We start from the raw sequence: 127,511 nt of genomic DNA on the forward strand, positions 1-127,511 counted from the left end.
TCTCTTAGCACCAGCTTATTATGGCATAAACCTTTGTGGACCACAGTGCATTTCTTCAGTTGCATGGAGTGTAATCTTCAGGCAGCTAAGATAAAATATAATACATAACATAGTGTTGTAGATTTGGGGGGTGGGGTGGGGAACGACGACGACAAAGGGTGAGCGCAGAAAAAAACTGATGTGGGGCATTTTTTACTCTCAAACTGCGTGTTAATCTCTCCTGCTTTAGAGGCAGGCAAGAAGAATACTTTGTAAGACTCATTCCAGGGAAGAAAAAAAAAAAAAAAAAAAAAAGACTGGAGCGATCTGGTCATGGGGAATGAGCAACATTGGTTTTTGGAATAGTACATGCAATAGGAAGAAGATTGCTCTTGGTGATTCCTTGCTTAGCCAAAAATGCCAGTCTTTCGTGGAATGCCCTTCCCTGTAGAAGACTAGTGGAAACTAGCTTATATGAGCAGACCCTCCAAATGTCCCTGTTTTCCAGGGACAGTCCCAGATTTACAGAAGCCATTTGATTTGATCCTGGAATGTCCCACTTTTCCTTAGGACGTCCTCATTTTCAGTGGAGAAATGATGGAGAGTATGACTGCATGGTGAAGCTGAGTAAACGAGAAAGGGTAGGGTTGCTATATTTCGAAGAGCAAAAAAGAGGACACATTTGCCGACTTACACTTTTAACTATGGATTGCTATGATGACTCTACCCATGAAAAAGAGGACATGTCCTGGAAAAAGAGGACACATGGCAACCTTAGCAAAGAGATAGTAATGCTTGGGTTTCATTCTCATTACATAGCTGGCAATATAGTAGTTACTAGTGTTACTCTTCTCTGGAGGCTGAGACTCTGAGATGCAGGAGGCAGAGCTTAGTAGCCAAGCAGTGGTGTTTAGTAAGTGAAGGTGCAGAGTCTGGCAGGATTGGGGTGACATCTAACAGCACATCATGGTAACGGTAATGAATTTGTTTTAATTTACTTTTTCTCATGGCATGATTCCTTCCCCAGTAAATAGCTCTTACTTTTTCCAGCGTTACTTCAGTGGAGATGAAAGTTCTTTTTTTTTAAAAAAGAAAAAATTAAACATTGCAGCTGGTAAATGGCTGTTGCTGTTGCCATGGGATTAGGACCATTTCATGCTGAGACTGAAGAGATGTTTTGTGAAAGGGACATTTCCCCCTGGAGGTGGCATGCTTAAAAATGCTGACTAAGGGTTGCACAAGGCAGGCTGTCAAACATCAAAGGGAAGCGAGCTTCAGAATATGGTTGCAAACATAAAAGCGGGTGTTTCGGGGGAAGAGGCCGCCCAGAGGAGGAGGCTCAGAGAAAGAGAGATGTGGCAAAGTTTTTATTTTCAAAAACCCTCAAACCTTCACACTTTGTTAAGTATACAGCTGAGATTACATTATAGGAGTTTGGGACTGGCTCCTATAATATAGGAACACAGAAGTTCTCATATAGCTTGTTTGTTTTTAATATATTTTTATTAAAGATTTCTTGGTTTACAAAAGTATGCGCAATGTCTCTTTCCCCCAGTTGCGTTTTCTACAGATCAGTTTCATTTGTTGTGAGACATTAATGTTGCATTAGGAAGAAAAGAGGGAAAGAGGGAAAGAGGGGAATGGTGTGTGGGGTGGGGTGGGGTGGCAATGCTTCAGTTCTACTTATTGTATGTGTGGGGTTTTGTGTCAGTGTCACTTGTGTGGGTTCTCTTTACTCTTTGCTTGTGTTCCTTTGGTGGTGAGAGAGGTTGGGGCTGGCCTAGGGTGTGGTTGGTTGTCTTTGATTGGCTGTGGTGAACTTTGTTTTCACGTGTGAGTGGTGTGTGTGTGTGTGTGTGTGTGTGTGTGTGTGTGGATCAGGTTAGCCAGATTGATTCAAATGCTGTTGGCGGGTTCTTTGTTGTTGTCTTGTTGAGCAACTACTAGAAGTCACCCCAGAACTGGCCCTACTGAACATCTTCCAAGATAATAATGCCCACTCAAACTATAAAGAGCTCATAACCCATCTACTCTCAGCAGCCAGAAGCATCATAGCCAGACACTGGAGAGACTTCACAGGAGTAAGCATGGACCAATGGTACCAAATAGTATGGGAAACAGCCTTATTAGGAAAAACTAACCAGTAAACTGAAACTGACATGGGGACAAATAGAAGAGGACACCTTCACCCCAGTATGGCTCCCCTTTATCACATACACGGCCCAAGAGAAGTTCTCATATAGTTAAGACCCATAGCAACAGCAGGACTCCATCATTGTAAGCCTTAATAAAACATGTCTCTCCTGTATCGGTCTCTACAGTCACAACAGGTGCTGTAAGTCTCCAATGGTTTGACTTCACCCTTTTATTCTTTCATTGCCTCCCAAGGCAGAAGGATGCCAACATAATAAATGGCACCTTTTGAGCAAATGACTTGGAACTTGGCAGATGGTCTGTGAAAGTGCCAGATTTCAAACTGCTCTGGTAAAAATGGCCCGAGATACAGCTAGGTAAAAAGTAATGGAAATTAGCACTTTGACCCCTTTCCCCAAAGAAAGTCTATCATATACTTCTTTCAATTCTGATGAAAATAGTAGTACTTGTAGTAGTAAATGTACTTCGTTCAGGTATGTTGTGAAGTTTTCTTTGGTTTGGGGAAGCTCTGATCACCAACTAAAATTTTATTAAGGGTTTTCCACCCCATTAAAGTCTGTGGAAGGCTTTCCAGCAAAATAATGCTTATCTGAAAGCAAAAGTTAAGCTTTTTTTTAAAGCCAGGATTGTAGCATCTGCAAAGGGTGGGGGCTCTATATAATACCTATTATGAAATTTCACAGGAGGATTCCTCTAGCTTCCAAAAGCCATACAGGAACAGGTCATTGTGTGGGGCATCTTTGCTGGTCGCTGGAACCAGCATCTCCTCCATCTAGATTAGGACCTGAAAGACCAAGGAAAACTGTTTCAGAGCTTGGAGGATAAGTTGTAAGCAAGTACAATATCACAGCTGACCTTCCCATTTTCCTGTTTTGTGGCAACATGAGATAGACTGGCAGGGTGTTGTTGTTGTTGTCGTTTAAAATCATTAAATTGATTACTTGAGCCATGAGAAGACCTAATTTTAAAACTTCTTCTATAACCCTGAAAAGATTCCTAAATGGGAAAGAGAAAAATCCAAAGTCAAAACAAAGTCTAATGGCTTAAAACAGCGTTGCCTGATGATTGAACTTAAGGTTGGAAAAACGAGAAACTGAAACTGAGAGATTCATCCACTCCTAATTGCATCATAAAATGATGTTTTGGGACACTAATGAGAAGGCAGAGGTAAATACATGTTTCCCAACAAAAATATGCAGGATGGAGAGATCTGGGATCTGCATCTGAACTATATGTGTGGAGACCCTGTTACATGGACAAACTGCTCTTAGGGCTTTGGGGGCTTTGGCTCGAGTTTGTCTGTCTCTGTCTCTCTGTTCACAATTCCTGGGTTCTCTCTCTCACTGGTTCCTAAAAACTCTAAATGACTTGCCATAGTTCCTACATGCACAAGAGACAACCTCATTACTTGTTTCCTATTATAATCTCTGAGACTCTCAGAAGATGTTCTCCAAATGACAGCACCATAATGGAAGGTTCAGACACAGCTATGGAACTTCCTCCCATGGGAGATTTGCCCAAATCCAAGAGTATGTTTTAGAAGTAGTGTAAGACCCGCCAGTGTGGTGTAGTGGTTAAGAGCGGTGGACTCGTAATCTGGTGAACCGGGTTCACGTCTCTGCTCCTCCACATGCAGCTGCTGGGTGACCTTGGGCTAGTCACACTCACCTCACAGAGTGTTGGTTGTGGGGGAGGAAGGGAAAGGAGATTGTTAGCTGCTTTGAGACTCCTTTGGGTAGAGATAAAGCGGGATATCAAATCCAAACTCTTCTTCTGTTTGAGTTGATCTTTAGAGATTGCAATGGTGGAATTCCAGTGAGGGGTTCAATATGATTCTTCCTTGCTTGGAAGAGGTCTTGCTTGTCACACCTGTCTGAATCCTTCAGGATGTGATGAGCTATAAATGTAAATTTAAAAAACCCTTTCCATTGATTTTCAGCTTTAGGCAAATTCTAACTACAGTGGATTTTGGGAAATAGAGTGATGGGCTAGATTTATCTTTAGTTTGATCCAGAAATGCAATTTTTTGCCGATCTGCCAAGTGCTGCTCCTGAGTAGCTGCTGCTTTTTCATGTCTCTTATGTATTCATATTCACCTTCCTATATATCATGGTGGGGAGTCTGTGATCCTTCAGACGAACATGCATATCCCAACATCACCCCAACCATTGGCCTTCAGTGCTGCTTCTAGTTCCTATGAATGCCAATTTGAGCTTCTTTGCTCTTTTAATTCTATTGAGACCAGGAGAAGGTGGGAAAGCTTGCTCTTGCTCTAATGTTGATACAGGAACGTTCTCAAAATAGAAAGAGCAAGCAGCGCATCACAGAGAAGAAGAGAGCCACGGAGCAAATCCTTATTGCAATATACGCCTGCTAACTGGCGAGTTATTTCATGGGTTATTTCTTTAAACTTCCACCAGATGATGCCAGACCTGTTTTCAGAAAAGTGATATCTCCCTGGAGCCAGGTTCTTTCAGGACAAGGGCCGGGTGTTCTTCTTTTGATTTAAACTTCCTTGCTGTAGTTCTGCTTAATGCTTCCCCTTCTTCCCATTTGTTCTTTGGCGTTCCTGACCTGCTCCATCAATCTCATGTCTCCAGGAGCTGCTGCTCCCTAAAATAAGATATAGCTCATTCTTAAGACACAGCTGCGAGAGCTTAATTATTATATGTTAATAAATCATACAGGATGCGGGTGGCGCTGTGGGTAAAACCTCAGCGCCTAGGACTTGCTGATCATATGGTCGGCGGTTCAAATCCCCGCGGCGGGGTGCGCTCCCGTCGTTCAGCCCCAGCGCCTGCCAACCTAGCAGTTCGAAAGCACCCCCGGGTGCAAGTAGATAAATAGGGACCGCTTATCAGTGGGAAGGTAAACGGCGTTCCGTGTGCTGCGCTGGCTCCCGGCCAATGACCCGGAAGTGTCTGCGGACAGCGCTGGCTCCCGGCCTCTAGAGTGAGATGAGCGCACAACCCTAGAGTCTGGCAAGACTGGCCCGAACGGGCAGGGGTACCTTTACCTTTACCTAATAAATCATACAAATTGGGATATGGGCCAGATAAGAGATTTTGGGGAATTATGTTGGTGAATAATTTTGGTGAATTTGTTTTCAGACGGGAGAGTTTCTTCACTCTCACTTCAGGCAAAGATGGAGCTTTGCCCCCCCCCCCCGACATCTCCAAGGTTTCAGCAGAGGCATTTTCCCTCAGGTTTCTTGTAACTGATGAATTGGACCTAGTGGCACCAGGGATTAACATCATTGGGTACTTGCTGAGGCTCAACCATCCCTGCCAAGGTGCCCCTGTTGTCCCTATAGCGGGGGGGGGGGGGAGTAGGCAACCACTTTTGTCAAGCATGCTGAACCCAGAAGGGGCCGCTTCTCTGGGTCACTTGGACAGGTGGGCAGGCCTCTCAGTCATCTGATGTCATGTAAGTAAGTACATTTTTATTTATACCCCGCCCTGCCCGGCCAAGACTGGGCTCAGGGCGGCTAACATCAAATATCAAATACATTAAAACACAATCAAACAATTGATTAAAATATGGCTTAAAAATTAGAATCAGGATAAAATTAAATGACTGCCCGTGAATTACAACCATGGGTTTAGAGACTGCAAGTATTCACCAGGGCCAGATATCCATGTTGGTCCCATGTGAGCCGATAAAAGGGCCAAAGAGGTAACTTACAGGGTCCCATAGAGAGGAGTCAAACTGGGCGTGGACCAAAGGCCAGGCGGAACAGCTCTGTCTTGCAGTCCCTGCAGAAGGATGTCAAGGCCTGCAGGGCCCTGGTCTCCTGCGATAGAGTGTTCCACCAGGCTGGGGCCAAAGCCAAAAAGGCCTTGGCCCTGTCTGAGGCCAGTTTAACCTCCTTGAGGCCCATAACCTCCAAGATTTGCGGACCCAAGACTGCAAACCAAAGGAGTGGAGCTTTAAGTTGGGGCTGAATTTAAACAGCACGTAAAAACAAGCCCTTTTGTAAAGGAAAAAACTGAAGCATCTTTTAAGCCCTGCTCTCCTGATGGTTCCTTGGCAGCAGGACTTACCTTTGGCACTGCTCAAATTCAACACCAAAAGGAGCGCTTGGCTGCTTTCAGCAGAGCTTACCTCCACCCAGAAGCTCCAGGTGAGAGCTCTCAAGTGGACCAGTTCCAACGGGGCTTGCCTTCTGTGCCAAATTTAAGCAGTGCTGAATGCAAGCCCTGGATGGGCTTTACGAATCCCACATCTGATGTCAGGGCAGTGACAGGTAGGGGTGGCCAGCAGAAAATGAGCACAAAGGCCAATCTGGCTGGCCTGGCAGGCCTAATTTGGCCCATGGGAGCTTCTCCACCTCCTGGTCCTGCTGTCCCCCCCTCTTGCTGTTGCTGCCTGTCCAATAATGCAAGCAATGCTCTCTCGCGCTCTAGCCCATGGTGCGCATTCAGCCCCAAGGGTGAAGATGAGTGAGCAACAGTGACTGTGGGGAGGAGGAAAAGGGCGTCATCAATACAAGAGACCATTTGCTTCAGTGCAGCTCCAAACACATGCAAGCTGCAAATCCAAATAGGGGATAAGCCCCCAAAGGTGCATTTGAAATACAATTGGGGGCCATCATTTACTGAAGTTAATTACATGTGTCTGAAAGACGCATTGCAACATGTCACATGCTAGGATTTGGGGCGTTTGGCCTCCTGCACTTTATTTTCACACTGTTATTGGATCTAAGAATAAGTTTATTGAATGCCAGTATGATACTGTTACCCTTTGTCTTGATTTAGATGCCATCTACGTTGTTTCTATACCTATTGCGATCCATTGCCACCAGGTTATTTCCCCCCTCATAATTTTCCAAGCAGCTAGATATGACAACTGAACATCTCCATCAGCGGGGAAGTCTGAGCAATAAACTCTATTGGATGAAGAGTCTTTCCCCCCCCCCCTCCATAGATGGGCAAGAGATGAAAGTCTCAAATGCTTTCAGTGGAAATTTGATTTGTTTTCAATAAAGAATACAGAGGATGATGACTGCAAGCAGATATTTAAGCCTGGGTGGCTTGTAATGGGATTTGCCCAAATTCCTCCAAAGCCCAAATCTTTTATACAGGACGAATCATGGGGTGAAAACTCCTTTGCTCTTTCATTTTCATAGATGAGAACTACTCTCTGGAAGCCTGAGGTCACCATGTTTTGCAGCTACAGTTCCTGAAGCAGGCAACGAATACTGCAAGCTCAGCCTCTTCCTGGTTCATATTGCTGAGGTAAACCACTTACTTGCCATGAATAATGCATGCATCCTTGCCAGGGTTTTTATTATTATTATTATGAAGAGAATTAAATTCAGCCTGGTGCTATTTTATTCCCATTCCCATCTGTGGTGATTGCCAATCACTTTCAGGAGATTAACTTTGCAGAAGTTAAGAGCAGGCTGATCTCAGTACGTTTGGCTTCCCAGTACCTGCACACTCATTGTTCTTGGGCGTAAATAAGCTGATGATGAAATGCACAAATGCAGGCTGACATCAGATGCAGAAGGGTGCCTTTGCTATTGATGGGCAGATTTTTGTCTGTTTAGGTTTCTGTCTGTTTCTCCTTTTTCCATTCTTAAACTCAGTTTGCTTCATTTCCACAGTCTGGCAGCAGAGGAAGAATGTTAAAGCCCCCATGAAAATCATATTTATTTTTCTAAACATTGCTTCTAATATGCACAATGTTCTAATGTGCATATGTTTGCAATTTTCCACAACATACTGCATTTTGTACATTATTTACACTGATGTACACATTTTGGAGAACTGCATTGTAAAATTCAGAGAAGTGCATATGTTGAAAGATGGCTGTTTTGGCTTGTGTATTGGTTCGGGAAGTGCAGATTTCTGCTCAGATTTTGCATTTCCAAATCATCCAATTGTATTTGTGGAAACTGTATTTCACAATTCATTATTCTTTTCACTTATAAACTGCACGTGGACTTTGATGCAGTTTTACGCTGTAGGCTTATCCACACTTACCCTTCCTCTGCTCTTTCCAGGCACAGTCTGTGCTTCAGAGCTACGTATCCAAGCTTTTCCCTTCTTCTTCTTCTTCTTCTTCTTCTTCTTCTTCTTCTTCTTCTTCTTCTTCTTCCCTGGAACTTTCCCCATGAAAACCTGCTCATTATTGCTGAATCAAAACAAACAGAAATCTGTGGAAAATCCAAATTGCCGATTGTTGTGCTTTAGCTTTAAAGAGTGGCTTTTCACAGGGAAATCTAAAGGGTGAAAAAGAAAAAAAAGCGTGCTCAGACTCAGAGATTTAAAGTGTAGGACCAAAGATAAGTGTGGATGAGCCCTGTGAGTTTCTGCCTTCCTCCTTCTCACCTGCATTTTAAACAATTGTCTACAGTAGGATACAGAGGCATAACATGAGAAGTGAGGAGGGGCCATGGTCCTGGGTTCACAATTTTTGAATGGGCACCAACTAGGTGACCCCACATAGGTGACCCCAGTCACCTACCTGGTTCAGTGCTCCTCTCTACAGTGGTACCTCAGGTTACAGATGCTTCAGGTTACAGACTCAGCTAACCCAGAAATAGTACCTCGGGTTAAGAACTTTGCTTCAGGATGAGAAGAGAATTTGCGCAGCAGCGGGAGGCCCCATTAGCTAAAGTGGTACCTCAGGTTAAGAACAGTTTCAGGTTAAGAACGTACGTCCAGAATGAATTAAGTTCTTAACCCGAGGTACCACTGTACTTGCCAAGGACAGCAATGGCTGGTTGGGCTCCACCCAGGCAGGGGGCTCAGTGTGACCCTGCTTTGCTTCAGCGGCATCAGCAGCAAGGGCTGGGCTGGCATCCCCCACCTGGTGCACACACATGTGTTTGCCCCAGGCCCCGGCAACCAACGCTACACCACTGGTAGGATACAAGAACTGCAGTGGGCAAACCTGGCTCCTGAAAATCACTTCCACCTTCACCTGGCCACCAACAGCACAAGGCCTTTACAGGGAGAGGAACAGGGCTACCAATTTCTCTGGCCTCTCCTCTTCTCCAATTTCACGCCAGGCTGACACAAAAGCCACTATGAAGTAATGCTGTGAGTGGCTTTATGGCTACTAGGTAGGGGAAGGCACAGGGAATCGGGGAAGGGGGTGTGGATTGGCCAACCAGTGTCTGCGTGTCTCCATTCTATGCACGTTTATTCAGAGGTACATAGGATTCTTGCAGATTTACTTACCGATCAGTTATCTTCATCAGCTTTGTTGGATTTCAGTTGTTGCACACAAAGCTTGCATTCGAGTATGACCATCTTGCTTCAGAGAATAACTTTCTCTACAAAGTATGCAGAGTCTTGTGATACCTTAAAACAGTGGTTTTCAAAACTTTCTTCTCTGGGCCAGAATAAAAATTTCCTTGCACCACATTATTATTTTTTATGGTTAAGAAATATACTGGAAAACACTTAAAAAAGATAAAACTTCTAGCAATGCCTGATTTATAAAACACAACTACTTTATAATAGGGATGCGGGTGGCGCTGTGGGTTAAACCAGAGAGCCTAGGGCTTGCTGATCAGAAGGTTAGCAGTTCGAATCCCTGCGACGGGGTGAGCTCCCAATCCTTGGTCCCTGCTCCTGCCAACCTAGCAGTTTGAAAGCACGTCAAAGTGCAAGTAGATAAATAGCTACCGCTCCAGCGGGAAGGTAAACGGTGTTTCCGTGTGCTGCTCTGGTTCACCAGAAGTGGCTTAGTCATGCTGACCACATGACCTGGAAGCTGTACACCGGCTCCCTCGGCCAATAAAGTGAGATTAGCGTCGCAACCCCAGAGTCGTCCGCGACTGGACTTAACTGTCAGGGGTCCCTTTATCTTTTCACTTTATAATATGACCATGGGACATGCAGAAAGTATAAAACAATGCAACTACACAAGAACATGAATCAGTCCCAAAGTATAATATTGACTGTACAGTGGTACCTCAGGTTAAGTACTTAATTCATTCCGGAGGTCTGTACTTAACCTGAAACTGTTCTTAACCTGAAGCACCACTTCAGCTAATGGGGCCTCCTGCTGCTGCTGCGCCACCGGAGCACGATTTCTGTTCTCATCCTGAAGCAAAGTTCTTAACCTGAGGTACAATTTCTGGGTTAGCGGAGTCTGTAACCTGAAGTGTATGTAACCCAAAGCGTATGTAACCCGAGGCACCACTGTACTTGATTCTTCCTGCCACATTTGCCATCCTCTCCTGCCACACCAATGTGGTTGTCACGCCCTTTCAGGACCACTGCCTTAAAGACCAATAAGTTTTTTAATGAATAAGCTTGTAAGGGTGCTGGATTTTCCTGTAGGATCTGTCTGTGCACCAACTATACTGTGCTGTGGAATGAATCAAGAAATTGGGCTTTTCTTTATTCATAGTAATAAACACCTAGCCTTCCTCAGTGGTCTTCAGCTTGGTCCAGCTGTTGCGCTTAAGATAAATGATGTCACTAAATAGGGAATTAAGTGCAAGCTGCTCTCGAGTCTTATGATCTGCCCATCCCCCACCTGATCTCCTGTGAAAGTTCTGCCAAGGTTCTTTATTCCAAATTTACCGTTCTGTTGGCTAGCTGGTTTGTTTATGTGGGTTCATCTCCGTCTTTAGAATGACATTCAGAATTCCTGTACTGGGAACTGCAGGGCAGGAAGAATGCTCTGTGAAATACATCCTTCTGGAGTCACCATCTGGGCAATATTCATCTTGCTTAGCAAAATGCCACGATATTCTGCCGAACGCAGGTGCCGAGGCTGATCACGAGGCACTGGTGACCACAGCAATAAACCAACATCCAGCAGAAAGATAATTAAGGCACCTGGTGCTGCCTTGGCTTTGAATGAGCCAATTTTATTTTCTGTACTGATCTGAATGGAAAAATCCACCCTTTGTTTCACTCTGCAGCAGCATGTCAAGTTGCTTCTAGACAATCTGTTTAAGGAATATTCAGCCTGATTTGTTTGCATTAATTTTGCAGGGCGGCTGGAAGTAGACAATGGCAGCTATTTACTGAGCATTGATTCTGATCTGTTTGTGGGGAGTTTATATGAAGTTGCATCAAGCAATTGTTATCCTACACATTCCAGTGCAAATTCCCATCCTTTTCCTTAACACAAGAAGTCTGTTATTTTTTGTGGGGGGAGCAGGTTTGTTACACCTAAATTACACCATTGCCTATCATGGCTCCACCTTAACCCTCACCCCAAAGCAGCATTTTACAAAGCATGCTAAATATCTTGTACTTTTAAAATTACCTTAATAATGGTATTATCCTGCTGATATTTTGATTTCTTTTCCAAAAGGGACAACATGGCTGCAAACATTTTATAATTGAATCAGTTCATTAATTGTGTCGTCCCCCCCGGCTTTTCTGATTGCAAAATCATAAATTATTTTTCCAGAGTCACTTTTTCTGCCAAGGTCACACTCAATAGAGAAAAGAGCTCTGTGGTTTAATGGTCCTTGCACTTTAGCAGAACACCTGCAGCTTCTGATCAGCGCTAGCTTGTTGAAACACCTTTCAGCTTCTGCGGAAAATATCCAGCGGGCTAAGCAGATTACACTGAAAATTAATTGTACTTGGCTTTTCTAAATCTCTTTTCCCAAAAGTAGATTTGAAGATCCCCACCCCGCCCCAATGCAACATTTCACAAGGCAAATATTAATAAATATCTGCAGGTCTGTGTGGCTCACCTATCAGGTTATTATCTCCTTGGAATGCTAAACCTCTTGAAGCAAGATATAAGGCAGGGGGGAGGAACTGCCCAGGAGAAACTGCACCTACCTGATGTCAGATGTGACATTAGATGTGGGGCAGGTAAGGATGCAGTTGCAAACGAATGACCAGGAGTTTTAATGAGCTGCTGTTTGTTCCTTTGCAAGCAGGACTTGCTGATTAGCACTCATAAAGGCCGGCTGAAGGGACGCGGGTGGCGCTGTGGGTTAAACCACAGAGCCTAGGACTTGCCAATCAGAGGGTCGTTGGTTCAAATCCCTGCGACGGGGTGAGCTCCCGTTGCTCGGTCCCTGCTCCTGCCAACCTAGCAGTTCAAAAGCACGAAGTGCAAGTAGTTAAATACTCCCGCTCTGGCGGGAAGGTAAACGGCGTTTGTGTGGACAGGCGGAGTCCCCAGATCCTGCGCGGTCCCCCCCGTCATGTGGAATAATGACTCAGGACAACGTGCTATGGGATTAAATTGGCCACAACTTTATTAAACTTCAAATATGGGTAGACCTTGGCTCAGGCATTGGGCGTTCTCCCTCCCCAGTCCCCAGCCGGGGACCTAGGGAGCATCAGGGTTATCCAGTGTGTGTGTGTGTGGGGGGGAAAGGCCGGCTCTGGAGAACATATGTTCAAGCAGAGATAGCCGCCCCCGTTACGCCGCTGCCGCAGGGGAGAGCAATGACGACCTTTCGGCGTACGGTCAAAGCCTCCCTTCAGAAACCCCTTTAACGGGGAACCCTGGTATCGCCGCCGCAAAGAGGAAGATGGACTAAAGGATTCCGCCCAAGGCCTCATACCGCCAAAGTTGTGACATTTTGCTACGGGAAAGGCGAAACCTGCCAATGCAGGGAAATTCCTTTCCGGCCCTTTAACAGCGACCTTAACGTAGCAGCGCCCGCATACCTGTGAAGAAAAGTTAACCTGCAAAACCTGTGAAGAAAAGTTAACCTGCAAAATAAGACATTAACTGAGGGTGGGTAGGGTGTGAGAAGCTCTGGAGCCAAGTGAGGATTCCCAGGTAAGTTCCTCCCTCTATTGTGTGGGCAGGTAGTCCCTCCCCTACCTGGCCTGGTCTCCTTGGCAACGCTTCCCCCAGGTGGGATTGGACAACTGACTGAGGTAGGCGGAGACCTCCAGGTATCCCACCTGAGGGAAGGCAAAGCCAAGCCTATGCTGTTGGAGCCGCTCCAGATCTAGGGGCTGCACGCGTCCATGCAAAGGGCGCCCCCCGTTTTAGCGGGGAGCGGTCATTCCGTGCGCTGCTCTGGTTCGCCAGAAGTGGCTTAGTCATGCTGGCCACATGACCCGGAAGCTGTACGCCAGCTCCCTAGGAAGGTTAGACTGGCTCTCTTCTTGCAGTCTTTCCTCCACCTCCTTATTCCAACAGGTTTTGGGGAACTGACAGTTTTTAATGAAAGGGCTGGTGCCATGTTTTTAAATGATTGTTTTGTGTTATTAGCTCAGGGCCGGATTTAGGTTTGATGAGGCCCTAAGCTACTGAAGGTAATGGGGCCCTTTTTATGTCCAGCTGTCCCTTGTCAACAACAAATTGTCACTGCTTTTTGTGTTCAGTATATGCTATATGGTAATTTATGGACCTAATAGGTATCTAAAGCCATTTGCACATAACAAAATATGTATTTTATCAACGTAATTGTTGAACTTATCCTATATTTTGGAAATGTACAACTGGTTTTTTCCCCTTTAATTTTTTTGGGGGCCCCCAAGAGAGTGGGGCCCTAAGCTATAACATGTTTAGCTTATACGTAAATCTGGCAATGTATTAGCTGTTCTGAGTTTATCTGTAAGCTGCTTGGAGACCCTGTCAGCAAAGAAGGTGGGAAACAAACAAACAAACAAACAAGCCCCATTGGGATTGGCTACTCTAAGGGGGTTTGCTGTTAGCAGCCATCAGCTGAAAGTGACCGCATGTGAACAGTTAGAAATTAGCCAGGCGCGAGGCACATTTTGTGTCTGCAACAGGTCCAGTTGTGACCATGTGGAAATCTCTGGATACCAGGCTGGCAACTGGGAAAAGCAAAATGTCACTAAGAGAAGGATCTGAAATACTTTCCTTGAAGCTTGAATTTGTTATTTCCCCTCCCTGGATTGTTTAATTTGATGCTTTAATGTATTGTAAATTGCTTTGAGATTTGTTCTTTAAAGCTTGTTCTTTAAAACTGCTTTGAGATTTGTTCTAGAAAGTGGTATAGAGATGAAATTTAAATAAATAAAACAAACAAACAAACAAACAAACAAACAAACACCAGTGGTACCTCGGGTAACAGACACTTCAGGTTACATACGGTTCAGGTTACAGACTCCGCTAACCCAGAAATAGTGCTTCAGGTTAAGAACTTTGCTTCAGGATGAGAACAGAAATTGTGCTCCGGCGGCACGGCAGTAGCAGGCTCCATTAGCTAAAGTGGTGCTTCAGGTTAAGAACAGTTTCAGGTTAAGTACAGACCTCCAGAATGGTACCACTGTAATAATAATAATAATTCCACTAAAACCAAAAAAGGCATCTAGACATTCCAGTGTGGCAACTGGAACCCAGGTTTAAGATTAGATTTGCTGATTAGATTATGTATCTCAGTTTCTAACACTGTCTGTGAAGGCACACTTTCATCACCAATTAGCTGATTGGTGCTTTGAGCCCCCTCCCCCACCTTTTGTCTATTTGCAGGTGCAATTTGGATTCAAACTGTGTCTGCAAATGGTCAGCTTTTCTCTTCAGTCATGGTTTGAATCCCTTTGGAGGTGCACTGCTAGCTCCAGTGAGCTGATTCGTGCTGAAAACGAGTCCCTTTAAAATTGCCACCAGAAGTCACAATGACATTGGATGACTGACAAGTCATCAGTGGCAGACTTTGGGCTTTCCAATTTCAGCATTGCCCTGTGAAATGTCACCCCCCCCCCGCCTTCCGTCATTCATCATTGTTACAGAGCCTCCTGCATCAGCCTCTTGGCTCAGCAACCAGCGCAGGCAAACTGATTGTGCTCCCCCCAATCTGCCTGTGCCCCCAGCTGTCTTTTATCCACAACACAGCCATTAATTTAATCCCATTCAACTGCTCTTATTAACTTCCTAATTATATTCACTTTATTTGACTTTTTAACCATCTTCCATGCCTTAACGTATGCATTTTGGTTTTTTGCATCTGGACTGTATATATTGCATCTGTACTGTATGGTGTGTATGATCTTGGAGGAACTTTGGTTTGTTGTAGCTGTTAGACTGAGTGCAAATCACGACAGACAAGGGAATCCTCGTATTACACATGGACTGCCACAAGATGGTCGTTGAACACAAGGACTGCTCCCCCTACCTGCCTTTGTCCTGCTTGATGCTTGATGAGGGATGCTTTAAAGTGACAAATACCCACATCTTTTACTTAGTCAGAAAATTTCCCTAAAGGATGCTGTGTCATTTGAAACAGATTTCTTACGTTTTCTGGGGAAATTCATCACCTTAACATGAGGAAAATCATATGCAAATATTGCATCCCTAAAGCCAGAGAACACCAGCAAACTGTCAAAAGATGGAGCTTGGTGGTCCTGGAAATGCCATTTCGCTTGCTTCAAGAATAACACACCAACTTAGCTTGGGCAACTCTTACACCAATTGTGGGGTGCCCAGATAGATGGACCTCATGCACCATGATGTTAGACACCAATCCAATTTTCATTCCCAAGGCAGCATTTTACAGAGGTGGAAGGTTAATGTATTAACACGTCCATTTTAATGCATGTCTAACTCCTTGAACAAAATTGCTGAGCGTTAAAATCTGATTTATGATGACACCCTGACAATGGAAGTGGTTTTCTTTCTTTCCTTTTCTTTAAAACAAAAGATCAGCAAGTGAGAACCAGCAGTCATAGAGAACAGAAACAAAACTGTGAACCAGATGTTTAGCTCATTATACGATGTCCTACATATATTTGGACCCTTTTGCCACAGATTGTAGGCAGGATATGTGTGTTGTGTGTGCAGCCTAGAATAATCTGTTCAGTTTATGAGATTCCCTCCCCACATTTGAGCCAATAGGCAGGGTCACCCTTTAGAACTAAAGTTATGAATCAAAATGTGCAGGCACAAGGTGGCTCTTTGACCTGTGCTGATAACATTGCCGTATACCGCCACCATCTGAAGGATCATAAGATCTGTTCATGATCTACAGATTCATTACAACTAATGAAAGCTGGGTTGTTCTTTTTTTGCGTGGTTTAGGGCTGGCATTGGAGGACCGCTACACGGCAGTATGGAAATACAATTTCTAGTATGGAAATACAATTAGGAAGAAATCGTCACCAGTTCAGTCTTCTAGAGATCTTATTACATGCATAGGACCCTTTATTTACCGTATTTTGGGGCCCTCTACTCTGCTCACCCCCTTCATGAATCACTGCCTTCTCGTGGCGAAGGGGCTTGAATACCTCCAAGAAGCTTTGAGCTATGTTGGGCAGGGCCACCCAAGACGGACAGGTCATAGCCAAGAGTTTAGACTAAATGCAGAAGGAACTGGCAACCCCCTCCAGTATTTTTGCCATGAAAACTCCATGGACATGAAAAAGGAGCTTTGAGAAGATAGTGAGTTTCCAAGGCATGCTCTGGTTCATGGGGTCACGGAGAGTCGGACATGACTAAGACAACAACAAACAAAAAGGATACAAACAAAAGGATACAAATCTATATAAGACACAAAGCATGCACAATGTGGGCAGAAAATCTGATTGGCACCCCTACCAACAGGCCTCCAAGATGGCTATATTTTTACTTTTGTAAGAGAGTGATTAAAACCAGTAGGAAACAGCAGTGTGTGCAAAGTGGTAGCAAGGTCAGCATCGTGCAAATGCAGATCGAAAACATCTTGGGCTCCTGTTAGCATATTTACACTCCCACCACCCCTTCCCTTTCCGTAAGCAGCAGTAACTCACCTGCTGAGGGGCCAGGTAAGCACCTGCCCCATCATATTGCTCACTACCAAGGTTAAGATGATTTGCAAAGCTTATTAAAATGAAAAGATGTCAGGAATATGAATGCATCCATTGTGGGTCATGCAAGGCCTCATGAGCTGTGCAATCTGCCCTCCCTTTCAGTCTAGAGATGGTCCACTAAGGGCAATCAAGTAGTGCAGTAGAATTCATGCATTACTATTGCTGGGACGTTAGGGCATACATGCAGCAGAATGACAGCACCATCTGAACAGGGAGGATTTTCTGGTTCGAGAGATGAGTCAGGGAAAATGACAGCTGCAAAGCAGTCAAGAAAGTGAGAACATGCATTCAAGGTGTCCCATGAAAATAAGGGCATCCAAAACACTTGTATCAGGGGTGGGGGAACCTTAGCCTGGGAGGCCAAATGTAGCCCTCTGCAGCAGGCATAGGCAAACTTGGCCCTCCAGTTATATTGAGACTACAATTGCCATCATCCCTGACCACTGGTCCTGTTAGCTAGGGATGATGGGAGTTGTAGTCCCAAAACATCTGGAGGGATGAGTTTGCCCATGCCTGCTCCGGAGTCTCCCAGGCCACCCTGTCCCAGCTCTGCACCCTCCTTGAGTGCTTGTGCTCGGCTGGAAGGTCCTTGAATTGTGATGCTTGCCTGGACGGACGTGTGTGTTTCTGCGCACATGCAGTGCAAGGTGTTGAACTAGATGACGCTCAAGGTCTCTTCCAACTCTACAGTTCTATGAAACCACCAGCAAGCATAGTTGGCATGCAGCCTGCTGTACAAAGGTAAGAGTCACATTCACTGCTCTGTCTACATTTGCCTTGCTCATCTGATAAGTTGCTTTGAAAGGGGTGGCCCAGGAGAGAATGGGGCTCTTGGGCTGAAGAAGGCTTCCTGCCCTGATTTAAACGTTACAAATTCAAGTGCAAGTTTTGCACAAGTTCAAGAGAAATTAGCGTGGCGAGGGGCATTTCTTGTGTGATGGTAACAGCACTTCTGTTTTTAGGGCTGTGGAAGAAACACATTACTTAACGATAGGATAATCACTTTTCATCCGTGACTCAAGCAGAAAGCAAAACAATTCAGAGAGAAAAATATGCCAATAACTTAATAGTTTATTAGTCAGTCAACAATATTACAAATATTTAAAAATTACTTATTATATAAATAGTTGGCAGCAAACTATTCCATTACAGAGTTAAATTACCAGTACAACAGACAGACTGGAGATTTAGACACCTGGAAGATAACAGTAAAATGAACTAAAATATTTTAACAGAAGAATTTAAGCTGAAGGCGATTAACTAGAGAACCAATCTGCCAGCACCGCTGCTGGGTCACCCCATTCATTTCACTGGGACTTTTATGGGGCTCCACTGAAACCAACGGAGGGTGCTCAGCGACGGTGCTTTGTGCATTAGTTACTTTGTATCCATAAAAAGCATGGGTTTTCTTTTTATTTAGAAAAAAATAAAAACTGTTTTAACACCACATTAGGAATACAAAATAAAATTAACTGAAAATATTAATTTGCATATCAAAGAACCATTTATAATTACAATCCAAACACTCCATAAACCACTTGTGCGATTCTTTACAGAAACTCGGAATTTAGAAACTAGTTGCTTTAATATTACAAAGATTTAGGCTCCAAAAATAATTCAACATAAAATAAACTTTTAGCAATTAGCGTCATAAAATTATATATTTCCACATAAAAATACAAAATAATATTAATGACAAGAATATGAAAAATTATTCCAAGTATTTTTGCTATTTGAAATAAAACAAACAAACAAAACCCAAAACGACAACAAAATAGAAATATGCATGAAAAAAGTCTCTCCTTTTGTTAGCAAAACACTATCCAAAATAACTACGATCATTTACATCAGTACAAAGATTTCTGGATTTTAAAAAATATTTGCAATGACAAAAGGGGTTTTCTTTTCTGACAGTAAAAAATGACACTGTGGATAAAATTTGCAAAAGATGCAATGAAAAAAATAAAATTTGCATTAAAAAGGTTTACACTGTTATTTTTTTTATACAAACATTAGAAACAGTATTGCACGTCACAACACAGAATCGAGGTTAGTCAGCCTTCCAAAATGTGTTTTATTCAAGTTTTGTAGCATCTTTGAGGAGAGGCTCTGTGCAGCCAGATGCTACAGGGAATAAAATATCAAGTGTTTTCCATACACAAATATATAAATGCTAAATGTTTCCTTCTTAACAAAAAGTGTGGACTTTTAAAGTATTTTTTTTCTTCCACAGTCATATGTTTGGGCAGCAATATGCACATTTGGGGAAATAAAAGAAGCTTTAAAAATACAAAAATACAATAAAATTAACAATCTCCTACAAAAATAGTAAAATAAATATGATTTATATAAACAAAAACCAATACAGTGTTGAACAGTTAAGAAAATAAGGGCACAATGCACTAGGGAAGTCTCTTACATTATTATCCTGCCTTGAAACAAACAGGAGCTGTGCAAAAGCACATTATCTCAGCCTCCATTGAGATGAATGTGCCCATTCACTTCAAAGAGTGCTGATGCAGGAGAACTTCCAGGGGGATTGTGTCCTAGGAACATGGATTTAAAAAGGAATAAAAAGAGGAGATGTAAGTTACAGGAGCTATTAGCCTCAATAGCTCCAGAAATGAAGTGAGAAGCATAGCCTGATATTTAGAATAGTTTACCCATACCAAAGAAAGGGTATCACTGTTTTCTTACAGTTTTATTTGGGGAGAAACAAAGGATTTTTAAACATCTCCAATTATTTCAATTTTCCATATTCATTTTCATTATTTAAAACATGTAAAGGCTCTTTAATTTTAAACTTCAAGCAAGAAATATGAAAATAAAGTTAAAAACATCTGCGGAATTAAATTATATCTAAATAATTAACATTGCAAAACTACTGATTTTTTTTTTCATTTCTAAATTCCAAAAATTGAGGTATAGCAAAGGAGATGTCGTCAGTCAAAAAAAAGTGTGCCTTAAAATAGCTGACTAGTTGGAAAAAAAATCTCTCACAGAGATATAAAAATAGTGCATAACAAATGTCAAAAATGGATCAAGGTCTGGCAGGGTTTAAGGTTAGAAAAGAATACTCCAAAAAATCTGGAGGATCATGGTTAAGTAACAAATAGGGTACATTGACAACAAAATCAATTAAAAAGCTCTTCTTAAAACAGCATCAACTTTAAAACTTTAAAAACTTGAACCACAACCACAACGCAACAGCAGATTTAGACATGAAACCACATATTGAACAGTACCAAAAAGCACATTGCAGACAACCAATATAAGAGCAACACTTTGCTTACGTGAAGGATTGTCCCCAAGGGATTGCCAAGGGCAAAACCCTTGCAAATTTCTCTCTTGGAAGAAGACTTTCAATTCTATACTGGGTGCTTGCTTAAACTGTAGAGTGGCTCTTTCTTCCATTGAAACATAAGGGCTAGTTGCATTAAAATGTTTTGTGGAGGACAAAAACACTGCTAATGAATTTCTTGCATTTCAATCCAGAAACAGCCCCCTCCCTCCCACCCCCTCAAAAATCTTGCAAGCAATGTCGTCACTTAGAACTCCTTCATCAAAATTAAAACACTACGCTTGACTGTCCATCAACTAACTACATTTCATGCAACAGTGACCCTAGTTTGACAGAAGTCTTAAAAGCACCTAAGGTCAAACAAGCACACACAGTTTAAGCCAGATTTCACTGTTGTCTTAAAGGTAAGATTTAGCTTATGCAACTAGCTGTCTGTATATTACACCATCTCCATTTTGACTTTATTTTATTACTAAAGCATTAAGTTTTCTTGTATGAGCACATTTTAATGCTCATTTCTCAGTAGTTTCCCATTTGGTGACTGGTTAGCAGTGGGCTGGCCATCTTTGGTTTGTAAAGGAAGTTTTAACCGTGAACAATCAAGAGGGCTGAAATAAATATAAATCTATTTAAAAATCTAGTAATTTTGCTCAAACGTGTCTAAGCTATACCACTCCACACTAATTAGAACCACACATCACAAAGTTGCACAGGGATTACAATATTACATCCAGTCTGCAAAAATTGAATTCCACTACCAACCAAGTCACAAAATGGCTGCACTTTCTAATCTAAAACTAGTTTGCATATTGTACACATGTAGGACATTTTTAGAGAAAAAAAAACTTGAGTCACAATAATGCATGCAAGTGTCTTTTGTTACAAATTTTGCGGTTTGCTCATGCTATCTAGATTTCAGAGCATTAAAAAAACATTTTCAATAACTCACCTCTTGTTAGATCTAGTGCATGCATATGGTGTATACAGGTAAGTAAACATGCAATTTTTCACATTCTAAAACTATGGCACTTTATGCCATATTGTGCTGCCTGCATTTTAATCGGCAATGCAGTGTATCTTAAAACGTTTTAATCCCGTATTAATAGGTGGCATTACACACAACACCTATATAGCAGCAAAGCTAATACAGCTTGTGATTATAAATGTTTAAAAATAGCTAATAAATCAGATTATCTTGAGGTATTATTTCTTGCAAGTCAAAATGGAGAGCAAAAAATCAACCCTATTTTTTTTAATCGATGTATACACTGAAAATAGCAACAACAATAAAAATAAGCTTTTTTGTAGCAGACATATCCCATCTTCACTATTTTTGCTACCTTTGGTAAATTACTAGGGCAGATCTTGAAGTTAAAAACCCATGTTTAGAAATAAGTGCACGCTTCACCCACTAAATATAGCAGCAGACAGTGTGCCCCTATGCAAAAACATTCTCATATCTAGTTTTAATTTTACATATAAAAATAAGTTGGAGAAAATACAAAAAAACATTTTTTTTATTTTAACATGAAAATATCACAAAAATTATTAAGCCTGAGATGTAGGGTTTTGGTGAAAAACAAGAGGCTTTGTAGTGTTTTGGCTGCTGAAAAAGATGCATGTATTGAGAGTCGGGGTGAGAAGCAGAAGAATGCACTTATTTCTTCTGCATGTCAGTATCTTCAAACACAGTAAGCCACATGCACCCTTTGTTCCTTAAGGAGATGCTGGAGAAGCAGGCTCAGTTCCAGCGGAAGTGGATCTGGCGCGGGCGGTCAGCCCCTTCCTTAACCAATGGCTTATGGAATTCACGTCCTGCCCGAGAGTGGATATTTGCCCAGCAAAACTCACAGTAATACTGCAGGCAAGTGACATTGGCACAAAAAAAGGGAGCAAACTTTCCACCACACCGTGCGCCCTGGCATTCGTCACACATCTGGTCATCCAGCACATATGGCTTTACCTCCACCTGTTTAAGAAACAAGCGCACAAGAGGACAAGCGATCGGATTAGCTTCACATATCGTTGTTAAATTTGCATCCTTTCTTTTCTCCAGGGAAATCTGGGTGGCATAAATGAGCTCGCCCCACGAGGACGGTGCACATCAGTTAAGTTATATTAGATAGTGTCTGGCCCAAGTTAATAGAGTGAGCTTCATGCTGAACAGGGGCTTTAACGCAACACTTATTTCAAATTTTACAACCAATCCACTTCATCACACTAGGCCTCGAGGGTTGTTTTTTTTTGTGGGAAATAGGGATAGTAGTGAGAAGCAAAGAATATGTATAGTATTACATCTGGACTCGGGGCTTAAAACGAAGAAGTAAAAAAATTATCAGCAAACAACTTGGCTTGCCCTCTCAAATTTTGCCAGGCACTTTTACAATAGTTTTATAGATTATAAAATTAGAGAGTTTACAGTAAAAATCAGAGCCAGGAAATCACGGCAAATAAGTGAAAAATGACACCCCACCCCCCGCAAATGGGTTTTAACTAGTGTTCACTATGTATGTATTATAAAGTTAATCTATTCAGAATCCTAGTTCAATATACAACTATCAACAAATTGTGAAGATGTGCTGTGAACATGCACACACACACGTGAACCAAATTTATAATTGTGCGTATATGACTCTCATGTTGAGTTTTTGTTCAAAAAATATTTACTTATTTAAATGACCCTGAAGTGTATATGGATTGTGTCACTCATTTAATAAATCTTTGTGGTTGAAAAATATGACATCATCATCAAGGTAGCTACCGTCACAAAAAAGAACAAAATTCATCAGTATCTATTGGAGCAGGTTCACTGTGTTCCCTCTCACTGGAAAGGTATTTCCATGTGCTACAAAACTTTCCATTTTGCTTGAAAACTTCCCCTTTTAATTTTGGGTAAAAAAAACCAAAACATTTTTAGAAGTATTACAAAACTGACAGCTTAATTACAATTGTTTATTGATTTAGTGTTTGCATTGCAGATGCTCCCCCCCCCCAATAGAAATGTCTTTGGGTGATGAAATAATTTAAACATCTCCTAAGTCCAAGAAACATGTTTTCTGGAACACATTCTATAATAGAAATACCTTTCCAAAAGAGTTTAGTGAATTAATTGTTTGAATAGATAACTAAATAATGTAACTGTGTCCATCTTGATGATGTAGTCACAGCTGTAAATAACAGCTGAGAAAGTAACATCATAGATATTCTTCAACTACCAATATTTATGAATCAAAAGGAACTATATATAGTTAACATTACATTTGATACTGGAGGATTTTTCACACATTATGCTTGCAGACTAAATGTGAAAGTGTTAATAGACTCCACCAGTGGTCAGAAATGTAGAGATCTTATTAAAACTTCTGCTAATTAAATCCTAACAAGATACAGGATTAAAATGTTATATTTTACATATGCAAAGCAGAAATATGTAGGATGGATGTTATCCTTTTCTTACTTGAGTTGTTGTTGCATCAAATAGTTCTGGATCATTTTCTTTACCTGACCACTCTAGGAGAGATTCAGTAGCATTGTAGGTGGGTGAGGTGTTTATGTTCTATTTGCTAAAAGCCTTAAAATAATCCCAGGCCTTTGCTGTTCATTAATGCCAGCTTGTTGTGTCTGCCCTGCAAATGCTGCTGTATTTTAATGTATTTTTATATTGTTGTGAATTGCCTTGAGATTTTTTTTTGAAAGAAATCATTTTAAATAAACAATTTTCCAATATATGTTCTTGTTTACTTATTGGTGGTGCTTTGGTAGCCCCACCATCTTCATTCTAACACTGCCAGCTATTTCTCAGCATGTTTTTATAAAGGTGTCTGTTAAGGTTCAGTGTGGATTTTCTGGCTGCCAGAGAGACACCAACCAGTCTTGCATACTGTTTTCCTCCTCAACAAATCTACCTGCCCAAATGGAAAAATGGCAGAGGTCCAGTGCCTAATTTGCATGAGACCTGTGCTTGCTGCTGAACTGTAACAGATTGTGTTAAGGAAGAAATCGGAACCCCGTAACAAAAAGCAGTTCAACATATTTTTTTAAAGAAGACACTTCATGTTTCTCTTTTGTCCCTTATACAGTGAATAAACCAAGAGTTTACAAAAGTTGAAGTAAACTGTTGCTGCAAACTGTACTGAATCATTGTAAAAACCTTGATAGCAGAATGCAGCTGTGAAAAGATGTTATTTGTTTCAAGTGACTTAACTTCAAACTACACCTTGTACACTGAAGATTCTTGAAATACCCGGATATAATGTGAAGAACATCCATTTCAAATTACATGGGTGGGTTTACAAAAGAAGACAGCATAATGCGCAGCCTTCACATAGATGGTGCCCTTTTGGGTTAACATGGTGTGGCTGTTAGCTTGTCACTGGCAACACATGTACCCAAAGCACTTGCGGGAGGGCACTGAGAAATCCTTACTAATTTTGCAAAAGGTTAGTATATCTGAATATTATTTAAATCTTTTAAAATCTAGATGTTACAAGTTTCTAAAAACAGCTTTTATTTAAATTGACGTATTCTGTGATGACCAATAGTTTCCCACAAATAAATTAAACTGAGAACTCCCCAAAAGTTGATTGTTCCTGTGTATCTTTCCCAATATGATGATTTATGTACGTTTAGACTTTCAATCGAAGTAGAACTGGTGTGTGTGTGTGAAGGGGGTGGCATTGTGCATGCTGGCTCTGACTCCTTGCTGAACTCAGTGTCCATACAATCCCACCTGTGTGAGACCTAAAAGCATACTCCTCAACATAAGTGGACTTTGTTCCTTCAATTTTTGCAAATACATGGAAAATCAGTGTGGTGAAGGTGTGTGACAAACAGGTACAGATCAAACATATGTAGGCATTTGACACATGTCAGTCCATTCAAACTCTCAAAGATATTCCTAAGAATTTGGATTGGGGTCGACAATCATTTTATAAGCTCATCAAGGGGCCAATGTACACAGAAGTTTTGGAAACCTTGTTTGGTGAGACTTGTATTCGGGATACAGTTTCACCTTCGTGTAGCTTTTCTGGCACCAAAATCTCTGTGTTGCCCAGATTTTCTAAGTCACTGTTTGTTGCTGATTGACATGATCAGATGATCTAGACCAACTAAGACCTTCCGTTATCTATCTCAGGCACTCTGCTGCCAGAGATCTTACTGTGGCAACCCCTCCTCGCCTTCGACTTGCTTCTTGTCATGCTAGTCAATGTTTTCACTAAACAACTTCTTACATAATGAAATCAAATCCAAATGTTGCCCAAATATAGGTTGAACACAAAACATAGGTAAGAATCCCCTTGAGATAAATATTCAATTATCAAAGCTTGACAGAGATAATTTCTGACTGACTGTCCACTTTTGGCTTTTTTGTATGAATCATGCATTTATTCATATATGAACCACCTTGTGGCTCAGTGTCCATCAAAGTGACTTCTAATACACAAGAAATTAAAATAAGCACCATATGGTTCAGAGAGAAGAGAGGTTTTCAAGAAACCAGAGGAACTGGAACTACTGCATAGGGAGATTGATTTATTCTCCTCTTGGCTATGTTACTGAAAGGTCTAGCTTGACTTGAATAACCTGCAGGGAGACAGTAGACAGGGACCTGTGACTTATTTTGGGAGGGCAAGGGGCTGCTGCCCTACTGGAAATTTCCCCAGCTGTTGTTGAAGGTTCACCAACTGAACACTGGAATGAATGTCTCTCTGGAAAAACATGCCGAGTGCTTCAGGAATCATCTACATGTTCATTGAAATCAAATGTTGATGATATTGGACGGAAACACGCTATGTAGCAGGAAACATATTAAAAGATAGGGCAGTGGAGATATATAATTGGCATGTGTGTGTGTGTTTTGTAAGAGCAGTGCTTTTTTCAGGGGGTACTCAAGGGTATGCAGTACCAGCTTCTCTCTTTCTTTGGTTAAAAGATGTGACTCTTACTGTAACAACTTCATGGTGAGTACCAGCACATATTTTTCTAGAAGAAAAGCACTGTGTAAGAGCAAATGCAGTTCCAAGCTCTGGAGCAGGTCTATGGCACCATGGGAGGGATATTAACCCTCCACTTGAGTAGAGCCAGTTAATCTTAACATCTTGTAAGATCCTGACATCCCACACAGACACTAGGCAATAAGTTTTTCTTAACGGCAACTGGCTTGCAGCCCAGGCTGTGCGCATGTGCACACACATACACCCTTTGACTTTGCGCCCAAGTAAAGTGCCCCCTCCCATGCTTAGACCCCCATATGCTTTTCAAAATGCAGTCTGTCCAGTTGGTCCCATAGAAAATAATAGTTGCTATGAAATACAGCAATGTCATGATTGATATTAATTTGATACAACTTACTCGTTTATCAATATCACCATGTTGAAGCTGAACAAACCGAGCACTAATAGCAGCAATGTAGCTCTGCTGATTGGAAAAAGCAACTCGCCCAGCACCTTTTGGATATTTGAGTTCAGGATCTGTATCAATTCCTGCGTAACAAACTCCACCATACAGACGGTCCATTATCATGGCTAATTCCACTACAGAAGAACAAAAAAATTGCAGTAACATTAAACTAAGTTGATATACTTTAAATGGGACACATATTTATAAACTATAATGGATTATGGGATGGGAAAACCCATAAGCCATGGATTCTGTGATTTGCTGAATAGCAAAAATAGTGCCTAGAATTAAGAGTTAAGCTAGCAGTGGTGGGACAAAAGGGCAACTTGTACTGTACAAGGCTACAGTCCCCAGGGCACCAGGCAACACCTGCTTGCAGTGCTGTTGTGTTAGGAAGGGGGGTAACACCCAATGTGGTGCAACAGTATTGCACAAATAGCAATTTGCAGACAAAAGGAGACAGGTTTACCAGTGGCATTTCATGCTGCCTACTACAGGCAGAAGTAAATGTCTAGACACTTTGTTGCAGTTATTTTTGTTCAACTGCTAGCAATAACCTGTAGCGATGAGAAGGGTTTTAGGACTGCGTGGTTTTGATCCCACAAGGTATTTGCTATACTCTTTATGGTACAAACTTGTGCTTGTACCCATGCCAACTAAAGAAGATTTGGTTTCAAGACACAATTATTTTACCCAGAACTACCTATTAAAAAAGCTGAGCTGCAAAGTAGCTTTCGTTCAGGGCCAGCTCACATGGTTATAAGTGCTATATGTATTCCATCATTCACATGCAGATCTACTTTACACAATGTTATTCATGCATAGTGAACCCGTGTAGAGTGCATCTGTGCCACAAATGTGAAGGAGAGAGTGTGGAAACTGGGGATATGCACGCTTGATCCATTATATATGTAGGATCCATAGCTAAGCAACTGTATTAATCCAATCCATGCATTTACTACATTTAACCTACTGTTTCCTCTGAGTTAATCTATATTGGAGTGGGAACATCCAGCCTGTGGGCCAAATTTGTCCTGCCAGTTTTCCCCATTTGGCTTTTTGCAAGTATCAGCATGGGGAGGGCCTTGCAAGCCTTCTCCTTTCAACCTTTGATGTCCGGATTTTCACAGGTGGGCGTGGCCTATCAGTAAATTGTGATGCCAAGTGATTGACAAGGGGGTTGCCTTGTTCACCTTTCAAAGTTGGCCCACAGGGTGCAGCCAAAAAGCACTGACACAAGCACATCCCTAGTAAACACTTATGAGAATGCCTACTAATAGCTCTTTAACAGTACCTGACAATATGTGACTTGATGCATTTTAAGATTAACAAATTTATTATGGCATGAGCTTTTGTGGACCACAAAGCACCACATCTAATACATGAAGCATAATTCTAAAAAGGCAAACAGATGGGGTGGGGGAAATGTAGAGGAGTAAATGAAATGCAAAAAGAACAGGCAGTGACTATTACATAAAAGGAAAATAGTTAGTGACCAATTAATGAGGCAGTGTAAGTAACAGCACATGGATCCTGGTGTTGGTAATCTAACTGTCATATGTAGCTTTTTTTTTTTTTTTTTTTTAAAAAGTATAATCTTGATTCAAGCCATAGGTGACAGAACTGATTTGCCTAATAAATTTAATCCATCTGATTCTCTCAGTGGAGTTTCCCTTTCAATTGTCTTTGTTCAAAAATGGTTATCTTGAGGTCAGTTACACAGTTTCCTGGTAGACTGAACTGTTCACCTGCTCAATTCTGGATATTACCGAAATGTCAGATTTGCATCCACTTATTCTTTTGCACGGAGATAGATCTGTTTGTTCTATGCAGAGTGCAGAAGAACATTGCTGGCAGGTGATGGCCTATGTCACTTCAAACGATGAGAAGGTATATGAACTCTTGATGCTGTGGCTTATGTCCTGTAATAGTGTCGCCATGGCATATTAGAGGAGAACACTGGGATCTCAGTTTACTGCACAGTCTGGTCTTCCTGTTTGTGTCTTTGTTATGTGGCCTGTTGTTGGCTGAAATCAAAGTACTGTACCACAATTAAGCTAGCTTGTGAACAAGGGTGGTATGTGTGTTTAAAATAATGCAATGATAGTGCAATGTTAAAATTTGCTACAGTGCTTTAACAGTTCTACTATACTTACCAGCTCGTAATGGCCTGGGGACACCACCAACAAAAATTGTTTTTCGGGGATCAAGAGGCTGAGAACCATCCATCACAAAGTCACTATCACTTAAGTTCCAGGGACGGATCTGGACCTATTAAAACAACAAAGAATAGATTTGCATATAAAGTTTTCACTAGATGTAGATGTAGTTTATTAATGCTTGGGACACAGGTCATTCACATGCAATATAAATAGGTTCAGTACAAAACCTAACAGTATAAAATACTGTATAAAACCACTGTGCTACCCAGAATCATACATAAAACCTACATCTTCACAATACTACATAAATCACAGTAACATATATAGAACTTACAAATTGAAAGAGTAAAATTTAATACAGATTAAAAACATTAATTATTAAAATATATTAAGGTTAAACAAGAGCATCTCCAAAGCAGTTGATTGCAATCTCCTTAATAATTCTTGCCTGGATTTTCATTGCTGCTAGGGCAAAAAGAGAGAGCTTGTGGGTTACCCTACAACTGGTGTCTGACAGGAGGTATTTTCTGGAATGGTGTGGAATATAGATGAGGCAGAATAGATCCCAGAAATTTGGTTTTTGGATCAGAGTAAAGTGAAAGAACTAATAGATCCTCAAGATCTGGGGCCCTGCAAATACACAAGAGGAGTGCCAAGGAGGTATGAGAGTATCTGCCATCAATCAAAGCTGTGGGCATCATTAAGAAATGAAGGGCTTTAAATGCTTGTATAAGCTTTGAAAGGGACGCGGGTGGCGCTGTGGTCTAAACCACTGAGCCTAGGGCTTGCCAATCGGAAGATCGGCGGTTCGAATCCCTGTGACGGGGTGAGCTCCTGTTGCTCAGTCCAAGCTTCTGCCAACCTAGCAGTTTGAAAGCATAACAAAGTGTAAGTAGGTAAATAGGTACTGCTCCGGCGGGAAGGTAAACGGCGTTTCCATGCGCTGCTCTGGTTTTGCCAGAAGCGGCTTAGTCATGCTGGCCACATGACCCGGAAAAACTGTCTGCGGACAAACGCCGGCTCCCTCGGCCAGTAAAACGAGATGAGCACCGCAACCCCAGAGTCATTCGCGACTGGACTTAACTGTCAGGGGTCCTTTACCTTTTTAAGCTTTGAAAACAGTAACCAAGGGGTATGCAATGGCTATAAGATTTGGTTTGAGCCCTGATTTGGTGCTGTAAAAAATGATTTAATTTGGCTTCAACTGGGTTCAAATCAGACCTTTGGTTTAGAAAACCTGAGCCTTTGTCTCTCCTCACTGACTATAATGGAGAAATCAATGAATAGCCCCACATTCTTCTATTTTAGACAGAACTGAATGAAATTTAGAGATATTTATTTGTTTTTGTTATTTCATTTATGTCCTACCCTCCCTCCAAGGAGCTGATGATAGTATACTTGGTCTCCCCCTTCTCATTTTAGGTAACCCAGCGAGTTTCATGGTTGAGTGACCTTGGGACTCCCAGGTCCTAGTACAATATTCAAACCACTATACATCACACTGGTTCACACTGGTCCCATCTCAGTGAACAAAACCTGACAAACTACAGACTAACAGGTACAGGGTGCTTTTAAAGTATTAATTTTAAAAATAACCCTCTATAATTTTTTATTTCTTTTTTGCCATATTAGATGAAATTTGCTAGCATAGTAGCTCGTTCCGAGGAGATAAATACAGTGGTACCTCGGGTTACATACGCTTCAGGTTACATATGCTTCAGGTTACAGACTCCGCTAACCCAGAAATAGTACCTCGGGTTAAGAACTTTGCTTCAGGATGAGAACAGAAATCATGCTCCGGCAGCGCGGCGGCAACAGGAGGCCCCATTAGCTAAAGTGGTGCTTCAGGTTAAGAACGGACCTCCAGAACAAATTAAGTACTTAAACCGAGGTACCACTGTACTGCTAAATTTCAGAAGGATTGGTGCAGGATATTTAGAGCTAGGCACCTTTACATTTGATTGAAAGGATCTCAGAAGGATAAGTGTAGACAACTAAGGAATGGTGTTGAATGAAAAAAATATATAAACAGTTCCAGTCTTTTTTGTCAGGAACTAAATACAAATCTGATTTAACATGCTGCATGTTTAACATGTAGCGGCATGTGGCAGGGGCAGAACCAGAAGGACTTGAACATGCAGCATTTTGCATGCAAGCACCTCTAGCAGAACTACCAAAGAGCACAGAACAGACAAGAACAGGGTTGATGTGTTACTTCACTGTAATTGGAGAGCCCTGATAAAATCAACTTGTTTAGTTGCTGTCTTTCAATATTCAAGGTACTGAGCTTTTTATATCAACTGAATATATCCAGATGTTTGGGTCCAAGGATCAAAACAGTTATGAAAATTCTAGCAGAACCACTGCAGGGATCTGAGGAGGATTAACCTTCTTCCCTGCAGCAGCGATCCTGCTAACCCTCCACCACTGCTATTGTTGAAGGGGGAAAAACAGACACATTAAATGCTGGCCCTAAGTAACAACTTGCTTCTAGCTATTTTCATCACCATCCTCTTGGAAGCAGCCTTCATACAATGACAGTTAGCCATGTTAGGTTCACTTACTGGCTTATCCTTGATAGTAGGGCTGGAAACACACAGATAAAGCTTTCCATCTTCTTCAATGCAGGCATCAATCAGTGCTTGAACAGAGGTCTCCTCTTGGAAAAGAAGGAATGCATAACCTGAACAGCACAGAGGGAAAAAGGCTTGAGTATCGTTGAGACATTCTTAAGTATGACCAAAAACCAAAGGACTCCATATGTATGTTTCCATGCGCATACAGGAGTTTCCCTTGCACTGCTATCCAACACTCCACTGTTTCAGGTGGGTGTTCAGGAAAATGGGAACCTGCAAAGTTTTCATACCAGCATTGAAGCTACCTGATGAGATCCCAGGCCATGTTTTAAAACTTCTGGATAGTGAACAACTGAAGAGAGTAGGCTCTCAAGCAACACATACTCTGCCTTTTCTGAGTTTTCTTTTTAGGGTGGCTAGACTGCCCCACCTCAGAACCATTGAGAGGGAATTCACAAGGTAATTTCACATTTTTACTTCCTCTGTTTACATATTAGAAAAGTAGTACATACTGTACTATAATAGGGCAGATACCAACAACACTGAAGCTGCCTTCCATAATGCTTATTTCAAAGGCTGTGTTGACTCATTCATTCTCTTCCATCTAATAATGTTCAGTAAATGGATGAAACACTTCAATGGGACTCCCTTGTAAACTGTCTCTACAGAGAACTTCTATATGCTGCAGAAGTGGCTGGATGTCACCCTGAGTGGACTATGGCGCCTTTGGGAATAGCTATTTCCAGGGCCTGATACAGCCGTACCTTGGTTGTTGAATGCCTTGGTACTTGGACATTTTGGCTCCCAAACGCCACAAACCCAGAAGTGAGCGTTCTGAATGTTTTTGGGAAGCTGAATGTCCGATGGGGCTTACGCACTTTCCAATTGAGTGCAGAAAGCTCCTGCAGTCAATCAGAAGATGCACCTTGGTTTTCAAACAGTTCTGAGATTTGAACGGACTCCCAGGACAGATTAAGTTTGACATCCAAGGTACCACTATGTTTTAAGAATATAGTCCATAGCTACTGATCAGCTGTAGAGATGGATACCTGAGCTCCCCATCAGGAGGGTTTGAAAGCAAGCACACTATTTTGCGACATTTTAGTTTACCTAACAAAGGTCCTAATATTGGTTTTGGATTTTTTCTTATGAGCGAATATACTTACCTTTACTTTTTGGGTGTACTACAAATAAATTTGGTTTTGTTTGAGTAGGAGCATGGCTTCTGTTTGTCATGTGGTGTATTAAAAGTAAGGAAAGTAATTTAATTTCGTATGACATAAGACCGTCACTTTATTCTGGTAAGGAATGAAATACACCTTGCTCCTGCTCCCATAGCAGCATGCAGTGTTACCTCTCATACAGAGAAATGATATACAGGCTTTGAGGGCTAGTTCACAAACTGGAAACAGTGTCTGTATGTAAATTTGTGGAGAAACTATATGATGAACTGGGCTACATATTGAGACTAACTGCAGTCATCAGTAGGCACTTCCACAAGTGTGTTGACACTTTTCTCTAGCTACTATAAATACAGTAATGGATGCTGCACTTTGTTATGTGTACTGCCCAAGTCACCACACAATCATGTACAGATAAAGAATAGAGGGAAGCATGGCTCACATGTGTGAACGAGCTTCAAGTCTCTTCAAAAACTGCCTTATATGGAGTGAAGAACTCAGAAATGCAATACCTTTAGGTGGAAAGTAGGATTTACTTTCTGCTTTGTGAGGCCAGTCAACGACCAGAGGTCCAAATCGTCTGAAGCTAGCAGTAATTTCATCTAAAAAAATTGATGCAAATAATTGAGTAAATGTATTGGCCTGCATTTCCTTTCTTAACATTTTCCACAACTACTTGTGAACCATTTAATTAAGTCTTAACGTAATGTAGGGGACGTGGGTGGCACTGTGGTCTAAACCACAGAGCCCAGGGCTTGCCGATCAGAAGGTCAGCGGTTCGAATCTCCACAACGGGGTGAGCTCCCGCTGCTCAGTTCCAGCTCCTGCCCACCTAGCAGTTCGAAAGCACGAAGTGCAAGTAGATAACTAGGTACCACACGGGCGGGAAGATAAATGGTGTTTCCGTGCGCTGCTCTGGTTCACCAGAAGCGGCTTAGTCATGCTGAACAACATCAAACGTAGCGTTATGTAAAATACAATTGATGAAGCCCAGGAGGGCGAAACAAGGCATTATTCCGGAAATCCTTGTCAAGATTCTGTGGAACTGTAGTAAGCTTCCATTTGGATTTTATGAACATACAAAGACATATGTGGAACAGAAACTAGCAGATATTTGGACTCTATGAATGAACTGATCTATTGGGACTTCTGTTTACATTGTTATACTTTATGTGTTGAATATGTGCAAGAGAAGTATTTGATACTGTGATAAAAATACAGAAGAGAATTGTTAATGTGAATGCACAGCCGGTTACATTTTGTGTATTTGTTGGGCTTAGTCATGCTGGCCACATGACCTGGAAGCTGTCTGTGGACAAACGCCGGCTCCCTCGGCCTACAAAGCGAGATGAGCGCACAACCCCAGAGTCGTTCGCTACTGGACCTAATGGTCAGGGGTCCTTTACCTAGAATCATAGAATCATAGAGTTGGAAGAGACCGCAAGGGCCATCGAGTCCAACCCCCTGCCAAGCAGGAAACACCATCAGAGCACTCCTGACATATGGTTGTCAAGCCTCTGCTTAAAGACCTCCAAAGAAGGAGACTCCACCACACTCCTTACCTTTAACATAATGTAATTTTAAATGGCTCACACTGAAAGTAGTCCTGTGTGAACTCTCTTCCATGGAACCATTTGGGTTTACTAAACATTCCCGTTGAACAATCTTTGAACATTGCATTTGAAATGATTGCTTGCAAATCCCCGGATGGTTTTCCACACACAGAAGCCCATCGACCTCTCACGAGTAAAAGCATCTACTTGCCTTTGTAAAAGAGAGATGGGAAACTGAAGGTAGAGGCGGCTCACAGTAGACCACACTGGCAGGAGCTTGAGACAATGCTCCTGAGCGCAGGAGTACTGTATGGAGTTTGTGACAGCTACGCTTCCCCCACCACTTCCCCCAGGAAAGCCCACTTCTGTTTACCATTAAATTGGAACAAATATCAATTCGTTTTTCTATGGATCGATGCATGTTTGTTTCATTGGTAAAGTATGGGTTTTCCCAGGGAAAGTGGCGGGACAAATGAAAAACCATGTCTACAAAGCATGGGACAAGCAGAAAACTTACTGTGCTTTCTAGGAATGGGACAAGCGGAAGTGAAGAGGAGCCCATAGTCCGGCAGGCTAGTTGCAGACTTTGCAAAGGAAGAGGATTTGAGGGGGTTGATTGTAAAGGTTAAAGAAGGAATTGGCAGGGAGGATAGACCCCATTTTAAGGGGGGTTTGGGACCCACTTGAAACGAGGTGCCCGTTTTCAAAGCTTTTTTGGCCTCACTTATTTAAAATATGAAACTATAATTAAACTAGCTTTTCAGAGCCGTGAAAACCAAACTCTTATAGACATACTTTTATTGATATATCTTTCAAAAACATGGAAAGACAATACAAAAGCAGCAATGCTTTATTTTTAAACTGTTTGTACCAATTGCATTCCTGCTCTTGGAAGGGGCAAGCTTGCCCTGCTACCTTCTAGAGGCAAGAGACTAAGGGTGGTTTATTCCTTTGGGAGAGTGGACCATGTTCTATAAAGTTTACTTTGAAGTTAATCTTACTGATTTCAGTAAAGCTTACTTCCAGGCAAATGCATATAGGATTGCAGTATCAATTCCATATCTATTTGGTTTTTCCAAGACCCACCCCCAATCGAGCAATTCACCTTCATCAATATCTGGAGGAAGACCACCAACAAACACCTTCCGAGAGAAACGTTCTATCCGTTCTCCATTCTGATGAGCAGAATAGCATGTAGGTGAATTCAACACGCCTACTTGGTCACTATGACCATCATCCAGTAAGCCATCATCTATTGGAAAGAGGGAAGAACGTCCTGTGGGGGGGGGGGGGGGAGAGAAAGAGAGAACAGAATTCAGTGTTATTTATGGATTCTTTATTCAAACCTCTAATGGTCAGACTAGATGTCATTGAAAACTTCACGCTGGAGATCAGTAGCTTTGGGACCATGATACGGGAGGAAAAAGTTAAAAACACACCTGCTACACGGCATAGTCCCAATTCTGACACGCACACCTCCCTGTGTTTAAAAATAGGTATGGTTTTTTTGCATGGGGGTTACGTTCTGCCTTGCCCCCTTTTCTGGCCACTTCCAGGTCGTGGAATGAACACATGCGCAGTCGCAGACTTGGATAAGTATAAAACAGTCATTGCCTGTATGTGAAATATGTATTCACAAATTTTATGTATCATGCAGTTGGACTCTTAGTAGCCTTGGGCATGCTACTATCTCTCACAATCAGCATTCTCACCTGCAAGCTGAAGACAATAATAGACATCCCTATAAAGCTGCCATAAGGATTACTAAGTTCACATAAGTGAAGTGTTTTAATGCACTATACAATGCCAATTCTGCAATGCGAAAGAAAGAAAGAAAGAAAGAAAGAAAGAAAGAAAGAAATAAAGATTAAAGGAATTATGTTTTCAAATACCAAAAAATCATTTTTGCCAATTTTAAAATATTTAAGGAAAGCAAATTTCAAAAGTAAAGCAAAAGATTAATGTGTTGCTTTAATAAAACTATATTCTTTTGAATAAATATAATTAGAACTGTTACAATATTGGTGCTTCAGAGTTCAGGCTGCGATCCATTGTGGGATTACCATTTTAACCAATGTGGAACTCGCTTGCTCAAACAAATACAGAATCCATTTACAAAAGCCACGCTTACAATATAGAATTCATAGCAGTCCTGTCTTTCCCTGGTTTGTTCTCCATTAATCCCTTTGAAATACTATCCAGGCCTAGTTGCTGTTATACTGAAGCAAAACATTAACTAGGATAAAAAGGACAGTTTGTTTAAGAGATTTCTTTTAGTGGGCATTGCTCTCCAGTTACAATAGAACAGATTTGGGTAGTAAGAGCTTGGCTGGGTACATAAAGGTCAGCCTGCTCATTCTGTTGTTGAACCGATGCTTGCAGGGCGCTAACTAGCTTTGAATTTGCAGTAATATTTTACCAGGGTAGGAGAAAAAGGAATTGCAGCTACTTTTTATAAAAGATTACTTGATATCCAGATGGGACCTTTAGTAGGATTACATACACCCACACCCACTTACGTGCATTCCACTTGAGTGCAACCACATCTACACACGTCACAGTTAAAAAAACGATTCTGGGATTTCTGAAGCAGCAAAATGTTATTTATAAATTGTTTAATAAAATTATTTTTTTAAAAAAAGTAAGAAATTAATAAGTATTGGTGCTTCAGACAGCAGAAAATTAATTTTAATATGAAAACTTCCTAAAAACTAGCAAGTAAACAGTCCAATATGTTCCACTTGCCAGCAATTGTCAAACTGCACATAAAACCAGAGGGATGTCATACATATTGCTAAATCTCCTATGTTCCAATGAAACTGGGCATAGATGCCTAACTGACTGGTTCAGAGGAAACTACAGAAGAAAATGGTATTTCAGAGTAGATTTTTCTCAGTTTATTGGGAAAGCTTTTGTGACTGAAACAAATTTTAATTCAGCTATGGTGTGAAAGCACCTGATTGGCACTGAGGCTCAGCAACCAGACAGGAGTTTGCTTGGAAACAAAAACACGAAACAGCAACCAAACAAACGAGACAATGCTCACCAGGTGCTGAAAAAAATATTATTCATTGGGTGGTGTCCAACAAACTCATTCCATCTGTACAAGGATGTCGGCTACCACACAATATTTACAAAAGCATTCCTATGCTCCGTTATTATGGCTAACACATTCTGAATATGACATCTCGTCACCAGAGGCAGTAGATACTTCTTGTATCCGGAATGAGAAGTTTCTTTGTCTTTTCAGAGAGCACTCCCAAAATACAAAGGAACGTCTTATTCAGAAGGAAAGTACTGTCTCTGATGAGAAGATGTCATACTCAAAATGTGTTTGCCATAACAGAACTTAGGAATGCTTTTCTAAATAAAGTACTCATTTTTTAGTACCTGCCAAGGTATGCCTTTTTGTTTTGTTTGGTATTGTTGTCCTTCTTTTTTCCTACAGATTGCCTATGAACTCATTATGCTCGGAATGCCTCCTTTAAGGAAATAAACATACACAAAGTGGTGGTGGTTTTCAAAAAAGAGGGAAGGGGAAATATTGTATGTAAATGAAATTTATCCAGACTCGTTTCTGAGTATTTAAATAGCAAAGTATCTCACTGTGACTTATTTGTGAAGGAATTTCACAGAGTGAAACAATCAGATGGCCTTTAATATGGGCTCCACATTGTTTTCAGTGCAAAAAGAGCTGCTTCCATGAGAGCGTGAGTTACTTCTGCTTGGATAGGTTTCCATTAGTGAGGCCAAGGATGCTGACACGGTGCTTGGAGGGGTGTGACTTACACGTGTGCACTCAACCTTTGTACATCTTGGCTGGACAGGGTAAAGAGGATGATTGGCTGGGTCCAGGAGACAATGAATGCTTCACTGAGAAATGAACCAAATTTTGGTTGCCTTGATGGCAACAGTTATGAGGCACTCCTGTAGAAGCTGTTTTTGGCCACTGATGATTTTGGTAACAATTGACTGTTCACTGATAACTTTTCCCCCAGGGAGTCTCTCCAGCAGTTAGTAACAATTTAGCTCCAGAAATCCTAGATGAAGCTGATTATCCAAACCAATTTCAGTGTGACTTTCAAGTCGGGCCACCCTTATGAAAGATCTACACAGGAAGAGAGACAGAGGGAGCCCATCCCTGTCTGTTTTTTTTTAAAAAAATCTTTCAAGTAAAGAAAAAGGTGGTGGTAGACAGTTGGCCTGCCCTATGATGCTTATGTTAAGAGTTCCCCAGGCTATTTAACATAAAACCACCAAATGAGGTCATTTGGAGATTTGGAATAAAGCATAGTAAGTATTATACAGAAGACACCTGCATTTCTCTTTCAAATCCAATCCAAGTGGGGTTGTGAATATTCAGAACAGGTGTTTGGAGTTAGTAATGGTGTAATAAACCAAGACTCAAACTAGATAAAACTAAGATATACCAAAAGTAATGTTTGTTGGTGTGAATTGACCAGAAAATAAAAAGGGTGGTCTGCCCTGGATGGGGTTCTACTCCTATTAAATAATCTGGTCCACAATTTGTGTGATGCCTTAAAATCGGGCATTGCAGATTATATGTAGATGTTTTAGATGGGATGAAGTGTTTTGGCTGCTAGGATATGCCAGTTACAATCTTTAATAAAGAAATGTGCCTAGCTAGAGTCACTTATGCCTTGGCAACATCCAAGCTGAAGTACTGTAGTTAACTATTGTTTGGGGGCCACAAATAATTCAGAATGCAGTTGCTAGGTTGTTTGCTAGGACATCTAGAAATGAATATACTTCACCTGTAAATGAAGATCTTTCATAGCTACCAGTTCATGGCCAGGGACAATTGGTTTTGACCTATAAAGTTCCATGAGGCCATGGACCATGATATCTATTCCCTTATGGCTGCTAAACTATCTGCTGAAGACCTGGTTCTTCATTCCCCCACCCTAGGAGTAAGAAGAGCAACTTCTTGGTACTTTCTTGTTGTTTTGAAGACCACACTCCCCGATACCTATTCACCAAACTTGATGGTTAGGCACCAGGAAAAAACAGTTACTTAATTTGCTGCTGGAGATGTCTCATTTGTCATTATTTTACTGTTATTTATACCATATCTATTATTTTCATATGAAATTGTGAGCAACCTGGAAGGCTGATAGTCAGACCAAAAATATTTTAAACAAACCAAACCAAAGACTTAGGATGCAATTTCATGATTGTGGAGTCATGTTATCATGAGGTTCCTTGCAAGACTATGCAGGCCACCATCCTAAAAGAGGTAGTGGAAAGATGCACTTTTGCCCTAGAGGAGAGAAATATTTGAAAAAGGAACGGAAGAATTATAACCAAACCAAAAGAATCTGAATCAAACTATGGTGAACTGATACGAATGCCAACTCCACAAAGCAGGAGAAAAGAACATTTAACATGCTGTTAGCCTCTTAACCCAAAAAGCTCATGTTGTCATAGCAACAACACCCACATAATTAAGAAAACACCACAAAGTGAAGTGCAAAGGGCAGGATGAGAGTCAAAAGTTCTCTCTTTTGCATACGTAACATCTTTCATCACTACATATTAACAAAGAAACATCCTCCATTGGAAACAGGGTGCTATCTAATGCTGTCTGTGCACAAGCAGGGCAGACTTCCATTTACGTGGTGAGGGTTCCTCCTCCTGCACTCCTTTCTGCAGCCCCCACCCCCACCAATGTGTCCCTAAAATCTGCTCCAGAGGGTTGGGGGAACCTTCAGAGCAACATTTTAAGAGAACACAGGAGGGAGAAGACAAAGTGTAAGTTTGCCTCCGTGGTGTTGGATATTACTGAGACAGGTGTGTGTGTGTGTGTGTGTGTGTGCGCACGCACGCGCGCAAGCATACATGTTCACCAGCCAATATGCACAAAGCTTCCCAAATGATAGTGGTTGGCACCCACCCACTCACTCACCTCCAAGTATTTGGAACAAATTAGCCAGCTACAAAATGGCACCCTGGTAAGGAAGTGGATGACCTATAAGGATTATTGGTAGCTTTGTGTATTTCACCTTTGATTTGCAAAGTGTGGGCCAAGCAATAGCTATCAGAAATAATATAGTATCAGAGATTTAACACACGAGTTTCATCTGGATTCTGTGCAGAGTGGTATGTGTGCTGACATGGATACCACCGAATTTCTTGGTCCTTTCAGTAAGTTATGTGGAATTAATGAGGATGTGTTGGTTCTATCCAATACAGTGAGCCACTGAAAAATATGTAACCATGGATACATATGCATTTTATGTATCTTGGAGAATATCAAATTTAGCTGCCCAGGTGAGAGCACCTGAAACTGCAGGTTATGATTTTCAGCCACCTAAATATGGGAGTTTACATTCTGGAATGCTACATATGCTCCAAAACAAGAAGGCAATGCTACCCAATTTGGCTTCGTGGTGACCGGGGACACTTTTCCCCATCTCCCACTGGAACACCAACTATGAACTTATATAGAGGTAACATACCTTTGCCACAGCTATACATGCACTAGTGACTTCCAGGTTAGGCTACTATGATACTCTATATAAGGGGTTGCCTTTGAAGACTGTTCAAAAACGTCAACAGGTACAAAATGTGGCTGTCTTGACTACTCATTGGGCCCAGGTGGATGGAACATTTTCACCAAAATTGTGCCAGCTGCACTGGTTACCAGTGCGTCACCACTGGTGATGACCTTTGAAGCCCTAAACAGCTTGAAAGTAAGTTACTTTAAGGGCTACTTTGCACTTGATCTACCTATCTGTTCATTAAGATCTACTTCAGAGGCCCTTTTCAGACACGTACCTATTAAAAAAAATAGGCACATGGAAACAGGCCTTTTCAGCAGCTAATTATGGAACTTGATTCAAAGCAAGATATCGCTACTTTTAAATGAGCCTTGAAGACTCATTTTTGTGATCTTTGAGGGCTAATCTAGGATCTGTAAATTGGATGCTCATTTTGCTGACTGAGCTAGATTATTTTTAATTTGTTATATGGTTTGTATATTTTTGGATGTAACTGTGTATTTTTAAATGATTTTATTGCTTGATTCTATGGGTATATTTATGCACAGTTGCAAACGAGATTGGGAGGCAGTGGTGCCTAAAAAGTGGGCTAAAAACCTATGAAATATATAAAGAACATAAATCTGAAGGTCCATTCAGCATCTAACAGAGACTAATCTAACTAAGTCTGTGCACTTCCTTCTGTAAACCATCTTGCGGCAGTTAAAATATGAAGGTATCATGCCATTAACATCACACCAACCTTTTCTCTTTTCCCTCCCATGTTATATTGTTAGACCTTAGCCTGATGGAGATGTTTGAGAAGTCAATCACTTTCTCAGTATTTTATGATGGTTCACTTGGTCCTAATAACTGTATTGCCCCATTGTGGATTTTGGGTCATGGTGACAAGAATCTCTTTGCTGTGGTGTTTCCCCATATTTCTCTTAATTTAAATCAATATATTATTTACCAATGCCCATTGCCATTAGATAGTGGAAATCACTTATGTGTCTCAAGCAATGAGTCCCACAGAACACATTTTATTTTAGTGCTATATTTACAGGAAAGTACATATAGCATTGCTTGAGATAACCATGGCTTTCCAGTGTTGCAAAACTGGTTAAAATTTCAGATATGGACCTTCTCAGCATCAGCAATTACATTCTCTTTTGCTGTAGTCCATGGTCCGCTTTGAGAAGGCTATTCTTTTCTTATCATGACTCCAAAATACATTCGTTTCAATACTTCAGTTTAGAGTTTATCTTGTCTCACTGTTTCAAGGCAGGCCAAGCCAGAACACTTCAAAAGCAGGGGGTAAAACAACAGTAGCCTCCCCATTATGCATTACAATAATCTAACCTTAATATTATGTAGCCTGGACAATTCAAACCCAGTTACTAGGTCCAAATATACAGTTTCATGAGGGACTTGCTCCAATCCCCATGGTTGGAAATCTGATTAACCAAATGTAATCAAAATCCATCCATGATCATCTGTGATCCATTCATGATCATTCTCTCTCTAGAGACAGGTGGTCTTAGCCTTTCCTTTACATGGCACCAAACTATTTTCCTTCATGACCCAGGCACTCGGCCGTGAAATTAATATTTACCCTATTAATAAGTCATTTAAGCTGAGTATATCTGAGAGTCATGGTTTGAGATCTGAACCACTAGATGTGGAGCTATGCTTCTAAGAGTTGTTTTAGTCTATATAAAACTGTATATTGAATCTGAAACTTGCAGATGGAATGAAACAACATTTTTAGGAGGGGAAGGTGTGTTTTTTAATAAGCCTATTCAGGAAGTATTTATTATAAACAAGAATGTGAATAAGGAGGGAGGGAAATCAAGCATCAACATTTAGATAATACTAAAATCAGTATCTAAAGCAGATAAAGATTTTGCTGAAGTGTGGTCATGCAAAATGAAAGGAACAATCTATTATTAAAAATCAATTGTTAGTTTACCACCAACTTCAATGAGAAGTAAATGGCATCTTCAGAATCACTGATTTGGAGTAATTATCAGAATAACAGCCAGTCTAACCCCAATCAGCATTAGATTTATTATAGGAAACAGAAGGGAATTACCTCGTCTTCGCCCATAACTCCTTGCTGCATGTAAACAAAGGACAAATGGTAAAACATTTGGAAATACAAATATAATGTAAGTGATTTGTGTGTATACCAAATTTAGTCTGCAGTGTTTGTTTATGATGTGCATTTTTACTTTCATTTGATAATGAGCACCAGAGACACTTCCTATGCAAGTATGAAAATGGTTTGGATAATTCTATTTAAATTTTAATATTTTAATGCCTTATAAATTCTGATCGTATTAGTTGTAACAAATATCACACACTGCGTGTAAATATTTTAAAACTGTGTTTCCCATTTTCAGCTTTCAGGATGGAGTATAAACAAGATGAACAGAGCTTTACTCTTAACAGAGAGCACTTTGATTCTTTCCAGTGTAGAAATATGCAAATGAATCTGAGAAATGTCCTGACTCTCGGGACATTTTGTACTTCTTTTGCAGTGGTAATACAAATACTATAAGCTATGACCTTTATTTGCCATGAAAACAGCTGGAAGAAAATTAACTCAAAGGCTTTTGTCTCAAACAAAAGACTCCTTTTGATCTTAGATTAGTCTTGCAGATAAGTAAAAAAAAAAAAAAACCCCTTTGCCTGGTAACTCAAGTGTGACAGAATCACTGCTGACTTTTTTGCAGTTTAAAGGCTCAGAGTGTTTCACATATAGCTGTAATAGAAGTCCTGGGCCCTCTACTCTGGCCACAAATAGCCACATGACATTATTGTGCCAGACTCTGTTCTCTCCGATTTTTAAAAGTGTGGAAAAGTATCATGTATAGGTATGGAAACCTTGGAATGCCACTGCCTGTCTGTGTCAGTAATAGAGCCAGGTCATCTGACTTTGGATAAGGGAGCTGCTTATGGACTAAAAGTCATTCTAGCCCTAACTCCTATTTCCAGCTACTCTAGCACAGAAGAACTAGCATATGCTGTGCATGCACTCTCTCTCTCTCTCTCTCTCTCTCTCTCTCTCTCACACACACACACACACACACAGCTTTTTCACCTCATATGGGTCTTCCAGAGAATAAAAATATACAATACACAAAATTTAAAACATTCATTAAAATATTAGAGAATTAAACATAAGAGCAGCATTCACAGTGCAAACAGCTGACTGTATGGGAATGGCTCATGTGGTTCAATTCAGGCGTCAAGTAATGGCTTGAGGTAGTCATATTTTAGGACCTTAGCCACAGTATGAGCCCAACAGGTAAACCATGGTTTACAGCTACTTGTTTGCTTGCATTTCTTAGTATTTACATGCCATCCTCAAACAAAGTTCAATGGATTCTTACTACATTGACTTCACTCCTGTCAGCTATCACCCCCTGCGCAAAAAGTCTCCCCCTCCAATATCATCAACCATACATGTATGCTGTTTCTTTCCAAAGATTATCATCCAAGTACAAGCGTACTTACCTAACAATTGTAGAAAAACAAAACAATTAGCTAAAATAATTGTTCAAACTACAGATAGAACAAAACTTATATTTCCATTGGATCTAAAATATAATAATAATAATAATAATAATAATAATAATAATAATAATAATTTATACCTGCCCATCTGGCTGGTTTTCCCCCTGCCATTCTGGGTGGCTTCCAACAAAATATTAAAATACAATACTGCGTCATACATTAAAAGCTTCCCTAAACAATAATGGTACAATAATGTACCAGGGTTTTATATACCGTATTTTTCGCCCTATAGGACACACTTTTCCCCCTCCAAAAATGAAGGGGAAATTTGTGTGTGTCCTATGGGGCGAATACAGGCTTTCGCTGAAGCTTGGAGAGTGAGAGGGGTCGGTGCGCACCGACCTCTCTCGCTCTCCAGGCTTCAGGAAGCTATCAGCAAGCCTGGAGAGCCCGCGGGAGTTCCCGCAGGGCTCCTAGGCTGCGGATAGCAGCCTGTTGCCCGGCGCGAGGGATGCCCTGAAGCAGAGCGTCCCGCGCACTGGGCAGACATCCGCAGCATGGGGAGCCCTGCGGGAGTTCCTGCGGGGCTCCCCACGCTGCGGATAGCAGCCTGCCGCCCGGCCGCGAAGTGCCCTGAAGCAGAGTGCCCCGCGCGCCGGGCAGACATCGGCCAGCCCCACAAGCTTGGGGGACAGCGTGGAGGCGCAGCGCCGCCATCCCGCTGTTCCCTGACCTGGTTGGGGGGGGGGAAATAAAGGGAAATTTTTTTCCCTTTATTTCCCCCCCAAAAAAATTAGGTGTGTCCTATGGGACGAAAAATACGGTATGTATGTATACATGCACATAAAAGTCTTCAAAATAGAGAAATCCTCCTCTGGCAGACTGGAAATGTGGCATCCTCCCAGGGCAGCAGCAATGTACTTGTTGATACAAAGGGAGAGTGGGGCAAGGTCAGGGCAGCTCTGGATTCACTGTGGAGCTGCTACCACCACCACCACCACCGAGCTTCCTTAACGTTGCTGCTGCCACCACCCTACCCCAACCTGATGAGCTTAGCGCCACCATCAATATACTACTGCCTCACCTCCCCAGCCACATTTACTCACAAAGCCTAAGTACAGCTGTATTATCAAGTATGACCACATGCAGCAGGTTGTGGAAAGCACTCAAATGAGCCTAATTGCAAAATAAGAAGGAAAATAACTTATAATTTGTTGTGGTAGCACTAGAAGGCTGTGGTGGTGGATTCTGACAAATGGTACTTCAGACTCCACGATGAAGCCACCAATTACCATGGCAGCACTTTGACATGACTAATGCAATCTGCTACAGAGAAGACTGCTGTGACGCCCTTAAAGCAGTAGAGACAAATGATGAATGCTAAAGAATTTCACCTTGACTGACACAGAGGAATAAACAGTCCATATGGCTTCTAAAAACTGCTCAACCAAGCCAGCTGCATATTTACTGACAGTCGCACAGGATGCAGGGCATCTGCAAAAATATCATCCAGCATCTCACCATGGAGTAAAAAAACAACTATCAGCCTTTTGGTACCTTAAACTCTTACATATTTGGCTGCAACTCTATATCAATAGAAGACATAACTCATGTGCTCCTTGCGTGCCCTTTCTATGACGATCTCAGAAACAGTTACATCCACCCATTGCTAAGATCGCAGAGGGGTAGGCCATCTCTTGCAAATACCTGTTTTTTGCTGTCTGATGTTGAGAGAGCTATATCCTTTAGAACATCTAGATTTCTTGTTAAGGCTTTACATATTTCGTGTAACAAAACTTGAGGGGGGAATGGGAAATGATGTATCCGCTAGGGGTCAGGGAGTAGAAATGTTTATTAGTAGCAGTATTCCTGTTATTATTATTTTATGTGTGTAATGGCTGCTTGCTAAACAATAAACCAAACTGATGGACTTAGGTGGAAGCTACACACATATAAAAAAAACCATTCTGAAAATGCTTTCTTTTTTAAAAAAAGCATTTTTAAAAATACATCAAATTTTCCATAAGGCTCACCATTGCGATGTAGTGTCACATTGTATATTGCACTAAAACACACTTAAAACATTTTGTTTGCAGCTCTATAGCTGAGTCCTTAAACTCTTACTGTATTAAGGCATAAGCTTTCATGACCTAAGTCATCTTGAGAGGAACAGCTGTTTACACAACAGCACCAGGGTGGCGTCAAGACACTGTAAGCCTTGGACTGCTGCTTGGTTTACTGGAGACCTCTCCTGGCAATGAGACAGAACAGGAGACAACTGGAGTGCTTTAGGTTGGAAGGGCATAAGAGTACATAATTGGGCTTGCTGTGCAGCAGCAAGGGCAACCTTCTTTGCTGCCTCCATCATGCCCTCAAGTATCTGTCCAGCAGAACATTTATGAGTAGTATCCCTATGAACTCAGTTTTAGAGACATTGGAAGCCCACTGTGCCATTTTTTGAGTCACTTTGAGGATAAAATTGCAGACTTGAATGCTGCTGTTGATTCAGTGTCTGTTGATATGTCTAATGAACCTTCTTGTGGGATCAGTTTTAGTTGCTGACACCTGCCACCCACAGCTGTGCAGCAAATCTTATACTCTTTTGACCCTTGCCCTTCTAGGTCATGTACTAGCCATGGCAAAATGATTGGGTGGATTCAGAGCATGACAGAGTGGTCCACATTGTCTTGGAAGAGATGATGGTGAAAGCTCTCCTTAAAAAATAACTACCTTAAAAAATAACTACACCTTTTCTAAGCAAGGTAATCAAGAGGATAGTGGTAGTTCTGCCCTCACCACTTGGCATGCCTGACCCTGATCTCACAATTAGTCTATTGTAATGTACTACATGTGGGGCTATCCTTACACTTTTTTTGGAAGCTGCAGCTAGAGCAAAATACAGCTGATAGGGTGCTCAGTAGGACAACAGTTCTGAAAGATATGCCCTGGCTGAATATTAGCCACCTAGTTAGGTTCAAGGTCCGTTTGCTAACATTTAAAGCCCCAAACAACTTGAAACCTGGGTACCTAGTTGACCACCTTCCCCAGCAAACCCAAGCTTTAAAGTCCTCTGAGGAGATTCTGCTGGGCATTCCACAATCAGTGGATTGTTACTTGGTAACAAAATGGGAGCAGGTCTTTGATAGTAACACCTTTCTAATATTCGTTTAGCCAAGCTTTCCTGAACTCCAAATCCTAGCTTTTAAATTCTTTTCAGTTTTACTTACAATATAAAAATATATGTTTTTACTGAATTGTTAGAAAGTCTAATTTCAATGTTATTGTTGTATTGTTACATTAATGTTGGGTTTTTTCTGACTTATGTAAACAGTTTAGATACTTATTTATATTAAGCGGTATATACATTCTGTAACTAAATCTCAGCTGCACAAGCAATAAGGCCAACTCAGTCTACTGAATGGCTTGGTTGTCACACAAGTGTTTGTGGGGCCATAAGATGCCATGCTTTCTTCAAAGGTTGGGAAGGGCCAAGGAAAACGCATCCTGTGTCTCACTTGCTCAGCAAAGAAGGAAGACAAGAACTGTTTAACCCTATCGCCTCCATTGTGTATTTATCTGTCAAGAACTATATGAAAAGATGTTTCCACATTCTATCCAGAACAGAAAGCTGCAGGTATCTGCTTGCAATGTAGCAGAAATGTTAAAGAGTTTTCTGTTCTATATTTAGAAGTGCAAGAATTTCACATTTTACAAATGCAAGAATAAAGTCAGCAATATTCACACAAAAAAAAATCTTAGCCCTGCATCTGAAATTATTGTCAGGGGTTTTATAACTACCAGAACATTCATAATGTAGAGCAAACACATATTACCAAGAGGTAAATTGAGAGAAGCTCATCTATTTCTCAATTGTATGCTAAAGTACATATTTAGGGAAGGAGGTTGTAAATATGAAATAGTGCTATTTCAAAGAGGTCATTAAAAATTTGCTCCTGTCTTTGAAGTATTCTCTTTGGGGTGTGGTGGGGACTCTACCTTTTAAAAAATATGGTGGTATTATTGCTCTTAAGCTTCTAATGTCCTGTTTTACATTGCTGTTAAGTCTGTGAAGTCATCAATTTTGTATAATTACACACCTTAAAATCTAGATTACTCATACACACATCACCTAGCTAAGTCATCACAGAAAACTAACTTCAGGAATATGTCTAAAGTTTCTCACTTAAAAACAAACACCTTTTAAGTTTGCACTCTGTAGTGATCTTGTGATTATGGGGCTAGAATCTTTTATTATTATGGGTCAAAGAAGCACATTGCACTGAGATTTTCTATTCTACTTCATTACAATTTCTAGTCAGTGTATTCTACAAATAACTAGCAAGTTTTCGTAGTATGCAAACATCGATTTATTGTTCTTAAAGAATACACACACTCACAAAAATTGCAAATATTTAAATGGTTCGAGATGTATAAACAACACACCTGCACCAGAAATCTTAAATATAAACTCTGAAACATGTGGAGAAGTAGAGAAGAAAACTATAGTGATGCGATTCTATAGCTCACAGAAATTTATTCCCATCTTTTTTACTAATAAGATTATCAATTTACCAGCTTTTCCATTTACCTATCTTGAGTGCTACTTTGGTAAGGGAAATATAAATAAGTAACACAAACACATACGAAAAGCCTTACTTAAGGTGTCCAGCATTTTATCACATATTAGAGTGCATGTCAAGAAAAAAAAATATGATACCACATATTTATTAAAACAACAACAACAACAACAACAACAACAACAACGGAAGAAAACCTTACCACTTGGTAAATTCGTATCAGGGAATAATTTCCAACAACAACAACAACAACAACGGAAGAAAACCTTACCACTTGGTAAATTCGTATCAGGGAATAATTTCCAGCAAAAAAATACTTTTAATCTAGCAGATCTTTACTACTGAGTGGTATTTTTAATTCTTTATTTCAGCAGCTGACATCTGCTGCTCAATCTCTAGAAGTTCTGGAATTCCAACATCTAGATTGCATTTTTTGTAAATATTCATCCAATCTGGAAAATGCTTATGCTGGTCTAAACTTGGAGAAAATCTTCATATACCACCATTTTAAACACCATTTGTACAGTTTGAAATGCATACCAAGTACTGGACTACCAACCTGCACAATTACCAATAATTAGATTAATATATTCTGTACACACACACTTGTTTGTTTGAGTTTCCAAGGTGATTAAGGTGGTACAAATGGTTTTCCTCCTCCCCATTTCCTCCTCACAATAACCCTGTGAGGTAGGTTAGGGCGCTAGGCTAAGAGATGGTGACTGGCCCAAGGTCACCCAGTGAGCTTCATGGCTGAGTCTCTCAGGTCATAATCCAACATTCTAACCATTATTTTTATATTGCTTAGCTTCTATATTTGTTTGTGTGTTTCAAAAGTTATGGGGTGGGAAATCCCTTAATAAATAAATATAATATCTAATCTTTACAACATCCTGTAATACCTGATTTTTGCAACATCCTATCAATTCAAGAGATGCAGGTGGCGCTGTGGTCTAAACCACAGAGCCTAGGGCTTGCCGATCAGAAGGTTGGTGGTTCGAATCCCCGTGACGGGGTGAGCTCCCGTTGCTCGGTCCCAGCTCCTGCCAACCTAGCAGTTCGAAAGCACGTCAAAGTGCAAGTAGATAAATAGGTACTGCTCCGGCGGGAAGGTAAACGGCGTTTCCGTGCGCTGCTATGGTTTGCCAGAAGCGACTTAGTCCTGCTGGCCACATGACCCGGAAGCTGTACACCGGCTCCCTCGGCCAATAAAGCGAGATGAGCACCGCAACCACAGAGTCATCCGCGATTGGACTTAACTGTCTGGGGTTCCTTTACCTTTAACTATCAGTTCAAATATCTCTCCCATGACTGTACTACAGTATGTACTACTGTTAATAATGAAAAAAACAGATCTATGTACAGTGGTACCTCGGATTACATACGCTACAGGTTACAGACTCTGCTAACCCAGAAATATTACCTTGGGTTAAGAACTTTGCTTCAGGATGAGAACAGAAATCATGCTCCGGTGGCACGGCAGCAGCAGGAGGCCCCATTAGCTAAAGTGGCGCTTCAGGTTAAGAACAGTTTCAGGTTAAGAACGGACCTCCGGAATGAATTAACTACTTAACCCGAGGTACCACTGTACGCTCCTATGGTCGTGGCAATTCTGATTTGTTTTTGCATTTATATGAAGTATTAAAACTTGGATTTTTCACTATTCATAAATGCAAGCATGGCAAACTGTACAGTAGATCATCGAATTCTGTGTTTATAAAACTGCAAATGCCCTCACTCTATTGCCTAACAGCATAATTATATGTATGTTTATTCAGAAGTAAATCCCACTGATTTCATTAGTTTCAAGTTAAGACGGCAATCCTATGCACCCAAGGAGTGTTTTAAATCTAAATCTTTTTAGTTGTAAACACAGGAACCAGCTCCTAGGGGCCATGGGGGCTTCAGTCCCCACAATAAAATATTTGAAGGGGCCAGGCCCCCACAAAGTTGATAGGCATTCTCATTCAAATTGTATGTGTGATAGATTATGTGGGCCGGGGCTTACCCGGGCCCCCACAATATTTTATTCAAGTTGGCACCCCTGGTAGCAAATACAATTTGCAGGAAGCATCATTACAGAAAAGCAAACTTATTTCAACCATGTAAAGTAAGTGTGTCAGATGACAAAATTCCAAATGAATTGTCACATATTGGTAGAAAATAATGCAGATGGAGGCGGAAAAGCATACCTGAAATGCTAGAATTAGTAACTTTTGGTTTCTGTTTTTTTTATTTTAACGCCAGTAGTTTTATATCGATGTAAGTTTTGTGGGTGCTAGCACAAAATGGCTTCTGTGAGCAGCAAAAATAGAGGAATCAGTACTCCACATTGTCGAGTACTTCCACACACAAAATGCACTGGATACGATATATAACATACTGTAAAATGAGCTACTACTTTTTGGAAGTGGAAGACAGCCATGGTTCTCAAAAATGCTGGCTATCTTTGATTATTTGTGGATTCTTCAGTAACAGAATGCAGCGGTACATAAAAAAATAAGCTTACTACGATAATAGAAAATTAAACTGCTAGAAGACTAGCTCTTACCATTTAACATTAGCAGATTGTCAGTTCCTGGATGTGGGTAATTCAAACGACCTAAGAACAAATAGTTGTAGGATTTTAGCCATTATATTCAATGGAAAAAAGAAGATGTGCAAAAATACTTAATAAAAATAAAAAATTTCTTATTTATACCCCACCTTTCTGGCTGGGTTTCCCCAGCCACTCTGGGCTGCTCCCAGCAGAACAGTAAACACACGTTAAAACATCAAACATTAAAAACTTCCCTAAACAGAACCGCCTTCAGGTGTCTTCTAAAAGTCAGATAGTTGTTTATTTCCTTGACACCTGAAGGGTGTTCCACAGGGAGAGTGCCACTACCAAGAAGGTTATATACGTGGATACACCCATCCCGCCATAACTCCATTTTGTTCAATAGCAGAACCAGCTAATATTTCACTCGATTAGCCAACACCACCCTTGAGCCAACTTAAGTTGAAAGAATGAACTTCTTAACCTTAATTCTCTGGTCATAAGATCTGCAATGTGCTTTGGGATCAGCTCCAAGAGGACAAAGGTTCTCTTTGTTTTGTTTCAAGAAATCCAGAAATAGTGCCGACTATTCCAAGTCTCCTTTTCCATTCTTATTATGAAAACTTCTACCTAACTGCTTAAACTCAGTTACACTGGAGAAATATCAAGCAGCTCAAATCTCAAACACATCTTCTAACACTACAGCTCAAACAAAATCATTTATTCTGGTATAGCTGGTTTTCATTTACTCCAAACATTTAAATACATATTTTAAGATAATACAAGTTCCATGAATGTTTTCTGGCTGGTACATTTTAGAATTTAAGTTAGAAAATACTAAAGAGAGAACTCCTATAATAATTGAATTCTGAATATTTAGAACCACATAGCAAAAGCTTTTGTATTTTACTAAGAAGTTTTAGTAACATACAACAGCTGCTTTGTTTTACTATGATATGGAAGACTGGCATATTACCTCAAGCTCTAAATAAATCTGCTATAATCCCCAAATGTATACTAATATACTGCAGCTTTTAGAATCACTGCTCTGTCTTCAGGATGACCGATGACAAATCATGAAGTGTCCATTCATTCAGGACTTTGCATACATAACTTAGATCAACTGAATGTATTAAATACTACTGACTCAAACAGGCATCTAAATACATATGAAAGAAGTAATTTCTGTTTTAAGACAGATTTAATTAAACTCTATATAGATTAGCATCCTTTTTCTCATTTTTTAAAATACAATACTTTACGGAGTGAAATCAGTGTCCAGGCCATACAAAAGTAAGGCTCCCTCATTTCAGATCAAAAGCCCCCAACGTGATTGCCCAGCTGCATCTTTTATTTTTAATATTCTGATTTGGCAAACCTAGTACCACCTATACTCTAACTATGGACAGCACAGGAGAAGGGGCAGCAATGGCACAATTCCATTTAACCCTGCAATTTTTGCACCTTAATCTTAAATAGTTGTAGATTCAGGTAGGTAGCTGTGCTGGTCTGACGCAGTCAAAATAAATAAATAGAAATTTTTTTTTTCCAGTAGCACCTTAGAGACCAACTAAGTTTGTTCTGGTTATAAGCTTTTGTGTGCATGCACACTTCTTCAGAAGAGTTCCTCCTTTATTTGCTTCTGTTTAGAGTACAGAACGCAAAAGCTTATACCCAGAACAAAGTTGGTTGGTCTCTAAGGTGCTACTGGACAACTTTTTAATTTAAAAAAAAAATAGTTGTAGATGCCTATGTACTTTCAAGGCAGCTGTACATTTTACTGAGCTAACATAATAGGAGAATGCTGAGCGATGTAATGTGGATATGCTCCAAATAATGCATTATATTGCCACTCAGCAAATCTTCAGTTTAGGCTCCTAAGGAACAACTTAACAAGAGGTTCTCTGCATAAGCCCCATCAAAATGAACTGGAGAAGGTGCAGCACACAATTCTGCACTCCTCATTCCAGATTTTGTGCATGCATCTCTGGAACTCCTCATTCAACCATTGCAAAATGACGTTCCCATTACAACTGTAAGGGCTATCAAGACAGCGATGAAAGACTGGAAGTCAGGCAATAATAGCATTTTGGGAAAAGTTGCTTAAATCACTGTGAGCAAAAATAATAGAAAAAGCCCTTTCTGGATCAAAAAATGATTAGTTTTAGTAACTTTAAACTATACTAATGATAGTCCTCATCAAATAATTATTACAGTCGTGCATTTAAGGACTCATCAGACGCCGCAAGGATGGTAGTCAGACAAGGCAGTGGGAGATGGTTGATGAAGGATGGAGGCCCCCATCCCTCCTCTGTATACCACATAGGAAACAAGTAGGATATCAATGGAAGGAAGCCGCCCCCCCCCCCGCCTCCAGTGGAATGGTGGAGGCGGGATAGAACTCTTGGTTCCTCCTTTGCCACCTTCCAGAAAACGAGTAAAAACTTTTGAAACTTTGTGGGCTTATTTAAGGACTTATTAAGAGATACAAAACGACAAAAAGGCAACAAGCTGTTACTTCACAGAATTGACATTCTGTTAAATTGCTTTTCTAAATCCTGACAAAATCAAGACCCTGATTAATCCAAGATTTATTTATTCAATCAATCAATCAATCAATCAATCAATCAATCTGTTACCCAATTTATTCTTTAAAGTCTGATTTTCAAACATAAATACAATTCTCAATAAAGTAACAGCACCAGCCTGAGCTCAATGGGACTTAATTCCTATTAAGTGTGTTTAGCATTGTAGTCAATACATACATTTAGTAGGCTATGGTATGCAAACTTATCTGAGAGTTTGTATCCCAGGAAATCAATGGTGCTTTCTTATCTGTAGATATGTACAAGATAGTGCTGTAGATGAATTTTAAAAACAAACCCAAACTGGGCAAGACTCAGTCAGAATCTAAATCTGAAACATGCTTATAGTTCTAAATGCTTCATTTTTGATGCTACAAATGTAAACATACAGTGGTACCTTGGGTTACATACGCTTCGGGTTACATACTCCGCTAACCCAGAAATAGTACCTCGGATTAAGAACTTTGCTTCAGGATGAGAACAGAAATCGTGCTCCAGCGGCGCGGCGGCCTCATTAGCTAAAGTGGTGCTTCAGGTTAAGAACAATTTCAGAAAGAAACTGAACTGAAAGTTAAGAACGGACCTCCGGAACGAATTAAGTACTTTAACCCAAGGTACCACTGTATTGTCAAAAGAATAAACCACAGAACCAAGGAGACTAATTTGCTTGGGCACCCAGGGCCCCAGGGAGTTGGCACCTATGGTTCCCAATATGCTTCATTCTTCTGCTCACCAAGAAGAAATTGATGTAATTGGATATTTGCCTGCAGCATTTCCTCATTTGGGCAGGGAAGAGAACATGTGAGACTTGGATGATGGATGATATACAAATTTAATAAAATAATAATATTTTTTAAAAGCCCAAAGCTCTCTCTGTATCTTTTCCAGGAGAGAACTGTGGAAAAGGGGCATAACTTCCAACAATCACATCTGAATAGGACCTATCTTGCTTTATTCAGTGTAAGCATATGATTAAACACCAATGCAACATTAATTTTTTCAAGTAAGGAAAAATACAGTAATGGTGAAAGAGCTCTCCTACAGACTGAAACATTAACCTACAGTAGTAACATACCTTTAAGAGGATCATGTTCAGCCCTCATTATATCAATGAGTGAATTTTCCAAGGAATGCATATTCAGACTGTCATACATTCTGTTTCGATCCTAGAAAAGAACAAATACATAGCATTTAAAGCTAAAGAAAAAAAAGGAGAAAAGGACAGTATTTCTAGAATAAGTGAAAGTGTGCTATTGTTATAATAGTCTTCATTTAGCCTTGTAATAAAGGTCTCTACATAAAATTTTCTTCCAACTGTTGGTACAATAGGACACAGATTTTCTCATAGACATTTTTATAAATCAGTTTTTGAAAACTTACTTTTACTATAAACTAGAGGAAATGAAATATTCTATTGTCAGTGCTTTTCCTCACAGATTGACCCATCAACCTAGTAATGCTTACTTTGAAATAACTGCCACTGAAGTACTGGTAAGTTTGGCTTACACACAAGTGTATTTAGCATTAACTATATTTAGCACCTAACTAAACAGCTCAGATGCTATTTGGGAATTAGAAGCGAGTGTCTTCTGAAATACAGATTGTTATAGAAATATGTTCGAACAACAAATATAATCAAATCTATAAACGTTAGTTTCGTGAGAAGCAACCTGTTTGGTTTATATGTCAGTTCAACTAGATCTGATGCTTTTCCTTTGCAAACACCATATATTTATAAATGATATTTAGAATATTTAGAAAGAAACAGCCTCTCTCTCTGGACCCAGGGTTGTTAACGTTACAGGGAACATTCAGGAGACAATCACAGGAGGTCATCTAGATTTGACCAGAACCATCTAAGTAAAACTGGTAGGGGAATTATGGCACAATCATTATTTATTTCCGAGAAGTGCTTACTGTCCCAAGGAAGAATTAAAAATCAGACTGTTTCTGGTGCTCCTGCTAATATATTCCTCCTCACACAAACAACTCTAGGCATGACACTAAGGTGAACGGGTAGGAAACAGAGAATGAAGAAATCTATCCCATTTCCTTGTAAAGCCTGGAGCAAAATAATGCACGTGCAGATTGTTCTGGCACTTTGTTTCCCTGGTCAGCAAATATTTTTTCTGAGAGACACTTCAAGAGGAGAGAAGTAGGCCATCATCTCAACCTTTACCCTCTAATGATTTGTTTGCTACAGATGCAGCTTCCTTCACATCTAATCTGCCTACTAGTATGGCATACCACACTGCTCTAAACTATACTATCAGGTTATATTTAATCTGACAATCAGCCATCACCTTGAAATGAAACCAACACTATGAACGCACACACTGCCTTTAACATTGTTAACAATGCTACTGATGTTTTTGATTATCAAAAGGTTTACAGCAGGAAATGTCACTAATTGAGTCATTTGGTTTGTTTAAAAAATGTTTTATTCAGTATTTCTTAACAGAAAGATAAAGCAGCTTATAGTCTAAAATAGTACAGAGACTGAAGCACCTTCTCTGAAGGTCTCAGTTGGAGGAGGGGAGAAGGGATTAATTCCTCCACTTTGGCTATGAGTACCTTCACACACAATGGGTTTTATCTAATTAAGTCAGAGATGACCCTCTACAACTGTTTGGTTGGTTTTGATCCATGACAGGGCCCTTTCCTTGGTGGTTCCCATGTTTTGAATGAGATGTATCTGTTTCCATCATAACAGACTTGCAGGAGGAATTTGAAAACATTTCTGTTTACCCACCCAGACATTTGATGGCCGAAAGACACCACTCTTGGCAACCCTGAGATCACTGGATGAGAAAGTATTTAACCATTTTACTATTCTTTTAAATGTAACTTTTTAAGATGTTAATTAACTATGTTAATGGAGCTCGCTGGGGATCCTTCCCCAATAGGGCCACAATTTTGATGCAGGCACTAAGTGAAACCTTCTGAGTATGCATCTATTTTGCTTAAGAAATCTTTAAGAGTGTGAGGTTTTTGTCAGGAAGTCCGTATACTTTGGAACAAATATTTGATTTGTTTCATTGTACAGTAATTAGCTTTTGTGGTACCAGTTTTTGCAACAATCACCAATCCTTCTTTATCCAGAAGATAGTGTGTAAATGATACTTGTAATCTATGAAACTGATCACCATAAGTTCCCAAGGACTGGAGCAGGAACAAAAAAAAGGGGTAACATCATGTCTGACTACTGTTCTTCCTGGCCACCATTCCAGCCAGGAGCCATGTTTCATCTGGCCTATGTGAGAAGTCCCTTCCCCTAAGTGATTTCCAATGGAAGCACATTGAAGAACATAAGAATACAATACTATATACTGAAGAATATAAGAATAGCAGTAGCAGGAATATTACACAGCTGTGGAGAGACTTTACTATGATCCCACATTAGCTCTCTTTGTTACAGTAACACTATAATATGAGCTATTAACTCTTGCTAATGTAACTAATATGCCCCAGAGATTGTTTGATTGGAGGCTACACATCTTTAAATAAATATGACTTCAATCATCCTAAAAGACCCTTCAATTTAGCATCTATTTCCATAATATGTTACATTAGACACTGAAAAAGGACCGTCCTAAAATGATGGAACTGGAAAAATAAACATGGAGGCCACTTGCAGAAAATGGAATAGTATAAGCAGCAACCCAATAGTGGTGGGTAGAGGACTGCTGTCTAATTTAACTCTTGAACACAATAGTGTAGTTTTCCAGGAATGTAAATTTAGATTTTTCACATGATGAGAAAGAAAAATTAAGGATTGCATACATGTAGTTTTTCCTTTATGGTTGAATGTCTAATTTCTACTTAAAAAACCAGACACACACTTTCAAACATAGCCTAATTAGATTTGTTCATGATACATCAGTTTAACATTCTGTATTATTATACAGAGGGTCAACACCCACATACTCATCTAAATATTTACTGTTTATGCTATTCAAACAAAGCAAAATAGCATCTGATCTGATAAGACTTCAAGGAAACCAGCTTGACTTGTAGCTCAAAACTGTCACTACAGCTCAAGTTGGTTAGTGATCATCTTGCAGGAAATGCACACCATTCTGTAGAGTACAGTATAGTAAACCTTCCTTGCCATTACTTTTAAAATTATTGTCTGGTTTTAACTTCTCAGGCATGCTATTTTGCGTTCTATAATTTACTTCCATGCAATACAATCCCATCCTTATTTCTAAAGAGAATCATCTGAACAAGAGTCCAATAATGGAATCAAGAGAACATGAAGCTGCAGCACTGCTGAAGCTAAGCAAATCTAAACATTGCAGCCCCATGTAAGAGAATTCCAGGAGTATATAAATTATTCTTAAAATTATTGCATGCTACCCAGTTTCTTCTCTTGCAGCTACCCATTAAATATGTATTATAGTGGCCTCTATAGTACTGACAAGTCAGGGAAAGGGGAGCTATGATTTTAAGCCTATATATCACATCTGTGTATCACCTCCAATTTCTCAGATGCTTCATCGTAATGAAGGCAAATTTCTTGCCATAGGAACCCGCTTTTCTTTGTTTTAAAGCAGACATGGAGAAACATGTGGCCCTCCAGATGTTTTTCTACTCCAACTGCCATTAGCTCAAGCCAGCAGAGCCGATGATAGGAAATGCTGGGAGTTGTAGTGCAGGAACATCTGGAGGACCATAGGTTTCCCATCCCCAACTTAAAGCAACATATACATTGACTGCCATATAATAATACAGTGGTGCCTCGCAAGACGAAAAGAATCCGTTCCGCGAGTCTCTTCGTCTAGCGGTTTTTCCGTCTTGCAAAGCAAGCCCATTGACGGCTTAGCGGATTAGCGCTATTAGCGGCTTAGCGGATAAGCGGCTTAGAAAAAGGGGGGGGGAGGAAAAAAAACCCGCAGGAACTCGCAAGACATTTTCGTCTTGTGAAGCAAGCCCATAGGAAATTCGTTTTGTGAAGCACCTCCAAAACGGAAAACTCTTTCGTCTAGCGAGTTTTCCGTCTTGCGAGGCATTCGTCTTGCGGGGCACCACTGTACAATACTGAACAGTGTCAGTACTAAATATGGGCATAATTGTAACTTGTGCTGGTTTATCCTAGTTTACTGAAAAGGGTGTGGGATCATTGCCTCTTGGGAAAAACCATTACTCCAACTATTAGCTTTTCTAATCTTGGCTGCCCTTTTATTCCTAAAGCATTTACTTAGAATTAAATCCCTTTAGCTGTAGTAGCACAAAAAACATGAAAGACTCCAAGTATCTAAAGTAGCAATCTACACATTGCAAAACATCCAATACTGCCCAGCACTGGCAAACATCTACACATTAAGGTCCACAACAATTCACTTTTTCAGTCTAAAAGACTTCTGAAAACCAGTTCACAAGTTTTCCAAAAAAATAGATTTACAGCACAGACTAGCCCGTTAAAGTATTAGTAGTGTGCTTCCAAAGCTCCTTTGTGACAGCTGTGGGGGGTTGGGGTGTGTGTGTGTGTGTGTGTGTGTGTGAGAGAGAGAGAGAGAGAGAGAGAGAGAGAGAGAGAACTGTAGGTGTTTTGCATGAATTATTTTAATAGTATAATTCATGTTTATGTTTTTAGATGTGTCATAAGAAACTTGGAGACCATTGGGTAACAAGTGACTACCAAATCTAAGAAATAAAACAACAACAACCATTATCACCAAACTTTGAATCTGAGTTTGACCTGAGTGTCCAATGCACTGTAGAACCTGAAGGACAAAACATGCACAAATATGTATAGTCAGTAGGGTTCCTCCAATCAATGTTGTAATTTGAAGGTTGTAATCTAATACTCACTTACTAGGAAGGAAACTGCACTAGAACTTACTCTTGGGTAAACATGCTTAGAATTGCACTGTATGTTAGCTAATGTCCAAACGCATGGAGGACCCACTGAACAAACCTACAACCGTGTCCAACAATGTTCATGTGAATGTAACAGGGATTCTGCACTAGCAACCGACGTTTCAATAGCAAGAGTACACAACACTATTTTCTCCCAAAGGAGCAACATGTTCAATGAGGTTACAAGAGGCTATCCTTGAGCACTCCTTGGTTCTGCTGCCTACAGTGCTAGACAGTGTTACCAGGGAACAGCAACAGAGGGACCTTACTCCTGCAACATTCACATGAATAAACAATGAAGGAGCCAGAACAGAATGTTACTCTTCTCTTTAAAGAGCAGCCTGTACCCTTGTTTCTTCCTCATTTTAATTCTTCACTCAGTGTAAACAGTACAGAAATTAAATAACTGCAAGTACTTAAAGCACATTTGTTAATCTGAAGTTTCCTCAAATATGACCTAAGTGCTTGGGACATTTGCAGGCATCTAGTCACTCTCCTACAGTGTAAATCCTAAGCATGTTCACACAACAGAAGGTCCAACACACACACACACACACACACACTCTCTCTCTCTCTCTCTATATATATATATAAACACCCCACAAACTTATTGTGATGGGATGATGAGCTGCTTGTGCGTAAAGCTTAGTCCCTCAGAGTTTGCTCAACTTAGCAAGGCTCTGTTTTTTAGCGGAGCCCTTAAGCATGGCTCCCTCAGTCGCTGGCAGAATCCGACAGTGGGCGTTTACGGAATCTACTCCAGCATAAAAGCTCCTTGACGGAAACGCGTCGTCGAGATTCTCGGCGCGACAGTTTCCGGCGAGGAGTGGGTGTACCTATGGGAGGACCTGAGACTTCTCCGCTGTTATCGCTGGAAGACTCCCTGAGCCATTCCTTCGTCTCTCTCTCTCCCTGATCTCCCACTCTCCCCCTGCTGCTGCCTTCCGCCGCTGCTGAGTCTCTCCTGACTTCTGAGAGCCCCTCCACCTCCTGTCTTTCCGATGGCAGTTCCCTGACATCCACCTCCCCTCCAGGGCCCCCTTCACCCCCTCCCGCCCCCTCCCCTGCTGGCGGTGAGGATGGAAAACCCCGGAAAGAACACTCCTCATCATCAGAGGATTCAAACACTTCTCTCCACTGCCTCCCGTCTCTTCTCCCTGTGTCCTCTTCCCCGTCTGAGTCTTTTCCCTCTTCCAGCCCTGATTCTGGGAACCCTTCAAACTCCTCTTCCTCATCGGTGGTGCCGAAGTGTTCCCTCCTGAACCGTCCCACGGGCTGAGGTTTCCTTGGAAACCGTTGATGAAACGTTTCTATTAAAACCTCGTCATTGATCTCCTCTGCCGGTACCCATGTGTTTTCCGACTCTGCTTCCCCTTCCCATTCTACTAAATACTCCACCTGATTCCCTTTCCACCTGGAATCAATGATTTCTGCCACATGCATGTTGCGTTCCCTTTCTTCTATGACTGGTGTTTGAGTAACCTCCCTCTCACGTTCCCCCCACTCTCGCCCCTCTCGGTATGGCGAAATACTGGGTGCAGTTTCATGTGGTTGGGTAATCTGAGTTTGAATGCCACCGGGTTGACCTGTTGTATGACCTCAAAGGGTCCCAGCCGTTTGGGTCTCAATTTCTTACACCCTCCCTTGAACGGCAGTCCTTGGGTGGATAGCCACACCCTGTCCCCCACCCTTATGGTTTCACCTTCCCTTCTGCTTCTGTCTGCTTGCTTTTTTTTTTTTAATAATTTTTATTCATTTTTCAAACACTTAATAAGAACAAAGCACAAAACAAAAACTCAAAACACAAAACAAAAACATACAAAACATTTAAACAAATATAACTTCAAAATTGTATTTTCATACACCTTCTTTCCTTCGACTTCCCCATACCTCCCCATCCCTGCATCCTTGTTTTATGGTTCTTTAGCAACCCCTTGGTCAATTTATCTTGATTCCCTTTCATTAAAGTTCCTTTAGTTTTTTAGTTACAGCTGTAATTCTCTGTTTCTTACCCCTTGACATCTTAGCATTCCTCAATTTTACAACAGTTTTTAAGGTATATTTTAAATTTCTTCCAGTCCTCTTCCACTGTCTCCTTGTCTGCTTGCTTTTTGTATTCTTCCTTGGCCCTCTCTAAGTTAAGTTGGAGTTGCCGGTGGATCGCTTCCATCCCTTCAACAAAGTGTTCCGCTGCCGGCACACTCCATCTCTCCCCTCCTTCTCCTGGAAATGCCCTGGGATGACACCCATAATTAGCCAGGAAGGGACTTATCCCTGTGGACACATTCTCCGCGTTGTTGTAGGCAAATTCTGCCAGGGCCAACTTATCTACCCAATCATTTTCTCTGTCATTTACATAACACCTCAGGTATTGTTGTAAAATCCCGTTTGCCCTTTCCGCCTGCCCATTTGTTTCTGGGTGCCGGGCAGTGGAAAAATTGACTTCCACGTGCAGTAAGCTCATGAGCTTCCTCCAGAACCTGGAAGTAAATTGTTTCCCTCTGTCGCTGACCACCCTCAAGGGGGCGCCATGCAACCTGAAAATATGCTCTACAAACAACTTGGCGGTTTCTTCCGCTGTGACCGCGTGTGAACAGGCTATAAAATGGCACATCTTAGTTAATAGGTCTACCACCACCATGACAGCTGTCTTCCCTTTGGATTTTGGCAGGTCCGTCATAAAATCTATGGATACTGCCTCCCATGGCCTTTCTGGTGTGGGTAAGGGTTCCAATAGCCCCGCTGGTGCCAGCCTCTCCCCTTTTGCTCGCTGGCACCTGTCGCACCTCCTAACATATTCCCGTACGTCTTCCCTCACCTTGGGCCACCAAAACTCCCTGGTAACCAACCACATGGTTTTGTGCTGCCCGAAGTGCCCCGCTGTGGGGCTGTCGTGTAACTGCTTGAGCACTCTGCCCCTCAGTTCCCCATCGGGTATGTACAGTGCCCCTTTGTAATACAACACCCCGTTCTTTTCCTCAAACCCCCCTGTGTTCTCCCCTGTCCCCCTGAGTTCTCTGAGTTTCTCTTGGGCGTATTCATCGTTCTCGGTGCCCTCTACCAGTTCTCTTTGCCCCACCAATGCCGCCCCACACACCCAGTGGTCCTCAGGGATGATATGCCTTTCCTCAGGTGCTCCCTCCCCCTCTAAATACTCAGGTTTTCGAGAGAGAGCGTCCGCCCTTACGTTCTCTGGTCCTGGTACGTAACGAATTTCAAAATGGAATTTGGAGAACTCCTGGGCCCATCTCACTTGTCTCTGGTTCAGTACTCGGGCAGTTCTCCAGTACTCCAGATTTTTGTGGTCGGTCCGCACTTGGACCTTATGCTGCGCCCCAATCAACAAGTGTCGCCATCTCCGGAACGCTTCATGAATGGCGAGCAATTCTCGGTCGTATACGGTGTAGTTCCTCTCAGATTTGTTCAACTTCCGCGAGAAGAAGGCACACGGTCTCCATTCCGACGTATCTTTTCCCGGCTGTAGAAGCACAGCCCCCACCGCTCGGTCTGAGGCGTCAGTCTCCACTCTCATTGGTTGCTGTAGATCCACGTGCAAAAGTTGCTCTTCCGACGCAAATGCCTTCTTTAATCTTTCGAACGCTCGCTGTGCCTCTTCCGTCCAGACAAATTTCTTCTTGCTGCTAAGACAATCAGTGATGGGCGCCGTTAAGTGGGCAAAGTTCTTGATGAACTTCCGATAGAAGTTTCCGAAGCCCAGGAACCTTTGCACGTCTTTCTTAGTTTTCGGTGTCTTCTATTCCAGTACTGCTTGAACCTTGCTGGGATCCATGGCCAATCCCTTGTCTGACAACCGGTACCCCAGGAATTCCACCTCTCTGGTATGAAACTGACACTTCTCCAGTTTCACCCACAGCTGGTTTTCTTGCAGTCTGCTCAGTACCTCTCTTACATCTCGCACATGCTGCTCCTCATTCTCTGAGTACACCAGGATGTCATCTAAGAACGCTACACAGTTCTTGTAAAGCAATGGTCCCAGGACGTGATTCATGAACGATTGAAAACAGGCTGAGCCCGCCTGTAGACCGAAGGGCATAACGAGGTACTCAAAGGCCCCCAAGGGGGTGAACATAGTGGTTTTCCACTCATCTCCCTTTCTCATACGTATCAGATTATATGCCCCCCCTTAGGTCCAGCTTGGTAAAAATTTTTCCCTTTCCTCACCCGGGTCAAAATGTCATTGATTCTGGGCATGGGGAAAGTCACTGGTTCTGACACTGCATTTAGGGCCCGGAAGTCCATGACCAATCTGGGTTTATTAGTATTTTTTTTGTCCACAAAGAACACTGGGCTGCCCCCCACCGCTCGTGACTCTCTGATGAAACCTCGCTTGAGATTCTTGTCAATGAACTCCCTTAACTCCTGCATCTCACTGTCTGACATTGCATACAGCTTGCCCACTGGCAGTTGTGCTCCTGGGAGTAAGTTAATTTGACAGTCAAAGGGTCTGTGCGGGGGCAGTTTATCTGCTTCTCTTTCGCTGAAGACGTTAACCAGGTCGGCGTATTGTCGTGGTACCTTCCCTTTATCAGCTACTTCCATCCCAGCTAGGGTGGCCTTGGCTCCCACCTGGGCTTCCCCTTCCTTGCAGTGTGCCAGGCAGTGTGCTGACCCAAATGAGACTACTCTCTGGTGCCATCCCACTAGCGGATCATGCAGCGCTAGCCAGCTCATTCCCAAAATAATGGGCGCTCCTCCCAAGGTGGCCACATTAAACGCTATCAGTTCCGTGTGTCTTGCCACCCTCATTATCATTGGGACAGTCTGCTGGTTAACTTCTCCTCCCAACAGCGCCCTCCCATCAATCGTGGTCACCTGCAAAGGGTTACTTAGAGGGATAGTCTGTATCTGGTGTTCGGCTGCAAACTCCTTACTCATAAAATTACAGGAGCTGCCTGAGTCCAATAGCGCCTTTATCTTTAGTGGGTGTCCGTTTGGCAGCTCTAGCGACACCTCTATTACAAGCGCTGGTCTTGGTGGTTCCGGCGTGGGCACATTCACTGCTCTTTGGCCTGGCTGCTGTGCCCCGATGGTGGCAGCCAGGCGTTGGCTTTTACTTGCTCCTTAACTCCCTCCTCCTCCCCCCCAACAGCTCCCGCCATCCCTTGCCATTCCTTTCTTTGTGGGCAGACTCTGGCAAAGTGAACAGGCTGTTGGCAGAGAAAACATTTCTTGGCGCCCTTTCCCTCCTTCTTCCGCCCTTCACTGGGGTTTGAAACTGCCCGCGCGCGCGCGCGCTGTTCCAATTTCCATCGGCTCTACTGGCGGGGAATGCTGCTCGGGAATCTCTGGAATGCGGGAATCCCTCCAACGTTCCCCCTTCCCTTCCCCCTTCTCCAAAGCTCTCGCCTCCTGGCGTGCTCCTATGGCCAGCGCGGATTTAGTCAGCTGGTCCATAGACTCCGCCCTGGGCGCCCGGGAAAGTTCGTCCTTCACCGCCGAAGATAGCCCTTCTTCAAAGAGCATTTGTATGGGTTCCGCCGACAGGTCCCATCCCAATTTATGGATCAACATGGTGAACTCAGTCCAGTACTCACGGACAGATCGGCTCCCCTGTTTACACCCCATTAACTGTCTGCGCACCACTCCCTGCTCAATCTCGCTGGAAAACATCAGGTCCATGGCGCGAAAAAACTTCCTCGAGTCCTTTAGGGCGTCATTATTAGCTGCCATCAGGGGTCTCACCCAGTCCTTCGCCCCTCCTTCGAGATGGCCAATCACAAACGCTACCCTCGATTCCTCATCGGGAAAGTCATCAAACTGCAGATTGAGGGCATATTGCATCTCTGTTCTAAAGGCTTGATAGTTACTGGGATCCCCCCCAAACTTCTGCACCAATCCTGGCACCTTCCTCGTGAGTGGGGTGGCTTTCCCCTTTTCTGCATCCTGAGCCCTCCTCTCCTCAAGCCTAGCCGTTTGCAGCGCTAGCTGGACCTCCAACATCCTGTACCTTTCTTCCAGGCTTGGACCCGCTCCAGCTCCTCCTGCGTCTCCGGCTCCGGTTGGGTTGCTCATGATGCCTCTTTTGTACAAGCGGCTTTCAGAGACTGTCGGATTGCTGTGATGGGATGATGAGCTGCTTGTGCGTAAAGCTTAGTCCCTCAGAGTTTGCTCAACTTAGCAAGGCTCTGTTTTTTAGCGGAGCCCTTAAGCATGGCTCCCTCAGTCGCTGGCAGAATCCGACAGTGGGCGTTTACGGAATCTACTCCAGCATAAAAGCTCCTTGACGGAAACGCGTCGTCGAGATTCTCGGTGCGACAGTTTCCGGCGAGGAGTGGGTGTACCTATGGGAGGACCTGAGACTTCTTCGCTGTTATTGCTGGAAGACTCCCTGAGCCATTCCTTCGTCTCTCTCTCCCCCTGCTGCTGCCTTCCGCCGCTGCTGAGTCTCTCCTGACTTCTGAGAGCCCCTCCACCTCCTGTCTTTCCGATGGCAGTTCCCTGACACTTATACAGTGGTACATTATGTTACAAACTTAATTTGTTCCAGAGGTCCATTCTTAAGCTGAAACGATTCTTAACCTGAAGTACCACTTTAGCTAATGGGGCCTCCCGCTGCCACCACCGGTGCGCAATTTCTGTTCTCAGTCTGGGGCGAAGTTCTTAACCCGAGGTACTACTTCCGGGTTAGCGGAGTTTGTAACCCGAGGTGTTTGTAACCCAAAGTACCACTATAATTTATTAACTACATCTTTAAACAATGGCAAAAAACAAATGTCAGCATCAAATAATCTTAGACCAGGGGTCATTTCAAGGCCAGGCAATCACTACTGAGAAGGTCCATTCCGTGCCACCATGCTACATCCTGTGTCTGGTGATGGAGCCATGAAAAATGCGTCTCCTGTTGATCTTAACACATGGATAAGCCCATGAGGGAGAAATTATTCACATATTTAGGCCACAAGTCATTTATGGTTTCACATATCTACACCATCACCTTGGATTGGGATTGGAAATGTATAGGCAGCCACCACAGGTTCTTCAGGACTAGTGGTATATTGTCCTAAACTGGTGTACCTAGTTAACTTCCTAGCAGCTGTGTTCTACAGCTTCCCAAACAGCTCCTCAAAAAACTTTACAGCAATCAAAATAGGATGTTATCAGAGCAAGTGTTACCATGCAGAGCTGGGGAACCAAGCAGAACTTTTATGAAATTTTACAATTATAGCAAAGTATGTATCTCAAATATAAAATCACTAAACAAACAAAGCAAAAATAATAATCTGAGTCAATATAGGTTAAAAAAAATCCCCTAAAATACATGAAATCAGTTACAGAGGAACTGTGGTGGACTGACAATAATGTCAGTACTAGGTTATACTTACTCAACTTTGTTATCTGTCAGGTAGAGGACAACCATGTTCCTTCATGTTTGTAAAAACAATAAAATCACACCAAGCTGCCAAAAACAAGTCATGTCCACATTGACTCAATTTCCACATCCACTTAAACTTATGTATCAATTTCTCAAGTAATGCTGCTTCCTTAGACCTTTCGGTAGCAAGAATCTATAGTTACTGCACAGAAGTCAGCCACCAACACTGACTGCAGATAACAAACTGTTTATTAGTTTGCTACTTTTCATACTTCTATGATGACCTAGAAATAAATTTAAAAGAGCCAGTTGCAGCGAGTTTTTTGCAGCCTGTCTTGTAATGGCTCTAATTTCACTAAAACTCACTAAAACTCACTGGCAAAATTCCCAAACTCTGTGGCTTCCCCACCACATATGAAGGTAAGTTTCAATTTCCTGAACTCTCTCCAACACAATGGAGAGGATCTAAGGTTGATATGACATACTTCTGTGGAATAAGATAGCAGTTATGAATTAGTTTTAATAATGATCCCTTAATCAGAGTTATTGATTTGAAAGGTTTATCCCAAAGTGAGATCAGTTGTCCATCATCTATTTCTACTTAACTATTTTCTTTTTAACACATACAAAGACCATCTACTGCACCTTCCTCATGGTTTATCAGTAACCTATACATTGTTTGGGGCCAAACCCGTCTTACTACTCACAGTCTCCAGCAAACAAAGTAAGCCTTCTATAGGCAACATCATAAATCTCAGGCTTCAACAAAAAAAGAGCACAGCTGAACCCAAGAAAACCATGATAGTAATGTGGCTCTAAAATTCTCTCTAACCATGTGTTCAGTAATTAGTGTTCTGTATAAAGAAATTCGAGAACCAATACAACCACTTAGCATACCATACCTCGCACTCAAAAGCTCTGTGTCTATTGAAGAAAGAGGGATGAAAGACTAACAGCAACAATGGAGACACGGCTGGCATTAAAATAGACATGTTAGATTCCTGTAATGGTTCTAGGAGTTGCTCGTGCGTAAGCCAGTGCTTATCTCCCCGGCTGGGTGCAAACACCTGGCTGGGTTGCCAAAGTGAACCTTTTCTGTCCGGACAGCCACTCACCTGTGGCTGACTCAATCGCTGGCAGAATCCGTCAGTGGGCGTTTCTTAAACTTCTTCCAGCAAAGAAGCCCTTTGACGCCCAGTCTCCTCCTACTCTCTCTGCGCGAAAGCCTTCTGCGCAAGGAGGGCGTGGGCAACGGAGGACCCCTACTCTCCCCGCTGGTCCCAGGCAAGGAGTCATGGGACCGCCTCGCCGCTTCCCCCATCTGCCCCCCCCTTCTCCACTGGTGCTACGCTGATTCTCTTCTCCAGAAGATGGGCTGCTTCTCCCGATCCCTGGACGCTCTCTGGAATCCCTCTGGCTTTTGCTCTCTCCCTCTGGCACTGATGGCAGTTCCCTGACAATCCCAAACTTTAAACTTTTCCAGCATCACACAATTTTTGAGCCAATGGAAGGACCTAAATTTAATATTTAAGAAGAGGAAATACACCTAAGAACACAACCTAGGAGTACCAAGTAGTCTTCACCTTGTGCCAAAATGATTGTGAAGGTGAGACTGGCACCAGGGAAGCCTCTCAGGGGACAGCTGATATGCTACCAACAAGAAGGCCCTTCTCCTGGTAGCTAACATTTGGCAAGGGAATTATTAGGAGTAGAGACCCTGAAGAGTAGGGATAGGGGAGAAATTAGATATCATTTACATTTAAAGGTGAACCTGCCCAATGTTCACTTCTGAAACAATATAAGAACCAAATGCAGCTATCATTCGAAATTTGCACTTATCTGAATTTTGCAGTGCAACTCTCCAACCAATGTTTATAAAATTGCCTGTATCAGTGGAAAGTTTTCATAAAAATGAATATATTTATGAAAATAACATACAAAATATTAGAGGGAATTCTTGCAAACTGTGTAGTCAAAACTGTACAATAAACATGTAATTATTAGAAGAAATTTGTACTAAAATGCTGATAATTATTAATATTTCTAATTATTAATATTTCTAATCCATGAATTGCTGCAGAAATTTGGAAAACTGAAATTAGAAAAATCAGAAACTGAGAACACCAAAGTTGAAAGGTATGCTCATCCCTAAAGAAGACTATCTCAAAATGTGGGCGGATATAACTGGGAGAAGATTATTTTAAGATGTCCTGGTCCTAAGCCAATTGAGGGCATTTAAGGTTAAAACCAAGAGTCAGAAAAGAGACTGGGACCTCATCTGCACTATACATTTAATGCATTATCATATCATTTTAAATAGTTGTTGGGTTTCCCCAAAGAATCCTGGGAACTGTAGTTTAAGGATTGAGAGTTGGTAGAAGACCCCTGGTTTGACAGCCAATCCCTCTTCCCTGGGAATTGTAGTTCTGTAGGGGAAAAGGTCTCTCCTAACTACTCTCTCTCTACATCTTTAACAAATGACAGTTCCCAGGATTCTTTGGTTGAAGCCATGATTGTTTAAAGTATTATGATGCTGCTTTTAATGTATACTGTGGTACCTCCGGTTATGAACTTAATCCATTCCGGAGGTCTGTTCTTAAGCCAAAACCATTCTTAACATGAGGTGCGCTTTCGCTAATGGGGCCTCCCGCTGCTGCTGCACCGCCGGTGCGCAACTTCCGCTCGCAAAGCTCACAAGAAGGGGCAACTACTTCCGTTTTGCAGAGCTCATTACCTGAAGCATTCGTTAGGAGGCTGGGATGTAACACGAGGTTCCACTGTAGTGCAGATGAGGCCTGTCAGCCAGTGTAGCTGATAAGACACCAGCATACTGTTACTGAATCATCTAGACCCAGTTCACTATCTTGCAGTCCAACTGTACTTTCTGGATTTTTTTTAAAAGAGCCTGCATACACAGTGTTAAAATAATCCTGGGTATGTTTATGTGACACTCTTGGGCAAAATGGTACCTATGAGGAATATCTCTGGCACCTGCCATGCTTCTGAACCCATACATATATATTCTCACTGTCCCCAACATTATGTGCTGGTAAGGACAGGTTACCTTTGCTTCCCTTGAGAAGTATGCAACAATGAAGGAGGAAACTGGAAGAGCAGCACTCTTTTTAACTGCCCAGAGTGGCTGGGGCAACCCAGCCAGATGAGTGGAATATAAATAATAAAATTATTATTATTTCAGCTCTGTGCTCCTCATGAATTGGGTCAGCAGCTGAAATGCTGATCTAAGCTTTGAAAAGCACATTGAGTTGAAATAACTTTGTCTTTCATTTTTCTATACTTTTCAAGGCTCTCAGACTGCAACCTGAGCAGCTGAATAAAAAGCAGAGTGGCCAAGAAGGTAGGAAGGGAAGGATAGAGCAAATGTCAATTCGAGTTTTCCATGGATTGAAGTTTGCTCTGACAGAGCTTTAAAGAGCAGGTTTTCATGGTGGAGGGAGAGGTGCTTGGACACAGAGCTTTAAATTGCAGACAGTGTCTGCAAGGAATGGAGGAAAGGTAAGTGTGGAAAAGTGCACAAGAGAAACAGACAGACAGATGGAACACCCACATACGGAAGCTGGATCCAGTGAAATGGATACCATTGGAACTGACTAAATTTTCAGTTTCCCCCACCTCTTTCAAATCACAGATCCCAGCTGTCTTCATTGACTAAACCGTAAAAATAATAGGATTTAGTTTTCCCAATACGACACAGATCCATATAGATTCTCAAAATTTTTCAAAGGATCCAGTCAAACTACCATCAAATTGTAGTTCACATCTGTGTTCTATGATTTGTTGCTGATTTTATTGGCATACTGTGTAAAAAAAAATATGAAGATCCATGAGGATCTGTACCTTGAATCAATATTTTAGGGTGCTAACAAGCACTGCATCTGATTTTTTCCCATGCAGTCTACCACTGCAAAGTTTAATTTAACATAAGAACCCCATATAACATAATGCAAATTCAAAAGGATCCATTTTAATCCTATCATGAATGTGTCCACAGATCCCAAAAATGTTTGTGACCTCTGTATTGTTGAAGCAGGAGGTTTAACAAGGTCTGGATAAGTGGTGTCAGGCCATCTCCTCCCAGATATGCTTGCTGTTGGTCTATCAGCCAAGGTACTCTAAACCTTGGAAGTCTCTTGACACAAATGATGCGAGCTTTCCTGGATGCCTACATCGCTACCTGAATAAAGTATGCTCTAAAGTAAAAAGGTTATACCACAATTCTCTTTGCTGCAATACATTAATATGTAATTCCTTCTGAAACCTGCACACACAGTTGTTCAGAACCTCTGATTACCTCCAAGTGATTTCCAAACAAGAAAAAGAGCTATCAGTAAGGTCAGAATAATGCAAAATAAGAATATATATTTCCTGGATACAAAACTAACACAGAGAAAAAACAACAGAAGTTGTTACTCAAGTCTAATATTTTTTCTTTTTGGAACCACAGATTTCGATGTGTTTGCTGTTCAAAAGCTGTAACAAATAATTGAACAAGGGTCATAGGCCATGACAGCTTTACCACTGTCATGACTATATGAGCTTTACAAATTTTTTTTAGCAATGATAAAGGAACAATAAAATAGCTACATGTTAAAGTGGCAAAGTATAAAAAAGCTGCATATTAAAAGCTGGAAGACTATGGGGAAACTACTTTAAGATACAGCAGTTGCAGCTTGAAAAAATCTATCAGATTTCTAGTGCAAGATATGGAAACTGCTAGTTCAATATACCTTGGATTCAGTTTTGCTGAAATGAACCTGTAATCTCTGCATATGTTATTAACAATGTAGTATTGTATAATGCATTTTCCTCAAATGCTGGCATTTCTAAGTTGCAAATGGGTTAAAATTCACATATTGAACTACTTAGGGTAAGGTTTCTGGAGCGAAATTAACATATTTGCCCAAGGTTTGAATACAATCTCTAAAAAAAATATTTTACTTGTTCGTGGGATATCCAAGATGGATCACATTGTCACTGAGCCAGTCTAATAAAAACACCAGTTTGGATTATTTGTAATGCAACTGTAGGCTTAGCACTACAATCCTTTTTCCTAATCATAAAATAATTTTCTGCTTCACCTTTCAGCTTTTTGCTACATCTGATAAATTTTAATGATATCTGTGAATCTCATAGTCTTATCTGGGATAAAAATCAGCAAGTTTCTAAAAAAGCTCCCTTTTGGTTAATTTCATAATGATTTCATTATCATTTATATGAGAATTCCTTGCTTCAAGGTAATGCCCAGTGAAGGAAATAAATAATCCTAACTTCACCTATACACAGGTGATGGTGGGGAGGTCTAAACTGACAGTCACAGACCAGAAGATAAAAAATAGCACAATGAAAATGTAAAGTTTGCATGTTGCAGCTGGGATAGCAACAGCAAATTCCATGTTGGGAATGATTAAGGGGACTGAAAAGAAAATTGCTAGTCTCTCCCTCTCAAGCAGGACAACATAGAACAGAAGAAGGTACATAAAAGGACAACAAGAATGATAAAGGTAATGAAACATCTTCTCTATGAGGAAAGGCAAAAGTATTTGGAACAATTTAGCATAGTAAAAGATTTACTGAGGAAGGAATATGGCAGAAGTTTATAAAATTATACACAATCTGGACAGAGTGAAGAAACACTGGCTCCATTCAGATGTCATGCTAAGTCATGGTTCAAGGTGACGTGAGTGAGCCTATTCTCTTCCCACGTTTTGTGTTTGCCTTTGTTTCCCAAACCATAACTAAGAGCCAAAGTGGAAAGTTCTGAACTCCTTCTCTTGGTCATGTGGGTTGAAGCAGAGTGAATAGGACTGGGCAGTGTCCGAAACTCAGATACATAAGCTCAGTGCCAAATGGCCCCATAAACCAAGGTTAGAGTCAGCAAAACAAAATGTCTAGGGGTAAGATGGCTCTAAAGTCTTATATGATGGACTATGACTGACTATCAATTAAATAACTGGCTAGTTCAGATGACAACCTTGAGCTAGGTTAAGAACTTTGAGAACTTAAAGTCACTCGATCCAGGGAGAGTCCACATATGTATTAGCCTATTCCTACCTCTTTTTCATAACGGTGACTGCTGCTGCCCAGGCTGCACAGAAAAAGCATTTTGGTTCCTGAAATTATTTTCAATTGTACAGATAAAATATAACTGATAGAATTGTACAGGATGTGGTATTAGTGTGTGAAAACAGTCCAATGAACCTCAGACATGCACTTCCAGATGGTGGAGATGCCAGGCACCATCCAGGCATCTTCATTTGGTCACAAGTGTCAAAAAGTGCAAAATGTGCCTGGCTAATTCCGAACACAGGGCCTGGGAGGAGGTTAGGTGCATTCATGCAACACTAAGCCATTCACTTTCTCCCTGTTTCACAATGCTGCAACTCCAGTTCTTATATTCCTAATTACCCTCATACAAATGAGATATTTAAACTGACAGACAAGACCACCAGACCTTGATTTTCTTAAGAGTCTGCAGTTATTCTTAATTACATTAATATACTGTATATCCTTCTTAAGAATTCATCAAAATATTTTACAGACCTTTCAGTCCATTCTAACTTCCCTAGAAATAACTTATTTAAAGTTGAAAGCAATACTCTGGTTTTTGATATTACCTTGTTTTAATCCAAGTTATATTCAAATATTTTACTGTTTTTAAAAAACCTCAAATGTGGAACTGGAGTTCCCTTACCAAAAAATATGCGACTTGCTGTCACACAGGACCTTGGTCTCCTACCTCCATCATTTCTCTAAGCCTGACTGTCATGTATCTCCCACTAATTCTACTCACATGGGGAAAGGTACTTAAGAAGCCTACCTGGGATATGTGACAAATCTGACAAAATGACTATGGCTCTCATTGGTCAGAAAGATCCAAAGGTCACTCTCTTCAGGGAGAGGGGAGAAGGGGGAGGAGAGAGAGTATTTAAAAACTGAGCTGCTCTTGCAACTTTTGTCCCTCTCATAATCAGGAATCCAGGCTGGCTCTTCCATATCACCAGGAAGCTAACCAGCCTCACTGCCTATGTGTAAGTAGACTGAGATCATTGTGCTATTAGCAATTAGAATAAAAGTAATCAGGTGTTAGAGCCTTCCGGCTCTTTTTAATATTTCTGTTGGACCTTATTGCCCTTTTCCTTGTGTACTCTTAATAAACTTTCACAACTGAACTAGTGGAATCAGTATGTGACTGCCACCCTCAAGATTCGGGAATCACCACGCACCTAGGTTGCTTTGGGTTCAACACTATTGAAATCTAAGAACAGAGTTAGGAAATCCAGTAATTTGCCCTATTGTCAGGGAGAAACAGAGCGCTGGAGAGCTGACTTTACACTCTACATAGATTGCAAGGGATTGGCTGGAGACATGAAGCCTGCTAATCCAGGATCCCGGAATTTAACCATTAATTGGATATCCTCATTCCCTACCCCTTGTTTCTGGGGATATAGGTGACCAAAAAGGAGTGGTGGCAGCACCAACTACTGGATATTAAGACTCAACTCTTAGTACTGCAGGGCAAAGAAAGGGGGGTGAGACGCTGTCCTAAGCATCCTCCCTTCTTCATGTCTATCACTAAAGCTGACCTCCTCAACATGGGGTTAGAAAGAAGCCAATTGATATTTAAAACTATGGAGATAAGAGTTTAAGTCAGATAACTGCATGACTAAGATAATAATAATAATAATAATAATAATAATAATAATCATTATTATTATTATTATTATTATTATTATTATTATTATTATTTATACCCCGCCCTCCTCAGCCAAGGCCGGGCTCAGGGCAGCTAACAAGCAATAATAAAAACAAGATGCCTTAAATTAGGCATGATGTGAAGAACTGGAAAAGAGAGGGGCTTTTTATACATGAAAAAACAATAAAAATTACAATATGGGTCATTCAATGAAATTTATTGGCAATTGATTAAAGGAAGACAAAAGAAAGGACATCTTCACACAATGCATCATGAGAGTTCTCTTGGCACAATAAATGGTGAAGACCAGGGAGTGGGATGACTTTAAAGGGGGATTAGACAAATTCATGGAGCATATGTTTATCAGCTATTAATCATGTACACTAAATGGAGTCTCCAGATTCAGAGGAAGAGTACCTCAAAGTACAATGGGGGAGGGTATTGTATTCATGCTTTGCACAAATCCTAATCTAAAATACTTCCATATGAGAAACTGCACAAGTCCTGCACATAAAACTTTACATGTGAAAACAGCATTAAATGTGAGGAAAAGCTACAATTCCTGACAACCTACTAATGTGTCAACAACTTTCTACTACAGGCACAGGGCACTATTACATGCATAGATAGATTCATCAAGGTGTTTCAGTCCAGACAACAGGAAGAGATTGCTCTATTACAAAGACAAACTACATGTGATGCACAAGATCTGTGATTAGATACTGATGGCATATTTTATTTTTTTGCTATAAGTGCATATGAACGAGGGTATTTGACATCTAGATCAGGGAGCGCAAGATGTATAGGGCAAAACATACAGGTGCAATCAGAGAAATGGGGTTTGAGGGGGGAAATGAACTGGAAAATTCAATCTCATTGTCTAGCCTGCAAATTAGGGTAATTTGCAGGTTAACTTACATCTGAAAACTTTCAGTTAGCATGGGGGGAGGGAGAGTAGAATTTGGTGCCCTACAGAGTTCTAATTTAGTATGGCTGTTTTATTTGTATTTAATGCACTAAGATAAAACTTTTGAAAGTGCCTAGCTTGTCTAAAACTATTTGAAATTTGTTTCTGCACATCCATACTTAGTTTCCACAGAAAATAAAGCTACAAAATGTTCTGCCCCACATGGCTGGGTGCAGTTTGTGCTCATATTCCACTCCACGGGGAAAGTATTGTTGGGGTTCTAGTATACTAGCTTCTGCATAGCATTTTAGAGCACCAAAGGTAATAAGGCCACCAAGACCCCTAGATCCTTTCCCCATGTGCTGCTAGTAAGCCAGGTGCCCCCCCCCCAATCCTATATTTGTGCATCTGGTTCTTCTTGCCTAAGTGCAGAACCTTACATTTGCCCCTACTGAAATTCATTTTGTTAGCTTGTGCCCAGTTCTTCAATCTGTTAAGGTCATTTTGAATTCTGATTTTGTCTTCTGCAGCATTAGCTACCCCTCCCAGTTTGGTGTCATCTGCAAATTTGATTAGCATCCCCTCAATTTCTTCATCCAAGTCATTTATAAAGACATTAAACAACAACAGGCCCAAGACAGAACCGTGTGGCACCCCACTTGTTACTTTTTTCCAGGGCGACAAGGAACCATTAATGAGTACTCTTTGGATTCAGTCAGTCAACCAGCTACAAATCCACCTAACATTTACCTTGTTCAACCCACATTTTAGCAGCTTCCTTGTGAGAATATCATGGCAGACTTTGTCAAAAGCCTTACTGAAATCAGGATACACTATGTCCACAACATTTCCATGATCTACCAAGTTTGTAATTCCATCAAAAAAAGAAATCAGATTGGTCTGGCATGACTTATTTGTGAGAAACCCATGCTGGGGCTTAGTAATCACAGCATCCCTTTCTAAATGCTCACAGACCAACAGTTGAATTATCTGTTCTAGGATCTTCCCTGGTATCGATGTCAAGCTCACCGGTTGGTATTTCCTGGGTCATCCCTTTCCCCCTTTTTGAAGATGAGGACAATATCTTCCTGCCTCCAGTCTGCAGGGTCCTCACCTGTTCTCCAAGAATTCTCAAAGATAATAGACAAGGGCTCTTAAAATACAGTGGTACCTCGCAAGACGAAATTAATTCGTTCTGCGAGTTTTTTCGCCTTGCAATTGTTTTCGTCTTGCGAAGCACGGATTTTGGAAAAGCTTCAAAAATCACCAAAGTCTTCAAAAACCTCAAAAAAGGCTACCACACCACGTGCTATGAGTTGCTCCTCGAAGTCAAGTCACAACTGCACCCCCTGAATGCACGGTTTTGAGAAAAAGGAAACAAACTTGCAAGACAAAGGAAACAAACTTGCAAGACGTTTTCGTCTTGCGAAGCAAGCCCATAGGGAAATTCGTCTTGCGAAGCAACTCAAAAAACGAAAAACTCTTTCGTCTTGCGAGTTTTTCGTCTTACGAGGCATTCGTCTTGCGAGGTACCACTGTACATCCACAAGCTCCTTTAGTACCCTTGGATGCAGTTCATCAGGCCCTGGAGATCTGAATTCATTTAAAGTAGCTAGGTGTTCCCTTACTACCTCTTTTCCTATCCTGGGCTGCAGCTCCCTCCTTATATCATTTATTCTGTTATCACCAGGTTGGGCATTGCTTTCCTTTTGGGTGAATATAAAATAAAATCCTTATTTACCTCGAGATCACACAGTGTTTGTTGGGAAAAGATCTTGCAATTTTGCTTTTAATAGCAGAAGCCAATAAGCCAGTAGGATGGCATGAATAATCATGTCATATAACAAAGGCAGAGAATTACCGTATTTTTTTGCTCTATAAGACTCACTTTTTCCCTCCTAAAAAGTAAGGGGAAATGTGTGTGCGTCTTATGGAGCGAATGCAGGCTGCACAGCTATCCCAGAAGCCAGAACAGCAAGAGGGATCGCTGCTTTTGCTGCGCAGAGATCCCTCTTGCTGTTCTGGCTTCTGGGATTCAGAATATTTCTTTTCTTGTTTTCCTCCTCCAAAAACTAGGTGTGTCTTATGGTCTGGTACGTCTTATAGAGCGAAAAATACAGTAACTGGAAGATAGCACTGTGCAGGTGCCCGTGTAGATCATCCATACTTAACGCAGCCAAGATGCAATGAGGAATAATCACAATCATAGAACATACTCAGAAGAATAACTGACCTGTTATGGTGCTGTCTCAGCTACAATAGCTGCCAATCTCTCCACTCATAAAATGTGCAAAAGCCATTTGCTATTCCAGAAGTGTGGGAAATAACAACAACAACAACAATAATAATAATCCTAGTCTTATACTTGTTTTATCTGCCTGCTTACAATTCATAAACAATTTCATGCTATACAGAACAAAATGATCCTAACTACTATCAACTTCACAGATTAAAGTTTATTAACTTTTTTATATAAAAAAGTAGACTTGACATAAATACTACAAGGTCAGAATGAGAATGTCTGTAGCTCATGCTGCTCCTCTTCTTTTTAATTCACATGCTTTAGTGTTACAGCCTGGGAGAGCTTAGCTTCAATATGATAAAATTAGTTTCAAAAACTGTATAAAATGGTGCAAGGGTGGAGTCAAACATGCATCCTTTGTTACCATGGATGTCGCAAGACATTTATGAAATCTACTTCACACAGCACTAAGAAGTGTAGAAGGAATAAATTCATGTTTTCCCAATAGCAAAGTATTGTGTTTTCAGTGCTAGGAAAATTCAATTCCTTCTCAACAAGACTTCCTTGAAAGTGATCTCCAGATTTCTCAAAGTAATGGAAATGCCACTGCACATTAATAAATGAAAGATAATGGTCATACTGACTACTAACCTCACTGTTAAGGTATTTTTTAAGGTATTAAGGTATTTTTCGTACTTTGAGAATACTTTCAAATGGAGGAAGAGTAGAGGAAAGACTCTGTTGATATATGGGGCACTGGTTTAGCAGTATAGTAAGCAGTATTAACAGTCAAGGCAAAATGGAGTAAGATCTCCTATTCCTGAATGACAACTCCACCCAGTTACCAGTACACAATATCCAAGTTGCTTCTCAACACAGCAATATTAACCATAACTACAGTGTGTGTGGAACAATTTTCAATTTGCATTCCCAAAACCATAAGCAATATAAACTCTGAGACTTTATAAAAAAAAATTAAGCCACTAAATTCTGTACAAGTGCACGTGTATCACTGACACACAAATACCTCAAATTTCTGTGCCACTCAAACATCTACAAATGCATCAAGAAAAGCTGGCCCAACAATAGTATTATGAAGTTTCAGAACTTAATACCTAGCACATGCAAAAACTAAGTGTTGAATGAAAGATGATTTTCAAGATAGGACACACAGATTTATACAATGCCAACTGCTGCAGTTAAATCCAGTTACTTCAACATCATTTCTACACATTTCTGCCCTGCAGGATGCAAGCTTCCAGCCTAAATGGGGAGCACAAAACTATGCCCACTAGAGGCCTACTCAATATCGAATGAAATTGTTGCCTCCTGTATCTTTGATCTGAGGCGATCTACATTGAAATTCCATTTTCAACACAACATGGTTGATTTATAGTTTGTGATCTTATACACAGATTTTCTCATTACTGTCTAGGCAAGCCACTCCACTGTTATCTATTAAGATTTTTTTTATGTGCAATATACTTTAACATTGCTCTGGATAACATCTTATTGAACTCTAATCCTAGCCTTGGTTGCAACATCTGCTAGTGTACACAACATCAACAGCACCAGACTCTTGGGGCCCAGGGAACATTTTTTCACCTGTGTTGGGAGTGTCTGATTGTAAAAAAAAAAGTCATGGCATAATGTGTTTCATTAGTTTTCCATTATCTTCAAAACTTATATTCAAATAACTCTACAAGGCTGGCTTTTAAATATATGGCACAACCAAACTCGACAACTGCACCCCAAAGAACTTACAACATGGCTGCTGGTACCACCTAGGATTATCCATGTTGCAAAAATTGAAGACACTAGGATCTGCAAATTTCTTTATGGTATAACAATGCATGGAACTTGACAACCAGAGAAATTATAATGTACAATGTAAAGTCCCCAAAGCTCTCAAACACCCAGAACATACTTTACTTTATGGTGGAACTATATTACTCATACTAATACAAATAATTTTCATTAATAAGTCCATATGCCATGCTTTGAAGAAAAGCATGGCATATGAACTTATTAATAGTTGTTCTTTGATATGTGTCTACATCACTCATGTACTCATTGAAAGAAGTGATAATACAACACATTTTCTTTGATATTTCTGCTATTGCCTTGTTTTGTAGTTTATGCAAAAGTGAAAAAAAATTCAATCCCCCCCCCCCCAATTCTCTAAGTACCAAGTTGCTCATTTCAGTGGTATGAAATGCAGGGAAAACTGACAAGGAAACCAGAGTTAATTTACAAGGAAAATCATATGACAAAAGTATAAAAAAGAGAATACTTGCATTCCAAATCTAAACATTTGCAGTGCCATGTTTGCAATTCCAGCAGAAAGTCATTGCTATACTAATGCAGTATCAAGATCCGCAATGCTAAGTATTCCACCGTACTGACTGTTGACTTTCATAGCAAGTTTCAGGGTGCAAAACATTGCTCTGACAATATACAGTGGACCTTCAGGTTACGTGACCTTCAGGTAACATAACTTTCGGGTTGCAAACGTGGCCAACCCGGAAATGTATACTTCCGGGTTTCATCACGTGCGCATGCGCAGTACCACTCTATCACGCCGCGTGCGTGCGCAGAAGCGGTGCCTCTAGATGCGGACTTTCTAGGGTACGTACGAATTAAGTTTCGTACCAGAATGAATTAAGTTCGTATCTGGAGGCTCCACTGTATAAACATTACAAAAGTTGCATGATTAAGGAAGTATTCAGTTTTATCTCATTCAATATCTACAGAGAGAACTAAACAACACAAGCTATATATTAAGGAGATGTAACTGTTGTCAGAAAGTACATTTTCAGCCATCTTATTTAAAAAACAGTATGTTGGCAAAAGTTGAACAACATCAAAAGGCTGTGGTTACATACCATTCTTACCTGTAAGGGTAAGAGCGTGTTACTGTTGCTGTCTGTTCGGAAAACATTATCTTCAATCCATGATTTAGGAGTCAGCGATGGAGTAGAACGAGTAAACTTGGGAGGAGCTATGACGTTACCAGAAAACGGCTTCTTTAAGGGAGAGATCTGGTTCATAGTTCCTGGAATTCCCATGTTTCCAGTTCTACGATGGTCTCTACCATGCACACTTCCCCAAGACATATTTCCTGTGCTCCAGCCAGTACTCTGATGGTTGCTCCAGGGTGATGTCTTCAGAAGAGGCTGAGGAGGGGAGGTGAAGGAGGAGAAATACTAAAGTTATTTGAAAATATTTCTGATCAATTTCTTTAAAAGTATTGGTAACACAGCCTAATCCTATGCATGACTGCTCAGAAATTATTTCTGCTGAATTCAGAATTCCGCTTACTCCCAAATAAGCTTAATACTACAATCTTATTAAAGCCAAATTGACTTTTTCTGGATCAGGGCAACAGGAGGAACACAAAACATAGTTCTTAGTTTTGATAAACCTAGCATATAGCAGAAAGACATTTACTTCTGCTTCATTGACTATGCAAAAGCCTTTGACTGTGTCGACCATGGCAAACTATGGCAAGTTCTTAAAGAAATGGGAGTGCCTGATCACCTCATCTGTCTCCTGAGAAATCTCTATGTGGGACAAGAAGCTACAGTTAGAACTGGATATGGATCAACTGACTGGTTCAAAATTGGGAAAGGAGTACGACAAGGCTGCATTTTGTCTCCCTGCTTATTTAACTTATATGCAGAATTCATCATGCGAAAGGCTGGGCTGGATGAATCCCTAGCCGGAATTAAGATTGCCGGAAGAAATATCAACAACCTCAGATATGCAGATGACACAACCTTGATGGCAGAAAGTGAGGAGGAATTAAAGAACCTTTTATTGAGGGTGAAAGAGGAGAGTGCAAAATATGGTCTGAAGCTCAACATCAAAAAAACGAAGATCATGGCTACTGGTCCCATCACCTCCTGGCAAATAGAAGGGGAAGAAATGGAGGCAGTGAGAGATTTTACTTTCTTGGGCTCCATGATCACTGCAGATGGTGACAGCAGCCACGAAATTAAAAGACGCCTGCTTCTTGGGAGAAGGGCAATGACAGGCCTAGACAGCATCTTGAGAAGTAGAGACATAACCTTGCCAACAAAGGTCCGTATAGTTAAAGCTATGGTTTTCCCAGTAGTGATGTATGGAAGTGAGAGCTGGACCATAAAGAAGGCTGATCGCCGAAGAATTGATGCTTTTGAATTATGGTGCTGGAGGAGACTCTTGAGAGTCCCATGGACTGCAAGAAGATCAAACCTCTCCATTCTGAAGGAAATCAGCCCTGAGTGCTCACTGGAAGGACAGATTGTGAAGCTGAGGCTCCAATACTTTGGCCACCTCATGAGAAGAGAAGACTCCCTGGAGAAGACCCTGATGTTGGGAAAGATGGAGGGCACAAGGAGAAGGGGGCGACAGAGGATGAGATGGTTGGATAGTGTTTTCGAGGTTACCAGCATGAGTCTGACCAAGCTGCGGGGGGCAGTGGAGGACAGGAGTGCCTGGCGTTCTCTGGTCCATGGGGTCACGAAGAGTCGGACACGACTAAACGACTAAACAACAACAACAACAACAAAGCATATACAGTCAAACCTCAGGTTAAAGTAGCTTCGGGATGAGTATTTTCGGGTTGTGCGCTGCAGTGCCCCGGAAGTAACGGAGCGCGTTACTTCCGGGTTTCGCCGCTTGCGCATGCGCTCAAAATGATGTCACGCGCATGCGCGGAAGCGGTGAATTGCGGCCAGTGCACACGCGGACACGGGTTGCATTCGCTTCAGGATGCGAACGGGGTTCTGGAACGGATCCCGTTCGCATCCAGAGGTACCACTGTACGTAGTAGTGACATGAGAATGACAACAGGTATCTCTGGCGATTGCTATGAGAGGCTCAAGCTCACTATTCCCATCTCAATTTTTGCATGTTATTTTTCTAGAGCAGAACTTGGGGGCCCAGCCACTTTAAGTACTAATCTTATAATACCAAGGAAATAAAACTTTTTTCTTTCTGCTAATTTCCTCTCTTGCTGTGAGATCAGTCCCACACTGACTCTCTCTAAAAAAGTTTTAGTGCCCCTCTACTAATGAAAGCAAAGATGTGACTGACTAAAAGAGTACAAAACCAAAAGTTGCCACTTATTAATAGAATCTATTTCCTTAAGGCTGTATGTGTAGACGGAAACAGATGAATCAGGTTTTAAAGAAAAATGTCAAAACTACATGCCAGATTTATAATATCCCAAAATGATCTCACAAATTAGGAAATATTTGCAATTCCTCAACTTGAGTGCTTGGTTGAACTTGCAGTTCAGAGTCTCACTGTTCTGTATCTCTAACATTATTCATAAATAATTAAAACGAAAACTGATACTTGCTTTATACATACCACTGAAGGTTTCATACACACACACACACACAAGTAATAATAAGTATTTATCCCTATTTCAATAACACTATCTTCCTACATACATTTATTTTGATAAGTTAGGTGATTCTCTCAGGATTACAGAAGTATGCAAGACTTAAAGTGCAACTCAAAATTAAGTCTTACTGTGTTCAATAGGGCTTGCCCCAGGTGATCAAAGTACTGTATAAGACTGCACCTTTAATGTCCCACAGATATTTGCTAGCTCAACTGTCCATAATACTTATGTGTACTCAGCTCTTTATCTTTCAGACTGTTGGTGTGACAGAAATAACTGTTACAATTTTCAAAGGTTTTCTGACTAGTCACCTGGAAAAGATTCTTATTTATCACAGCTGATTGGGTGAGTTGCTATTTACAAGCTTAAGGTAGCTATATTTGGGTTTTTTTATGAAACAGCAAAAGCTAGGCCATAAAGCATCATCATTTACAATAAAAGCATAAGAAGTTGATGACTTAAGAAGTAAGTAAAAGCATAGTAGCCCTAGGAAAGGTAGAGGGATGGTCCAGGTTGAGGGGGGGGGAGAGATATTGCACAGAATAACCATTCAAAGTTCCTTCTTTAGCTATTGGTACAATATTTTATGTCAAGTGATATGACGGAAAAGCTTTTCAATGACACTGATACGGGAACAGCTATAGCTGTGCAATGTGTCAACCTCCAATGTTAATAATTTAACACTTGGCTTAAAAAACAACAACCCCATACATTTAAAAAGAATTTGGGAGGGGCAACTTATAGTACTGCAACAATTAGAGGGCTACTATTCCCATTAGCCCCAGTCACCATGGCCAATCGTCAGGGATGATGAGAGCTAGTATCTCACAGGAACAGTCACGATATAATTATTTCAAAGTGAAATATTTTCAAGACTGTTGTGATACATCCTGGTGAAGAAGATATATAAACCATTTGGGTAGGATAATTAAGCAGACACTAAAGTCCTAAATAATTGCAGATAGACTTGGTCAGTCTTGAATGTCTCATGCTGCAATTTTTAGGAGAAATATGCACCATACTGTAAAACTAACAGTGAAGGTAACAGGATTTAACAGGATTTTCATCTTTACAGCTAGTCTGATGCCCACCAAGTACTACTATTTATAAAGCTTAAAGCACAAAAGGCAGAAGGGATTTCATTTGCTTTGTGAAAAACTTAGAAATTCTTTCTGTAATTCTTAGCTTTTCCAACAATAGACCGAATAGTGAATATCAACGATACTTTTAAAAAATCTTATTTTAGTTTCTCCATTAAATACAACTTATAATTCTTTTTTGTTTTGTCATTGTAGGTCTTTATTACAGAAACACAGTTGGTTACACAGACAATCATAATTAGATTCTACATGGGTGACATTTGATCTCAATCCACTTTTGACCTGCTAGGCAGCTACTTACTCTCAGCCATCTGTAAAATGGGAGCAGCAGCAATCTACTAGGCCAGCTTGTTCCAAGAAGAAGCAAGAGGCCTTTAACATTAAAGAGCTTTAAATGAATCAATAAAAAGATTAGAAGGAAAATGTTTAATACTAAGCATAAATGTACAATACTAGAGCACAAACAAAATGCAGCACACTACCCGATGAACAAGGAAGTTTAAAGCTAGTCTGTTATAGAAAACATGAAACTGTAAACTTATATTACTGTGAGTATGAAGAGCTCATTGAAAGAAGAAAGCTTCCAACCAATGGGAGAAAAGGTTTTCAGCCCACCCATAAGGTAGCAGTAAGTGCTGCATGCGAAAAGACTGGGACAACCTGAAATACCACACTGAAACTTTTCTTGGCATCTACAGCTGCTTATGCAAGCTGCTTAGCACATAGCTCAGTGTTGCAAAATAAAACGTAAGCGGAAATTTGTGTACAGACCTATTCACAACCTGGATAAATCAAGATACTCAGTTTAAACTGCTTTAGGCCAATTTATGGGTGTGTGGATTGGAATGCCAGATTTTGGACTACCACTTATGGTTGCTGGTTTACACATATGTATAACTCATTTAAACAAAAAACAGTCACTATAAACTAATAAACTTGTCTGAAACAGATGTTCAAAACTGCCCTGTTCTGTTCATTATGAAGTTATGATGTTGCTGATTCACTGCAAAATAAAACTATTGAATAAAAGCAAATAAAATCTATAGGTAGCCAGTATAACAACCCAGTGAATATTGCTTAAACATAACTATAAGTTATGTAGACCCTTCATCATGGGCGGAGCCAGGATTTTGATTGATCCCCCCCCCCCGCTACACCCATGCCCTTCATAACTGAAATCCTGTGCATACTTATCCAGATGTAAGTTGTACTGAATACAGAACTTATTTATTTGGTAATTTATTTGGTTTGAAAAAACTGATAATCTGCTTTTTGAGCTCATACTCCACAAAGTGGCTATCATCGTTAGGTAAAAATACAATACAAAACCATTTACAAATATCCAGCGGAAAACCCCAATGCAAAATAAACAATAAAAACTAGCAGTAAAATTCAGCAGATCTCAGCATAGAAACCCTAGTTTATTTACAAGTAAACATGCATAAGATTTCACTGATTGTATTGTTAAGTACATGAAATGTCTAGGCCATATATACAGAGAATAAATATTTAATGGAAAAAGCCTAACCATGTTTACTCAGAAGTAAGTTCTACTGAATTCAATATGGCTTTCTGCCAGTTAAGTGGGTTAAGACTGCAGATTTGATCAAGAGGACTGGGAAGAGAGAACAGCCAACTGAATACTAGTACAGTAATTTATTATGAATTACTGTAACAGAAACTAAGAAAAATATGTGGGAGTTAAAGGTCTCCTTTGTCTTCCTAGGACTTCTTCACATATTACCGAATTCCAACAAAGAAAGCACTTTCATGTATTGCACAATGTAAGTCCAATACAGAACGCCGTATGTGACAATTACACCTCAATGGTTGATTGCCCAATGCACACATACTGTGCAAAAAAAAAGCAGACATATAAGATCATCCACACACAACTGACCTACACACAGGATTCATTTTATCTTTATTTTTTTACGACTTATTTTTCACATTGGAATTTTGTAACTTGTGAAATCATCCTAAAGATTATAGCACATATTTCTTCCCCCTTGCCCCTACCCTGAGGTAACCTTTGCACTAGAAAAGCCATATACATGGTCACAAGTGTTCCCTTGTGAGCACATTGGACCGGGAGGTCAGGTGTGGTACATCTTGTCTACTCCCAACCCCTAGAAAAACTCCTCTCTCCGAAGGAAGGCACCTTGGGGCCCCCACCATGTTCCACTAGCCAGCTGGCGGCTTGACACCGCTCTGACACTTCCGCATGTGCATTTGTGTCCTCAAACATCTCTCTCGCATGTGTGCGCACACAGCCTGCCCAGGCTCACTCCACTGTTCTCTTTGGCCCCCCAGCCCCTTCCTCACGCAGTCCCTCTCCTCAAAAACAGATTCCTGCCACAGCACACATGGCAAACTCTTCTTGGAAGAGAGCAACCCTATAGGACAGGGTTCAAACCTGAGAAGCTTTAAACCTAAACAGAACTTGCCACCATATTTCCTTGGCCAATTTTCATGCATTCGAAATGTGTGTTTGTGTGTGTCCCCATTCTTTTATGTTTTCAGCAAAAACAATTTTTAAAGCAAAAATAACACGCATGCACACACGTGTTTCCAAAACAACCCCTCTAAGGTCCTTCAATCATAGGACATCCTCTTTCGATACACACACACACACACACTCCTCTTTCTTTGACACACACAAACCCTGTTTCACCACCAGCTTTCTGCAAGCAATTAAATTCCTCTTTACCCAGCCCTCCCGCCATTCAACAACCTTCCAAATGGGGGCGGACGACTGTTAATACACCGTTTTCCTGCGTGATCATGTATTCAATCGATCCATCGATACTAGGTCCAAACTGCTTCGCCGCGAATGCCAAGGCGACTCGGAGGGCCAGATCGGGGGGGAAACGGCCAGTAATCGGCAATAGCTACCCCAGAGCTGGATCTTCTCCTGTGGGTCGCCACCCACCCTGGACCCCCGATTCCCACAGCACCCACCTGGTGGTGGTTGTAGGAGTTCCTCTGCTGCAGGAAGGCGGCTGCCGCTGCGGCCGCGGCCGCCTGGTGTTGGTGCTGCTGCTGCTGCAGCTGCGGGCTGACGGGCGAGCGCCGGTTCGGCGGCGGCTGCTGCTGCTGCTGCTGAGGTAAACTGATCTGAGGCGGCGGCGGCGGCGGCGCTGCTGGCGAGAAGGGGCTTCCGAAAGGCCCCACCGAGGCGGCGTGGGTCGACACGGGCGAGAAGCTCTGGAAGAAAGCCGGGTTGAGGGACGACGGCATCCCGCCGCCCGCCGCGTAGAAACTGCTGCCGCCCTCCGAAGACGACGACGACGATTCCGGGCTGGGCGGAGGAGCCATGGCGGCGGCTGAGGCGGCCGGAGGAGGCGGCTGAGGCGGCGGCGGCTGCTGCTGCTGCTGGCCCGGCGGCGGCGGTTGCTGAGGAGGCGGCGGCGGCGAGGTCTGCACCGACCACGGCGTGCCGAAGCTGGGCAGCGGCGGCGGCGGAGGGGAGGCCGCGGCTGCCGAGGAGGGGCTGCCCAGCTCGGGGCTCTGCAGGCTGCTGAAGCCCGAGCCCAGCCCGCCGGGCAGGAGGCTCCCGGCGCTGCCCAGCAAGTGGCTGCTGCTGCTGCTGCTGCTGCTGGGGGGAGACTCCATAGGGAGGAGGGCGAGAAGGGAGCCGCTTCACCACCACCACCTGGCAGCCGACGTCGCCGCCGGGCGCCACATCGGGGTCGGCCGAGCCAGCGAGCCGAGGGACGCCGGGAGTCCGCTGGCGGCGGCGGCGGCGCTTGGGCTGCTGCGCTGTGAGGAGAAAGGGCGGCGCGGGCCAAGCGAGCCTTCGGGGCGGCTCAGCTCGCGAGGCGGCGGCGGCGCTGAGGGAGAGGCGGGAGGCAGGCGACTCCCTCGTCCGGGTCGGGGTTTAAAGCCGGCCGGGGCGGAGAGAAGAGGAGAGCGGTGGGTGGGTGGGTGGGGGCCGCCGGCGCCGCCCGCTTCGCCCGGCGCTCCAGCCTCGCCTTCCCCGCCGTCAGCCCCGCTCGCCCTCCCCTGACAAGCTGCTTCGGCTTCTCGGGGAAGCGGCGTCCGGAGCGGCGAGAAGGACCGAGGGCGACGCCTCCTCCCTCCGCCGAAGCGCTGCTGCTGCTGCTGCTGCTGCTGGCTCGGCGCTTTCCTTCTTCTCCCTCTCTGCAGAGTCCGGCTCTTTCAGTCAATGCAAAGGCTGCCCTTCTTCTTTTCTCCCCCTCCTCGCTGCTGCTCAGTTTTTTATTTTGTTTGGGGGGGGGGGAGCCAATCTTCCTTCCCGGCTTGCTTCGCCCCCAAAGTACCCAGCGATGGCGAAACCAGAGCTTCCCTGCTCGTTGCTAAAAGAGGCTTCGGCTGCAAAATCATGTATTTGGGTTCTTTGGCGGGGGGGGGGCAGGGGGCGGAGAGAAGTGGGGGGGGGAGGGTTTTAACTAACAAAAACCTGTCCTGGACCAAAAAAAAAAAAAGGGGGGGGGGAGAACAACCACCGCCCTTCACGGAATAGAAATTGTCAAAGTTATTAAAATAAAATAAAAATCAGTATATGTATATCTAGAAGCAGCCCTGGTGTCCAACTCTATTGAATGGATTTCCTCACGTCACTAAAGTACTGGGGGGAAATCCCCCTGTGCCGAAAAATAGCCCCCGCTTTAAAGAAGACATTGAAAAAATCATAGAAAAAACACCCCTTTCCGAAACCAGAGATTTCTCTCTCTCGGTATGTCCATAAATACATATATCTGCCTATCTATCGATCTCATTTATCTCCCCGCCGCCCTCGATCTCGTGCTCTTAGCAGCTCCTGTCAAAGCCCCTCCATGTTCTACTGTCCTGGCCCTACAAACGGCCTGCGCAAAAGAAAGGACTGGGAAGACAACCCCCCCCCCTCCCCAAAGGGCGGCCGCCTCTTTCCCCTGCACAGGATCCCCGCGTCTCGTTTCTTCCGCAGCCGGTCTGTCAGCCCCGCCTGAGCAGCGCCAGCCCCGCCGCAGCCGCCCGCATAAGAACCCGGAACTGCCGTCACGGCCGTCACGCATCACAATCCCGCCCCTCGCAAGTCTGTCAACGTCCCCGGCGCGCCCTCAGGCCCCGCCTCCTTTTTAATTATTCATGCGCCGTCGGCTCGTGTCTCTCCGTGGCGCCTTCGACGTCGGTTATTCGGCGCTGGGTGGAAGCCGGACGAGACCACCGAGAGACATTTCATTGGGGGGGGGCCTTTCTTTTACAAAACATTTATTAACGCAGCCGGAGGGATACGTTGGCTGACACGGTGGAAAGCTCATTTGGGTGTTTTACTTGGCTGCGTTGGGAAACAGCGTCTCCGCCCCGTCCTCTCTCCCGACTTCCCCCAGGAAGCGCGGCGCAATCGGCTCTCCCAAGCAGCCTGACGTCACTCCAACGCCTCGTTCGCGTTGGACACGGTCCCGCCCACCACTCGCTTCGCAACGTCATCAGTCGCTTTTCGCCAGCTGCGGCAAGTGGCTCGATTTGGTTTTGATTCAGTATCTTTCTATGCCTCTTGTCATTGAAATGAATCCCAAAGTGGCTCACAAACGACTAATAACGACAACATGGTAGAACACAACAGAACATCACAAATGCAGCATAGATCATATAAGATAATTAACGCATCATCAGTGAAACAAACATTTACAATCTAAAGAACACTGTTAACAAGGCAACAACTAAAACAAGCTAAACATCACAATACAGCAAAAGTCACGTTTTATGATTGACAAATAAATACAGCATTTATAATCTATAAAGGAATGTCCAGAGAGCGGGGGAGCGGGAACTAGGCTGGTGGGAACTTATCTGTGGAGAGCCAGTGGGGTGTAGTGGTTAAGAGTGGTGGACTCGTAATCTGGTGAACCGGGTTCGATTCCCCGCTCCTCCACATGCAGCTGCTGGGTGACCTTGGGCCAGTCACACTTCTCTGAAGTCTCTCAGCCCCACTCACCTCACAGAGTGTTTGTTGTGGGGGAGGAAGGGAAGGGAGAATGTGAGCCGCTTTGAGACTCCTTAAAGGGAGTGAAAGGCGGGATATCAAATCCAAACTCTTCTTCTTCTTCTTCTTCTTCTTCTGCTGCTGGCTGGCAAGATGCAGATTCCTGCTCCTAATGTTTTATGATGTTTTTATATGCGCTGGAAGCTGCCCAGAATGTCTGGGGCTACCCAGTCAGATGGTGGGGTACAAATTTAAAAAATAAAAATGAACAGCTATAAACATAGAAAGAAATGAAATCAAACAAACCTTGACTGACAGAACACACACACACTATTAAAACCATACAAATAATTACAATAATAAAATAATAAAAGCAACATGACGCTAGCCCTGTCATTGAAAGTAGTCAGTTCCCAAAAGCCTGTTGGAATCAGAAAGTCCTTCACTTGCTGGTGGAAGGATGGCAAGGAGGGAGGCAGGTCTAGTTTCTCCAGAGAGGGAGTTCCATCGTTTCGGAGCAGCCACCACCGAGAAGGCCCTTGGTATCAGCTCCAGTTCTTTCTCATACAACCATTCTGTATCAAGTGGTGGAGTCTCTCCTGGAAGTAACATTTTTACTGGTTACTGGTTGGAAAGCTTCAGCATGTTCCATACAAACAGACATTTATCTGCCCAAGGCTGAGCATCTGAAAAACCGGCTTTGCAAGATCCCAGTGTGGTCAGTTTGGGCTGGGGTGTGAGCCTATCCACCACTGCTGTGTGCCTGTTGCCTCTGCCCTCACCAGCTTTGGAGGAGACAAGGGAAGGGCAGCAGCCTCTGTACATAGAAGTGCTCTTGCTGGCCTCATCCTGCCCAGTACCCCAGCATACTAGCACATGCATGAAAATGTGCAATTGTCAAATAGGAAGCATTAAAAAAATAGTTTTGAGGATAATTATCAGCATGACAGTCTTTCTACCACTCTTGTCTAACAACTGCTCTGGAAAAATGACAAAGCCGGCCAAAACTTTTCCACTTTGTTACTTTAAGGCATGATTATCATTGGTACATCAGAATTCTGAGGGAAACACAAAGAGATGTAATAGTTGGGCGTGACTGATGAACTGAAGGCCCTGCCTGATCCCCATTTTGAACATGATGCTATGAGGAAGGAAGCAGGAAGTATAGTTGGATTGTACTTCCTGTTCCATGTGCTTCTAAAATCCCTCTTCCAGCGCCAGTGGTTGGAGCTATGAGCTGCTCTTATCTGGCCCATTAGCTGTTCACTTAGCCCTTTCAGATTTCAATGGTTTTGCGATTATCTCCTTTTAATCAATCTTGAGAGAACCTTGAGGATCTTAAAGATGGTGCCCAAGTCTCTGTTTGTTCCATTCTCCCTCTCTAATCTCCTCCCTCAAATTTGCCTTTCTCAGTGCCAACAACAAAAGAAGAAGCAGTGCAAGCAGCTACTGTACTATTTCATTTAGAGGTTGCTGGCTAGTTCTGATCTCTGAAGGAATAGGATGGGAAAAACTAGAAGACTATAGCAACGGTCTTTTAATATATACAGTAATTTAAAATGAGGGAAAGAATCAAGACTTCTCTGTCATAAAAACCAATGTTTTTTCTGGCAAGCTAATATGCAGCAGCACTTTGAATGATCTAGCAGCTTAGTACATAAACCACATTTCCCTCATTTTGCTGTACTGCAGATAAATTAGGATTGCTTCACTGCATGCTCCTTCGTATAGCTGTCAGACGTACTCCTCCAGCCCTGGCCAATTTATATGAAAATTGTGTTCCTCGAGACTTTCTCAGGTCGTACCAAACAGTTATTTACAAAATATGATGGTAGTTCACAAGTAAAACTGATTTATGCTTTTAAAACGGATTTTAAGGTCTTATACCTGGTACGAAGAAAGTGTAGCAGTGGGAAATTTGCACAAGCTATCTGCTTGCCTCTTGGACATAGTGGATAAAGGTACATGAGCTTAGCTGTCCATCTTTGCATGTAGTCCTATCGGTGCTTGCAAAAAATGAACACTTTCAAGCCACCTTTCCCTTTCTCCAGCTCTGGCACCATTCTTGGATGTTGGAATGCATTTCACTTGATGCATCACAAGTTACGATTGCTATGATTTACAATGAACTGAAAAAAATGTTTAAGATAACCTTTGTGAAAAATCCAGAAGATTTTTTGCTAGGCATTTCAGGTCAAGATTTGCCAAAAGAGAAGAAAAAAACTTTTCATGTGTGCTACAACTGCAGCTAGGATATTGCTAGTACAAAGATGGAAAAGTGTTGAAATACCAACTAAAGAAGAATGGCAAGGGAAACTGATGGAATATCCTGAAATGGCAAAACTAATGGAAAGACTTTGAGACAAGGACAATAGAGATTTTAAGAAAGACTGGGAACCATTCATGTCATACTTACAGAATCAATGTAAAGAAATGGAATCACTTGCAGGGTTTGATTAAAAATGGTAAATGGACCCTTGACCATCAGTCGTGACCAACTCTGGGGTTGCGGCGCTCATCTCGCTTTATTGGCCGAGGGAGCCGGCGTACAGCTTCTGGGTCATGTGGCCAGCATGACTAAGCCACTTCTGGCGAACCAGAGCAGTGCACGGAAACGCCGCTTACCTTCCCGCCAGAGATTCAGGGATTCGAACCACCAACCTTCTGATTGGCAACTCCTAGGCTCTGTGATTTGATTAAACACTTGCAATTAAGAAAACAAATGTAGGAATTAGAATGACAATTTTAAAATGATAAGAGAAGAATAATGACAATTATTTTTTTTAAAGAATAAGAAATAACAAATAAGCAGGAGGAGATAATATGCCAAAAAACCAGAAGAGGAAGCTGAGGGAAGTTGTGGAGGGGAGGGGGAAATTGGGGAATGGTATTTTTGTTATATGTTATGATATTTTTATTTTTTAAAAAATGTAAAATCTCAATAATTTTTTTTTAAAAAAACAACAACTTATTTTGCTGGTTATTCTCACAGCAAAGCTCTTTCTGAAATACCTCTCATTCCAATAATTGCTGCACGTAACATTAAGCCATGGCTTGTTTTAACCACGGTTGTTCAATAAACCATGAGTCATCCCACAAGCAAGTAGGTTTGCTTGGTTCCCCCCCCCCCCAGTTGCTCTTTGTGCATCTGTAACTTAGTAAACACCAAGGTGGAGTGGTCAAACAAATAATGGTTAAGCAAGACTGCTTGGTTTGGATGCAACAGCAAACCATTGTTAAAATAACCCGTGTTTCATAAGTCAAGAACAAAAATGACTTACATCTTGGGGGTTGGAGGCTGGGTTTGGGTGTTTGAATAAAACATACTTTATGTGCCAAGGATCTGGCCCCAAAGGGGTCACAAGTATTTGTCCAACAGTAGCAATAGCTGGAGAGCAGAAGCTTTGTGTTCACTCACAAAGGTGGTTGTATGCCCCATTGTCCTCGCTGGCTTGTGCATGTCAGGAGTTATCCTGCATGCAGGGTTTCATGGCCAACAAAGCTCTTCCTCTACCCAGGGGTTGCCAACCTGGTCCCTACCACCTACTAGTGTGCGTTTCAGGATTCTAGGTGGGCAGTTGGGGGTTCTACGGCATAAGTTGAATTCTCCTTCCATTGAGCACTGGTGGGTGGTAAGGAAATTTTACCATCCAGAAAGATGCATTAGTGGGTGGTAGGTATAAAAAGGTTGACTACCCCTGCTCTGCACTGTATAGGAGACGTTGCTACTACCTGTTGACGGAGGAATTATTATTTAGTTGGCACCCTGTTTCCCCATATTTGTGGCCCAGTTATCCACTCCTACAGGCAAGGACTCTCTCTCTTTTGTTTACCTGTGTTATTCGGCCAAACTGTTTGTGTCACCAGGTTTCCCATCACCAAAGTCCCTCTTGCGTCCTCAGAGGTTCTCCAGGCATGAAGTGAGAGTGATGTGGCTCCATGCTTGTTATCCCTTGTTATCCAAGCTATGTGTTCCCGGGCCAAGATTTAGGGATGTTTTACATGCACATCCTTCTCCCAGCAACCAAAAAAACGAGCAAGGAACACTGTGATACATTGCATCTTTATAATCAAGCACAAAACAGCTTTCTTTTTAAGAACCATAACTTATGGTTTAATATTCGTGTGCAGGTGCTCACCTTTGTGGGAAAAGAGAGTTTTGTCTGAACTGCATTTTGTTGAAGAATATTGAGTGATCCCTGCCATGCTGCAGAGGCAACTTCTTTCTCAGGAGAGCATTTTCAGCTGTGAATACATATTTTTCAATACATACGCTTCAATGACACTCAGCTGTCATGTCCGTAACACATTTACCACCCACCAAGGATTCTTTGCCCCTCTTTGTGACCTCTTGCCTGCTTGCCATACTGCGGCCATAGGGCACAGATGGTACCGTCCTGTCAAGCTATGGCAGGTGACAGAGATGTTCAGTGATTGGTAATCATAGGCTGTAATTAGCCAGACTGGATGCAGACTCGGATAATAAGGAACCAGCCAGCTGCCAGTCACCTGGTCTTTTAGACTATGGTAGAATGGCCAGGGGTGAAAGAGAGAAGAAACAAATAAGCCTTCCTTTATTTCTTATTCAAATACAGTGGTACCCCGAGTTACAAACGCTCTGCTAACCTGGAAGAGTTACCTCGAGTTGAGAACTTTGCCCCAGGATGAGAACGGAAATTATGTGCCAGCAGCGCAGCAGCAGCAAGAGGCCCCATTAGCGAAAGCATGCCTCTAGTTAAGAACAGTTTCAGGTTAAGAACAGACCTCTGGAACGAATTAAGTTCGCAACTAGAGGTACCACTGTATACTACATGTGGAGAGCTCTTTTTTTGAACAAGTTTTTTAGAAAGTCAACAACTCTGAGGGAAAGTCATTTCGAAGTTTTGCATAATTGGCATGTGAGCGCTTTAAAATTAAGTATGGGGAGGGGCGGGGTACCCTGCACAGTGGCGGAGCTAGCTGCTCCTGTACCCAGAGTGGTGGGGCGTTCAGCATGGCGGCACGATCCTCGGGGGGGGGGGCGATTGCGGTGTGGTGGCGCAATCCGCCTGGCAGGGGCCCTATCGTGGTGCAGTGGCATGATTCGTCCATGGGGGATTTTGTCACCCCCCTCTGGGATGGAACCCAGGGTGAGCGCCCCCCCGCCCCCCCTCGTATGTCCCTGACCATGCGCTCAGCTTTCATTTGTGGCTGCTATAAGCTGTCAGCTAGGGGACGCAGGTGGCGCTGTGGGTTAAAGCCTCAGCGCCTAGGGCTTGCTGATCGAAAGGTCGGCGGTTCGAATCCCTGCGGCGGGGTGCGCTCCCGCTGCTCGGTCCCAGCGCCTGCCAACCTAGCAGTTCGAAAGCACCTCCGGGTGCAAGTAGATAAATAGGGACCGCTTACCAGCGGGAAGGTAAACGGCATTTCCGTGTGCGGCTCTGGCTCGCCAGATGCAGCTTGTCACGCTGGCCACGTGACCCGGAAGTGTCTCCGGACAGCGCTGGCCCCTGGCCTCTTAAGTGAGATGGGCGCACAACCCCAGAGTCTGTCAAGACTGGCCCGTATGGGCAGGGGTACCTTTACCTTTACCTTTATAAGCTGTCAGCATGTGACAGCGGCCACAACCTGGGAACAGCTTTTACTGGCTGGCAAAACCAGGGTCTCAAACCCTCAATGATTTTGGACCTTCCCCTGGAGGGTCTGGCAGACTAAGCGGACAAGACCAACAGTGGGTCCAACAGTCAAGAAGGCGGTGTCTGCATGTGCTGTAGAGGGAAGTGGGGGGCAGATGGGGCTTGTCAAGCTGGGAAGGGAGCCTATCTAGGAGAAGGAAAACTCTGGTCCTAAACCTCCGCTGCCTAGTAAACTCTACACAAATCTGGAATGCAGTCCCTAAGACGGCTGGATGGTGCCTTCTATGCCTCATGGAGTTGCTGTTTAGAAGGTTGGTGGTTCGAATCTGTGTGATGGGGTGAGCTCCCATTGCTCTGTCCCTGCTCCTGCCAACCTAGCAGTTTAAAAGCACATCAAAGTGCAAGTAGATAAATAGGTACCGCTCCGGTGTTTCTGTGCACTCTGGTTTCCGTCACGGTGTCCTGTTGCACCAGAAGTGGTTTAGTCCTGCTGGCTGCATGACCCAAAAAGCTTTTCTGTGGACAAACGCTGGCTCCCTCCGCCTGAAAAGCGAGATGAGCACAACAACCCCATAGTTGCCTTTGACTGGACTTAACCGTCCAGGGGTCCTTTACCTTTTACCTGTTTAAGCTGGTGTGTGTACATCTGTGAAGGCCATTGCTCATGCACAGATGACAGCTTCACAAATTGGGATTTGGGGCCTTGCAAGTGTGGGGAAAGCAGACAGATAATGCACATCAGCTGAGGACATCCCTGCCCGCTCTCTGGTGTGTACAGCAGTTTGCAAAGGCATCTTGAAATGCAGCAAGGAAAAATGATCTTGCTGCCTTTTAAGCTGCAAATGTGCACACAGCCTATGATCCCCTTATGTGGCATTTTCTCCTATTTATTGCACTTTTATGCCACCTTTTCTGCAGGTGCTCAAAGCGGCATACATGCTTCTCTTCCTCCCATTTACACTTGAGGAAGGTTAGGCTGCAAGATTGTGACTGTCCCAAGGTCACCCAGTGAGTTTCATGGCTGAGCAGGGATTTGAACCCTGGTTTCACTGGTTCTAGTCCAACACTCTAATCACTACACCACACTGTCTCTTCTTGTGGTTCCCCATACCCCTGAGGTTCAGGCGACCTCTGCTAGGGCCCAAGTCTTTCAGGTGACATGTCTGCCCCATGGAACTCCTTGCCAGTAGAGGTTTGGTAGGAATTGTTCTTGCCTTTGTTTAGACATCTCATTAAAACTGTGTTATTCAGACAAGTTGCTGACTGGTATTTATTGCTGTTTTTACTTATATTTTTATTGCTGTTGTTGTATTATTATTATTATTATTATTATTATTATTATTATTATTATTTTGCAGTGCACTGCCTTGCTGTATTTTTTTGGTGAAAGTGCAGTTTATAAATATTTAAACAAAGCAACAAACTAGAAAATATCACCCATTATTATTACAGTGGTACCTCGGGTTACATACGCTTCAGGTTACAGACACTTCAAGTTACAGACTCTGCTAACCCAGAAATTATACCTCGGGTTAAGAACTTTGCTTCAGGATGAGAACAGAAATTGTGCTCCAGCGGTGCGGCGGCAGCAGGAGGCCCCATTAGCTAAAGTGGTGCTTCAGGTTAAGAACAGTTTCAGGTTAAGAACAGACCTCCAGAACAAATTAAATTCTTAACCCGAGGTACCACTGTATTATTATTATTATTATTATTATTATTATTATTATTATTATTATTATTAAAATTATTAGTTGCTTGCCATCCAGAGGTCTCCAAGCAACTTACACACACAAACACACAAATACTCATAGTTATAATCAAAGGAGTGAGTGAATTAAACATGCTTAACAAGGGGATAGAAGAAAAATGAAATATATTTAAATGCTATGGAATGGGATAAATGAACACAATGGGATAAATTAAGTCCCAGATCTAATATAATAATTTTCAAGTAAAAATGTCAAATTTATATATTTAAATTTTTAAAACCATTTTATAAGAACTAAATCGAACCTTTGCACATTTTTCATACACCTGGTAAATGATTTATTTTATTGCATTAGCTGGATTTCCCAGAAATTGCACAATCTCTTGTGGTCCATGGAAAAACTGGCAGCTTTAAGAAGAGTCAAGCACAAGAGAAAAATTAATGATTTTCTTGATTCTCCTTGCTAGTTTGTTCCACTATGAAATGGGGACATCAATGTTACAATGGCATGTCACCGTTTTTCAAAACAAGCCAGTGTCAGAGAACATTTCATTTTATTTTGCAATAACCCACCACCCACACCCGCCTGCCTCCTGAAATTTAAATTCTATCTATTAAGAACAGATACTTGTAATCCTTCAGGGCTGCTGTGCAGAATGATCTGGATGACCTTCCCTTTATGAAAAGCCATTCTGATGTCATAGAAAATAGATATGGCATCTATAAATAAATTATTCAGAGCTCGGTGCGGAGATGGAGTTACACGTTGCTATTGTTAAGAGGGGGATATGTAAAGCCTGACCCCAGAGTGCAGCTGGTATCTTCCTGATTGGTATCCTGCATTTCCTATTGTTTGTGATTACAACATACAAGTGGGGCAGGGGAGCCGGGGGGGGGGGGTGAGAGAAAAGGATGCCTGTGCATGGAGAAAATTTGGCCTCGGCGCTGATTGCAATTATGGGCTTCTTAGCTCAGGAGCTATTAGTCTGGAGGAGCAGGTTCAGTCGCTGTTCCCCAGCTCACCCCGTTCTCCCCCAAATCTGCAATTTCAGGGGAAGTGAATGTGTTCACCTTCTGTGTTTGCCAGCTGGACTTTACCCAGGCGACACAAACTGAATTGTGTCAACAGATGGCAGAAAAAAGGAGGACATAAAAGACAGTATCTCGTCTGAAATATTAAACAGGTGCAGAGGTAAGGAAAACTAAATGATCAAAAGCCCAAGATAGAGAGTAATAACTGTGCCTCTTAGTGTCTCACATCTACTGTCCTCTCTCTCTCTCTCCCTGCAGTAATAATTTGAAGGAAGGATGCATTTAAATGGCGTATTCCGAAGGCGCACAAAGGAGATGCGAAGATATGCTTTTGCTGAACTGCGGCCTAGCTGTGGCGGACGTGTGAGCTTGTGAGGAACACTGAGTTGCTCTTCACACACAGTATTATATAAGCTAAATGGTATCAAAAGTCCAAACACACACACCCCTCCACTAATGGATATGGGTTTAGTAAAAGGAATCTCTGCCCTTCATCTTTTGGAGCAGCAAAGTGCTCACGTTCTTTTCCGTGAAAGCAGAATATGTCTGCTGAAAGAAAAGCACCATGGCGCTCTAAACTTTGAATGTGGCGCATGATATCTGGCAGAAAGCATTTGTTCCAAGGCTCCCCCCCTCCCAACGCTGCCAGCTGGCATTACTATAATGTTTAGTAATGTGAGGTTACAGTATCTTTCTCTCCAAGATTCCATTGTTAGAGACGATCATAATGATAAACCTTAGCAATTATATAGTTTATTTTGCATGTTCGAAGCATATCACATCACATTATCTCTGTAATCTTTACAGAGATCCTGTAACTCATGCTTAGATCTTTATGGGGTGTGACAATACCTCTTTATTTCCCCCAAATGTGCCGTGTCCTGCTTTCAGCCCATCACTGCAATGCTCTCATGTTCCTATTGCCTCTGCTGTTTTAACACATATGATTTGTTATCTTGAAGCATTTGTTTGTTTGTTTAAATATCAAACCAGCACAACTAAACATAACTACTTATTAAAGTGCCTGGGTACAACAAAATGTTTTCACAAAGCATACAGGCCTACAGAGTTGGGAGTGCATTCTACAGACATGGTACCCTTTGCCCGTACTAATGTTCTGCCTTCTTCATAATCTGCTTTGTAAGCCTGTTAGTTTCCAGAGGAGCCTGTCACCCATCCTTTACCAATGAGCTTGACCTTTAGAGCCAAGTGACTCCCGTGGAATCAGTGGCGTAGCGTGGGTTGTCAGCACCCGGGGCAAGGCAAGTAATTTGCGCCCCCTAACCCGCACGACTGGCACCCCCCCTCCACAGTGGGCGGCGACCCGGTGGCTCGGATTGGATTCGCGCAGCAGTGAGAGAGAGAGAGTGAGTGAGCCAGGTAGGGGCAGAGAGCTGCGAGTGTGAGCGTGCCCCCCCCAGATGTTGCGCCCGGTGCGGCCGGCCCCCCCGCACCCCCCACGTTACGCCACTGCGTGGAATGGCTGCAAAATGAATGGGCCAGCCCAATGCAGCCTTCCCAAACCCTCAAAAATATATCTATATTACCAACAGATAATCCCAGAAACATCTGCAAGATTCCTGTGTAGTCAAAGTGGCAAATGTTGCATTTTTAAATGGGTAGCCCTGCATGATGACCTTTGTCGGGAGAGAGACAGGGGAAATGTGACCTTGCGAGTTCTCCTCAACCTCTCAGCAGCTTCCGATACCATCAGCCATGGCATCCTTCTGGAGAGACTGTCTGAGTTGGGGGTCGGTGGCATCGCTTTGTGGTGATTCTGGTCCTACTTGGATGGTGATGCTTTTCAGCCCTGTGGAGCCTTCAACGTGGACTTCCTCAGGGCCCTGTGCTATTTAACATCTGCATATTTGCGCTTTTATCTTTTTTTTTTATCTTGTGAACCACCCTGAGATCTTTTGATGAAGGACTGTGCCTAAATCTAATAAATAAATAAAAACAGTGATATAAGTAGTTCTGACTTTGAAATATATCCCACTGGATTGGAGGAGGGGGCAGACTTTATTGCCATGATGACAGTCATCCATTCCAGCCTTAGGGGCCCTAAAGCAACTGCAGGAGACAGTGGGAAGTGATGAGGGATGGGCATGGCAGGAAACTGGCGCAGTATCATCACATGGAATGGGAACACTAGGGCTGATGAGAGAGGCATCTCTCTCCCTCTCGCTCTTTGGCTGTACCGTGCAGCCCAGCAAAGCAAAATGCCAGGCTTCAGGGTGATATGAAGGTGGTCCTTTCTCATGTGATTGGAGAACTACTCTAAAGCAGGGTTTGGGCACATGGTGGACAGCAAAGGCAAACTGAACTCAGAGCTTTAAAAAAGAAAACTACGAGGGTCATTTTGTTTTTGTAATGGTCAGACCTTGGACTGCAACCATACATAATGAAAGAAAACAAAAAAGAGAACACAATGCCATTGAACATTTCTTTTATTAGGGAAGAAATGTATAGTGTATCTGCAATGCAAACAATATCACATTTCAAATACTCAGTTCGCATCTATTGCTACAGGGTCAAATTCATAATCTTAGCATGTGATTTCCAGAAATGTAGAAATAAACTCCCATTTTGCCAGAACCTCATGATATGTTCTTCATTCTCTTATCTTCATATATTAAGTAACCTTTCTGTGAAAGCTATATCCCATATCTCCAATAACTAATCTACAATTTAAAAGTCATATACCGTATTTTTCGCTCTATAACACGCACCAGACCATAACACGCACGTAGTTTTTAGAGGAGGAAAACAAGAAAAAAAATATTCTAAACGAAATAGTGGATATATGATTTTTGTGGTTCATGCTGTGGCCACAGACACGTGATCTGACAGTGAGTTTGGAGTAGCCCAATGCAAAAATCCTGAGGATCCATGTGGCTCCATGCTTTGTAACCACGGAGGAGGGAAGGAAGGGGAACCATGGATCCTCTGCTCACGACTGCAGCAGATCCCCCCCGCCACCCACAGGCATTCGCTCCATAACACGCACAGACATTTCCCCTTACTTTCTAGGAGGAAAAAAGTGAGTGTTATGGTGCAAAAAATATGGTAATTTCAGGACTGATGGGAGTGTCATTCTGAGCGGCATTATGTGGGGGGAAATGGTCCTCCATGACAGGCAGTGGGCACTGGCCTCCCTCCCTCATGCTACACCATGTCATGATGTAGCATCGTCCCAGGGCGTATTGTTCTGGGCTGGGGAGGACAATGGTAGCCACATGCAGCAGGAGGTCTGCAGGAGTCATGTTCCCTCAGAGACACCACAATTCACAACCAGAAGGGGTTAGAGAAACAGGGTGACAAAGAGAGTTCAGCCGCAGCTGAGTTTTCTGAGTTTGTATGAAATGTCTGACTTGAAATGTCTGACCCATCCCCTCTGCAGGGAGGTGGGACCAATTCGGATGGTCCGCCCCCACCACTTAATGGATCCAAATGGTTTCCAGAAAGTGGTAGGGGATGCTTTATCCCATGTTGATGGCCTTTCAGCTGATTCCCTGGTGGCCCGCTGGAATGTGGAGTTAACCAGGGCTATTGACTGTTTGGCTCCAAAGCGCCCTCTCCGATTGCATGGAGCCCGGACTGCCCCGTGATTTTCCACGGATCTGAGGGCAATGAAACAATCGTTGAGACGGCTAGAGCACCGGTGGCGGATAACTCATTCCGAATCTGACCAGACACAGGTTAGAGCTCAACCTCGAGCCTACCAAGTGGTGATAGCGACGGCGAAGAAGAATTTTTTCACCGCCTCTATTGCATCTGCAGAAAACAGCAGCAGGAGACTTTTTCAGGTGGTTCACAATTTAGCGGAACCACCTGCAACATCGGGGCCCAGTACGGGCCACATGTTCTCCTGCAATGATTTTGCAAAGTTTTTTTACAGATAAAATCGCTCAGATTCGGGAAGAAGTAGACTCCACCGTGGGAGCAGGGCCGGGGTGGGAGAGTGTCTAGTCAAGTTGCGTGGGATCAATTCCAATCTGTTACCTCCGAGGATGTGGACAGGCTGCTTGGACGAGTGAAGCCAACCACCTGTCTTCTGGATTCTTGCCCATCCTGGCTTATAAAAGCTGGCTGGGAAGGACTGGGCGATGGGCTTCGTGGGGTGGTGAATGCTTCCCTCCGTGAGGGAGCCTTCCCAGACCCGCTGAAAGAGGCGGTTATTAAACCGCTTCTTAAAAAACCATCTTTAGATGCGGCCACAATGGCCAACTATCGCCCAGTCTCAAATCTTCCATTCTTGGGCAAGGTGATTGAGCGAGTGGTTGCTGAACAACTCCAGGCACGCCTGGAAGAAGCGGACCATTTGGATCCCTTGCAGTCGGGATTCAGGCCTCATCATGGGACTGAAACTGCCTTGGTCGCACTGGTTGATGATCTCCGGCGGGCTAGGGACAAAGGTGAGAGCTGTTTCCTAGTTCTGCTGGATCTCTCAGCGGCGTTTGATACCATCGACCATAACATCCTTCTGGACCGTCTTGAGGGGCTGGGAGCTGGGGGCACTGTCATACAGTGGTTTCGCTCCTTCCTCCTGGGCCGTGTTCAGAAAGTGGGGGGGCGGATGAGTGTTCAGACCCCTGGGCTCTCACTTGTGGGGTGCCTCAGGGTTCTGTCCTCTCCCCCATGCTATTCAACATTTACATGCAGCCGCTGGGAGAGATCATCAGGAGGTTTGGGCTGGGTGTTCATCAGTATGCAGATGATACCCAGCTCTACCTCTCTTTTAAATCAGAACCAGTGAAGGCGGTGAAGGTCCTGTGTGAGTGTCTGGAGGCGGTTGGAGGATGGATGGCAGCTAACAGATTGAGGTTGAATCCTGACAAGACAGAAGTACTGGAGGTACAGAAGTGTGGAGGATTCCCTGGTCCTGAATGGGGTAACTGTGCCCCTGAAGGACCAGGTGCGCAGCCTGGGAGTTATTTTGGACTCACAGCTGTCCATGGAAGCACAGGTCAAATCTGTGTCCAGGTCAAATATGTGTCCAAACTCAGAAAACTCAGCTGCGGCTGGTACGTAGGCTGAGACCCTATCTGGTACGTAGGCTGAGACCCTATCTGCCTGCGGACTGTCTCGCCAGAGTGGTGCATGCTCTGGTTATCTCCTGCTTGGACTACTGCAATGCGCTCTACGTGGGGCTACCTTTGAAGGTGACCCAGAAACTACAACTAATCCAGAATGCGGCAGCTAGACTGGTGACTGGGGGCGGCCGCCGAGACCATATAACACCGATCTTGAAAGACCTACATTGGCTCCCAGTACGTTTCCGAGCACAATTCAAAGTGTTGGTGCTGACCTTTAAAGCCCTAAACGGCCTCGGTCCAGTATACCTGAAGGAGCATCTCCACCCCCATCGTTCTGCCCGGAGGCTGAGGTCCAGCGCCGAGGGCCTTCTGGCGGTTCCCTCATTGCGAGAAGCAAAGCTACAGGAACCAGGCAGAGGGCCTTCTCGGTAGTGGCGCCCGCCCTGTGGAACGCCCTTCCAGCAGATGTCAAAGCGATAAACAACTACCTGACATTCAGAAGACATCTTAAGGCAGCCCTGTTCAGGGAAGTTTTTAACGTGTGATATTTTAGTGTATTTTTGGTTTCTATGGAAGCCGCCCAGAGTGGCTGGGGAGGCCCAGCCAGATGGGCGGGGTATAAATAATAAATTATTATTATTATTATTATTATTATTATTATTATTATTATTATTGAAGAGAGTTTTGAAATGGGAAAGCAGTATTCTCCACAGGCAATTCTTATTAGTGAATAAATGGACAACTTTCTACTCATCAATCCATCCAGCGGGAGCTGCCCTCATTCACCTGTCAAAGTTTCACAAAAAACCATCCTTGTTGAACTTGTCCATAAACAGAACTGATGGCAAGAGGGCTCTGTCTGGATCAGTTTTCAGATCCTCAGAAGACTTTCATTCAAAGTTTTAATCTGCACCCTTATCTAATCCTGACGTCAGTCCACAAAACATATTCCAGTGGAGTCTTAAAATAATTTTCTTCTAGCTCCCTCCATGGAGAATTAACTCCTGCGAATTACCCATCTTGACAGGAAGTGCAGATGACATAGGAGCATAAGGCAATAACAGGAAGACCTAAACCCTCGTCCCCAGGGAGGCTTGCCAGAGTAGCTTTCGTTACTCTTGGACGTTTGTCATGCCATACAAAATTCAAAAGATTTCCCCCATTCTCTAAGTTTCACTGGTGAAATATTAATGGGTAGATTATGGAACAGGAACACCAACTACAGCACAACTTTCTAATGCCCCACTTTTTAAAAAAGTTAATGCTTTGCAGGAAAAAAGTTCTGTTTACGCACATTGCATTTCAGAAAGCATAAATATTTTAACATTTCAAAGGCACTCTGCCGAAAGGAAAGGTTTTAAATGTAGAGCTACCAGCTGTGTTTTACTTTGCTGGTGTGAATATGTGTGTGTGTGTGTGTGTGCATCTTACTTCTCAGGTCTGATATACCTGTGAGGCCATTGTGTGCCACAAAGAATAGTAGATTATGATCAGTCTATGACCTGCCTGTATTTTATTGTTAGATATCTCACAGTGCAGTCCTATTCAGGTCTACACAGAGGTAAGTCCCATGGAGTTCTACAGGACGTACATCTAAAATTCTTATGTGATTTTTAAAAAATGGTTGGGATCACCCTATTAGCATGTAGCAATCACACTGCTTCAGGCAGTCCTCAGTCCCACGCTGCCGACATTCTGTCTCTTCTTGGCCATTCAGCAGAGCTTGAGCAAGAAGCAAAGTCCAGAAGGGCTCTGTTCAGACAAAGCAGGCATAATTCTCAATGGCTTAAGGTGATTGTTGAAGTGCTGTTTGTGCACAGCTCTAATTGCTAAGACTATTATTAATAATATGATCACAGACTCATGTGTAGGGATAGGAGAGAAATTTCTCATTGGTCTTCTCCCTCTATGCCATTCCTGCATTGCAGGGATTTGGACTAAATGACCCCTGGAGTCCGTTCCAACTCTACAATTCTATGATTCTGTTAGTCAAATGTGCGTAATAAACTAACCTTAGCTGGGTCACACTTGCGGAGGAGCTGCTTTTTTTATAAATACGCAGATTCCAGAAGTATATAGTGGCACAACAATCATCTTCCTTGCCCAGTTTGCAAAACATATGCTGCCTTTTTTGTTTGTTTGCTGTTTCCTTGTGTTTGCTGGTGAAGGTTAGGAATGTAAATTAAAAAGAGCCAGGAACAAGTGAGGTGGGGTTTCAATGGTTGCTGCTATATATTTTATTTTATCATTTATTGATGGGTTACACTTCACCTTTTGGAAAATACCCCCACAAGGCCAAAAATGTTAAAACAGCACTCCCCAAAAATTATAAATAAATAAACAAAACTCCAGCCATAAATGGCCTTGAATTTTAATTCCCCCCCAAGCTCATTAAAAAGTACGTGGGGGGGGGGCACTTGCTGGAATGCCCTAGGGAAGAATTTCACAGCTCCAGAAAAGGACCTGCGTCTGGTAGTCTCCCAAATGAGTTTGATTTAAAGCGGGACCTAAAGGTAGGTCCGGAAATAATGACCATATGCACTGGGAAAGTTTATATGAATGATGGTGGTCCTTTAAATAACCAAATACTTACTCAGCTCTATAAGGAGGGGCGGGGGGGGGGTGGAGGAGGAGAGGGAGAGAGAAATACTAATGGGAGAAACCAAGTCTGGTGTTTAAATTGAGTCCAGAAAGATGAAAACCATTTTAGATGATAACAGGTCTGGACAATGTCGAGTTTGACCATTATCCCATGTTAGCTCACTTGTTTCTGAAGCAGTGTTAAGTTGGCCAACACGACAGACTGCCCAACCAGTCTTGCTAGAAGCCAAGGTACAGGGAGAGGCCCATTAATGGATCTTATTTTAGACATCAAGGGTTCAATTAAATCACTGTCATGTAAGTTTAGGCGCTGAGTTTCTTGGGTTACTCCCAAGTTTAAGCTATTGTATGAAGAAGAGAAATGAAGCGAAAGGAATGCAGGGCGCCCTCAGGAGCTCAACATTATGACAGGTCAGAAGGGTGTTTTCCAGAGGCTTGCAGGATGTGACCAAGCTACTCTTGCCCGTAGTACTAGCACTCAGGTTTTTTGCCCTGCTGTGGTCTCTTTCTGAATAGTAGGAATAGTGTGACCATTCAGCCAGGCTGATTTACAAAACCGAGTATCTCTGCTCCAGCGCTTGTGAGCAGAACCGAGGCAAGCACTGCCCTGCTCACCAGCCTGCAGACACCTCTCTTTCCCCTTTCCCACAAACGCAAGAATGCTGTGACAGGGGGCAGCTACCATGGGTGCTCCCAGGACCCCAACAGAGTATTTGCCTGCGGGGGATTTGGAGACTTCTCATTGCCTGTGCCAGGCACTCCCTCCCCCTAGGAGCGCCGGCAATGATTACACAGGACATGTAAAGATAAAGGTAAAGGGACCCCTGACCATTAGGTCCAGTCACAGACAACTCTGGGGTTGCAGCACTCATCTCGCTTTATTGGCTGAGGGACCCGGCGTACAGCTTCCGGGTCATGTGGCCAGCAGGACTAAGCCGCTTCTGGCGAACCAGAGCAGCGCACGGAAACGCCGTTTACCTTCCCGCCGGAGTGGTACCTATTTATCTACATGCACTTTGATGTGCTTTCGAACTGCTAGGTTGGCAGGAGCAGGGACCGAGCAACGGGAGCTCACCCCATCGCGGGGATTCGAACCGCCGACCTTCTGATTGGCAAGCCCTAGGCTCTGTGGTTTAACCCACAGCGCCACCCGCGTCCCTCTCACAGGACATGTAACTTAGGTCAAATAAGACCGCAACTTTTATTGATTACAGATGAAGGGTTGGGCAAGGCATTGGGAAACCAGTTTGACCATCAGTCCGCTTGCTGAGGTATACCGTTTTGGGGTCAACCTGAGGCAAAGGGGACCTGATGACACACATCAAGTAGGTACCCCCTGTGGGGTTGACAGCTTGCAGACCTTCCCTATACTCCAGGGACAGTTTTACAGTTTTACAGAAGCCATCCTGGTTTCTGATTTGATCCTGAAATGTCCAGATTTTCTCTAGGACGCCTTATTTTCACCAGAGAAATGTTGGAGGGTGTGAGTTTGAGGAGTGCTATGGCCCTTAGCCCCTCCTGGGCTTCCAGACAGAAGCAGTTCCTCCTGGATTTCTTTACTGGGATACCCCTGAGCTTTAGTGGGGCAGGCAGAGGTTACAACCTCACCCCCACCAAACACTAAGATTTACCCAATCCCTTAACCACCAAACTTGTTAGAATTGCTATGAGGCAAAACCAAAGGACAGTCCCCTGGGCAAATTCCAACATGGCCCTGAACACAGCAACCAACAGTAGACATATCAGGGTCAAGTAGCACACAAAAGCCAACACAAAGGAAGGGAAGGTGGGAGATCCCACAACAAACTGGACAAAGAGGTGAACTAGGCTTAACCACTTAACCCCTCTTTTGCCCCCCTCCCCCAGGGCTTGGAGGTAGGGGGAGTGTGAGGTTGGGGCAGGTGGTTTGCAAGTGTTTACTGGCCACCTGCAATCCTTCCGTTGGATCATTTGCAAAAGCTTGGCTGTTTTTGTAGGGTTTGATAATGCTTCAGACGGCATTTTTGTACATTAATGCATTTGTTTTGTTTACTGATTTGACACTGTGATTCTTTAGAATTAAATTAGTCTCCAAAGAAATAAGAGCTATCAAGTTCCTGTCATACTCTGCTCCTGCGCAGCTAAGAACAGAGCAAATGTAATCTGTATTCTAAAGTGACAGGCCACCTAGCTGCTCAGACTATGAGCATTCTTTCTGATCCAGAAGCTCTTATAATTTATTTATTTTAGGAGTGTCTATAATGTGCTTTCAATGGAAAGTCCTTAAGGCAATTTACAAAACATAAGAATACCAATAAAAACACAGTATCATAAAAACATTAATAATAAAACAATTCTTTTATGAGTCAGGGAATATCACTTGATCTCCTCAGGCCTTTTAGTATAAAGTGGCTTCCTTAGCTGGTTTCACTGCAACAGAAAAACAACAACACCCAGAGCTGTGTGGTGGCGTTCTGGAAAACTCTGCCCGACAGCCCTCTACTCTTTTCAAGACATACTGTAGGTGTGATACATATTTGGTAATGGAATGAAGTTGAATCACATTCATTGGTGACTGTTCTACAGCTCATGTGTGTTGGATCAATGGGTGCACATGGACAATCTTTTAAAGAGGGCAGCTGGCCAATGAAATAAGATAAAGGGGAAATGAAGCAAGCAAAAGGGTTGGGATGCACACACCCTAAATTAGCCCTGATTCACGCAACTACTTGTTTTTCAATCCATGCAGACTTCCTTGCACATGGTAAACTGGTTAAATTAGCTGTTACTATGAACACTAATTGCTAGCGTGCCAATTATGGTGGGTGGGTGAGAATTCTCACAGCTATGGATGTGCTAGAAGTCTACAGCTATGCTACGATGGTCTCTCCACAGAGCCAGATAACGTTACATGCCACATAGACAAAAGGGCCTGAGAGCTGCAGCCAAGTACAAATGTCCTAACTGCCTAATGGACCTAAACTTTGTTGTTGTTGTTGTTGTTTAGTCGTTTAGTCGTGTCCGACTCTTCGTGACCCCATGGACCAGAGAACGCCAGGCACTCCTGTCCTCCACTGCCCCCCGCAGCTTGGTCAGACTCATGCTGGTAACCTTGAAAACACTATCCAACCATCTCGTCCTCTGCCGTCCCCTTCTCCTTGTGCCCTCCATCTTTCCCAACATCAGGGTCTTCTTCAGGGAGTCTTCTCTTCTCATGAGGTGGCCAAAGTACTGGAGCCTCAGCTTCACAATCTGTCCTTCCAGTGAGCACTCAGGGCTGATTTCCTTCAGAATGGAGAAGTTGGATCTTCTTGCAGTCCATGGGACTCTCAAGAGTCTCCTCCAGCACCATAATTCAAAAGCATCAATTCTTCGGCGATCAGCCTTCTTTATGGTCCAGCTCTCACTTCCATACATCACTACTGGGAAAACCATAGCTTTAACTATACGAACCTTTGTTGGCAAGGTGATGTCTCTACTTCTCAAGATGCTGTCTAGGCCTGTCATTGCCCTTCTCCCAAGAAGCAGGCGTCTTTTAATTTCGTGGCTGCTGTCACCATCTGCAGTGATCATGGAGCCCAAGAAAGTAAAATCTCTCACTGCCTCCATTTCTTCCCCTTCTATTTGCCAGGAGGTGATGTATATGATGTAGCTCCTGAGTAACACAAGGTCTTTCTTGTTCTTGTAGACTATAACTGAGATGTTGCTTCAGGAATGAGAGCAGTGTATGACATCAGAGCAACTTGGCATTGATTAAAGGACCTGATCAGCACTGGACCTTACAACCTTTGTGTTTGATTGAAGAATTGTATGCTGTGTTTAAGACTGCTGCTGTTTTCAGCTTGGAATTGGACTATTTAATGCTGTTTCAATCAGTTTTCAAAATATATTTCTATGTTGTTTCAACCAGTTTTTGTAAGCATATAAATTAATTAAACCTACGAATAAATGCTCAGAGTATTTTTGAGAAATGCGAGGGATTCAGCCGTGCATCTTTCATCAAGGGTCTTGATCACCTACCTTGTGGACAAAGGCTTTTTATTTAGAATAATTTGTTGGCATCCGTCTGTCTCAAGAGACAATGGAGTGTGCCGCCGCTGGCGAAGTCAAAGCACTGCAAGCCGAGGTAGTGTGTACGGAGGTCCTGCGCTGCCAAGATGACAAGACGCCACTCCAGATTTGTGTACTGTTTACTCCTTAGTCTTTTCTTCTCCAGAAGATATCCCACAAGGCAGTGGCAATTTAGGATCTGACTTCTCCTTCTCCTAGGTGGGCTCCCTTCCCAGGTGTATGAGCCTCATCAGGCTCTCACTTTCCTCTATAGTGCATGCAGAAACCTCCTTCCTTGTCTTTGCATGCAGAGGAAGTCCCTAATGCACTGAGGGTTTGAGACTCACCTGGTTTAGCAGTCCAGTCAAATCCGTTCCCGGGATGTGGCCACTGTCACATGCTGACAGCTACTAGGAGCCACAGGTGGGAGCTGAGTGCAGGGCGGGGGGGGGGGGGAGCAAAGGTGGACAAACAAACCCAGAAGGAGCACAATGTGTATTACCTGTCTTCTAACACCCCAGGCACCCTTTGAAGAAGTGGACTAAAAGGCATTATAGATGTTCATCAAACTATGTATGGGATAGAGGAAGATGATAATTCTGCCCCCTCTCTAAGAACAGCCTTGCTGTTCCCCATCTAATTCAGCATCCTGTTTCCACAATAGCCAACCAGAGCCCCCCAGGAAGCCAAGAATTAGGACATAAACCCAACAGCACTCTCCTATTCCATATCTAAATTTATTCATTGACCAATTCTCAGTAGATTCTGGACTGGCAAAAAGAAGAAGAGTACTTCACGTAATGAACTTAGTAATTCACTGCCACAACACTTGGATGGCTTCAAAATGTGGTTTGTTGTTTTAAGACAAATTCATGGCAGAAAGGTCTACCAGTCAGAGCCAACTTGAATAAAATATTGTAGGGGCCCAGGTAAGCCCCGCCCCACATAATCGATCACAGGACATGGTCACGCACACCATCAACTTTGCGGGAGCCCAGTCCCCTGAAATATTTTATTGCGGGGGCCAGAGCCCCCGTGGCCCCTAGGAGTTGGCTCCTCTGAGTCAGGCAGGAACTATAAGTTGGGGGGCAGTATGCTTTTGCATAGTGTTTACTGAGGAGGGTGGGCAAGCAGCAGGGGATTGTTGCTGCCATTAAGCTCTGCTTTTGGGCTTCCGAGAACCACCTAACCAGCCACATCTGAAAACAACATGCTGGAGTTCTGATGTGAACCAGGAAGGCATTTCTCATGTTTGAAATAGTCTAACGGCAAAAGCTGCTGGCACAAGGTCTTCCTGTTTGTGTATTCATTTGACCGAATACTGCTCAGGGAACACATATCCATAATTCCCCCCTCCCTTTCATATCCTGAAATTAAGTAATTCATTTATATAGATACTACTGTTCAACCAAGTTTAATGCATAGGTCAAAATCCTGCATTTTGATACAAACGTTTTACAGTTTAATTTTGTGGGACTGAAATGATTTTTTAAAATTATAAAAGAAGAAACAGTGATGATTTCAAAATGTTCTCAGGCACTATACTGCAACTGTAAAATACCGTATACTCAAAAAGTTATTGGAGAAAAATATTAGATAGATGAGAATATAAGCAGTTCATTTCCCCCCCAGAATGCTAACTTCATTTGTGATGAAAAGGCACGGTAGCCATGGAAATTAGATGATAATTGGCTTACCTGACTACTACTTGCATTTTCACTCTGATAACATGGTGTTATAAAGGGCTATTTTTGGTATGTCCATGTTTGCACACCAATTTAAAAATACATCTCATTACACACAGTCCCCAGGATACTGCATTATTTTGGAAATGTGCCAGATCTCATAAAGCAGGTATACTAAACAAGGTTGCTCATCTACATAATTTAAAGAAATTGTTTTTAGTGTTATGTTTGGATGTAAGATGCCTTGAATATCCAATTAATGTTACAGGGTTGGTAAATAAATAAAGATTAAATTAAAATTAGCATTTAAAAGTAGTTAAATCAGTAGTTAAACTTTGAATGAATGCTCTAGGATTTTGGGGGAGGTTTCCCACTAAAAAACTATCATCACACTGAGTCAACAACTGCAAGGAAATACGGTATTAGAAATGCCGCTTCTCGCATAAAACCATATAGCTATGTAGATACATTGGATGTGTTGGGTATCAATAGTTAAACAGAATGTACTATCTGGGCTGTGGGCTGCACTATGCATTACTGGTCAGGTCCTATGTATGGGGAGTGGGCAAGTGCAGATATGCAGTAGAGAGATGGCCGGCACAAAGAGGGGTGTTTAATCCACCCTAGTTTCCATGTTTCCCCTACGCCACTTCCCCACCCCCCACCCCCAGACTAACCAGGGGAGGACTTGGGTAATCTTTCATAATATGGGACCCTGTATGAGGCCAAAATTTGGCATCTCCAAATGGATCTTTTCAATCATGGATCTTCTCAATTTTGCGCTCCCTTGGCTCAGCACCCTGTGGGGGATAGGACGGCCCACACTGCTCTAAATCCAGAGCTGGGAGTAACCATTCCCCTTGCTGGACCCCAACTTGTCTCAAACACACCCAGACCAACAAGGACGAGTGACTGGACTTTTATTCTTTATTGGCAAAGAACTTGATTACATCGGCTCCTCCTGTGCAAGCAGAATGCAGCAATACTCTCTGCTAACTAGGCAACCTATGATTGCAGAGTTGCACTCCAGCTCAGACAGTTGGAGCAACAGTGTAGGCCTGCCCTCCTGCCTTCTTAACCCCCCCTAGTCTGACACTTCAAGTCCCTCAACAAAGGGGGGGGGGGTTGCTGGGGGTACCAAAGGCAGGAGTCCCTCTGGGACCGCCACAGGCTCTCCAGGCTCCAAGAGTGCCTACAGCTCTTCTCCTGCCACCTTCTACCATGTCTGCATCTCCTCATCTTCTTCTACCACCACCACCAGCTGCTTCATGGGCAGGCCGACAATGAAGCAACTAGAGGCGCTGGGCTAGGAGCCTCCGGGATGCCCAGACTTAACAGATTCCAATCACGAGAAACAAAACCTTGTCATCTCCTTTATCTACTCAATGACAGCAGAACATTGCTGAAATTTTAGCACTGATAAAAAGATTCTTTATAAATCTATCACCTTTAAGGAGTTGATCAAGGTATGGGATTAATGAAGACATTTACACGGAATGTTCATAGGGGAATCATAGTTATAACATGATGCTATATACAAAGTCAGAACAGTTTATTTCAAGCTCTTTTTGATGCAAACCTACCCATTATATCAATCAGTAAGTCACAGTGTATCATTTTCTATGCCTAGATAGTAAAATCTGCCTGTTTCTCTTCGTTTTATTATTATTTTTTAATTGGCATGTGTCCGAGCCCCACAGAGATTATGGGGCAGGCCCTGGGCTGCAGATTGTTCAGCATTGCTTCATGGGTGGCACAGAACCCCACAAATCATTGGCCGCTTCCCCTAGATGCACGTCCTCCAGACCTGCTTCCTCTGCCCACACATCCCCATTACCCCAACCCAACCCCTCCCCATTTTCCAGGTAAGTCTGCTTGGCATCACTGTTTGCTTTCTCAAATCAATACTTGGGCTGTGATGGGAACCACTTAGCTAAAAGAAAGTTCCACTGAAATCAGAGGTCCTCAAACCAGTTCTATGTTTTCAGGGTTGGTATGTTGAATTCAGATCCCAGTTCATCCACAAACCCATTTGGTAATCATCAATTAGTTACTGTTTTTACAACTGAAATCCCCATATAATTATGACTTGTTTTATTAGGTCAGGGTACAATTAAATGTAAGTAGGAAACCCTTGGCACACTTACATTGCTCTACGTAGGATTGCTGTCTTACACCAAGTTTGGTGCATGTAAATCCAGTTCCAGTCACTGAAACTTTAAAGTTTTTAATTAGATACAACATTACATAATACTACTTTAATGCATTAACTACACTGCAAGTACTTTTTATGCTGCGTGAAATCAGCCCAAGTTTGCTACACCCATAATTAACCAGATACTTATCTCAGCATTCCTATCTTAAAGCAATTGCACTGCTAAGTGTACCACGGTTGGTTGGCTAGCCCTGCAACAGCTTTGAGAAATGCATAGTAGGATCAATCAGATAAATGTAACACTAATGCTGTGAAATGCATGGCAGCAGGTCAGATTGAAAACTGGGAATGAACATGTGTCCTGAGACACTTGTCCACAGTGCATTGCGTTTCGTTTGCACACTCCACCAGGGATGGGGAATTTGTGGCTCTCCACCCATCAACCCCCATGAGCACAGCCAATTTTCAGGGATTGTGGGAGTTGTAAACCAGCAACAAGCAGTGGGTCACAGATTCCCCATCCCCACAGTAGGCAGTCAAAATGTAAAACTCATTGGAATAGATGAACCTTGTAAAGTTTAATGAATTCTGATTAACAAAGAAGAAACTACTGAAGATATGCACCCTTAGGAGGACCATATATCAGAATGAAAAGTCCATTCAGATGAGATAGCCAATCAATGCAAGCAACAGTCAGGTTACGCTCTCAGGCAGATGGTCTTCAGCTTTTTTCCTGTGTAGAGATGGCCCCAGCAACCCACCAATGCTTCTTTTTTTAAAAAAATAATAATACTTATTGCTTTTAAACCTTACAAACAAGAAGAAAAAGAAAAAGAGAAAAAAGAAGAAAAAACAAAAGAAAGAAAAAACAATACAATACAATATATAAACAATACACCACACAACATTAATGCATTAAACTAAACAAAATAGAACAAAAACCATTTAAAAACATACATCATACCATTTCAATGCCTTATCTTTCATTCCCTTGTTTCATCGACTTCCGCTCACCTCCCTTTTTGTATTCCACTTCTATTAATTGTTTCAGCAATTTCTTTCCATCTTTCACTATTTTCTGTCATGTAAATATCTTAACTTATTTTAACCTTATTTTCCATTAATACTATAATACTTATTTATACTTAACTCCTTATAACACTTCTACTAAAGCCATATAATTTCATTCCAACATTTTTCTAACACTCATTAATTTTACCCTATTTCTATAAATAAACTTTAAACTCTTTCCCATCTTCTTCCACCGTCTCTTCTTCCTGGTCTCGGATTCTGCCAGTCATTTCCATATAGTCCATCAACCTGGTGATCTTCTGTTCGAGGCTCTTAACTCTTTTCCAGGTCCCTTCTGCAAGTCTTCTTCGTATACTTTGTCTTCTGCTTATCTTGTTCTTAATTTCCTTCCTTTGATACTGAAGTGTAGGTCACGGGGGAGCTCCAACCTAGCAATATTTTTATTCCTTCTCGACATGTCATCCACATCTCCGTGGTTAAAACTAAAATTGAAAAGATATTTCAGGACGTGTTTCAAAATCCCTCCAAATCTGAAGGTCCCCACAACTCCAATTTCCTCCTGACCCAAGTCCAGATCTCAAAGGTCAGTAAATCCCTGCATGAGATGATCTATCCAACTTTCCTTTTCCAGTCCAAGCAGGGTTCCAATCTGACTTTCTCTGAATTCAATCATAGAGGGCAACAACTTGTAGTCATCAAATTGCCTCTGTAAGGCTGGGGCTCTCTCCCTCTCCACTTGTATTACTTTAGGTTCAACAACCACAACTTTCTCCCTCACTTTCTCCACCATTTGGCATGTCAAAGTAGATTCCTGTATCGGTTCCTGAATAGTTTCTGTATAGATGTTCACTTTTTGTCCCAAATTAGTCGCTTTTTGTCCCAAAATATCAATTTTAATATTCATCACATCCGTCTTCTTGTGGAGCTGTTCCAATGACTCACTTATCTTGCATAGTGCAATCACTAAGGCTTCTTCTGTCGACATTCTCAAGCGATCCAAGGTCAATCTCACGGTTTTCTCTTGCAGCTGGAGATTCCACCAGCCCAACTCTTGTAACAATTTCAAAGGCTCCCTCAAGAGTAAACAACTTCTGTTTGTATCAATCCTTTTAAGCACAGTTCAAGCAGTAAGATTAGTTTCAATTTTCAACTACTTTTACTCCTTTTTAAATGCAGAAGGAGACAATAGAAACAATGTATTTCTCTTATTTAACTAACTGTCACAGTCAATGAATTTTCCCAAAAACGTCAGTCTTGCTAGCAGTCCGTTTCCAGGTTCAGAGCGGTGGTGATCCAACTTTCTTCACTCTCTCCTGCAGGCTTACACGACCCAAAATTTCCCCCCTCTTCTCCTGCCTCCAAGGGGGGGTTTAATGATTTTAGCTGATGAAAGTTTATTCCTTTACATAGGACTTTCCAAGACTTTAGCTTGCAAATTCTTTGCTTCAATCTATTTACAAAAGGGGAAGGCGGACTTCCTGTTTGAAACCTCCCCGTTTCGGTGCCAAATTAAGACGTTTAAAAATCCAATTTTCCGTTCTACTCACGGGTAGTTGTTTAGAGTCAAATTGTCCACAGGAAAAAGTCAGCGCTCTCCGGCAACAGCAATGCAGCTTCACTCCGTGAAAGAAGCAGTCAATTCGAAGCACCGCGCCGCTCACCCCACGTCGCTCCGGATCCCCAAAACCGGGTCTCCCCACGAGTAGGGGAGGCGCAAAAGGTGCCAGCCGAATTCCACGTTCACAGGCTTCTCCCACCTGCGATTTTCAGTGGGTCTCCGCCTTCGCCGTGGCGGCCAGACCCTGAATTCCCCGGAGCAAATTCCTCCCGATCAGAGGAATTCCGCCATTGTTGGAGGCGCTAACCCGGAAGTCCTCCAATCCACCAATGCTTCTTGGTCAACCAACCCATCAATCAAATCTTTTTAAATAAAGATTTCTCTTGTACTTTCATTTATGTCAATGGAAACGCTTCAAGAGAGGAAGCTAATTTTGAGAAAGTAATTTAGGATTAAAATAAATTATTATTTTTGGACTGTATGTAGGGAAAAAAAACCTGTGTAATACAGCTATTGTACAAAATGGAACAAGAATTTGGGTGAGGATGTCAGAAAATGTGTGGCAGTGTTTTCACCATTCCTAGCATGAATAAACATTAAAATTGTAATGTTTGCTGTTGTCTATGTCTAAGAATCCTCTTTAACTTCCAAGGCAGAACTGGCTGTGCCAATGGACAAATGGAACCCTTGCTTTCAAATCTGAGGAAGTGTTTTCCCTTTCGCAAGCCCTTCCCCGGGCCTTCTGAGATGGTAGTAGAAGGGCAGCTCCAAATCCCATGTACTGGGCATGTGGGTGGGATTCAACAGAGCACGGGTGCTGCTAATGATTCCTTAGACTGTGGCCCAAACTGGTACCATTTCCTCAAAAGGTCTCATGGCATCTCAATCTGCAACGTAAGATCAGACTCACCAAACAGTACTCTAAAGAGGCTGATCCAGCTCAAGGCCTCTGAATCAGACTGAGAGCCAAGAGTGCTCAGTTTTGAGAGGCTCCCAGAGCAGGGGGGGGGGGGGATGTTAGTATCTGGACTGAACCCAGTGCACTGCCTTTTCAAATTCATTCGCAACGCTGTTTGAATATCAAGGCTTTGGCAATCCTCAGGCCCTAATGGCCTAATGGTGTGCTGCCTAGTCTTGGGCTTAGATCAGAGGGGATCAGTTTCAAATCTCCACCCATCCATGAAACTCACTTGATGGTCTCGAGCAATTGTCACCTATCACCCCAATCCCAACTCATCCTTCCATCCCTACCTGGGAGTAAGCACCAATGAACTCACTAGGACTTGCTTTCAACATGTATAAGATTGTGCTAGATAGGTTTGTGAATTGCCTCTAGTGTTTGAGCATTGCTGCATGTGACTGCACCTGGATTTCAGCTTTTCGGGACTGCCCATCTTACTGTCACATGGATACGAAGAGATATTACATGTTAATCTTGACTCACATTCATTGAGTCATTCTCATTTGTTGATGGGCATTTTATCTGTAGCGGTTTGCTAATCCATGGATATTTTGCTCGTATGTGTTGCTTAAAAGTTGTGAAAAATGAAACTGTGCATCTCACCTGGGATGTCATAGCATAAGGCAGTAATAAAAGCCTATAGTTCCACGTTGATCTGTAAGGATGAAAAGGCATTTGTAGGAGGCAGGGAGTGAGTCACAATCTGCCTGTCATAAATCATGCAGTGGCCATGACAATATCAACCAGGTAATGTTACCATTCTTTTGCTGCTCTCTGTATGTTATCTAAAATGATGTTTGTTTCAGTTCCAACTTTTCAGATTTTCACACGGTAAACATGTATCATTAACAGGTGTGAAGTCCTGTCATACCTGTTGCATCTCTTGGGAGCAACTAGACATTTGAGCCACTTCCAGAGCGTCAATATCTTGCAGATGGGCTTCAGTTGCTCACTGGCAAAATCACACTGTACAGCTAAAGTGGATTTGGTGCTCCAGTGCAACTAACCCACTTAAAACAAAAACAATTTAGGAAAAAAAACACACACCCCAGGGGAAGGATTCAGCATTCCTCTATCACTGAAAAATCCCCCTGCAATTGCAGTGGAGAAGTGGCGGGAGATAACCTTTCGCCCTTCCCCTGCAACCTTTAGCTTCAGCTTAATTCTGAGATGACACTTCCTGCCAAACTGAGAGCAAGAAACTGAGAGTCACATTGCTGTTGAAAAGTGGGAGGAGGAAATATTATGCAGGCTTCCTCCTATCGATCCCTCATGCCTTTCAGATGGCTACTAGTCCACATCTGCTACGCAAGTCTGGAGGCAAACAAGTGACTGCGGCCTATTTCTGGCCTTGCAGCATAATACCAACAGGGCTGCCATATTTCAAAAAGTAAAAACCAGGATACCCCAAAGGTTGTTGAGCTTTTCTTTAGGAAACACCTAAAAATACCCCCAAAACATAATTTTTTGATTGACATGCCTAAGATCCAGGACAAAGGGCTGCCATTTGAAAATCCCCCCAGATGTCAATTCCCCCTTTGAAATCCCAGTAATGTCCGGATGTATGGCAGCCCTAAGTACCAATGGGTAGGGAGAAGCTGTTTTACTAGCAAAATGCCCATCATGTTGATGGGTGGGGTATGTGTGGAGGGAAACCTCCATCTTGCAGAGCCTGTTAGGGAAAGGTTTATTTCATTTCCTTTATTGAAAAATTAATATCAGCCCATGGCTCACATGAGTTCTCAGTTTACAACAGCTTGCAGTGTTAAGGATGTACAATAAGAAAGCAAGCAAAACCATGAAACATTTCCCCACCGAGTGACTGTGCCACCCATTATCAAGGAAGGGTATGTAAACTTTTGCTTCAAAATGAAATGCTTTTTATTCCCATCCCCACCACCTGAAAATTGTCAGTAACATGCAAAACTTTTAAGTTTTGGTACCAAAATTTGTTTGCTTCCCACATCAATCCTTTGTTATTTTCTCTTTGTCTGATTTTGACCCTGCAGACAGGAACACTCTTGTATTTTTAATCTCTGCACAGCATCTAAAAAAATTCAAAGTGCTTTATAAATAATAATAATGCATCTACAGCAACTAGGCACAATGAAAACACAGGCCTTGCTCTCAGGCAGAGAATTCCGAGAGACCAGACACCCTGCAGGATAGGCAAAAAAGGGAAAAGTAGGGAAGGGAGATGTGTTTGGGGTATGTCATCATAAAGATGTGAGTTTTAAATAGGCATTTAGATCTGTAGCTAGGTAAAGGGACCCCTGACCGTTAAGTCCAGTCGCAGACGACTCGGGTTACGGTGCTCATCTCACTTTACTGGCCGAGGGAGCCGGCGTACAGTTTCCAGGTCATGTGGCCAGCAGCACTAAACTGCTTCTGGCGCAACAGAACACTGTGACGGAAACCAGAGCACACAGAAATCCCATTTACCTTCCTGCCGCAGTGGTACCTATTTATCTACTTGCACTCTGACGTGCTTTTGAACTGCTAGGTTGACAGGAGCTGCGACCGAACTACGGGAGCTCACCCAGTCGTGGGGATTCGAACCGCCGACCTTCTGATCGGCAAGCCATAGGCTCTGTGGTTTAGACCACAGCGCCAGCCGCGTTCCATAAATCTCTAGTAGCATGAGGTAAAGAGTTAGTTCTGGTAGTGAAGAGCAGAAGAGGAGAAAGTGCAATGGAAGATGTAAGGATGTATCTGTGGAACAGAGCGGTTTCAAAGGAACAAATATTTCAAGAAGGGGCATAGGAAGAAAGAAGAGCAGAAAACAATAGAATGCTCAAATGCGGGCATTCAAAAGTCAACAATGGTGGCAGCTGGTGCTTTCCTGGGGCTGGTAGGGAGGTAAAGTAACCGGAACAGCAAGGAATGGAAAGAGGAAGCCGGTATAAATGCAGGAATATGGAACATGGCAATGTAGAACAGAGACATCTAAGACAGTGAATAATGTACAGTATTGCTGAAGAATACAGTGCAGGGTTTCAAGTGTGTCCATTTCAGATAATATATTGATGCAAGGAAAGGAGATCTATCAGCCAATGGCAGCTTCCACCACCCCTTCCACTTGGGGGGTGGGGGTGGGATGGACAACAAAAACAGATGTAAACATTAAACCATTTATTTTTTAATGGGAAATGGAAACTTTCCCGGCCACCTACCTGCTCTCCAGTGGCGTAGCGTGGGGGGTGCAGGGGGGGCCGGCCGCACCGGGCGCAACATCTGGGGGTTAGGGTTAGGGGGCGCAAATTACTTGCCTTGCCCCGGGTGCTGACAACCCACGCTACGCCACTGCTGCTCTCCTCCTAACAGAACTTCTTCCTTTTGAATGGAACATAATGTGTGACAAATCCAAGACTTGTGGGCTCAGTTTGTGCAGTCTGTTTCTTAATAGCACAAGAGAACATGATTGCTCCTTCCAATCGATATGTGTTGGAATTTACATCTCCTGTGAAAATGTTATGTCCACTCATAACATAGTGGACCAGGGAGGCAGCAACATCCAATCTGGTTTATAACTAAATGTTGTGGTTCGAGGACCCGACCCCCGCGAAGTAAAATGAAGACACAGGGACACGTGATATAAGGTTAATGGGCAAGAAAAGGCCACAACTTTATTGATTACAGCAATGAAAAGGTATTGGCTTAGGCATTGGATCGCGAAACAAGTGGGTTTATTCACCAGGGGTTCATCACCTGTTGATGCTAATCCAACTATAGGCTCACCCCTGATGTCACCGAGGGTCGTGCCATGGCCTCCCGCCAAGCAGGCTTTGGACGGAATACACGACCGCCAGATTCCATTAACGGAATACCCCTAGAAATTGAAGGCATAGGCGATGGCCACACCTAGCACTTCGACACACCACAACACATTATTCCAATGCCTAACCTACCCACCAATACCACCAAAAAGTTGTGACGATTGCTACGAGGTAGGCGAAAAAACCAAAAAGCCTAATGCCAAATGGAAAAACTCCTACCAGGCCCCCCGGGCAACCGGGGCGACCAACCTAAGGTCCATAGCAAGGCCAATGACCTAAGCCCTAACTCAAAGGGAGTGGAGGGTGGGTGACTCGCCCAGGATGACAAAGAGAAATGAGGCCGGGGGGGAGGCTGGCACTGCAGCATAAAGGCTGCTGGACACGCCCCCCCATGGCACCTGGTTGGACGGCCACGGGGGGGGGGGGGGCGTGAGTGCCAGCCAGGTGAGCTGGAGGCAGGGGGCAACGCCCCCTGCTAGGAGCGGTGCTCGGGCTCCCGTCCACAACCACTCCCCTCTCTTTCAGGGAGGAGAGTCTTTCCGGCAACAGACTTTCCAAGTGTCCCTATTTTCCAGGGAGAGTCCTGGATTTACAGAAGCCATTTCTGTTTCTGATTAGATACCGGAATGTCCCGCTTTTCCTTAGGACGTCACTATTTTTATCGGAGAAATGTTGGCAGGTACGGAGTTATCTGACCTCAGAGTCATCTGAAGGCAGCCTTGCATAGGGAAGTTTTTAAATGTTTAATGTTTTATTATGAATTTATATCTGCTGGAAGTTGCCCAGAGTGGCTGGAGCAACCCAGTCAGACCAGTGGGGTATAAATAGAAACAACAACAACAACAACAACAACAATAATAATAATGGAAAAGGATGTCCCTGTTTTCACTAGAGAAATGTTGGAGGGTATGCAGCAACTGCATTTATCCACGTTTTTCCATTTTTCTCTTGCCTTGGAAAAGTTCTGGATGTTACAGGTTTTGGCTCAGAGCATGTAAACAGGTTCTAGCAGAACTCAGAGGAGTATTGAGACATGCCCCAATAGATGACTTTAGGAGGATTAGGGGTTAGAGATTAAAGAAGTTTCTATTACTGCTGGAAAAGAATACAAAAGGCAACTAGAATTATTTCAAGGAAAGCACACGGTATGCTTGGATTGTAGCACAACCTGATTGGAAACATATTTTGTTCCCAGAGTTTCTAGGTGAACGAAATGTTTTTCTAGTTGCACAGTATTCACCTCTTTGGATGGCTTTTGATAATTACTGAATTACTGAGCATTTTTTTAATATAATGGGAGCAGTGTGATCCATCAATTAAATAGATGAATGAACAGCATTTGTGTGTATTTTTAAAATAAAACACAGTATTTATAGCAATTATATGCTTGTCCTTATGCTTGCAATGCAGGAAAGCCTGTCTTTCTCGTTTGCAGGATGAACAGCTTTTGCTGATTCATAGTTTTTACAGGTACACAGCCAGTCAGTCCAGGGAGACAGCCAAGTTTCTTGTCTCTGGCAACTTGTTCGTTTCCGGTTTTATAGTGAGAACATGAAAGTTGTGGGGGTTTAAAGAAGAAGCACTGTAATACTGAATTGTGTTGAAATGGGTACAAATCCATACCCTCCAACATTTGTCCCATGAAAATAGGGGCATCCCATTCCATAACAATAATTTTACTATTTATATCCCACACATCTTACTGAATTGCCCAACCACTGTGGGCAACTTCCAACATATATAAAAACATAATAAAACATTAAACATTCATTGCCTTCAGACAGCTTGGGGGTCAGATAACTCCATACCCTTCAACATTTCCCCAGTGAAAACAGGGACATCCAAAGGAAAAGTGGGACATTCCAGGATCAAATCAGAAACCAGGGCAGCTTCTCTAAATCAGGGATGCCCCTGGGAAATAGGGACACTTGGAGAGCCTGCAAATCTTTATTGATATTTTTATTTTTTTATTTTTTAAATAAAAAACAGGTAATCTTAAGAGCTTATGCCCAGAAGAGCTTATATCCAGTCTTATATCAGAACAAAGGGGGCATCCAGTTCATCAACCAATTTCCAGCACAGGCCATTGAAATGTTTCTGGAAACCTACAAAGCTATAAAGACAAACTAGGAGCATCCGGATTACCAGTATTTGGCAGGAAGGATTCAAGTCACAGGGGCCAACTCTATGGGGCTGAGAACAGCTCACCCTCCTGAAGTATGTGGGGATGGGGCTGGGCCCCCCAATCTTGAGGGGCTGGGCCCTGCTAGGCCTCCCTACAGCAGCAGTGGGTCTCCCTAGGCCTCGTGGCCTCCTCCTGACATGCATGACATCACATGCGTGTGTCGCAAATGTAATGTCATGCACACACGCTGAACCAATTCCCCCAGTGTTGGGCAGAAGTTGGCGCCTCTGATTCAAGTGCATGCCAGAAATGTAGGTTTGTTCAGTTAAAATGCTCTGCTACCAGTCTTTTTGCATTTGCTGCCTGAGGTGGCCGCCTCACTCTGCCTAATGGTAGAGCCGTCCCTGGAGCAAAAGAAAGTAAGCAAAGTTGGAGGCAAGGGTACTGGGATGAATTTTAGAAAATGCAATTAATTACACATAGTGGGGCTTTGTTTCAGTCTGGGGCAACAGACAAGAGTTGTACCGCTGTATGCACTTACATGGGGCGCAGGTGGCGCTGTGGGTTAAAGCCTCAGCGCCTAGGGCTTGCCGATCGAAAGGTCGGCGGTTCGAATCCCTGCGGTGGGGTGCGCTCCCGCTGCTCGGTCCCAGCGCCTGCCAACCTAGCAGTTCGAAAGCACCTCCGGGTGCAAGTAGATAAATAGGGACCGCTTACCAGCGGGAAGGTAAACGGCGTTTCCGTGTGCGGCTCTGGCTCGCCAGAGCAGCGATGTCACGCTGGCCACGTGACCCGGAAGTGTCTCCGGACAGCGCTGGCCCCTGGCCTCTTAAGTGAGATGGGCGCACAACCCCAGAGTCTGTCAAGACTGGCCCGTACGGGCAGGGGTACCTTTACCTTTACCTTTATGCACTTACTTGGAAGCAAGCCCCACTGAACGCAGTGGAACCTACTTCTGAGTAAACGTGCATAGGGCCATCCAGGTATTAGTATTTAAGGTGCCACAACAGAACAGCACAACTGTTCCCTGAAAGTGATTCAGATGTGAATTACATGAGACATGGAATGGAGAGACAAATAGCAATGGCCTTTATGGCAAAGTGGTATGAACCATCCTTTTCAATTTTGCTGAAAGATTAGCGAGAAAGCCAGGCTTCTCCCGGGCAACAGAGTACGCTATTGCCGGCACTTAGAGGCGCTGGCACTCAGGGTAGGACACAGGCTTGTTCAAGGGCTATTTACCCAAGCTATGAGCCTGCCCTTAAATCACTCTTCACTCAGGAACATAGCCAGCCACAGAGTAATTGTAAGCATTTGAAACAAAGACCATCCCCCCCCCAATTGCTTCTTGCCTTTATATTCTCAGCGGCTCAGTGAGGGAAAACTTCCAATCTTTCTGAAGACCCAGGATCAGACTGACGAGGTTCCCGCAGTACTTTTAGATGTCATGAGATGGCAGACCAAACGTTTAAGCAGTTTGACCACGATAGGAATCATGGGAATAACAATAACAATAACAATAACAATATTCTGCTTGCCCTCCCAAAGGAGCCCAGGGAATTGTAGGTTTATGAGGGCTAATAATTCTCTGTGACCCTCCAGCTCCTTTGGACTACAATTCTTGAGGTTTTGTGTGACAAAGCTATTTTTCAGCATGTTTTAAATCCATTTATATTAGTACAGTATTGTAGTACATAATCTCAGAACATGGGTTTCTCAGCTGGTTTATTTTTTTAAAATGATATTTATTAAAAGTTTGAAGATTACAGAAAGAAGGAGAAAGAAAAAAAATTAAAAAAATTAAGCAAAACAAATCAATACATTACAATACACAAAAAATACATCCAAAATAAAAATAAAAGCAAAAACAGTTAAAAACACATCCAATTTTTCCATTTCTTTGTCTTTCATTTACTTGTTTCATCGACCTCCTCACACCTCCCTTTTTTGTATTCTAGTTATTAATTATTTCAGCAAATCCATTCTTATCTTAATTTATTTTAACCTTATCTTACCATTAATACCATAAAACTTATTTGTACTTAACTCCTTATATCATTTCTACTAAAGCCATGTAATTTCATTCCAACATTTTTCTAACACTCATTAATTTTACAATATTTCTATAAATAACTTTTAAACTTTTTTTCCAATCTTCTTCCACCATCTCTTCTCCCTGGTCTCGGATTCTGCCAGTCCTTTCTGTCAATTCCATATGGTCCATCAACCTGGTGATCTTCTGTCCGAGGCTCTTAACTCTTTTCTATGTCCCTTCTGCGGATCTTCTTCATATTTATACATACGCTTTACTTTATCTTCTGCTGATCTTGTTCTTAATTTCCTTCCTTTGGCGCTGAGGAGTAGATCTCGGGGAAACTCCAACCTAACAATGTCTTTATTCCTTCTCGACAGGTCAGCCCATTCTCCGTAGTCAAAATTAAAGTCCAAAAGATATTTCAGGGCATGTTTCAAAATCCCTCCAAAGCTGGAAGCCCCCACAACTCCGATCTCCTCCTGACCCAAATCCAAATCCCAAAGAAGAAGAAGAAGAAGAAGAAGAAGAAGAAGAAGAAGAAGAGTTTGGATTTGATATCCCGCCTTTCACTCCCCTTCAGAAGTCTCAAAGCGGCTAACATTCTCCTTTCCCTTCCTCCCCCACAACAAACACTCTGTGAGGTGAGTGGGGCTGAGAGACTTCAGAGAAGTGTGACTGGCCCAAGGTCACCCAGCAGCTGCATGTGGAGGAGCGGAGATGCGAACTCGGTTCCCCAGATTACGTGTCTACCGCTCTTAACCACTACACCACACTGGCCAGAACATCCCTGTATAAGGGGATCTGTCCATCTTTCCTTCTCAAGTCCAAGCGAGGCTCCGATCCTCAAAATCTGACTTTCTCTAAATTCAGTCATAGAAGGCAACAACTTATATTCATCAAATTGCCTCTGTAAGGCTGGGGCTCTCTCCACTTGTATTACTTGAGGTTCAACAACCACTTCCTCCCTCGCCTTCTCCACAACTTGCCATGTCGTAGTTTCTGTATAGATGTTCACTTTTTGTCCCAAGTCATTCACATTTTGTCCCAGATTATCAATTTTAATAATCATAACATCTGTCTTCTTATGAAGCTGATCCAATAAAGCACTTATCTTACAAAATGCAGTCAGTAAAGCTTCTTCTGTCGACATTCTTACCCGTTCAAGGTCAATGCCTGATTCTCACGGTCTTTTATCTCTGCAGCTGGGAAATTCCCTAGATCCACTCCTGTAACAGTTTCAAAGACTCCCTCTAGAGGAAACAATTTCTATTTGTATCAATCCTTTTAAATGCAGATCCAGCAACAAACTTAGTTTCAATTTTCAGTTACTTTTGCTCCTTTTTGAGCACAGAAGGAAACAATGGAAACAATATATTTCTCTTGTTTAGCTATCTGTCCACATAGGTTTTATTCACAGTCAATGAACTTTCCCAAAATGTCACTTTTATTGGCAGCCCTTTTCCAGGTTCAAAACGGTGATAATTTATCTTTCTTCGCTCTCTCTCCTGCAGGCTTAGACGATCTAAAATTTCCCCCCTCTTCTCCTGCTTCCAAGGGGGGTTTAACAATTTTAGCTGATGGAAATTTAATTCTTTACAAAAGACTTTCCAAGACTTTAGCTTGCAACCTCTTTGCTTTAGTCTATTTACAAAAAGGGGAGGCGGACTTCCTGTTTAAAACCTCCCCTGTTCGATGCCAAATTAAGACGTTTAAAAATCCAATTTTCCGTTCTACTCACGGGTAGTTGTTTCAAGATCAAATTGTCCACAGGAAAAAGTCAGCGCTCTCCGGCAACAGCAATGCAGCTTCACTCCATGAAAAAAGCAGTCGATTCAAAGCACCGCGCCGCTCACCCCACGTCGCTCCGGATCCCCAAAACCAGGTTTCCCTGCGAGTAGGGGAGGCGCAAAAGGTGCCAGCCGAATTCCACGTCCACAGGATTCTC

General features: G+C 42.6%; 1 protein-coding gene and 1 long non-coding RNA gene across 5 annotated transcripts; one reads left to right on the forward strand and one right to left on the reverse strand.

Annotated features, from left to right (window-relative positions):
* Positions 1-627: 627 nt before the first annotated feature.
* Positions 628-8,169, forward strand: LOC307223828. The gene is made up of 3 exons (XR_013842288.1): positions 628-954; positions 7,262-7,370; positions 8,141-8,169. It is a non-coding gene; the product is annotated as an uncharacterized lncRNA (long non-coding RNA).
* Positions 8,170-17,894: 9,725 nt separating this feature from the next.
* Positions 17,895-87,919, reverse strand: CPEB2 (cytoplasmic polyadenylation element binding protein 2). 4 transcript variants are annotated; one of them, XM_079991580.1, is made up of 11 exons: positions 87,251-87,919; positions 80,689-80,970; positions 54,812-54,902; positions 51,164-51,214; positions 42,609-42,632; positions 35,119-35,289; positions 32,973-33,062; positions 31,268-31,386; positions 28,698-28,812; positions 26,494-26,675; positions 17,895-22,111 (listed from the first exon to the last, which is right to left on the reverse strand). In XM_079991580.1, exons 1-11 carry the CDS (start codon positions 87,902-87,904, stop codon positions 21,884-21,886), a joined length of 2,007 nt encoding a protein of 668 aa, XP_079847706.1. In that variant the 5' UTR covers positions 87,905-87,919; the 3' UTR covers positions 17,895-21,883. The 4 variants fall into 4 exon arrangements, with proteins under 4 accessions (XP_079847706.1, XP_079847705.1, XP_079847708.1 ...); XM_079991579.1 differs by having other exon boundaries at positions 80,680-80,970; XM_079991582.1 differs by lacking the exon at positions 42,609-42,632.
* Positions 87,920-127,511: the final 39,592 nt, after the last annotated feature.

Source organism: Podarcis cretensis (assembly GCF_951804945.1).
Source record: "Podarcis cretensis genome assembly, chromosome: 9".
Taxonomy (NCBI): domain Eukaryota; kingdom Metazoa; phylum Chordata; class Lepidosauria; order Squamata; family Lacertidae; genus Podarcis; species Podarcis cretensis.

What these genes read in the sequence shown, in the direction of transcription:
- CPEB2 (XM_079991579.1), bottom strand. Translation starts at nt 87,904, where the DNA reads ATGGAGTCTCCCCCCAGCAGCAGCAGCAGCAGCAGCAGCCACTTGCTG. An exon ending in CAATCTGCTAATGTTAAATG is followed by an intron (nt 42,633 to 51,163) that starts GTAAGAGCTAGT and finishes GTTTACATGCAG; the next exon opens with CAAGGAGTTATGGGCGAAGA. An exon ending in CCCCAGGCCATTACGAGCTG is followed by an intron (nt 26,676 to 28,697) that starts GTAAGTATAGTA and finishes GTTCTTCTGTAG; the next exon opens with TGGAATTAGCCATGATAATG.